Here is a 144,179-nt window from a genome sequence, read left to right as displayed (position 1 = left end):
TTCATTCTTATATGAAGTTGAAGCAACTAGCTTTTAAAATCTATAAAGCCTGGGTACCTACCAATAGAATGAAAACTTGTCCAGGTGCACCCTCTCGTCGATATGACGCTGCCGATGGGCAAATAAACAATGCCGTCTTGCAGTGTGAGGACCTCGCTGTGAGGAAACAAAGAATTAATACATTTTCAAAATCAAATACTTCATTCTTATATGAAGTTGAAGCAACTAGCTTTTAAAATCTATAAAGCCTGGGTACCTACCATTAGAATGAAAACTTGTCCAGGTGCACCCTCTCGTCGATATGACGCTGCCGATGGGCAAATAAACAATGCCGTCTTGCAGTGTGAGGACCTCGCTGTGAGGAAACAAAGAATTAATACATTTAGGAAATCAAATACTTCATTCTTATATGAAGTTGAAGCAACTAGCTTTTAAAATCTATAAAGCCTGGGTACCTACCAATAGAATGAAAACTTGTCCAGGTGCACCCTCTCGTCGATATGACGCTGCCGATGGGCAAATAAACAATGCCGTCTTGCAGTGTGAGGACCTCGCTGTGAGGAAACAAAGAATTAATACATTTTCAAAATCAAATACTTCATTCTTATATGAAGTTGAAGCAACTAGCTTTTAAAATCTATAAAGCCTGGGTACCTACCAATAGAATGAAAACTTGTCCAGGTGCACCCTCTCGTCGATATGACGCTGCCGATGGGCAAATAAACAATGCCGTCTTGCAGTGTGAGGACCTCGCTGTGAGGAAACAAAGAATTAATACATTTACCAAATCAAATACTTCATTCGTATATGAAGTTGAAGCAACTAGCTTTTAAAATCTATAAAGCCTGGGTACCTACCAATAGAATGAAAACTTGTCCAGGTGCACCCTCTCGTCGATATGACGCTGCCGATGGGCAAATAAACAATGCCGTCTTGCAGTGTGAGGACCTCGCTGTGAGGAAACAAAGAATTAATACATTTTCAAAATCAAATACTTCATTCTTATATGAAGTTGAAGCAACTAGCTTTTAAAATCTATAAAGCCTGGGTACCTACCAATAGAATGAAAACTTGTCCAGGTGCACCCTCTCGTCGATATGACGCTGCCGATGGGCAAATAAACAATGCCGTCTTGCAGTGTGAGGACCTCGCTGTGAGGAAACAAAGAATTAATACATTTTCAAAATCAAATACTTCATTCTTATATGAAGTTGAAGCAACTAGCTTTTAAAATCTATAAAGCCTGGGTACCTACCAATAGAATGAAAACTTGTCCAGGTGCACCCTCTCGTCGATATGACGCTGCCGATGGGCAAATAAACAATGCCGTCTTGCAGTGTGAGGACCTCGCTGTGAGGAAACAAAGAATTAATACATTTTCAAAATCAAATACTTCATTCTTATATGAAGTTGAAGCAACTAGCTTTTAAAATCTATAAAGCCTGGGTACCTACCAATAGAATGAAAACTTGTCCAGGTGCACCCTCTCGTCGATATGACGCTGCCGATGGGCAAATAAACAATGCCGTCTTGCAGTGTGAGGACCTCGCTGTGAGGAAACAAAGAATTAATACATTTAGGAAATCAAATACTTCATTCTTATATGAAGTTGAAGCAACTAGCTATTAAAATCTATAAAGCCTGGGTACCTACCAATAGAATGAAAACTTGTCCAGGTGCTCCCTCTCGTCGATATGACGCTGCCGATGGGCAAATAAACAATGCCGTCTTGCAGTGTGAGGACCTCGCTGTGAGGAAACAAAGAATTAATACATTTAGGAAATCAAATACTTCATTCTTATATGAAGTTGAAGCAACTAGCTTTTAAAATCTATAAAGCCTGGGTACCTACCAATAGAATGAAAACTTGTCCAGGTGCACCCTCTCGTCGATATGACGCTGCCGATGGGCAAATAAACAATGCCGTCTTGCAGTGTGAGGACCTCGCTGTGAGGAAACAAAGAATTAATACATTTAGGAAATCAAAGACTTCATTCTTATATGAAGTTGAAGCAACTAGCTTTTAAAATCTATAAAGCCTGGGTACCTACCAATAGAATGAAAACTTGTCCAGGTGCACCCTCTCGTCGATATGACGCTGCCGATGGGCAAATAAACAATGCCGTCTTGCAGTGTGAGGACCTCGCTGTGAGGAAACAAAGAATTAATACATTTAGGAAATCAAATACTTCATTCTTATATGAAGTTGAAGCAACCAGCTTTTAAAATCTATAAAGCCTGGGTACCTACCAATAGAATGAAAACTTGTCCAGGTGCACCCTCTCGTCGATATGACGCTGCCGATGGGCAAATATACAATGCTTTCTTGCAGTGTGAGGACCTCGCTGTGAGGAAACAAAGAATTAATACATTTTCAAAATCAAATACTTCATTCTTATATGAAGTTGAAGCAACTAGCTTTTAATATCTATAAAGCCTGGGTACCTACCAATAGAATGAAAACTTGTCCAGGTGCACCCTCTCGTCGATATGACGCTGCCGATGGGCAAATATACAATGCCGTCTTGCAGTGTGAGGACCTCGCTGTGAGGAAACAAAGAATTAATACATTTTCAAAATCAAATACTTCATTCTTATATGAAGTTGAAGCAACTAGCTTTTAAAATCTATAAAGCCTGGGTACCTACCAATAGAATGAAAACTTGTCCAGGTGCACCCTCTCGTCGATATGACGCTGCCGATGGGCAAATATACAATGCCGTCTTGCAGTGTGAGAACCTCGCTGTGAGGAAACAAAGAATTAATACATTTTCAAAATCAAATACTTCATTCTTATATGAAGTTGAAGCAACTAGCTTTTAAAATCTATAAAGCCTGGGTACCTACCAATAGAATGAAAACTTGTCCAGGTGCACCCTCTCGTCGATATGACGCTGCCGATGGGCAAATATACAATGCCGTCTTGCAGTGTGAGGACCTCGCTGTGAGGAAACAAAGAATTAATACATTTTCAAAATCAAATACTTCATTCTTATATGAAGTTGAAGCAACTAGCTTTTAAAATCTATAAAGCCTGGGTACCTACCATTAGAATGAAAACTTGTCCAGGTGCACCCTCTCGTCGATATGACGCTGCCGATGGGCAAATAAACAATGCCGTCTTGCAGTGTGAGGACCTCGCTGTGAGGAAACAAAGAATTAATACATTTTCAAAATCAAATACTTCATTCTTATATGAAGTTGAAGCAACTAGCTTTTAAAATCTATAAAGCCTGGGTACCTACCAATAGAATGAAAACTTGTCCAGGTGCACCCTCTCGTCGATATGACGCTGCCGATGGGCAAATAAACAATGCCGTCTTGCAGTGTGAGGACCTCGCTGTGAGGAAACAAAGAATTAATACATTTTCAAAATCAAATACTTCATTCTTATATGAAGTTGAAGCAACTAGCTTTTATAATCTATAAAGCCTGGGTACCTACCAATAGAATGAAAACTTGTCCAGGTGCACCCTCTCGTCGATATGACGCTGCCGATGGGCAAATATACAATGCCGTCTTGCAGTGTGAGGACCTCGCTGTGAGGAAACAAAGAATTAATACATTTTCAAAATCAAATACTTCATTCTTATATGAAGTTGAAGCAACTAGCTTTTAAAATCTATAAAGCCTGGGTACCTACCAATAGAATGAAAACTTGTCCAGGTGCACCCTCTCGTCGATATGACGCTGCCGATGGGCAAATAAACAATGCCGTCTTGCAGTGTGAGGACCTCGCTGTGAGGAAACAAAGAATTAATACATTTTCAAAATCAAATACTTCATTCTTATATGAAGTTGAAGCAACTAGCTTTTAAAATCTATAAAGCCTGCGTACCTACCAATAGAATGAAAACTTGTCCAGGTGCACCCTCTCGTCGATATGACGCTGCCGATGGGCAAATAAACAATGCCGTCTTGCAGTGTGAGGACCTCGCTGTGAGGAAACAAAGAATTAATACATTTTCAAAATCAAATACTTCATTCTTATATGAAGTTGAAGCAACTAGCTTTTAAAATGTATAAAGCCTGGGTACCTACCAATAGAATGAAAACTTGTCCAGGTGCACCCTCTCGTCGATATGACGCTGCCGATGGGCAAATATACAATGCCGTCTTGCAGTGTGAGGACCTCGCTGTGAGGAAAAAAAGAATTAATACATTTACCAACTCAAATACTTCATTCTTATATGAAGTTGAAGCAACTAGCTTTTAAAATCTATAAAGCCTGGGTACCTACCAATAGAATGAAAACTTGTCCAGGTGCTCCCTCTCGTCGATATGATGCTGCCGATGGGCAAATAAACAATGCTGTCTTGCAGTGTGAGGACCTCGCTGTGATAAAACATAGAATTAATACATTTTCAAAATCAAATACTTCATTCTTATATGAAGTTGAAGCAACTAGCTTTTAAAATCTATAAAGCCTGGGTACCTACCATTAGAATGAAAACTTGTCCAGGTGCACCCTCTCGTCGATATGACGCTGCCGATGGGCAAATAAACAATGCCGTCTTGCAGTGTGAGGACCTCGCTGTGAGGAAACAAAGAATTAATACATTTTCAAAATCAAATACTTCATTCTTATATGAAGTTGAAGCAACTAGCTTTTAAAATCTATAAAGCCTGGGTACCTACCATTAGAATGAAAACTTGTCCAGGTGCACCCTCTCGTCGATATGACGCTGCCGATGGGCAAATAAACAATGCCGTCTTGCAGTGTGAGGACCTCGCTGTGAGGAAACAAAGAATTAATACATTTTCAAAATCAAATACTTCATTCTTATATGAAGTTGAAGCAACTAGCTTTTATAATCTATAAAGCCTGGGTACCTACCAATAGAATGAAAACTTGTCCAGGTGCACCCTCTCGTCGATATGATGCTGCCGATGGGCAAATAAACAATGCTGTCTTGCAGTGTGAGGACCTCGCTGTGAGGAAACAAAGAATTAATACATTTTCAAAATCAAATACTTCATTCTTATATGAAGTTGAAGCAACTAGCTTTTAAAATCTATAAAGCCTGGGTACCTACCATTAGAATGAAAACTTGTCCAGGTGCACCCTCTCGTCGATATGATGCTGCCGATGGGCAAATAAACAATGCTGTCTTGCAGTGTGAGGACCTCGCTGTGAGGAAACAAAGAATTAATACATTTTCAAAATCAAATACTTCATTCTTATATGAAGTTGAAGCAACTAGCTTTTATAATCTATAAAGCCTGGGTACCTACCAATAGAATGAAAACTTGTCCAGGTGCACCCTCTCGTCGATATGATGCTGCCGATGGGCAAATAAACAATGCCGTCTTGCAGTGTGAGGACCTCGCTGTGAGGAAACAAAGAATTAATACATTTACCAAATCAAATACTTCATTCTTATATGAAGTTGAAGCAACTAGCTTTTAAAATCTATAAAGCCTGGGTACCTACCAATAGAATGAAAACTTGTCCAGGTGCTCCCTCTCGTCGATATGATGCTGCCGATGGGCAAATAAACAATGCTGTCTTGCAGTGTGAGGACCTCGCTGTGATAAAACATAGAATTAATACATTTTCAAAATCAAATACTTCATTCTTATATGAAGTTGAAGCAACTAGCTTTTAAAATCTATAAAGCCTGGGTACCTACCATTAGAATGAAAACTTGTCCAGGTGCACCCTCTCGTCGATATGACGCTGCCGATGGGCAAATAAACAATGCCGTCTTGCAGTGTGAGGACCTCGCTGTGAGGAAACAAAGAATTAATACATTTTCAAAATCAAATACTTCATTCTTATATGAAGTTGAAGCAACTAGCTTTTAAAATCTATAAAGCCTGGGTACCTACCATTAGAATGAAAACTTGTCCAGGTGCACCCTCTCGTCGATATGACGCTGCCGATGGGCAAATAAACAATGCCGTCTTGCAGTGTGAGGACCTCGCTGTGAGGAAACAAAGAATTAATACATTTTCAAAATCAAATACTTCATTCTTATATGAAGTTGAAGCAACTAGCTTTTAAAATGTATAAAGCCTGGGTACCTACCAATAGAATGAAAACTTGTCCAGGTGCACCCTCTCGTCGATATGACGCTGCCGATGGGCAAATAAACAATGCCGTCTTGCAGTGTGAGGACCTCGCTGTGAGGAAACAAAGAATTAATACATTTTCAAAATCAAATACTTCATTCTTATATGAAGTTGAAGCAACTAGCTTTTAAAATCTATAAAGCCTGGGTACCTACCATTAGAATGAAAACTTGTCCAGGTGCACCCTCTCGTCGATATGACGCTGCCGATGGGCAAATAAACAATGCCGTCTTGCAGTGTGAGGACCTCGCTGTGAGGAAACAAAGAATTAATACATTTTCAAAATCAAATACTTCATTCTTATATGAAGTTGAAGCAACTAGCTTTTAAAATCTATAAAGCCTGGGTACCTACCAATAGAATGAAAACTTGTCCAGGTGCACCCTCTCGTCGATATGACGCTGCCGATGGGCAAATAAACAATGCCGTCTTGCAGTGTGAGGACCTCGCTGTGAGGAAACAAAGAATTAATACATTTTCAAAATCAAATACTTCATTCTTATATGAAGTTGAAGCAACTAGCTTTTATAATCTATAAAGCCTGGGTACCTACCATTAGAATGAAAACTTGTCCAGGTGCACCCTCTCGTCGATATGACGCTGCCGATGGGCAAATAAACAATGCCGTCTTGCAGTGTGAGGACCTCGCTGTGAGGAAACAAAGAATTAATACATTTACCAAATCAAATACTTCATTCGTATATGAAGTTGAAGCAACTAGCTTTTATAATCTATAAAGCCTGGGTACCTACCAATAGAATGAAAACTTGTCCAGGTGCACCCTCTCGTCGATATGACGCTGCTGATGGGCAAATAAACAATGCCGTCTTGCAGTGTGAGGACCTCGCTGTGAGGAAACAAAGAATTAATACATTTACCAAATCAAATACTTCATTCGTATATGAAGTTGAAGCAACTAGCTTTTATAATCTATAAAGCCTGGGTACCTACCAATAGAATGAAAACTTGTCCAGGTGCACCCTCTCGTCGATATGACGCTGCCGATGGGCAAATAAACAATGCCGTCTTGCAGTGTGAGGACCTCGCTGTGAGGAAACAAAGAATTAATACATTTACCAAATCAAATACTTCATTCGTATATGAAGTTGAAGCAACTAGCTTTTATAATCTATAAAGCCTGGGTACCTACCAATAGAATGAAAACTTGTCCAGGTGCACCCTCTCGTCGATATGACGCTGCCGATGGGCAAATATACAATGCCGTCTTGCAGTGTGAGGACCTCGCTGTGAGGAAACAAAGAATTAATACATTTACCAAATCAAATACTTCATTCTTATATGAAGTTGAAGCAACTAGCTTTTAAAATCTATAAAGCCTGGGTACCTACCAATAGAATGAAAACTTGTCCAGGTGCTCCCTCTCGTCGATATGATGCTGCCGATGGGCAAATATACAATGCCGTCTTGCAGTGTGAGGACCTCGCTGTGAGGAAACAAAGAATTAATACATTTTCAAAATCAAATACTTCATTCTTATATGAAGTTGAAGCAACTAGCTTTTAAAATCTATAAAGCCTGGGTACCTACCAATAGAATGAAAACTTGTCCAGGTGCTCCCTCTCGTCGATATGACGCTGCCGATGGGCAAATAAACAATGCCGTCTTGCAGTGTGAGGACCTCGCTGTGAGGAAACAAAGAATTAATACATTTACCAAATCAAATACTTCATTCGTATATGAAGTTGAAGCAACTAGCTTTTATAATCTATAAAGCCTGGGTACCTACCAATAGAATGAAAACTTGTCCAGGTGCACCCTCTCGTCGATATGACGCTGCCGATGGGCAAATAAACAATGCCGTCTTGCAGTGTGAGGACCTCGCTGTGAGGAAACAAAGAATTAATACATTTACCAAATCAAATACTTCATTCGTATATGAAGTTGAAGCAACTAGCTTTTATAATCTATAAAGCCTGGGTACCTACCAATAGAATGAAAACTTGTCCAGGTGCTCCCTCTCGTCGATATGACGCTGCCGATGGGCAAATATACAATGCCGTCTTGCAGTGTGAGGACCTCGCTGTGAGGAAACAAAGAATTAATACATTTACCAAATCAAATACTTCATTCGTATATGAAGTTGAAGCAACTAGCTTTTATAATCTATAAAGCCTGGGTACCTACCAATAGAATGAAAACTTGTCCAGGTGCACCCTCTCCTCGATATGACGCTGCCGATGGGCAAATAAACAATGCCGTCTTGCAGTGTGAGGACCTCGCTGTGAGGAAACAAAGAATTAATACATTTACCAAATCAAATACTTCATTCGTATATGAAGTTGAAGCAACTAGCTTTTATAATCTATAAAGCCTGGGTACCTACCAATAGAATGAAAACTTGTCCAGGTGCACCCTCTCGTCGATATGACGCTGCCGATGGGCAAATAAACAATGCCGTCTTGCAGTGTGAGGACCTCGCTGTGAGGAAACAAAGAATTAATACATTTACCAAATCAAATACTTCATTCGTATATGAAGTTGAAGCAACTAGCTTTTATAATCTATAAAGCCTGGGTACCTACCAATAGAATGAAAACTTGTCCAGGTGCACCCTCTCGTCGATATGACGCTGCCGATGGGCAAATAAACAATGCCGTCTTGCAGTGTGAGGACCTCGCTGTGAGGAAACAAAGAATTAATACATTTTCAAAATCAAATACTTCATTCGTATATGAAGTTGAAGCAACTAGCTTTTATAATCTATAAAGCCTGGGTACCTACCAATAGAATGAAAACTTGTCCAGGTGCACCCTCTCGTCGATATGACGCTGCCGATGGGCAAATATACAATGCCGTCTTGCAGTGTGAGGACCTCGCTGTGAGGAAACAAAGAATTAATACATTTACCAAATCAAATACTTCATTCTTATATGAAGTTGAAGCAACTAGCTTTTAAAATCTATAAAGCCTGGGTACCTACCAATAGAATGAAAACTTGTCCAGGTGCTCCCTCTCGTCGATATGATGCTGCCGATGGGCAAATAAACAATGCTGTCTTGCAGTGTGAGGACCTCGCTGTGAGGAAACAAAGAATTAATACATTATCAAAATCAAATACTTCATTCTTATATGAAGTTGAAGCAACTAGCTTTTAAAATCTATAAAGCCTGGGTACCTACCAATAGAATGAAAACTTGTCCAGGTGCACCCTCTCGTCGATATGACGCTGCCGATGGGCAAATAAACAATGCCGTCTTGCAGTGTGAGGACCTCGCTGTGAGGAAACAAAGAATTAATACATTTTCAAAATCAAATACTTCATTCTTATATGAAGTTGAAGCAACTAGCTTTTAAAATCTATAAAGCCTGGGTACCTACCAATAGAATGAAAACTTGTCCAGGTGCACCCTCTCGTCGATATGACGCTGCCGATGGGCAAATAAACAATGCCGTCTTGCAGTGTGAGGACCTCGCTGTGAGGAAACAAAGAATTAATACATTTTCAAAATCAAATACTTCATTCTTATATGAAGTTGAAGCAACTAGCTTTTAAAATCTATAAAGCCTGGGTACCTACCAATAGAATGAAAACTTGTCCAGGTGCTCCCTCTCGTCGATATGACGCTGCCGATGGGCAAATAAACAATGCTGTCTTGCAGTGTGAGGACCTCGCTGTGATAAAACATAGAATTAATACATTTTCAAAATCAAATACTTCATTCTTATATGAAGTTGAAGCAACTAGCTTTTAAAATCTATAAAGCCTGGGTACCTACCAATAGAATGAAAACTTGTCCAGGTGCACCCTCTCGTCGATATGACGCTGCCGATGGGCAAATAAACAATGCCGTCTTGCAGTGTGAAGACCTCGCTGTGAGGAAACAAAGAATTAATACATTTTCAAAATCAAATACTTCATTCTTATATGAAGTTGAAGCAACTAGCTTTTAAAATCTATAAAGCCTGGGTACCTACCAATAGAATGAAAACTTGTCCAGGTGCACCCTCTCGTCGATATGACGCTGCCGATGGGCAAATAAACAATGCCGTCTTGCAGTGTGAGGACCTCGCTGTGAGGAAACAAAGAATTAATACATTTTCAAAATCAAATACTTCATTCTTATATGAAGTTGAAGCAACTAGCTTTTAAAATCTATAAAGCCTGGGTACCTGCCAATAGAATGAAAACTTGTCCAGGTGCACCCTCTCGTCGATATGACGCTGCCGATGGGCAAATAAACAATGCCGTCTTGCAGTGTGAGGACCTCGCTGTGAGGAAACAAAGAATTAATACATTTACCAAATCAAATACTTCATTCGTATATGAAGTTGAAGCAACTAGCTTTTAAAATCTATAAAGCCTGGGTACCTACCAATAGAATGAAAACTTGTCCAGGTGCACCCTCTCGTCGATATGACGCTGCCGATGGGCAAATAAACAATGCCGTCTTGCAGTGTGAGGACCTCGCTGTGAGGAAACAAAGAATTAATACATTTTCAAAATCAAATACTTCATTCTTATATGAAGTTGAAGCAACTAGCTTTTAAAATCTATAAAGCCTGGGTACCTACCAATAGAATGAAAACTTGTCCAGGTGCACCCTCTCGTCGATATGACGCTGCCGATGGGCAAATAAACAATGCCGTCTTGCAGTGTGAGGACCTCGCTGTGAGGAAACAAAGAATTAATACATTTTCAAAATCAAATACTTCATTCTTATATGAAGTTGAAGCAACTAGCTTTTAAAATCTATAAAGCCTGGGTACCTACCAATAGAATGAAAACTTGTCCAGGTGCACCCTCTCGTCGATATGACGCTGCCGATGGGCAAATAAACAATGCCGTCTTGCAGTGTGAGGACCTCGCTGTGAGGAAACAAAGAATTAATACATTTTCAAAATCAAATACTTCATTCTTATATGAAGTTGAAGCAACTAGCTTTTAAAATCTATAAAGCCTGGGTACCTACCAATAGAATGAAAACTTGTCCAGGTGCACCCTCTCGTCGATATGACGCTGCCGATGGGCAAATAAACAATGCCGTCTTGCAGTGTGAGGACCTCGCTGTGAGGAAACAAAGAATTAATACATTTACCAAATCAAATACTTCATTCGTATATGAAGTTGAAGCAACTAGCTTTTATAATCTATAAAGCCTGGGTACCTACCAATAGAATGAAAACTTGTCCAGGTGCACCCTCTCGTCGATATGACGCTGCCGATGGGCAAATAAACAATGCCGTCTTGCAGTGTGAGGACCTCGCTGTGAGGAAACAAAGAATTAATACATTTTCAAAATCAAATACTTCATTCTTATATGAAGTTGAAGCAACTAGCTTTTAAAATCTATAAAGCCTGGGTACCTACCAATAGAATGAAAACTTGTCCAGGTGCACCCTCTCGTCGATATGACGCTGCCGATGGGCAAATAAACAATGCCGTCTTGCAGTGTGAAGACCTCGCTGTGAGGAAACAAAGAATTAATACATTTTCAAAATCAAATACTTCATTCTTATATGAAGTTGAAGCAACTAGCTTTTATAATCTATAAAGCCTGGGTACCTACCAATAGAATGAAAACTTGTCCAGGTGCACCCTCTCGTCGATATGACGCTGCCGATGGGCAAATAAACAATGCCGTCTTGCAGTGTGAGGACCTCGCTGTGAGGAAACAAAGAATTAATACATTTTCAAAATCAAATACTTCATTCTTATATGAAGTTGAAGCAACTAGCTTTTAAAATCTATAAAGCCTGGGTACCTACCATTAGAATGAAAACTTGTCCAGGTGCACCCTCTCGTCGATATGACGCTGCCGATGGGCAAATAAACAATGCCGTCTTGCAGTGTGAGGACCTCGCTGTGAGGAAACAAAGAATTAATACATTTTCAAAATCAAATACTTCATTCTTATATGAAGTTGAAGCAACTAGCTTTTAAAATCTATAAAGCCTGGGTACCTGCCAATAGAATGAAAACTTGTCCAGGTGCACCCTCTCGTCGATATGACGCTGCCGATGGGCAAATAAACAATGCCGTCTTGCAGTGTGAGGACCTCGCTGTGAGGAAACAAAGAATTAATACATTTACCAAATCAAATACTTCATTCGTATATGAAGTTGAAGCAACTAGCTTTTAAAATCTATAAAGCCTGGGTACCTACCAATAGAATGAAAACTTGTCCAGGTGCACCCTCTCGTCGATATGACGCTGCCGATGGGCAAATAAACAATGCCGTCTTGCAGTGTGAGGACCTCGCTGTGAGGAAACAAAGAATTAATACATTTTCAAAATCAAATACTTCATTCTTATATGAAGTTGAAGCAACTAGCTTTTAAAATCTATAAAGCCTGGGTACCTACCATTAGAATGAAAACTTGTAAAGGTGCACCCTCTCGTCGATATGACGCTGCCGATGGGCAAATAAACAATGCCGTCTTGCAGTGTGAGGACCTCGCTGTGAGGAAACAAAGAATTAATACATTTTCAAAATCAAATACTTCATTCTTATATGAAGTTGAAGCAACTAGCTTTTAAAATCTATAAAGCCTGGGTACCTGCCAATAGAATGAAAACTTGTCCAGGTGCACCCTCTCGTCGATATGACGCTGCCGATGGGCAAATAAACAATGCCGTCTTGCAGTGTGAGGACCTCGCTGTGAGGAAACAAAGAATTAATACATTTACCAAATCAAATACTTCATTCGTATATGAAGTTGAAGCAACTAGCTTTTAAAATCTATAAAGCCTGGGTACCTACCAATAGAATGAAAACTTGTCCAGGTGCACCCTCTCGTCGATATGACGCTGCCGATGGGCAAATAAACAATGCCGTCTTGCAGTGTGAGGACCTCGCTGTGAGGAAACAAAGAATTAATACATTTACCAAATCAAATACTTCATTCGTATATGAAGTTGAAGCAACTAGCTTTTAAAATCTATAAAGCCTGGGTACCTACCAATAGAATGAAAACTTGTCCAGGTGCACCCTCTCGTCGATATGACGCTGCCGATGGGCAAATAAACAATGCCGTCTTGCAGTGTGAGGACCTCGCTGTGAGGAAACAAAGAATTAATACATTTTCAAAATCAAATACTTCATTCTTATATGAAGTTGAAGCAACTAGCTTTTAAAATCTATAAAGCCTGGGTACCTGCCAATAGAATGAAAACTTGTCCAGGTGCACCCTCTCGTCGATATGACGCTGCCGATGGGCAAATAAACAATGCCGTCTTGCAGTGTGAGGACCTCGCTGTGAGGAAACAAAGAATTAATACATTTACCAAATCAAATACTTCATTCGTATATGAAGTTGAAGCAACTAGCTTTTAAAATCTATAAAGCCTGGGTACCTACCAATAGAATGAAAACTTGTCCAGGTGCACCCTCTCGTCGATATGACGCTGCCGATGGGCAAATAAACAATGCCGTCTTGCAGTGTGAGGACCTCGCTGTGAGGAAACAAAGAATTAATACATTTACCAAATCAAATACTTCATTCGTATATGAAGTTGAAGCACCTAGCTTTTAAAATCTATAAAGCCTGGGTACCTACCAATAGAATGAAAACTTGTCCAGGTGCTCCCTCTCGTCGATATGACGCTGCCGATGGGCAAATAAACAATGCTGTCTTGCAGTGTGAGGACCTCGCTGTGAGGAAACAAAGAATTAATACATTTACCAAATCAAATACTTCATTCGTATATGAAGTTGAAGCAACTAGCTTTTAAAATCTATAAAGCCTGGGTACCTACCAATAGAATGAAAACTTGTCCAGGTGCACCCTCTCGTCGATATGACGCTGCCGATGGGCAAATAAACAATGCCGTCTTGCAGTGTGAGGACCTCGCTGTGAGGAAACAAAGAATTAATACATTTAGGAAATCAAATACTTCATCCTTATATGAAGTTGAAGCAACTAGCTTTTAAAATCTATAAAGCCTGGGTACCTACCAATAGAATGAAAACTTGTCCAGGTGCTCCCACTCGTCGATATGACGCTGCCGATGGGCAAATAAACAATGCCGTCTTGCAGTGTGAGGACCTCGCTGTGAGGAAACAAAGAATTAATACATTTAGGAAATCAAATACTTCATCCTTATATGAAGTTGAAGCAACTAGCTTTTAAAATCTATAAAGCCTGGGTACCTACCAATAGAGTGAAAACTTGTCCAGGTGCACCCTCTCGTCGATATGACGCTGCCGATGGGCAAATAAACAATGCCGTCTTGCAGTGTGAGGACCTCGCTGTGAGGAAACAAAGAATTAATACATTTAGGAAATCAAATACTTCATTCTTATATGAAGTTGAAGCAACTAGCTTTTAAAATCTATAAAGCCTGGGTACCTACCAATAGAATGGAAACTTGTCCAGGTGCACTCTCTCGTCGATATGACGCTGCCGATGGGCAAATAAACAATGCCGTCTTGCAGTGTGAGGACCTCGCTGTGAGGAAACAAAGAATTAATACATTTTCAAAATCAAATACTTCATTCTTATATGAAGTTGAAGCAACTAGCTTTTAAAATCTATAAAGCCTGGGTACCTACCAATAGAATGAAAACTTGTCCAGGTGCTCCCTCTCGTCGATATGACGCTGCCGATGGGCAAATAAACAATGCCGTCTTGCAGTGTGAGGACCTCGCTGTGAGGAAACAAAGAATTAATAAATTTAGGAAATCAAATACTTCATTCGTATATGAAGTTAAGTAACTAGCTATTAAAATCTATAAAGCCTGGGTACCTACCAATAGAATGAAAACTTGTCCAGGTGCACCCTCTCGTCGATATGACGCTGCCGATGGGCAAATAAACAATGCCGTCTTGCAGTGTGAGGACCTCGCTGTGAGGAAACAAAGAATTAATACATTTAGGAAATCAAATACTTCATTCGTATATGAAGTTAAGTAACTAGCTATTAAAATCTATAAAGCCTGGGTACCTACCAATAGAATGAAAACTTGTCCAGGTGCACCCTCTCGTCGATATGACGCTGCCGATGGGCAAATAAACAATGCCGTCTTGCAGTGTGAGGACCTCGCTGTGAGGAAACAAAGAATTAATAAATTTAGGAAATCAAATACTTCATTCTTATATGAAGTTGAAGCAACTAGCTTTTAAAATCTATAAAGCCTGGGTACCTACCAATAGAATGAAAACTTGTCCAGGTGCACCCTCTCGTCGATATGACGCTGCCGATGGGCAAATAAACAATGCCGTCTTGCAGTGTGAGGACCTCGCTGTGAGGAAACAAAGAATTAATACATTTAGGTAATCAAATACTTCATTCTTATATGAAGTTGAAGCAACTAGCTTTTAAAATCTATAAAGCCTGGGTACCTACCAATAGAATGAAAACTTGTCCAGGTGCACCCTCTCGTCGATATGACGCTGCCGATGGGCAAATAAACAATGCCGTCTTGCAGTGTGAGGACCTCGCTGTGAGGAAACAAAGAATTAATAAATTTAGGAAATCAAATACTTCATTCTTATATGAAGTTGAAGCAACTAGCTTTTAAAATCTATAAAGCCTGGGTACCTACCAATAGAATGAAAACTTGTCCAGGTGCACCCTCTCGTCGATATGACGCTGCCGATGGGCAAATAAACAATGCCGTCTTGCAGTGTGAGGACCTCGCTGTGAGGAAACAAAGAATTAATACCATTTATGAAATCAAATACTTCATTCTTATATGAAGTTGAAGCAACTAGCTTTTAAAATCTATAAAGCCTGGGTACCTACCAATAGAATGAAAACTTGTCCAAGTGCACCCTCTCGTCGATATGACGCTGCCGATGGGCAAATAAACAATGCCGTCTTGCAGTGTGAGGACCTCGCTGTGAGGAAACAAAGAATTAATAAATTTAGGAAATCAAATACTTCATTCTTATATGAAGTTGAAGCAACTAGCTTTTAAAATCTATAAAGCCTGGGTACCTACCAATAGAATGAAAACTTGTCCAGGTGCACCCTCTCGTCGACATGACGCTGCCGATGGGCAAATAAACAATGCCGTCTTGCAGTGTGAGGACCTCGCTGTGAGGAAACAAAGAATTAATACCATTTATGAAATCAAATACTTCATTCTTATATGAAGTTGAAGCAACTAGCTTTTAAAATCTATAAAGCCTGGGTACCTACCAATAGAATGAAAACTTGTCCAGGTGCACCCTCTCGTCGACATGACGCTGCCGATGGGCAAATAAACAATGCCGTCTTGCAGTGTGAGGACCTCGCTGTGAGGGAACAAAGAATTAATAAATTTAGGAAATCAAATACTTCATTCTTATATGAAGTTGAAGCAACTAGCTTTTAAAATCTATAAAGCCTGGGTACCTACCAATAGAATGAAAACTTGTCCAGGTGCACCCTCTCGTCGATATGACGCTGCCGATGGGCAAATAAACAATGCCGTCTTGCAGTGTGAGGACCTCGCTGTGAGGAAACAAAGAATTAATACCATTTATGAAATCAAATACTTCATTCTTATATGAAGTTGAAGCAACTAGCTTTTAAAATCTATAAAGCCTGGGTACCTACCAATAGAATGAAAACTTGTCCAGGTGCACCCTCTCGTCGACATGACGCTGCCGATGGGCAAATAAACAATGCCGTCTTGCAGTGTGAGGACCTCGCTGTGAGGGAACAAAGAATTAATAAATTTAGGAAATCAAATACTTCATTCTTATATGAAGTTGAAGCAACTAGCTTTTAAAATCTATAAAGCCTGGGTACCTACCAATAGAATGAAAACTTGTCCAGGTGCACCCTCTCGTCGATATGACGCTGCCGATGGGCAAATAAACAATGCCGTCTTGCAGTGTGAGGACCTCGCTGTGAGGAAACAAAGAATTAATACCATTTATGAAATCAAATACTTCATTCTTATATGAAGTTGAAGCAACTAGCTTTTAAAATCTATAAAGCCTAAGTACCTACCAATAGAATGAAAACTTGTCCAGGTGCACCCTCTCGTCGACATGACGCTGCCGATGGGCAAATAAACAATGCCGTCTTGCAGTGTGAGGACCTCGCTGTGAGGAAACAAAGAATTAATACATTTATGAAATCAAATACTTCATCCTTATATGAAGTTGAAGCAACTAGCTTTTAAAATCTATAAAGCCTGGGTACCTACCAATAGAATGAAAACTTGTCCAGGTGCACCCTCTCGTCGACATGACGCTGCCGATGGGCAAATAAACAATGCCGTCTTGCAGTGTGAGGACCTCGCTGTGAGGAAACAAAGAATTAATACATTTAGGAAATCAAATACTTCATTCTTATATGAAGTTGAAGCAACTAGCTTTTAAAATCTATAAAGCCTGGGTACCTACCAATAGAATGAAAACTTGTGCAGGTGCTCCCACTCGTCGATATGACGCTGCCGATGGGCAAATAAACAATGCCGTCTTGCAGTGTGAGGACCTCGCTGTGAGGAAACAAAGAATTAATACCATTTATGAAATCAAATACTTCATTCTTATATGAAGTTGAAGCAACTAGCTTTTAAAATCTATAAAGCCTAAGTACCTACCAATAGAATGAAAACTTGTCCAGGTGCACCCTCTCGTCGACATGACGCTGCCGATGGGCAAATAAACAATGCCGTCTTGCAGTGTGAGGACCTCGCTGTGAGGAAACAAAGAATTAATACATTTATGAAATCAAATACTTCATTCTTATATGAAGTTGAAGCAACTAGCTTTTAAAATCTATAAAGCCTGGGTACCTACCAATAGAATGAAAACTTGTCCAGGTGCACCCTCTCGTCGACATGACGCTGCCGATGGGCAAATAAACAATGCCGTCTTGCAGTGTGAGGACCTCGCTGTGAGGAAACAAAGAATTAATACCATTTATGAAATCAAATACTTCATTCTTATATGAAGTTGAAGCAACTAGCTTTTAAAATCTATAAAGCCTAAGTACCTACCAATAGAATGAAAACTTGTCCAGGTGCACCCTCTCGTCGACATGACGCTGCCGATGGGCAAATAAACAATGCCGTCTTGCAGTGTGAGGACCTCGCTGTGAGGAAACAAAGAATTAATACATTTATGAAATCAAATACTTCATTCTTATATGAAGTTGAAGCAACTAGCTTTTAAAATCTATAAAGCCTGGGTACCTACCAATAGAATGAAAACTTGTCCAGGTGCACCCTCTCGTCGATATGACGCTGCCGATGGGCAAATAAACAATGCCGTCTTGCAGTGTGAGGACCTCGCTGTGAGGAAACAAAGAATTAATACCATTTATGAAATCAAATACTTCATTCTTATATGAAGTTGAAGCAACTAGCTTTTAAAATCTATAAAGCCTGGGTACCTACCAATAGAATGAAAACTTGTCCAGGTGCACCCTCTCGTCGATATGACGCTGCCGATGGGCAAATAAACAATGCCGTCTTGCAGTGTGAGGACCTCGCTGTGAGGAAACAAAGAATTAATACATTTATGAAATCAAATACTTCATCCTTATATGAAGTTGAAGCAACTAGCTTTTAAAATCTATAAAGCCTGGGTACCTACCAATAGAATGAAAACTTGTCCAGGTGCTCCCACTCGTCGATATGACGCTGCCGATGGGCAAATAAACAATGCCGTCTTGCAGTGTGAGGACCTCGCTGTGAGGAAACAAAGAATTAATACATTTAGGAAATCAAATACTTCATTCTTATATGAAGTTGAAGCAACTAGCTTTTAAAATCTATAAAGCCTGGGTACCAACCAATAGAATGAAAACTTGTCCAGGTGCACCCTCTCGTCGATATGACGCTGCCGATGGGCAAATAAACAATGCCGTCTTGCAGTGTGAGGACCTCGCTGTGAGGAAACAAAGAATTAATACATTTAGGAAATCAAATACTTCATTCTTATATGAAGTTGAAGCAACTAGCTTTTAAAATCTATAAAGCCTGGGTACCTACCAATAGAATGAAAACTTGTCCATGTGCACCCTCTCGTCGATATGACGCTGCCGATGGGCAAATAAACAATGCCGTCTTGCAGTGTGAGGACCTCGCTGTGAGGAAACAAAGAATTAATACATTTAGGAAATCAAATACTTCATTCTTATATGAAGTTGAAGCAACTAGCTTTTAAAATCTATAAAGCCTGGGTACCTACCAATAGAATGAAAACTTGTCCAGGTGCTCCCTCTCGTCGATATGACGCTGCCGATGGGCAAATAAACAATGCTGTCTTGCAGTGTGAGGACCTCGCTGTGAGGAAACAAAGAATTAATACATTTACCAAATCAAATACTTCATTCGTATATGAAGTTGAAGCAACTAGCTTTTAAAATCTATAAAGCCTGGGTACCTACCAATAGAATGAAAACTTGTCCAGGTGCACCCTCTCGTCGATATGACGCTGCCGATGGGAAAATAAACAATGCCGTCTTGCAGTGTGAGGACCTCGCTGTGAGGAAACAAAGAATTAATACATTTAGGAAATCAAATACTTCATTCTTATATGAAGTTGAAGCAACTAGCTTTTAAAATCTATAAAGCCTGGGTACCTACCAATAGAATGAAAACTTGTCCAGGTGCACCCTCTCGTCGATATGACGCTGCCGATGGGCAAATAAATAATGCCGTCTTGCAGTGTGAGGACCTCGCTGTGAGGAAACAAAGAATTAATACATTTAGGAAATCAAATACTTCATTCGTATATGAAGTTAAGTAACTAGCTATTAAAATCTATAAAGCCTGGGTACCTACCAATAGAATGAAAACTTGTCCAGGTGCACCCTCTCGTCGATATGACGCTGCCGATGGGCAAATAAACAATGCCGTCTTGCAGTGTGAGGACCTCGCTGTGAGGAAACAAAGAATTAATACATTTAGGAAATCAAATACTTCATTCGTACATGAAGTTGAAGCAACTAGCTTTTAAAATCTATAAAGCCTGGGTACCTACCAATAGAATGAAAACTTGTCCAGGTGCACCCTCTCGTCGATATGGTGCTGCCGATGGGCAAATAAACAATGCCGTCTTGCAGTGTGAGGACCTCGCTGTGAGGAAACAAAGAATTAATACATTTTCAAAATCAAATACTTCATTCTTATATGAAGTTGAAGCAACTAGCTTTTAAAATCTATAAAGCCTGGGTACCTACCAATAGAATGAAAACTTGTCCAGGTGCACCCTCTCATCGATATGACGCTGCCGATGGGCAAATAAACAATGCCGTCTTGCAGTGTGAGGACCTCGCTGTGAGGAAACAAAGAATTAATACATTTAGGAAATCAAATACTTCATTCTTATATGAAGTTGAAGCAACTAGCTTTTAAAATCTATAAAGCCTGGGTACCTACCAATAGAATGAAAACTTGTCCAGGTGCACCCTCTCGTCGATATGACGCTGCCGATGGGAAAATAAACAATGCCGTCTTGCAGTGTGAGGACCTCGCTGTGAGGAAACAAAGAATTAATACATTTAGGAAATCAAATACTTCATTCTTATATGAAGTTGAAGCAACTAGCTTTTAAAATCTATAAAGCCTGGGTACCTACCAATAGAATGAAAACTTGTCCAGGTGCTCCCTCTCGTCGATATGACGCTGCCGATGGGCAAATAAACAATGCCGTCATGCAGTGTGAGGACCTCGCTGTGAGGAAACAAAGAATTAATACATTTTCAAAATCAAATACTTCATTCTTATATGAAGTTGAAGCAACTAGCTTTTAAAATCTATAAAGCCTGGGTACCTACCAATAGAATGAAAACTTGTCCAGGTGCACCCTCTCAACGATATGACGCTGCCGATGGGCAAATAAACAATGCCGTCTTGCAGTGTGAGGACCTCGCTGTGAGGAAACAAAGAATTAATACATTTTCAAAATCAAATACTTCATTCTTATATGAAGTTGAAGCAACTAGCTTTTAAAATCTATAAAGCCTGGGTACCTACCAATAGAATGAAAACTTGTCCAGGTGCACCCTCTCGTCGATATGACGCTGCCGATGGGCAAATAAACAATGCCGTCTTGCAGTGTGAGGACCTCGCTGTGAGGAAACAAAGAATTAATACATTTAGGAAATCAAATACTTCATTCGTACATGAAGTTGAAGCAACTAGCTTTTAAAATCTATAAAGCCTGGGTACCTACCAATAGAATGAAAACTTGTCCAGGTGCACCCTCTCATCGATATGACGCTGCCGATGGGCAAATAAACAATGCCGTCTTTCAGTGTGAGGACCTCGCTGTGAGGAAACAAAGAATTAATACATTTTCAAAATCAAATACTTCATTCTTATATGAAGTTGAAGCAACTAGCTTTTAAAATCTATAAAGCCTGGGTACCTACCAATAGAATGAAAACTTGTCCAGGTGCACCCTCTCATCGATATGACGCTGCCGATGGGCAAATAAACAATGCCGTCTTGCAGTGTGAGGACCTCGCTGTGAGGAAACAAAGAATTAATACATTTAGGAAATCAAATACTTCATTCTTATATGAAGTTGAAGCAACTAGCTTTTAAAATCTATAAAGCCTGGGTACCTACCAATAGAATGAAAACTTGTCCAGGTGCACCCTCTCGTCGACATGACGCTGCCGATGGGCAAATAAACAATGCCGTCTTGCAGTGTGAGGACCTCGCTGTGAGGAAACAAAGAATTAATACATTTAGGAAATCAAATACTTCATTCTTATATGAAGTTGAAGCAACTAGCTTTTAAAATCTATAAAGCCTGGGTACCTACCAATAGAATGAAAACTTGTCCAGGTGCTCCCTCTCGTCGATATGACGCTGCCGATGGGCAAATAAACAATGCCGTCTTGCAGTGTGAGGACCTCGCTGTGAGGAAACAAAGAATTAATACATTTAGGAAATCAAATACTTCATTCTTATATGAAGTTGAAGCAACTAGCTTTTAAAATCTATAAAGCCTGGGTACCTACCAATAGAATGAAAACTTGTCCAGGTGCACCCTCTCATCGATATGACGCTGCCGATGGGCAAATAAACAATGCCGTCTTGCAGTGTGAGGACCTCGCTGTGAGGAAACAAAGAATTAATACCATTTATGAAATCAAATACTTCATTCTTATATGAAGTTGAAGCAACTAGCTTTTAAAATCTATAAAGCCTGGGTACCTACCAATAGAATGAAAACTTGTCCAGGTGCACCCTCTCGTCGATATGACGCTGCCGATGGGCAAATAAACAATGCCGTCTTGCAGTGTGAGGACCTCGCTGTGAGGAAACAAAGAATTAATACATTTAGGAAATCAAATACTTCATTCGTACATGAAGTTGAAGCAACTGGCTTTTAAAATCTATAAAGCCTGGGTACCTACCAATAGAATGAAAACTCGTCCAGGTGCACCCTCTCATCGATATGACGCTGCCGATGGGCAAATAAACAATGCCGTCTTGCAGTGTGAGGACCTCGCTGTGAGGAAACAAAGAATTAATACATTTTCAAAATCAAATACTTCATTCTTATATGAAGTTGAAGCAACTAGCTTTTAAAATCTATAAAGCCTGGGTACCTACCAATAGAATGAAAACTTGTCCAGGTGCACCCTCTCGTCGATATGACGCTGCCGATGGGCAAATAAACAATGCCGTCTTGCAGTGTGAGGACCTCGCTGTGAGGAAACAAAGAATTAATACATTTAGGAAATCGAATACTTCATTCTTATATGAAGTTGAAGCAAGTAGCTTTTAAAATCTATAAAGACTGGGTACCTACCAATAGAATGAAAACTTATCCAGGTGCACCCTCTCGTCGATATGACGCTGCCGATGGGCAAATAAACAATGCCGTCTTGCAGTGTGAGGACCTCGCTGTGAGGAAACAAAGAATTAATACATTTAGGAAATCAAATACTTCATCCTTATATGAAGTTGAAGCAACTAGCTTTTAAAATCTATAAAGCCTGGGTACCTACCAATAGAATGAAAACTTGTCCAGGTGCTCCCACTCGTCGATATGACGCTGCCGATGGGCAAATAAACAATGCCGTCTTGCAGTGTGAGGACCTCGCTGTGAGGAAACAAAGAATTAATACATTTTCAAAATCAAATACTTCATTCTTATATGAAGTTGAAGCAACTAGCTTTTAAAATCTATAAAGCCTGGGTACCTACCAATAGAATGAAAACTTGTCCAGGTGCACCCTCTCGTCGATATGACGCTGCCGATGGGCAAATAAACAATGCCGTCTTGCAGTGTGAGGACCTCGCTGTGAGGAAACAAAGAATTAATACATTTAGGAAATCAAATACTTCATTCGTACATGAAGTTGAAGCAACTAGCTTTTAAAATCTATAAAGCCTGGGTACCTACCAATAGAATGAAAACTTGTCCAGGTGCACCCTCTCATCGATATGACGCTGCCGATGGGCAAATAAACAATGCCGTCTTGCAGTGTGAGGACCTCGCTGTGAGGAAACAAAGAATTAATACATTTTCAAAATCAAATACTTCATTCTTATATGAAGTTGAAGCAACTAGCTTTTAAAATCTATAAAGCCTGGGTACCTACCAATAGAATGAAAACTTGTCCAGGTGCACCCTCTCATCGATATGACGCTGCCGATGGGCAAATAAACAATGCCGTCTTGCAGTGTGAGGACCTCGCTGTGAGGAAACAAAGAATTAATACATTTAGGAAATCAAATACTTCATTCTTATATGAAGTTGAAGCAACTAGCTTTTAAAATCTATAAAGCCTGGGTACCTACCAATACAATGAAAACTTGTCCAGGTGCACCCTCTCGTCGATATGACGCTGCCGATGGGAAAATAAACAATGCCGTCTTGCAGTGTGAGGACCTCGCTGTGAGGAAACAAAGAATTAATACATTTAGGAAATCAAATACTTCATTCTTATATGAAGTTGAAGCAACTAGCTTTTAAAATCTATAAAGCCTGGGTACCTACCAATAGAATGAAAACTTGTCCAGGTGCTCCCTCTCGTCGATATGACGCTGCCGATGGGCAAATAAACAATGCCGTCTTGCAGTGTGAGGACCTCGCTGTGAGGAAACAAAGAATTAATACATTTAGGAAATCAAATACTTCATCCTTATATGAAGTTGAAGCAACTAGCTTTTAAAATCTATAAAGCCTGGGTACCTACCAATAGAATGAAAACTTGTCCAGGTGCTCCCACTCGTCGATATGACGCTGCCGATGGGCAAATAAACAATGCCGTCTTGCAGTGTGAGGACCTCGCTGTGAGGAAACAAAGAATTAATACATTTAGGAAATCAAATACTTCATTCTTATATGAAGTTGAAGCAACTAGCTTTTAAAATCTATAAAGCCTGGGTACCTACCAATAGAATGAAAACTTGTCCAGGTGCACCCTCTCGTCGATATGACGCTGCCGATGGGCAAATAAACAATGCCGTCTTGCAGTGTGAGGACCTCGCTGTGAGGAAACAAAGAATTAATACATTTAGGAAATCAAATACTTCATTCTTATATGAAGTTGAAGCAACTAGCTTTTAAAATCTATAAAGCCTGGGTACCTACCAATAGAATGAAAACTTATCCAGGTGCACCCTCTCGTCGATATGACGCTGCCGATGGGCAAATAAACAATGCCGTCTTGCAGTGTGAGGACCTCGCTGTGAGGAAACAAAGAATTAATACATTTAGGAAATCAAATACTTCATCCTTATATGAAGTTGAAGCAACTAGCTTTTAAAATCTATAAAGCCTGGGTACCTACCAATAGAATGAAAACTTATCCAGGTGCACCCTCTCGTCGATATGACGCTGCCGATGGGCAAATAAACAATGCCGTCTTGCAGTGTGAGGACCTCGCTGTGAGGAAACAAAGAATTAATACATTTATGAAATCAAATACTTCATCCTTATATGAAGTTGAAGCAACTAGCTTTTAAAATCTATAAAGCCTGGGTACCTACCAATAGAATGAAAACTTGTCCAGGTGCTCCCACTCGTCGATATGACGCTGCCGATGGGCAAATAAACAATGCCGTCTTGCAGTGTGAGGACCTCGCTGTGAGGAAACAAAGAATTAATACATTTAGGAAATCAAATACTTCATCCTTATATGAAGTTGAAGCAACTAGCTTTTAAAATCTATAAAGCCTGGGTACCTACCAATAGAATGAAAACTTGTCCAGGTGCACCCTCTCGTCGATATGACGCTGCCGATGGGCAAATAAACAATGCCGTCTTGCAGTGTGAGGACCTCGCTGTGAGGAAACAAAGAATTAATACATTTAGGAAATCAAATACTTCATTCTTATATGAAGTTGAAGCAACTAGCTTTTAAAATCTATAAAGCCTGGGTACCTACCAATAGAATGAAAACTTATCCAGGTGCACCCTCTCGTCGATATGACGCTGCCGATGGGCAAATAAACAATGCCGTCTTGCAGTGTGAGGACCTCGCTGTGAGGAAACAAAGAATTAATACATTTAGGAAATCAAATACTTCATCCTTATATGAAGTTGAAGCAACTAGCTTTTAAAATCTATAAAGCCTGGGTACCTACCAATAGAATGAAAACTTGTCCAGGTGCACCCTCTCGTCGATATGACGCTGCCGATGGGCAAATAAACAATGCCGTCTTGCAGTGTGAGGACCTCGCTGTGAGGAAACAAAGAATTAATACATTTAGGAAATCAAATACTTCATTCTTATATGAAGTTGAAGCAACTAGCTTTTAAAATCTATAAAGCCTGGGTACCTACCAATAGAATGAAAACTTATCCAGGTGCACCCTCTCGTCGATATGACGCTGCCGATGGGCAAATAAACAATGCCGTCTTGCAGTGTGAGGACCTCGCTGTGAGGAAACAAAGAATTAATACATTTAGGAAATCAAATACTTCATTCTTATATGAAGTTGAAGCAACTAGCTTTTAAAATCTATAAAGCCTGGGTACCTACCAATAGAATGAAAACTTATCCAGGTGCACCCTCTCGTCGATATGACGCTGCCGATGGGCAAATAAACAATGCCGTCTTGCAGTGTGAGGACCTCGCTGTGAGGAAACAAAGAATTAATACATTTAGGAAATCAAATACTTCATCCTTATATGAAGTTGAAGCAACTAGCTTTTAAAATCTATAAAGCCTGGGTACCTACCAATAGAATGAAAACGTATCCAGGTGCACCCTCTCGTCGATATGACGCTGCCGATGGGCAAATAAACAATGCCGTCTTGCAGTGTGAGGACCTCGCTGTGAGGAAACAAAGAATTAATACATTTAGGAAATCAAATACTTCATCCTTATATGAAGTTGAAGCAACTAGCTTTTAAAATCTATAAAGCCTGGGTACCTACCAATAGAATGAAAACTTGTCCAGGTGCTCCCACTCGTCGATATGACGCTGCCGATGGGCAAATAAACAATGCCGTCTTGCAGTGTGAGGACCTCGCTGTGAGGAAACAAAGAATTAATACATTTAGGAAATCAAATACTTCATCCTTATATGAAGTTGAAGCAACTAGCTTTTAAAATCTATAAAGCCTGGGTACCTACCAATAGAATGAAAACTTGTCCAGGTGCACCCTCTCGTCGATATGACGCTGCCGATGGGCAAATAAACAATGCCGTCTTGCAGTGTGAGGACCTCGCTGTGAGGAAACAAAGAATTAATACATTTAGGAAATCAAATACTTCATTCTTATATGAAGTTGAAGCAACTAGCTTTTAAAATCTATAAAGCCTGGGTACCTACCAATAGAATGAAAACTTATCCAGGTGCACCCTCTCGTCGATATGACGCTGCCGATGGGCAAATAAACAATGCCGTCTTGCAGTGTGAGGACCTCGCTGTGAGGAAACAAAGAATTAATACATTTAGGAAATCAAATACTTCATTCTTATATGAAGTTGAAGCAACTAGCTATTAAAATCTATAAAGCCTGGGTACCTACCAATAGAATGAAAACTTGTCCAGGTGCACCCTCTCGTCGATATGACGCTGCCGATGGGCAAATAAACAATGCCGTCTTGCAGTGTGAGGACCTCGCTGTGAGGAAACAAAGAATTAATACATTTAGGAAATCAAATACTTCATTCTTATATGAAGTTGAAGCAACTAGCTATTAAAATCTATAAAGCCTGGGTACCTACCAATAGAATGAAAACTTGTCCAGGTGCACCCTCTCGTCGATATGACGCTGCCGATGGGCAAATAAACAATGCCGTCTTGCAGTGTGAGGACCTCGCTGTGAGGAAACAAAGAATTAATACATTTAGGAAATCAAATACTTCATTCTTATATGAAGTTGAAGCAACTAGCTATTAAAATCTATAAAGCCTGGGTACCTACCAATAGAATGAAAACTTGTCCAGGTGCACCCTTTCGTCGATATGACGCTGCCAATGGGCAAATAAACAATGCCGTCTTGCAGTGTGAGGACCTCGCTGTGAGGAAACAAAGAATTAATACATTTAGGAAATCAAATACTTCATCCTTATATGAAGTTGAAGCAACTAGCTTTTAAAATCTATAAAGCCTGGGTACCTACCAATAGAATGAAAACTTGTCCAGGTGCACCCTCTGGTCGATATGACGCTGCCGATGGGCAAATAAACAATGCTGTCTTGCAGTGTGAGGACCTCGCTGTGAGGAAACAAAGAATTAATACATTTAGGAAATCAAATACTTCATTCTTATATGAAGTTGAAGCAACTAGCTTTTAAAATCTATAAAGCCTGGGTACCTACCAATAGAATGAAAACTTATCCAGGTGCACCCTCTCGTCAATATGACGCTGCCGATGGGCAAATAAACAATGCCGTCTTGCAGTGTGAGGACCTCGCTGTGAGGAAACAAAGAATTAATACATTTAGGAAATCAAATACTTCATTCTTATATGAAGTTGAAGCAACTAGCTTTTAAAATCTATAAAGCCTGGGTACCTACCAATAGAATGAAAACTTGTCCAGGTGCACCCTCTCGTCGATATGACGCTGCCGATGGGCAAATAAACAATGCCGTCTTGCAGTGTGAGGACCTCGCTGTGAGGAAACAAAGAATTAATACATTTAGGAAATCAAATACTTCATTCTTATATGAAGTTGAAGCAACTAGCTATTAAAATCTATAAAGCCTGGGTACCTACCAATAGAATGAAAACTTGTCCAGGTGCTCCCTCTCGTCGATATGACGCTGCCGATGGGCAAATAAACAATGCCGTCTTGCAGTGTGAGGACCTCGCTGTGAGGAAACAAAGAAGTAATACATTTAGGAAATCAAATACTTCATCCTTATATGAAGTTGAAGCAACTAGCTTTTAAAATCTATAAAGCCTGGGTACCTACCAATAGAATGAAAACTTGTCCAGGTGCACCCTCTCGTCGATATGACGCTGCCGATGGGCAAATAAACAATGCCGTCTTGCAGTGTGAGGACCTCGCTGTGAGGAAACAAAGAATTAATACATTTAGGAAAAGAAATACTTCATCCGTATATGAAGTTGAAGCAACTAGCTTTTAAAATCTATAAAGCCTGGGTACCTACCAATAGAATGAAAACTTGTCCAGGTGCACCCTCTCGTCGATATGACGCTGCCGATGGGCAAATAAACAATGCCGTCTTGCAGTGTGAGGACCTCGCTGTGAGGAAACAAAGAATTAATACATTTAGGAAATCAAATACTTCATCCTTATATGAAGTTGAAGCAACTAGCTTTTAAAATCTATAAAGCCTGGGTACCTACCAATAGAATGAAAACTTGTCCAGGTGCTCCCTCTCGTCGATATGACGCTGCCGATGGGCAAATGAACAATGCCGTCTTGCAGTGTGAGGACCTCGCTGTGAGGAAACAAAGAAGTAATACATTTAGGAAATCAAATACTTCATTCTTATATGAAGTTGAAGCAACTAGCTATTAAAATCTATAAAGCCTGGGTACCTACCAATAGAATGAAAACTTGTCCAGGTGCTCCCTCTCGTCGATATGACGCTGCCGATGGGCAAATAAACAATGCCGTCTTGCAGTGTGAGGACCTCGCTGTGAGGAAACAAAGAAGTAATACATTTAGGAAATCAAATACTTCATCCTTATATGAAGTTGAAGCAACTAGCTTTTAAAATCTATAAAGCCTGGGTACCTACCAATAGAATGAAAACTTGTCCAGGTGCACCCTCTCGTCGATATGACGCTGCCGATGGGCAAATAAACAATGCCGTCTTGCAGTGTGAGGACCTCGCTGTGAGGAAACAAAGAATTAATACATTTAGGAAAAGAAATACTTCATCCGTATATGAAGTTGAAGCAACTAGCTTTTAAAATCTATAAAGCCTGGGTACCTACCAATAGAATGAAAACTTGTCCAGGTGCACCCTCTCGTCGATATGACGCTGCCGATGGGCAAATAAACAATGCCGTCTTGCAGTGTGAGGACCTCGCTGTGAGGAAACAAAGAATTAATACATTTAGGAAATCAAATACTTCATCCTTATATGAAGTTGAAGCAACTAGCTTTTAAAATCTATAAAGCCTGGGTACCTACCAATAGAATGAAAACTTGTCCAGGTGCACCCTCTCGTCGATATGACGCTGCCGATGGGCAAATAAACAATGCCGTCTTGCAGTGTGAGGACCTCGCTGTGAGGAAACAAAGAAGTAATACATTTAGGAAATCAAATACTTCATTCTTATATGAAGTTGAAGCAACTAGCTTTTAAAATCTATAAAGCCTGGGTACCTACCAATAGAATGAAAACTTGTCCAGGTGCACCCTCTCGTCGATATGACGCTGCCGATGGGCAAATAAACAATGCCGTCTTGCAGTGTGAGGACCTCGCTGTGAGGAAACAAAGAATTAATACATTTAGGAAATCAAATACTTCATCCTTATATGAAGTTGAAGCAACTAGCTTTTAAAATCTATAAAGCCTGGGTACCTACCAATAGAATGAAAACTTGTCCAGGTGCTCCCTCTCGTCGATATGACGCTGCCGATGGGCAAATAAACAATGCCGTCTTGCAGTGTGAGGACCTCGCTGTGAGGAAACAAAGAAGTAATACATTTAGGAAATCAAATACTTCATCCTTATATGAAGTTGAAGCAACTAGCTTTTAAAATCTATAAAGCCTGGGTACCTACCAATAGAATGAAAACTTGTCCAGGTGCACCCTCTCGTCGATATGACGCTGCCGATGGGCAAATGAACAATGCCGTCTTGCAGTGTGAGGACCTCGCTGTGAGGAAACAAAGAATTAATACATTTAGGAAATCAAATACTTCATCCTTATATGAAGTTGAAGCAACTAGCTTTTAAAATCTATAAAGCCTGGGTACCTACCAATAGAATGAAAACTTGTCCAGGTGCACCCTCTCGTCAATATGACGCTGCCGATGGGCAAATAAACAATGCCGTCTTGCAGTGTGAGGACCTCGCTGTGAGGAAACAAAGAATTAATACATTTAGGAAAAGAAATACTTCATTCTTATATGAAGTTGAAGCAACTAGCTTTTAAAATCTATAAAGCCTGGGTACCTACCAATAGAATGAAAACTTGTCCAGGTGCACCCTCTCGTCGATATGACGCTGCCGATGGGCAAATAAACAATGCCGTCTTGCAGTGTGAGGACCTCGCTGTGAGGAAACAAAGAATTAATACATTTAGGAAATCAAATACTTCATTCTTATATGAAGTTGAAGCAACTAGCTATTAAAATCTATAAAGCCTGGGTACCTACCAATAGAATGAAAACTTGTCCAGGTGCTCCCTCTCGTCGATATGACGCTGCCGATGGGCAAATAAACAATGCCGTCTTGCAGTGTGAGGACCTCGCTGTGAGGAAACAAAGAAGTAATACATTTAGGAAATCAAATACTTCATCCTTATATGAAGTTGAAGCAACTAGCTTTTAAAATCTATAAAGCCTGGGTACCTACCAATAGAATGAAAACTTGTCCAGGTGCACCCTCTCGTCGATATGACGCTGCCGATGGGCAAATAAACAATGCCGTCTTGCAGTGTGAGGACCTCGCTGTGAGGAAACAAAGAATTAATACATTTAGGAAAAGAAATACTTCATCCGTATATGAAGTTGAAGCAACTAGCTTTTAAAATCTATAAAGCCTGGGTACCTACCAATAGAATGAAAACTTGTCCAGGTGCACCCTCTCGTCGATATGACGCTGCCGATGGGCAAATAAACAATGCCGTCTTGCAGTGTGAGGACCTCGCTGTGAGGAAACAAAGAATTAATACATTTAGGAAATCAAATACTTCATCCTTATATGAAGTTGAAGCAACTAGCTTTTAAAATCTATAAAGCCTGGGTACCTACCAATAGAATGAAAACTTGTCCAGGTGCACCCTCTCGTCGATATGACGCTGCCGATGGGCAAATAAACAATGCCGTCTTGCAGTGTGAGGACCTCGCTGTGAGGAAACAAAGAAGTAATACATTTAGGAAATCAAATACTTCATTCTTATATGAAGTTGAAGCAACTAGCTTTTAAAATCTATAAAGCCTGGGTACCTACCAATAGAATGAAAACTTGTCCAGGTGCACCCTCTCGTCGATATGACGCTGCCGATGGGCAAATAAACAATGCCGTCTTGCAGTGTGAGGACCTCGCTGTGAGGAAACAAAGAATTAATACATTTAGGAAATCAAATACTTCATCCTTATATGAAGTTGAAGCAACTAGCTTTTAAAATCTATAAAGCCTGGGTACCTACCAATAGAATGAAAACTTGTCCAGGTGCTCCCTCTCGTCGATATGACGCTGCCGATGGGCAAATAAACAATGCCGTCTTGCAGTGTGAGGACCTCGCTGTGAGGAAACAAAGAAGTAATACATTTAGGAAATCAAATACTTCATCCTTATATGAAGTTGAAGCAACTAGCTTTTAAAATCTATAAAGCCTGGGTACCTACCAATAGAATGAAAACTTGTCCAGGTGCACCCTCTCGTCGATATGACGCTGCCGATGGGCAAATGAACAATGCCGTCTTGCAGTGTGAGGACCTCGCTGTGAGGAAACAAAGAATTAATACATTTAGGAAACCAAATACTTCATCCTTATATGAAGTTGAAGCAACTAGCTTTTAAAATCTATAAAGCCTGGGTACCTACCAATAGAATGAAAACTTGTCCAGGTGCACCCTCTCGTCGATATGACGCTGCCGACGGGCAAATAAACAATGCCGTCTTGCAGTGTGAGGACCTCGCTGTGAGGAAACAAAGAATTAATACATTTAGGAAAAGAAATACTTCATCCGTATATGAAGTTGAAGCAACTAGCTTTTAAAATCTATAAAGCCTGGGTACCTACCAATAGAATGAAAACTTGTCCATGTGCACCCTCTCGTCGATATGACGCTGCCGATGGGCAAATAAACAATGCCGTCTTGCAGTGTGAGGACCTCGCTGTGAGGAAACAAAGAATTAATACATTTAGGAAATCAAATACTTCATCCTTATATGAAGCTGAAGCAACTAGCTTTTAAAATCTATAAAGCCTGGGCACCTACCAATAGAATGAAAACTTGTCCAGGTGCTCCCACTCGTCGATATGACGCTGCCGATGGGCAAATAAACAATGCCGTCTTGCAGTGTGAGGACCTCGCTGTGATGAAACATAGAATAAATACATTTTCAAAATCAAATACTTCATTCTTATATGAAGTTGAAGCAACTAGCATTTAAAATCTATAAAGCCTGGGTACCTACCAATAGAATGAAAACTTGTCCAGGTGCACCCTCTCGTCGATATGACGCTGCCGATGGGCAAATAAACAATGCCGTCTTGCTGTGTGAGGACCTCGCTGTGATGAAACATAGAATAAATACATTTTCAAAATCAAATACTTCATTCTTATATGAAGTTGAAGCAACTAGCATTTAAAATCTATAAAGCCTGGGTACCTACCAATAGAATGAAAACTTGTCCAGGTGTACCCTCTCGTCGATATGACGCTGCCGATGGGCAAATAAACAGTGCCGTCTTGCTGTGTGAGGACCTCGCTGGGATGAAACATAGAATTAATACATTTTCAAAATCAAATACTTCATTCTTATATGAAGTTGAAGCAACTAGCATTTAAAATCTATAAAGCCTGGGTACCTACCAATAGAATGAAAACTTTTCCAGGTGCACCCTCTCGTCGATATGACGCTGCCGATGGGCAAATAAACAATGCCGTCTTGTTGTGTGAGGACCTCGCTGTGAGGAAACAAAGAATTAATACATTTAGGAAATCAAATACTTCATTCTTATATGAAGTTGAAGCAACTAGCTTTTAAAATCTATAAAGCCTGGGTACCTACCAATAGAATGAAAACTTGTCCAGGTGCACCCTCTCGTCGATATGACGCTGCCGATGGGCAAATAAACAATGCCGTCTTGCAGTGTTAGGACCTCGCTGTGAGGAAACAAAGAATTAATACATTTAGGAAATCAAATACTTCATTCTTATATGAAGTTGAAGCAAGTAGCTTTTAAAATCTATAAAGCCTGGGTACCTACCAATAGAATGAAAACTTGTCCAGGTGCACCCTCTCGTCGATATGACGCTGCCGATGGGCAAATAAACAATGCCGTCTTGCTGTGTGAGGACCTCGCTGTGATGAAACAAAGAATTAATACATTTTCAAAATCAAATACTTCATTCTTATATGAAGTTGAAGGAAATAGCTTTTAAAATGTATAAATCCTGGGTACCTACCAATAGAATGAAAACTTGTCCAGGTGCTCCCTCTTGTCAATATGACGCTGCCGATGGGCAAATAAACAATGCCGTCTTGCAGTGTGATGACCTCGCTGTGAGGAAACAAAGAATTAATACATTTAGGAAATCAAATACTTCATTCGTATATGAAGTTAAGTAACTAGCTATTAAAATCTATAAAGCCTGGGTACCTACCAATAGAATGAAAACTTGTCCAGGTGCTCCCTCTTGTCAATATGACGCTGCCGATGGGCAAATAAACAATGCCGTCTTGCAGTGTGATGACCTCGCTGTGAGGAAACAAAGAATTAATACATTTAGGAAATCAAATACTTCATTCGTATATGAAGTTAAGTAACTAGCTTTTAAAATCTATAAAGCCTGGGTTCCTACCAATAGAATGAAAACTTGTCCAGGTGCTCCCTCTTGTCGATATGACGCTGCCGATGGGCAAATAAACAATGCCGTCTTGCAGTGTGAGGACCTCGCTGTGAGGAAACAAAGAATTAATACATTTAGGAAATCAAATACTTCATTCTTATATGAAGTTGAAGCAACTAGCTTTTAAAATCTATAAAGCCTGGGTACCTACCAATAGAATAAAAACTTGTCCAGGTGCTCCCTCTCGTCGATATGACGCTGCCAATGGGCAAATAAACAATGCCGTCTCTCAGTGTGAGGACCTCGCTGTGAGGAAACAAAGAATTAATACATTTTCAAAATCAAATACTTCATTCTTATATGAAGTTGAAGCAACTAGCTTTTAAAATCTGTAAAGCCTGGGTACCTACCAATAGAATGAAAACTTGTCCAGGTGCACCCTCTCGTCGATATGACGCTGCCGATGGGCAAATAAACAATGCCGTCTTGCAGTGTGAGGACCTCGCTGTGAGGTAACAAAGAATTAATACATTTAGGAAATCAAATACTTCATTCTTATATGAAGTTGAAGCAACTAGCTTTTAAAATCTATAAAGCCTGGGTACCTACCAATAGAATGAAAACTTGTCCAGGTGCTCCCTCTCGTCGATATGACGCTGCCGATGGGCAAATAAACAATGCCGTCTTGCAGTGTGAGGACCTCGCTGTGAGGAAACAAAGAATTAATACATTTACCAAATCAAATACTTCATTCTTATATGAAGTTGAAGCAACTAGCTTTTAAAATCTATAAAGCCTGGGTACCTACCAATAGAATGAAAACTTGTCCAGGTGCACCCTCTCGTCGATATGACGCTGCCGATGGGCAAATAAACAATGCCATCTTGCAGTGTGAGGACCTCGCTGTGAGGAAACAAAGAATTAATACATTTAGGAAATCAAATACTTCATTCTTATAAGAAGTTGAAGGAACTAGCTTTTAAAATCTATAAAGCCTGGGTACCTACCAATAGAATGAAAACTTGTCCAGGTGCACCCTCTCGTCGATATGACGCTGCCGATGGGCAAATAAACAATGCCATCTTGCAGTGTGAGGACCTCGCTGTGAGGAAACAAAGAATTAATACATTTAGGAAATCAAATACTTCATTCTTATATGAAGTTGAAGCAACTAGCTTTTAAAATCTATAAAGCCTGGGTACCTACCAATAGAATGAAAACTTGTCCAGGTGCACCCTCTCGTCGATATGATGCTGCCGATGGGCAAATAAACAATGCCGTCTTGCAGTGTGAGGACTTCGCTGTGAGGAAACAAAGAATTAATACATTTAGGAAATCAAATACTTCATTCTTATATGAAGTTGAAGCAACTAGCTTTTAAAATCTATAAAGCCTGGGTACCTACCAATAGAATGAAAACTTGTCCAGGTGCACCCTCTCGTCGATATGATGCTGCCGATGGGTAAATAAACAATGCCGTCTTGCAGTGTGAGGACCTCGCTGTGAGGAAACAAAGAATTAATACATTTAGGAAATCAAATACTTCATTCGTATATGAAGTTAAGTAACTAGCTATTAAAATCTATAAAGCCTGGGTACCTACCAATAGAATGAAAACTTGTCCAGGTGCACCGTCTCGTCGATATGACGCTGCCGATGGGCAAATAAACAATGCCGTCTTGCAGTGTGAGGACCTCGCTGTGAGGAAACAAAGAATTAATACATTTACCAAATCAAATACTTCATTCTTATATGAAGTTGAAGCAACTAGCTTTTAAAATCTATAAAGCCTGGGTACCTACCAATAGAATGAAAACTTGTCCAGGTGCACCCTCTCGTCGATATGACGCTGCCGATGGGCAAATAAACAATGCCATCTTGCAGTGTGAGGACCTCGCTGTGAGGAAACAAAGAATTAATACATTTAGGAAATCAAATACTTCATTCTTATATGAAGTTGAAGCAACTAGCTTTTAAAATCTATAAAGCCTGGGTACCTACCAATAGAATGAAAACTTGTCCAGGTGCACCCTCTCGTCGATATGACGCTGCCGATGGGCAAATAAACAATGCCGTCTTGCAGTGTGAGGACCTCGCTGTGAGGAAACAAAGAATTAATACATTTAGGAAATCAAATACTTCATTCTTATATGAAGTTGAAGCAACCAGCTTTTAAAATCTATAAAGCCTGGGTACCTACCAATAGAATGAAAACTTGTCCAGGTGCACCCTCTCGTCGATATGATGCTGCCGATGGGCAAATAAACAATGCCGTCTTGCAGTGTGAGGACCTCGCTGTGAGGAAACAAAGAATTAATACATTTAGGAAATCAAATACTTCATTCTTATATGAAGTTGAAGCAACTAGCTATTAAAATCTATAAAGCCTGGGTACCTACCAATAGAATGAAAACTTGTCCAGGTGCTCCCTCTCGTCGATATGACGCTGCCGATGGGCAAATAAACAATGCCGTCTTGCAGTGTGAGGACCTCGCTGTGAGGAAACAAAGAATTAATACATTTAGGAAATCAAATACTTCATTCTTATATGAAGTTGAAGCAACTAGCTTTTAAAATCTATAAAGCCTGGGTACCTACCAATAGAATGAAAACTTGTCCAGGTGCACCCTCTCGTCGATATGACGCTGCCGATGGGCAAATAAACAATTCCGTCTTGCAGTGTGAGGACCTCGCTGTGAGGAAACAAAGAATTAATACATTTAGGAAATCAAAGACTTCATTCTTATATGAAGTTGAAGCAACTAGCTTTTAAAATCTATAAAGCCTGGGTACCTACCAATAGAATGAAAACTTGTCCAGGTGCACCCTCTCGTCGATATGACGCTGCCGATGGGCAAATAAACAATGCCGTCTTGCAGTGTGAGGACCTCGCTGTGAGGAAACAAAGAATTAATACATTTAGGAAATCAAATACTTCATTCTTATATGAAGTTGAAGCAACCAGCTTTTAAAATCTATAAAGCCTGGGTACCTACCAATAGAATGAAAACTTGTCCAGGTGCACCCTCTCGTCGATATGATGCTGCCGATGGGCAAATAAACAATGCCGTCTTGCAGTGTGAGGACCTCGCTGTGAGGAAACAAAGAATTAATACATTTAGGAAATCAAATACTTCATTCTTATATGAAGTTGAAGCAACTAGCTATTAAAATCTATAAAGCCTGGGTACCTACCAATAGAATGAAAACTTGTCCAGGTGCTCCCTCTCGTCGATATGACGCTGCCGATGGGCAAATAAACAATGCCGTCTTGCAGTGTGAGGACCTCGCTGTGAGGAAACAAAGAATTAATACATTTAGGAAATCAAATACTTCATTCTTATATGAAGTTGAAGCAACTAGCTTTTAAAATCTATAAAGCCTGGGTACCTACCAATAGAATGAAAACTTGTCCAGGTGCACCCTCTCGTCGATATGACGCTGCCGATGGGCAAATAAACAATGCCGTCTTGCAGTGTGAGGACCTCGCTGTGAGGAAACAAAGAATTAATACATTTAGGAAATCAAATACTTCATTCTTATATGAAGTTGAAGCAACTAGCTTTTAAAATCTATAAAGCCTGGGTACCTACCAATAGAATGAAAACTTGTCCAGGTGCACCCTCTCGTCGATATGACGCTGCCGATGGGCAAATAAACAATGCCGTCTTGCAGTGTGAGGACCTCGCTGTGATGAAACATAGAATAAATACATTTTCAAAATCAAATACTTCATTCTTATATGAAGTTGAAGCAACTAGCATTTAAAATCTATAAAGCCTGGGTACCTACCAATAGAATGAAAACTTGTCCAGGTGCACCCTCTCGTCGATATGACGCTGCCGATGGGCAAATAAACAGTGCCGCCTTGCTGTGTGAGGACCTCGCTGTGATGAAACATAGAATAAATACATTTTCAAAATCAAATACTTCATTCTTATATGAAGTTGAAGCAACTAGCATTTAAAATCTATAAAGCCTGGGTACCTACCAATAGAATGAAAACTTGTCCAGGTGCACCTTCTCGTCGATATGACGCTGCCGATGGGCAAATAAACAGTGCCGTCTTGCTGTGTGAGGACCTCGCTGGGATGAAACATAGAATTAATACATTTTCAAAATCAAATACTTCATTCTTATATGAAGTTGAAGCAACTAGCATTTAAAATCTATAAAGCCTGGGTACCTACCAATAGAATGAAAACTTGTCCAGGTGCACCCTCTCGTCGATATGACGCTGCCGATGGGCAAATAAACAATGCCGTCTTGTTGTGTGAGGACCTCGCTGTGAGGAAACAAAGAATTAATACATTTAGGAAATCAAATACTTCATTCTTATATGAAGTTGAAGCAACTAGCTTTTAAAATCTATAAAGCCTGGGTACCTACCAATAGAATGAAAACTTGTCCAGGTGCACCCTCTCGTCGATATGACGCTGCCGATGGGCAAATAAACAATGCCGTCTTGCAGTGTTAGGACCTCGCTGTGAGGAAACAAAGAATTAATACATTTAGGAAATCAAATACTTCATTCTTATATGAAGTTGAAGCAAGTAGCTTTTAAAATCTATAAAGCCTGGGTACCTACCAATAGAATGAAAACTTGTCCAGGTGCACCCTCTCGTCGATATGACGCTGCCGATGGGCAAATAAACAATGCCGTCTTGCTGTGTGAGGACCTCGCTGTGATGAAACAAAGAATTAATACATTTTCAAAATCAAATACTTCATTCTTATATGAAGTTGAAGGAACTAGCTTTTAAAATGTATAAAGCCTGGGTACCTACCAATAGAATGAAAACTTGTCCAGGTGCTCCCTCTTGTCAATATGACGCTGCCGATGGGCAAATAAACAATGCCGTCTTGCAGTGTGATGACCTCGCTGTGAGGAAACAAAGAATTAATACATTTAGGAAATCAAATACTTCATTCGTATATGAAGTTAAGTAACTAGCTATTAAAATCTATAAAGCCTGGGTACCTACCAATAGAATGAAAACTTGTCCAGGTGCTCCCTCTTGTCAATATGACGCTGCCGATGGGCAAATAAACAATGCCGTCTTGCAGTGTGATGACCTCGCTGTGAGGAAACAAAGAATTAATACATTTAGGAAATCAAATACTTCATTCGTATATGAAGTTAAGTAACTAGCTTTTAAAATCTATAAAGCCTGGGTTCCTACCAATAGAATGAAAACTTGTCCAGGTGCTCCCTCTTGTCGATATGACGCTGCCGATGGGCAAATAAACAATGCCGTCTTGCAGTGTGAGGACCTCGCTGTGAGGAAACAAAGAATTAATACATTTAGGAAATCAAATACTTCATTCTTATATGAAGTTGAAGCAACTAGCTTTTAAAATCTATAAAGCCTGGGTACCTACCAATAGAATAAAAACTTGTCCAGGTGCTCCCTCTCGTCGATATGACGCTGCCAATGGGCAAATAAACAATGCCGTCTCTCAGTGTGAGGACCTCGCTGTGAGGAAACAAAGAATTAATACATTTTCAAAATCAAATACTTCATTCTTATATGAAGTTGAAGCAACTAGCTTTTAAAATCTGTAAAGCCTGGGTACCTACCAATAGAATGAAAACTTGTCCAGGTGCACCCTCTCGTCGATATGACGCTGCCGATGGGCAAATAAACAATGCCGTCTTGCAGTGTGAGGACCTCGCTGTGAGGTAACAAAGAATTAATACATTTAGGAAATCAAATACTTCATTCTTATATGAAGTTGAAGCAACTAGCTTTTAAAATCTATAAAGATTGGGTACCTACCAATAGAATGAAAACTTGTCCAGGTGCTCCCTCTCGTCGATATGACGCTGCCGATTGGCAAATAAACAATGCCGTCTTGCAGTGTGAGGACCTCGCTGTGAGGAAACAAAGAATTAATACATTTACCAAATCAAATACTTCATTCTTATATGAAGTTGAAGCAACTAGCTTTTAAAATCTATAAAGCCTGGGTACCTACCAATAGAATGAAAACTTGTCCAGGTGCACCCTCTCGTCGATATGACGCTGCCGATGGGCAAATAAACAATGCCATCTTGCAGTGTGAGGACCTCGCTGTGAGGAAACAAAGAATTAATACATTTAGGAAATCAAATACTTCATTCTTATAAGAAGTTGAAGGAACTAGCTTTTAAAATCTATAAAGCCTGGGTACCTACCAATAGAATGAAAACTTGTCCAGGTGCACCCTCTCGTCGATATGACGCTGCCGATGGGCAAATAAACAATGCCATCTTGCAGTGTGAGGACCTCGCTGTGAGGAAACAAAGAATTAATACATTTAGGAAATCAAATACTTCATTCTTATATGAAGTTGAAGCAACTAGCTTTTAAAATCTATAAAGCCTGGGTACCTACCAATAGAATGAAAACTTGTCCAGGTGCACCCTCTCGTCGATATGATGCTGCCGATGGGCAAATAAACAATGCCGTCTTGCAGTGTGAGGACTTCGCTGTGAGGAAACAAAGAATTAATACATTTAGGAAATCAAATACTTCATTCTTATATGAAGTTGAAGCAACTAGCTTTTAAAATCTATAAAGCCTGGGTACCTACCAATAGAATGAAAACTTGTCCAGGTGCACCCTCTCGTCGATATGATGCTGCCGATGGGTAAATAAACAATGCCGTCTTGCAGTGTGAGGACCTCGCTGTGAGGAAACAAAGAATTAATACATTTAGGAAATCAAATACTTCATTCGTATATGAAGTTAAGTAACTAGCTATTAAAATCTATAAAGCCTGGGTACCTACCAATAGAATGAAAACTTGTCCAGGTGCACCGTCTCGTCGATATGACGCTGCCGATGGGCAAATAAACAATGCCGTCTTGCAGTGTGAGGACCTCGCTGTGAGGAAACAAAGAATTAATACATTTACCAAATCAAATACTTCATTCTTATATGAAGTTGAAGCAACTAGCTTTTAAAATCTATAAAGCCTGGGTACCTACCAATAGAATGAAAACTTGTCCAGGTGCACCGTCTCGTCGATATGACGCTGCCGATGGGCAAATAAACAATGCCGTCTTGCAGTGTGAGGACCTCGCTGTGAGGAAACAAAGAATTAATACATTTAGGAAATCAAATACTTCATTCTTATATGAAGTTGAAGCAACTAGCTTTTAAAATCTATAAAGCCTGGGTACCTACCAATAGAATGAAAACTTGTCCAGGTGCACCCTCTCGTCGATATGACGCTGCCGATGGGCAAATAAACAATGCCGTCTTGCAGTGTGAGGACCTCGCTGTGAGGAAACAAAGAATTAATACATTTAGGAAATCAAATACTTCATTCTTATATGAAGTTGAAGCAACTAGCTTTTAAAATCTATAAAGCCTGGGTACCTACCAATAGAATGAAAACTTGTCCAGGTGCACCCTCTCGTCGATATGACGCTGCCGATGGGCAAATAAACAATGCCGTCTTGCAGTGTGAGGACCTCGCTGTGAGGAAACAAAGAATTAATACATTTAGGAAATCAAATACTTCATTCTTATATGAAGTTGAAGCAACCAGCTTTTAAAATCTATAAAGCCTGGGTACCTACCAATAGAATGAAAACTTGTCCAGGTGCACCCTCTTGTCGATATGATGCTGCCGATGGGCAAATAAACAATGCCGTCTTGCAGTGTGAGGACCTCGCTGTGAGGAAACAAAGAATTAATACATTTAGGAAATCAAATACTTCATTCTTATATGAAGTTGAAGCAACTAGCTATTAAAATCTATAAAGCCTGGGTACCTACCAATAGAATGAAAACTTGTCCAGGTGCTCCCTCTCGTCGATATGACGCTGCCGATGGGCAAATAAACAATGCCGTCTTGCAGTGTGAGGACCTCGCTGTGAGGAAACAAAGAATTAATACATTTAGGAAATCAAATACTTCATTCTTATATGAAGTTGAAGCAACTAGCTTTTAAAATCTATAAAGCCTGGGTACCTACCAATAGAATGAAAACTTGTCCAGGTGCACCCTCTCGTCGATATGACGCTGCCGATGGGCAAATAAACAATGCCGTCTTGCAGTGTGAGGACCTCGCTGTGAGGAAACAAAGAATTAATACATTTAGGAAATCAAATACTTCATTCGTATATGAAGTTAAGTAACTAGCTATTAAAATCTATAAAGCCTGGGTACCTACCAATAGAATGAAAACTTGTCCAGGTGCTCCCTCTTGTCAATATGACGCTGCCGATGGGCAAATAAACAATGCCGTCTTGCAGTGTGATGACCTCGCTGTGAGGAAACAAAGAATTAATACATTTAGGAAATCAAATACTTCATTCGTATATGAAGTTAAGTAACTAGCTTTTAAAATCTATAAAGCCTGGGTTCCTACCAATAGAATGAAAACTTGTCCAGGTGCTCCCTCTTGTCGATATGACGCTGCCGATGGGCAAATAAACAATGCCGTCTTGCAGTGTGAGGACCTCGCTGTGAGGAAACAAAGAATTAATACATTTAGGAAATCAAATACTTCATTCTTATATGAAGTTGAAGCAACTAGCTTTTAAAATCTATAAAGCCTGGGTACCTACCAATAGAATAAAAACTTGTCCAGGTGCTCCCTCTCGTCGATATGACGCTGCCAATGGGCAAATAAACAATGCCGTCTCTCAGTGTGAGGACCTCGCTGTGAGGAAACAAAGAATTAATACATTTTCAAAATCAAATACTTCATTCTTATATGAAGTTGAAGCAACTAGCTTTTAAAATCTGTAAAGCCTGGGTACCTACCAATAGAATGAAAACTTGTCCAGGTGCACCCTCTCGTCGATATGACGCTGCCGATGGGCAAATAAACAATGCCGTCTTGCAGTGTGAGGACCTCGCTGTGAGGTAACAAAGAATTAATACATTTAGGAAATCAAATACTTCATTCTTATATGAAGTTGAAGCAACTAGCTTTTAAAATCTATAAAGATTGGGTACCTACCAATAGAATGAAAACTTGTCCAGGTGCTCCCTCTCGTCGATATGACGCTGCCGATGGGCAAATAAACAATGCCGTCTTGCAGTGTGAGGACCTCGCTGTGAGGAAACAAAGAATTAATACATTTACCAAATCAAATACTTCATTCTTATATGAAGTTGAAGCAACTAGCTTTTAAAATCTATAAAGCCTGGGTACCTACCAATAGAATGAAAACTTGTCCAGGTGCACCCTCTCGTCGATATGACGCTGCCGATGGGCAAATAAACAATGCCATCTTGCAGTGTGAGGACCTCGCTGTGAGGAAACAAAGAATTAATACATTTAGGAAATCAAATACTTCATTCTTATAAGAAGTTGAAGGAACTAGCTTTTAAAATCTATAAAGCCTGGGTACCTACCAATAGAATGAAAACTTGTCCAGGTGCACCCTCTCGTCGATATGACGCTGCCGATGGGCAAATAAACAATGCCATCTTGCAGTGTGAGGACCTCGCTGTGAGGAAACAAAGAATTAATACATTTAGGAAATCAAATACTTCATTCTTATATGAAGTTGAAGCAACTAGCTTTTAAAATCTATAAAGCCTGGGTACCTACCAATAGAATGAAAACTTGTCCAGGTGCACCCTCTCGTCGATATGATGCTGCCGATGGGCAAATAAACAATGCCGTCTTGCAGTGTGAGGACTTCGCTGTGAGGAAACAAAGAATTAATACATTTAGGAAATCAAATACTTCATTCTTATATGAAGTTGAAGCAACTAGCTTTTAAAATCTATAAAGCCTGGGTACCTACCAATAGAATGAAAACTTGTCCAGGTGCACCCTCTCGTCGATATGATGCTGCCGATGGGTAAATAAACAATGCCGTCTTGCAGTGTGAGGACCTCGCTGTGAGGAAACAAAGAATTAATACATTTAGGAAATCAAATACTTCATTCGTATATGAAGTTAAGTAACTAGCTATTAAAATCTATAAAGCCTGGGTACCTACCAATAGAATGAAAACTTGTCCAGGTGCACCGTCTCGTCGATATGACGCTGCCGATGGGCAAATAAACAATGCCGTCTTGCAGTGTGAGGACCTCGCTGTGAGGAAACAAAGAATTAATACATTTACCAAATCAAATACTTCATTCTTATATGAAGTTGAAGCAACTAGCTTTTAAAATCTATAAAGCCTGGGTACCTACCAATAGAATGAAAACTTGTCCAGGTGCACCGTCTCGTCGATATGACGCTGCCGATGGGCAAATAAACAATGCCGTCTTGCAGTGTGAGGACCTCGCTGTGAGGAAACAAAGAATTAATACATTTAGGAAATCAAATACTTCATTCTTATATGAAGTTGAAGCAACTAGCTTTTAAAATCTATAAAGCCTGGGTACCTACCAATAGAATGAAAACTTGTCCAGGTGCACCCTCTCGTCGATATGACGCTGCCGATGGGCAAATAAACAATGCCGTCTTGGAGTGTGAGGACCTCGCTGTGAGGAAACAAAGAATTAATACATTTAGGAAATCAAATACTTCATTCTTATATGAAGTTGAAGCAACTAGCTTTTAAAATCTATAAAGCCTGGGTACCTACCAATAGAATGAAAACTTGTCCAGGTGCACCCTCTCGTCGATATGACGCTGCCGATGGGCAAATAAACAATGCCGTCTTGCAGTGTGAGGACCTCGCTGTGAGGAAACAAAGAATTAATACATTTAGGAAATCAAATACTTCATTCTTATATGAAGTTGAAGCAACCAGCTTTTAAAATCTATAAAGCCTGGGTACCTACCAATAGAATGAAAACTTGTCCAGGTGCACCCTCTTGTCGATATCATGCTGCCGATGGGCAAATAAACAATGCCGTCTTGCAGTGTGAGGACCTCGCTGTGAGGAAACAAAGAATTAATACATTTAGGAAATCAAATACTTCATTCTTATATGAAGTTGAAGCAACTAGCTATTAAAATCTATAAAGCCTGGGTACCTACCAATAGAATGAAAACTTGTCCAGGTGCTCCCTCTCGTCGATATGACGCTGCCGATGGGCAAATAAACAATGCCGTCTTGCAGTGTGAGGACCTCGCTGTGAGGAAACAAAGAATTAATACATTTAGGAAATCAAATACTTCATTCTTATATGAAGTTGAAGCAACTAGCTTTTAAAATCTATAAAGCCTGGGTACCTACCAATAGAATGAAAACTTGTCCAGGTGCACCCTCTCGTCGATATGACGCTGCCGATGGGCAAATAAACAATGCCGTCTTGCAGTGTGAGGACCTCGCTGTGAGGAAACAAAGAATTAATACATTTAGGAAATCAAAGACTTCATTCTTATATGAAGTTGAAGCAACTAGCTTTTAAAATCTATAAAGCCTGGGTACCTACCAATAGAATGAAAACTTGTCCAGGTGCACCCTCTCGTCGATATGACGCTGCCGATGGGCAAATAAACAATGCCGTCTTGCAGTGTGAGGACCTCGCTGTGAGGAAACAAAGAATTAATACATTTAGGAAATCAAATACTTCATTCGTATATGAAGATAAGTAACTAGCTATTAAAATCTATAAAGCCTGGGTACCTACCAATAGAATGGAAACTTGTCCAGGTGCAACCTCTCGTCGATATGACGCTGCTGATGGGCAAATAAACAATGTCGTCTTGCTGTGTGAGGACCTCGCTGTGATGAAGCAAAGAATTAATACATTTTCAAAACCAAATACTTCATTCTTATATGAAGTTGAAGCAACTAGCTTTTAAAATGTATAAAGCCTGGGTACCTACCAATAGAATGAAAACTTGTCCAGGTGTTCCCTCTCGTCGATATGACGCTGCCGATGGGCAAATAAACAATGCCGTCTTGCAGTGTGAGGATCTCGCTGTGAGGAAACAAAGAATTAACACATTTACGAAATCAAATACTTCATTCGTATATGAAGTTAAGTAACTAGCTATTAAAATCTACATTCCTGGAAATGGAAAAAAGAACACATTGACACCGGTGTGTCAGACCCACCATACTTGCTCCGCACACTGCGAGAGGGCTGTACAAGCAATGATGACACGCACGGCACAGCGGACACACCAGGAACCGCGGTGTTGGCCGTTGAATGGCGCTAGCTGCGCAGCATTTGTGCACCGCCGCCGTCAGTGTCAGCCAGTTTGCCATGGCATACGGAGCTCCATCGCAGTCTTTAACACTGGTAGCATGCCGCGACAGCGTGGACGTGAACCGTATGTGCAGTTGACGGACTTTGAGCGAGGGCGTATAGTGGGCATGCGGGAGGCCGGGTGGACGTACCGCCGAATTGCTCAACACGAGGGGCGTGAGGTCTCCACAGTACATCGATGTTGTCGCCAGTGGTCGGCGGAAGGTGCACGTGCCCGTCGACCTGGGACCGGACCGCAGCGACGCACGGATGCATGCCAAGACCTTAGGATCCTACGCAGTGCCGTAGGGGACCGCAAAGCCACTTCCCAGCAAATTAGGGACACTGTTGCTCCTGGGGTAGCGGCGAGGACCATTCGCAACCGTCTCCATGAAGCTGGGCTAAAGTCCCGCACACCGTTAGGCCGTCTTCCGCTCACGCCCCAACATCGTGCAGCCCGCCTCCAGTGGTGTCGCGCCAGGCGTGAATGGAGCGACTAATGGAGGCGTGTAGTCTTCAGCGATGAGAGTCGCTTCTGCCTTGGTGCCAATGATGGTCGTATGCGTGTTTCACGCCGTGCAGGTGAGCGCCACAATCAGGACTACATACGACCGAGGCACACAGGGCCAACTCCCGGCATCATGGTGTAGGGAGCGATCTCCTACACTGGCCGTACACCTCTGGTGATCGTCGAGAGGACACTGAATAGTGCACGATACATCCAAACCGTCATCGAACCCATCGTTTTACCATTCCTAGACCGGCAAGGGAACCTGCTGTTCCAACAGGACAATGCATGTCCGCATGTATCCCGTGCCACCCAACGTGCTCTAGAAGGTGTAAGTCAACTACCCTGGCCAGCAAGATCTCCGGATCTGTCCCCCATTGAGAATGTTTGGGACTGGATGAAGCGTCTTCTCACGCGGTCTGCACGTCCAGCACGAACGCTGGTCCAACTGAGGCGCCAGGTGGAAATGGCATGGCAAGCCGTTCCACAGGACTACATCCAACATCTCTACGATCGTCTCCATGGGAGAATAGCAGCCTGCATTGCTGCGAAAGGTGGATATACACTGTACTAGTGCCGACATTGTGCATGCTCTGTTGCCAGTGTCTATGTGCCTGTGGTTCTGTCAGTGTGATCATGTGATGTATTTGACCCCAGGAATGTGTCAATAAAGTTTCCCCTTCCTGGGACAATGAATTCACAGTGTTCTTATTTGAATTTCCAGGAGTGTATAAAGCCTGGGTACCTACCAATAGAATGAAGACTTGTCCAGGTGCACCCTCTCGTCGATATGACGCTGCCGATGGGCAAATAAACAATGCCGTCTTGCAGTGTGAGGACCTCGCTGTGAGGAAACAAAGAATTAATACATTTAGGAAATCAAATACTTCATTCTTATATGAAGTTGAAGCAACTAGCTTTTAAAATCTATAAAACCTGGGTACCTACCAATAGAATGAAAACTTGTCCAGGTGCACCCTCTCGTCGATATGACGCTGCCGATGGACAAATAAACAATGCTGTCTTGCAGTGTGAGGACCTCGCTGTGAGGAAACAAAGAATTAATACATTTAGGAAATCAAATACATCATTCGTATATGAAGTTAAGTAACTAGCTTTTAAAATCTATAAAGCCTGGGTACCTACCAATAGAATGAAAACTTGTCCAGGTGCTCCCTCTCGTCGATATGACGCTGCCGATGGGCAAATAAACAATGCCGACTTGCAGTGTGAGGACCTCGCTGTGAGGAAACAAAGAATTAATACATTTAGGAAATCAAATACTTCATTCTTATATGAAGTTGAAGCAACTAGCTTTTAAAATCTATAAAGCCTGGGTACCTACCAATAGAATGAAAACTTGTCCAGGTGCTCCCTCTCGTCGATATGACGCTGCCGATGGGCAAATAAACAATGCCGTCTTGCAGTGTGAGGACCTCGCTGTGAGGAAACAAAGAATTAATACATTTAGGAAATCAAATACTTCATTCTTATATGAAGTTGAAGCAACTAGCTTTTAAAATCTATAAAGCCTGGGTACCTACCAATAGAATGAAAACTTGTCCAGGTGCTCCCTCTCGTCGATATGACGCTGCCGATGGGCAAATAAACAATGCCGTCTTGCAGTGTGAGGACCTCGCTGTGAGGAAACAAAGAATTAATACATTTAGGAAATCAAATACTTCATTCGTATATGAAGTTAAGTAACTAGCTATTAAAATCTATAAAGCCTGGGTACCTACCATTAGAATGAAAACTTGTCCAGGTGCACCCTCTCGTCGATATGACGCTGCCGATGGGCAAATAAAGAATGCTGTCTTGCTGTGTGAGGACCTCGCTGTGAGGAAACAAAGAATTAATACATTTAGGAAATCAAATACTTCATTCGTATATGAAGTTAAGTAACTAGCTTTTAAAATCTATAAAGCCTGGGTACCTACCAATAGAATGAAAACTTGTCCAGTTGCTCCCTCTCGTCGATATGACGCTGCCGATGGGCAAATAAACAATGCCGTCTTGCAGTGTGAGGACCTCGCTGTGAGGAAACAAAGAATTAATACATTTACCAAATCAAATACTTCATTCTTATATGAAGTTGAACCAACTAGCTTTTAAAATCTATAAAGCCTGGGTACCTACCAATAGAATGAAAACTTGTCCAGGTGCTCCCTCTCGTCGATATGACGCTGCTGATGGGCAAATAAACAATGCCGTCTTGCAGTGTGAGGACCTCGCTGTGATGAAACAAAAAATTAATACATTTTCAAAACCAAATACTTCATTCGTATATGAAGTTAAGTAACTAGCTTTTAAAATCTATAAAGCCTGGGTACCTACCAATAGAATGAAAACTTGTCCAGGTGCTCCCTCTCGTCGATATGACGCTGCCGATGGGCAAATAAACAATGCCATCTTGCAGTGTGAGGACCTCGCTGTGAGGAAACAAAGAATTAATACATTTTCAAAATCAAATACTTCATTCTTATATGAAGTTGAAGCAACTAACTTTTAAAATCTATAAAGCCTGGGTACCTACCAATAGAATGAAAACTTGTCCAGGTGCTCCCTCTCGTCGATATGACGCTGCCGATGGGCAAATAAACAATGCCGTCTTGCAGTGTGAGCACCTCGCTGTGAGGAAACAAAGAATTAATACATTTAGGAAATCAAATACTTCATTCTTATATGAAGTTGAAGCAACTAGCTTTTAAAATCTATAAAGCCTGGGTACCTACCAATAGAATGAAAACTTGTCCAGGTGCTCCCTCTCGTCGATATGACGCTGCCGATGGGCAAATAAACAATGCCATCTTGCAGTGTGAGGACCTCGCTGTGAGGAAACAAAGAATTAATACATTTAGGAAATCAAATACTTGATTCTTATATGAAGTTGAAGCAACTAGTTTTTAAAATCTATAAAGCCTGGGTACCTACCAATAGAATGAAAACTTGTCCTGGTGCTCCCTCTCGTTGATATGACGCTGCCGATGGGCAAATAAACAATGCCGTCTTGCAGTGTGAGGACCTCGCTGTGAGGAAACAAAGAATTAATACATTTACCAAATCAAATACTTCATTCTTATATGAAGTTGAACCAACTAGCTTTTAAAATCTATAAAGCCTGGGTACCTACCAATAGAATGAAAACTTGTCCAGGTGCACCCTCTCGTCGATATGACGCTGCCGATGGGCAAATAAACAATGCCGTATTGCTGTGTGAGGACCTCGCTGTGATGAAACAAAGAATTAATACATTTTCAAAACCAAATACTTCATTCTTATATGAAGTTGAAGCAACTAGCTTTTAAAATCTATAAAGCCTGGGTACCTACCAATAGAATGAAAAATGGTCCAGGTGCTCCCTCTCGTCGATATGACGCTGCCGATGGGCAAATAAACAATGCCGTCTTTCAGTGTGAGGACCTCGCTGAGAGGAAACAAAGAATTAATACATTTAGGAAATCAAATACTTCATTCTTATATGAAGTTGAAGCAACTAGCTTTTAAAATCTATAAAGCCTGGGTACCTACCAATAGAATGAAAACTTGTCCAGGTGCACCCTCTCGTCGATATGACGCTGCCGATGGGCAAATAAACAATGCCGTCTTGCAGTGTGAGGACCTCGCTGTGAGGAAACAAAGAATTAATACATTTAGGAAATCAAAGACTTCATTCTTATATGAAGTTGAAGCAACTAGCTTTTAAAATCTATAAAGCCTGGGTACCTACCAATAGAATGAAAACTTGTCCAGGTGCACCCTCTCGTCGACATGACGCTGCCGATGGGCAAATAAACAATGCCGTCTTGCAGTGTGAGGACCTCGCTGTGAGGAAACAAAGAATTAATACATTTACCAAATCAAATACTTCATTCTTATATGAAGTTGAAGCAACTAGCTTTCAAAATCTATAAAGCCTGGGTACCTACCAATAGAATGAAAACTTGTCCAGGTGCTCCCTCTCGTTGATATGACGCTGCCGATGGGCAAATAAACAATGCCGTCTTGCAGTGTGAGGACCTCGCTGTGAGGAAACAAAGAATTAATACATTTACCAAATCAAATACTTCATTCTTATATGAAGTTGAACCAACTAGCTTTTAAAATCTATAAAGCCTGGGTACCTACCAATAGAACGAAAACTTGTCCAGGTGCTCCCTCTCGTCGATATGACGCTGCCGATGGGCAAATAAACAATGCCGTCTTGCAGTGTGAGGACCTCGCTGTGAGGAAACAAAGAATTAATACATTTAGGAAATCAAATACTTCATTCTTATATGAAGTTGAAGCAACTAGCTTTTAAAATGTATAAAGCCTGGGTACCTACCAATAGAATGAAAACATGTCCAGGTGCACCCTCTCGTCGATATAACGCTGCCGATGGGCAAATAAACAATGCCGTCTTGCTGTGTGAGGACCTCGCTGTGAGGAAACAAAGAATTAATACATTTAGGAAATCAAATACTTCATTCGTATATGAAGTTAAGTAACTAGCTTTTAAAATCTATAAAGCCTGGGTACCTACCAATAGAATGAAAACTTGTCCAGATGCTCCCTCTCGTCGATATGACGCTGCCGATGGGCAAATAAACAATCCCGTCTTGCTGTGTGAGGACCTCGCTGTGATGAAACAAAGAATTAATACATTTAGGAAATCAAATACTTCATTCGTATATGAAGTTGAAGCAACTAGCTTTTAAAATCTATAAATCCTGGGTACCTACCAATAGAATGAAAACTTGTCCAGATGCTCCCTCTCGTCGATATGACGCTGCCGATGGGCAAATAAACAATGCCGTCTTGCAGTGTGAGGACCTCGCTGTGAGGAAACAAAGAATTAATACATTTACCAAATCAAATACTTCATTCTTATATGAAGTTGAAGCAACTAGCTTTCAAAATCTATAAAGCCTGGGTACCTACCAATAGAATGAAAACTTGTCCAGGTGCTCCCTCTCGTTGATATGACGCTGCCGATGGGCAAATAAACAATGCCGTCTTGCAGTGTGAGGACCTCGCTGTGAGGAAACAAAGAATTAATACATTTAGGAAATCAAATACTTCATTCGTATATGAAGTTAAGTAACTAGCTTTTAAAATCTATAAAGCCTGGGTACCTACCAATAGAATGAAAACTTGTCCAGGTGCTCCCTCTCGTCGATATGACGCTGCCGATGGGCAAATAAACAATGCCGTCTTGCAGTGTGAGGACCTCGCTGTGAGGAAACAAAGAATTAATACATTTACCAAATCAAATACTTCATTCTTATATGAAGTTGAACCAACTAGCTTTTAAAATCTATAAAGCCTGGGTACCTACCAATAGAATGAAAACTTGTCCAGGTGCTCCCTCTCGTCGATATGACGCTGCTGATGGGCAAATAAACAATGCCGTCTTGCAGTGTGAGGACCTCGCTGTGATGAAACAAAAAATTAATACATTTTCAAAACCAAATACTTCATTCGTATATGAAGTTAAGTAACTAGCTTTTAAAATCTATAAAGCCTGGGTACCTACCAATAGAATGAAAACTTGTCCAGGTGCTCCCTCTCGTCGATATGACGCTGCCGATGGGCAAATAAACAATGCCATCTTGCAGTGTGAGGACCTCGCTGTGAGGAAACAAAGAATTAATACATTTTCAAAATCAAATACTTCATTCTTATATGAAGTTGAAGCAACTAACTTTTAAAATCTATAAAGCCTGGGTACCTACCAATAGAATGAAAACTTGTCCAGGTGCTCCCTCTCGTCGATATGACGCTGCCGATGGGCAAATAAACAATGCCGTCTTGCAGTGTGAGCACCTCGCTGTGAGGAAACAAAGAATTAATACATTTAGGAAATCAAATACTTCATTCTTATATGAAGTTGAAGCAACTAGCTTTTAAAATCTATAAAGCCTGGGTACCTACCAATAGAATGAAAACTTGTCCAGGTGCTCCCTCTCGTCGATATGACGCTGCCGATGGGCAAATAAACAATGCCATCTTGCAGTGTGAGGACCTCGCTGTGAGGAAACAAAGAATTAATACATTTAGGAAATCAAATACTTGATTCTTATATGAAGTTGAAGCAACTAGTTTTTAAAATCTATAAAGCCTGGGTACCTACCAATAGAATGAAAACTTGTCCTGGTGCTCCCTCTCGTTGATATGACGCTGCCGATGGGCAAATAAACAATGCCGTCTTGCAGTGTGAGGACCTCGCTGTGAGGAAACAAAGAATTAATACATTTACCAAATCAAATACTTCATTCTTATATGAAGTTGAACCAACCAGCTTTTAAAATCTATAAAGCCTGGGTACCTACCAATAGAATGAAAACTTGTCCAGGTGCACCCTCTCGTCGATATGACGCTGCCGATGGGCAAATAAACAATGCCGTATTGCTGTGTGAGGACCTCGCTGTGATGAAACAAAGAATTAATACATTTTCAAAACCAAATACTTCATTCTTATATGAAGTTGAAGCAACTAGCTTTTAAAATCTATAAAGCCTGGGTACCTACCAATAGAATGAAAAATGGTCCAGGTGCTCCCTCTCGTCGATATGACGCTGCCGATGGGCAAATAAACAATGCCGTCTTTCAGTGTGAGGACCTCGCTGAGAGGAAACAAAGAATTAATACATTTAGGAAATCAAATACTTCATTCTTATATGAAGTTGAAGCAACTAGCTTTTAAAATCTATAAAGCCTGGGTACCTACCAATAGAATGAAAACTTGTCCAGGTGCACCCTCTCGTCGATATGACGCTGCCGATGGGCAAATAAACAATGCCGTCTTGCAGTGTGAGGACCTCGCTGTGAGGAAACAAAGAATTAATACATTTAGGAAATCAAAGACTTCATTCTTATATGAAGTTGAAGCAACTAGCTTTTAAAATCTATAAAAACTGGGTACCTACCAATAGAATGAAAACTTGTCCAGATGCTCCCTCTCGTCGATATGACGCTGCCGATGGGCAAATAAACAATGCCGTCTTGCAGTGTGAGGACCTCGCTGTGAGGAAACAAAGAATTAATACATTTACCAAATCAAATACTTCATTCTTATATGAAGTTGAAGCAACTAGCTTTCAAAATCTATAAAGCCTGGGTACCTACCAATAGAATGAAAACTTGTCCAGGTGCTCCCTCTCGTTGATATGACGCTGCCGATGGGCAAATAAACAATGCCGTCTTGCAGTGTGAGGACCTCGCTGTGAGGAAACAAAGAATTAATACATTTACCAAATCAAATACTTCATTCTTATATGAAGTTGAACCAACTAGCTTTTAAAATCTATAAAGCCTGGGTACCTACCAATAGAACGAAAACTTGTCCAGGTGCTCCCTCTCGTCGATATGACGCTGCCGATGGGCAAATAAACAATGCCGTCTTGCAGTGTGAGGACCTCGCTGTGAGGAAACAAAGAATTAATACATTTAGGAAATCAAATACTTCATTCTTATATGAAGTTGAAGCAACTAGCTTTTAAAATGTATAAAGCCTGGGTACCTACCAATAGAATGAAAACATGTCCAGGTGCACCCTCTCGTCGATATAACGCTGCCGATGGGCAAATAAACAATGCCGTCTTGCTGTGTGAGGACCTCGCTGTGAGGAAACAAAGAATTAATACATTTAGGAAATCAAATACTTCATTCGTATATGAAGTTAAGTAACTAGCTTTTAAAATCTATAAAGCCTGGGTACCTACCAATAGAATGAAAACTTGTCCAGATGCTCCCTCTCGTCGATATGACGCTGCCGATGGGCAAATAAACAATCCCGTCTTGCTGTGTGAGGACCTCGCTGTGATGAAACAAAGAATTAATACATTTAGGAAATCAAATACTTCATTCGTATATGAAGTTGAAGCAACTAGCTTTTAAAATCTATAAATCCTGGGTACCTACCAACAGAATGAAAACTTGTCCAGATGCTCCCTCTCGTCGATATGACGCTGCCGATGGGCAAATAAACAATGCCGTCTTGCAGTGTGAGGACCTCGCTGTGAGGAAACAAAGAATTAATACATTTACCAAATCAAATACTTCATTCTTATATGAAGTTGAAGCAACTAGCTTTCAAAATCTATAAAGCCTGGGTACCTACCAATAGAATGAAAACTTGTCCAGGTGCTCCCTCTCGTTGATATGACGCTGCCGATGGGCAAATAAACAATGCCGTCTTGCAGTGTGAGGACCTCGCTGTGAGGAAACAAAGAATTAATACATTTACCAAATCAAATACTTCATTCTTATATGAAGTTGAACCAACTAGCTTTTAAAATCTATAAAGCCTGGGTACCTACCAATAGAACGAAAACTTGTCCAGGTGCTCCCTCTCGTCGATATGACGCTGCCGATGGGCAAATAAACAATGCCGTCTTGCAGTGTGAGGACCTCGCTGTGAGGAAACAAAGAATTAATACATTTACCAAATCAAATACTTCATTCTTATATGAAGTTGAACCAACTAGCTTTTAAAATGTATAAAGCCTGGGTACCCACCAATAGAATGAAAACATGTCCAGGTGCACCCTCTCGTCGATATAACGCTGCCGATGGGCAAATAAACAATGCCGTCTTGCTGTGTGAGGACCTCGCTGTGAGGAAACAAAGAATTAATACATTTAGGAAATCAAATACTTCATTCGTATATGAAGTTAAGTAACTAGCTATTAAAATCTATAAAGCCTGGGTACCTACCAATAGAATGAAAACTTGTCCAGGTGCTCCCTCTCGTCGATATGACGCTGCCGATGGGCAAATAAACAATGCCGTCTTGCAGTGTGTGGACCTCGCTGTGAGGAAACAAAGAATTAATACATTTTCAAAATCAAATACTTCATTCTTATATGAAGTTGAGGCGACTAGCTTTTAAAATCTATAAAGCCTGGGTACCTACCAATAGAATGAAAACTTGTCCAGGTGCTCCCTCTCGTCGATATGACGCTGCCGATGGGCAAATAAACAATGCCGTCTTGCAGTGTGAGGACCTCGCTGTGAGGAAACAAAGAATTAATACATTTAGGAAATCAAATACTTCATTCTTATATGAAGTTGAAGCAACTAGCTTTTAAAATGTATAAAGCCTGGGTACCTACCAATAGAATGAAAACATGTCCAGGTGCACCCTCTCGTCGATATGACGCTGCCGATGGGCAAATAAACAATGCCGTCTTGCAGTGTGAGGACCTCGCTGTGAGGAAACAAAGAATTAATACATTTAGGAAATCAAAGACTTCATTCTTATATGAAGTTGAAGCAACTAGCTTTTAAAATCTATAAAGCCTGGGTACCTACCAATAGAATGAAAACTTGTCCAGATGCTCCCTCTCGTCGATATGACGCTGCCGATGGGCAAATAAACAATGCCGTCTTGCAGTGTGAGGACCTCGCTGTGAGGAAACAAAGAATTAATACATTTACCAAATCAAATACTTCATTCTTATATGAAGTTGAAGCAACTAGCTTTCAAAATCTATAAAGCCTGGGTACCTACCAATAGAATGAAAACTTGTCCAGGTGCTCCCTCTCGTTGATATGACGCTGCCGATGGGCAAATAAACAATGCCGTCTTGCAGTGTGAGGACCTCGCTGTGAGGAAACAAAGAATTAATACATTTACCAAATCAAATACTTCATTCTTATATGAAGTTGAACCAACTAGCTTTTAAAATGTATAAAGCCTGGGTACCTACCAATAGAATGAAAACTTGTCCAGGTGCACCCTCTCGTCGATATAACGCTGCCGATGGGCAAATAAACAATGCCGTCTTGCTGTGTGAGGACCTCGCTGTGAGGAAACAAAGAATTAATACATTTTCAAAATCAAATACTTCATTCTTATATGAAGTTGAAGCAACTAGCTTTTAAAATGTATAAAGCCTGGGTACCTACCAATAGAATGAAAACTTGTCCAGGTGCACCCTCTCGTCGATATAACGCTGCCGATGGGCAAATAAACAATGCCGTCTTGCTGTGTGAGGACCTCGCTGTGAGGAAACAAAGAATTAATACATTTTCAAAATCAAATACTTCATTCTTATATGAAGTTGAAGCAACTAGCTTTTAAAATGTATAAAGCCTGGGTACCTACCAATAGAATGAAAACATGTCCAGGTGCACCCTCTCGTCGATATGACGCTGCCGATGGGCAAATAAACAATGCCGTCTTGCTGTGTGAGGACCTCGCTGTGAGGAAACAAAGAATTAATACATTTAGGAAATCAAATACTTCATTCGTATATGAAGTTAAGTAACTAGCTTTTAAAATCTATAAAGCCTAGGTACCTACCAATAGAATGAAAACTTGTCCAGGTGCTCCCTCTCGTCGATATGACGCTGCCGATGGGCAAATAAACAATGCCGTCTTGCAGTGTGAGGACCTCGCTGTGAGGAAACAAAGAATTAATACATTTTCAAAATCAAATACTTCATTCTTATATGAAGTTGAAGCAACTAGCTTTTAAAATCTATAAAGCCTGGGTACCTACCAATAGAATGAAAACTTGTCCAGGTGCACCCTCTCGTCGATATGACGCTGCCGATGGGCAAATAAACAATGCCGTCTTGCAGTGTGAGGACCTCGCTGTGAGGAAACAAAGAATTAATACATTTAGGAAATCAAATACTTCATTCTTATATGAAGTTGAAGCAACCAGCTTTTAAAATCTATAAAGCCTGGGTACCTACCAATAGAATGAAAACTTGTCCAGGTGCACCCTCTCGTCGATATGATGCTGCCGATGGGCAAATAAACAATGCCGTCTTGCAGTGTGAGGACCTCGCTGTGAGGAAACAAAGAATTAATACATTTACCAAATCAAATACTTCATTCTTATATGAAGTTGAAGCAACTAGCTATTAAAATCTATAAAGCCTGGGTACCTACCAATAGAATGAAAACTTGTCCAGGTGCTCCCTCTCGTCGATATGACGCTGCCGATGGGCAAATAAACAATGCCGTCTTGCAGTGTGAGGACCTCGCTGTGAGGAAACAAAGAATTAATACATTTAGGAAATCAAATACTTCATTCTTATATGAAGTTGAAGCAACTAGCTTTTAAAATCTATAAAGCCTGGGTACCTACCAATAGAATGAAAACTTGTCCAGGTGCACCCTCTCGTCGATATGACGCTGCCGATGGGCAAATAAACAATGCCGTCTTGCAGTGTGAGGACCTCGCTGTGAGGAAACAAAGAATTAATACATTTAGGAAATCAAAGACTTCATTCTTATATGAAGTTTAAGCAACTAGCTTTTAAAATCTATAAAGCCTGGGTACCTACCAATAGAATGAAAACTTGTCCAGGTGCACCCTCTCGTCGATATGACGCTGCCGATGGGCAAATAAACAATGCCGTCTTGCAGTGTGAGGACCTCGCTGTGAGGAAACAAAGAATTAATACATTTAGGAAATCAAATACTTCATTCGTATATGAAGATAAGTAACTAGCTATTAAAATCTATAAAGCCTGGGTACCTACCAATAGAATGGAAACTTGTCCAGGTGCACCCTCTCGTCGATATGACGCTGCTGATGGGCAAATAAACAATGTCGTCTTGCTGTGTGAGGACCTCGCTGTGATGAAGCAAAGAATTAATACATTTTCAAAACCAAATACTTCATTCTTATATGAAGTTGAAGCAACTAGTTTTTAAAATGTATAAAGCCTGGGTACCTACCAATAGAATGAAAACTTGTCCAGGTGTTCCCTCTCGTCGATATGACGCTGCCGATGGGCAAATAAACAATGCCGTCTTGCAGTGTGAGGATCTCGCTGTGAGGAAACAAAGAATTAACACATTTACGAAATCAAATACTTCATTCGTATAGGAAGTTAAGTAACTAGCTATTAAAATCTACATTCCTGGAAATGGAAAAAAGAACACATTGACACCGGTGTGTCAGACCCACCATACTTGCTCCGCACACTGCGAGAGGGCTGTACAAGCAATGATGACACGCACGGCACAGCGGACACACCAGGAACCGCGGTGTTGGCCGTTGAATGGCGCTAGCTGCGCAGCATTTGTGCACCGCCGCCGTCAGTGTCAGCCAGTTTGCCATGGCATACGGAGCTCCATCGCAGTCTTTAACACTGGTAGCATGCCGCGACAGCGTGGACGTGAACCGTATGTGCAGTTGACGGACTTTGAGCGAGGGCGTATAGTGGGCATGCGGGAGGCCGGGTGGACGTACCGCCGAATTGCTCAACACGAGGGGCGTGAGGTCTCCACAGTACATCGATGTTGTCGCCAGTGGTCGGCGGAAGGTGCACGTGCCCGTCGACCTGGGACCGGACCGCAGCGACGCACGGATGCATGCCAAGACCTTAGGATCCTACGCAGTGCCGTAGGGGACCGCAAAGCCACTTCCCAGCAAATTAGGGACACTGTTGCTCCTGGGGTAGCGGCGAGGACCATTCGCAACCGTCTCCATGAAGCTGGGCTAAAGTCCCGCACACCGTTAGGCCGTCTTCCGCTCACGCCCCAACATCGTGCAGCCCGCCTCCAGTGGTGTCGCGCCAGGCGTGAATGGAGCGACTAATGGAGGCGTGTAGTCTTCAGCGATGAGAGTCGCTTCTGCCTTGGTGCCAATGATGGTCGTATGCGTGTTTCACGCCGTGCAGGTGAGCGCCACAATCAGGACTACATACGACCGAGGCACACAGGGCCAACTCCCGGCATCATGGTGTAGGGAGCGATCTCCTACACTGGCCGTACACCTCTGGTGATCGTCGAGAGGACACTGAATAGTGCACGATACATCCAAACCGTCATCGAACCCATCGTTTTACCATTCCTAGACCGGCAAGGGAACTTGCTGTTCCAACAGGACAATGCATGTCCGCATGTATCCCGTGCCACCCAACATGCTCTAGAAGGTGTAAGTCAACTACCCTGGCCAGCAAGATCTCCGGATCTGTCCCCCATTGAGAATGTTTGGGACTGGATGAAGCGTCTTCTCACGCGGTCTGCACGTCCAGCACGAACGCTGGTCCAACTGAGGCGCCAGGTGGAAATGGCATGGCAAGCCGTTCCACAGGACTACATCCAACATCTCTACGATCGTCTCCATGGGAGAATAGCAGCCTGCATTGCTGCGAAAGGTGGATATACACTGTACTAGTGCCGACATTGTGCATGCTCTGTTGCCAGTGTCTATGTGCCTGTGGTTCTGTCAGTGTGATCATGTGATGTATTTGACCCCAGGAATGTGTCAATAAAGTTTCCCCTTCCTGGGACAATGAATTCACAGTGTTCTTATTTGAATTTCCAGGAGTGTATAAAGCCTGGGTACCTACCAATAGAATGAAGACTTGTCCAGGTGCACCCTCTCGTCGATATGACGCTGCCGATGGGCAAATAAACAATGCCGTCTTGCAGTGTGAGGACCTCGCTGTGAGGAAACAAAGAATTAATACATTTTCAAAATCAAATACTTCATTCTTATATGAAGTTGAAGCAACTAGCTTTTAAAATCTATAAAACCTGGGTACCTACCAATAGAATGAAAACTTGTCCAGGTGCACCCTCTCGTCGATATGACGCTGCCGATGGACAAATAAACAATGCTGTCTTGCAGTGTGAGGACCTCGCTGTGAGGAAACAAAGAATTAATACATTTAGGAAATCAAATACATCATTCGTATATGAAGTTAAGTAACTAGCTTTTAAAATCTATAAAGCCTGGGTACCTACCAATAGAATGAAAACTTGTCCAGGTGCTCCCTCTCGTCGATATGACGCTGCCGATGGGCAAATAAACAATGCCGACTTGCAGTGTGAGGACCTCGCTGTGAGGAAACAAAGAATTAATACATTTAGGAAATCAAATACTTCATTCTTATATGAAGTTGAAGCAACTAGCTTTTAAAATCTATAAAGCCTGGGTACCTACCAATAGAATGAAAACTTGTCCAGGTGCTCCCTCTCGTCGATATGACGCTGCCGATGGGCAAATAAACAATGCCGTCTTGCAGTGTGAGGACCTCGCTGTGAGGAAACAAAGAATTAATACATTTAGGAAATCAAATACTTCATTCTTATATGAAGTTGAAGCAACTAGCTTTTAAAATCTATAAAGCCTGGGTACCTACCAATAGAATGAAAACTTGTCCAGGTGCTCCCTCTCGTCGATATGACGCTGCCGATGGGCAAATAAACAATGCCGTCTTGCAGTGTGAGGACCTCGCTGTGAGGAAACAAAGAATTAATACATTTAGGAAATCAAATACTTCATTCGTATATGAAGTTAAGTAACTAGCTATTAAAATCTATAAAGCCTGGGTACCTACCATTACAATGAAAACTTGTCCAGGTGCACCCTCTCGTCGATATGACGCTGCCGATGGGCAAATAAAGAATGCTGTCTTGCTGTGTGAGGACCTCGCTGTGAGGAAACAAAGAATTAATACATTTAGGAAATCAAATACTTCATTCGTATATGAAGTTAAGTAACTAGCTTTTAAAATCTATAAAGCCTGGGTACCTACCAATAGAATGAAAACTTGTCCAGGTGCTCCCTCTCGTCGATATGACGCTGCCGATGGGCAAATAAACAATGCCATCTTGCAGTGTGAGGACCTCGCTGTGAGGAAACAAAGAATTAATACATTTTCAAAATCAAATACTTCATTCTTATATGAAGTTGAAGCAACTAACTTTTAAAATCTATAAAGCCTGGGTACCTACCAATAGAATGAAAACTTGTCCAGGTGCTCCCTCTCGTCGATATGACGCTGCCGATGGGCAAATAAACAATGCCGTCTTGCAGTGTGAGGACCTCGCTGTGAGGAAACAAAGAATTAATACATTTAGGAAATCAAATACTTCATTCTTATATGAAGTTGAAGCAACTAGCTTTTAAATTCTATAAAGCCTGGGTACCTACCAATAGAATGAAAACTTGTCCAGGTGCTCCCTCTCGTCGATATGACGCTGCCGATGGGCAAATAAACAATGCCATCTTGCAGTGTGAGGACCTCGCTGTGAGGAAACAAAGAATTAATACATTTAGGTAATCAAATACTTGATTCTTATATGAAGTTGAAGCAACTAGCTTTTAAAATCTATAAAGCCTGGGTACCTACCAATAGAATGAAAACTTGTCCTGGTGCTCCCTCTCGTTGATATGACGCTGCCGATGGGCAAATAAACAATGCCGTCTTGCAGTGTGAGGACCTCGCTGTGAGGAAACAAAGAATTAATACATTTACCAAATCAAATACTTCATTCTTATATGAAGTTGAACCAACTAGCTTTTAAAATCTATAAAGCCTGGGTACCTACCAATAGAATGAAAACTTGTCCAGGTGCACCCTCTCGTCGATATGACGCTGCCGATGGGCAAATAAACAATGCCGTATTGCTGTGTGAGGACCTCGCTGTGATGAAACAAAGAATTAATACATTTTCAAAACCAAATACTTCATTCTTATATGAAGTTGAAGCAACTAGCTTTTAAAATCTATAAAGCCTGGGTACCTACCAATAGAATGAAAAATGGTCCAGGTGCTCCCTCTCGTCGATATGACGCTGCCGATGGGCAAATAAACAATGCCGTCTTGCAGTGTGAGGACCTCGCTGAGAGGAAACAAAGAATTAATACATTTAGGAAATCAAATACTTCATTCTTATATGAAGTTGAAGCAACTAGCTTTTAAAATCTATAAAGCCTGGGTACCTACCAATAGAATGAAAACTTGTCCAGGTGCACCCTCTCGTCGATATGACGGTGCCGATGGGCAAATAAACAATGCCGTCTTGCAGTGTGAGGACCTCGCTGTGAGGAAACAAAGAATTAATACATTTAGGAAATCAAAGACTTCATTCTTATATGAAGTTGAAGCAACTAGCTTTTAAAATCTATAAAAACTGGGTACCTACCAATAGAATGAAAACTTGTCCAGATGCTCCCTCTCGTCGATATGACGCTGCCGATGGGCAAATAAACAATGCCGTCTTGCAGTGTGAGGACCTCGCTGTGAGGAAACAAAGAATTAATACATTTACCAAATCAAATACTTCATTCTTATATGAAGTTGAACCAACTAGCTTTTAAAATGTATAAAGCCTGGGTACCTACCAATAGAATGAAAACTTGTCCAGGTGCTCCCTCTCGTCGATATGACGCTGCCGATGGGCAAATAAACAATGCCGTCTTGCAGTGTGAGGACCTCGCTGAGAGGAAACAAAGAATTAATACATTTAGGAAATCAAATACTTCATTCTTATATGAAGTTGAAGCAACTAGCTTTTAAATTCTATAAAGCCTGGGTACCTACCAATAGAATGAAAACTTGTCCTGGTGCTCCCTCTCGTTGATATGACGCTGCCGATGGGCAAATAAACAATGCCGTCTTGCAGTGTGAGGACCTCGCTGTGAGGAAACAAAGAATTAATACATTTACCAAATCAAATACTTCATTCTTATATGAAGTTGAAGCAACTAGCTTTCAAAATCTATAAAGCCTTGGTACCTACCAATAGAATGAAAACTTGTCCAGGTGCTCCCTCTCTTTGATATGACGCTGCCGATGGGCAAATAAACAATGCCGTCTTGCAGTGTGAGGACCTCGCTGTGAGGAAACAAAGAATTAATACATTTACCAAATCAAATACTTCATTCTTATATGAAGTTGAACCAACTAGCTTTTAAAATCTATAAAGCCTGGGTACCTACCAATAGAACGAAAACTTGTCCAGGTGCTCCCTCTCGTCGATATGACGCTGCCGATGGGCAAATAAACAATGCCGTCTTGCAGTGTGAGGACCTCGCTGTGAGGAAACAAAGAATTAATACATTTACCAAATCAAATACTTCATTCTTATATGAAGTTGAACCAACTAGCTTTTAAAATGTATAAAGCCTGGGTACCTACCAATAGAATGAAAACATGTCCAGGTGCACCCTCTCGTCGATATAACGCTGCCGATGGGCAAATAAACAATGCCGTCTTGCTGTGTGAGGACCTCGCTGTGAGGAAACAAAGAATTAATACATTTAGGAAATCAAATACTTCATTCGTATATGAAGTTAAGTAACTAGCTTTTAAAATCTATAAAGCCTGGGTACCTACCAATAGAATGAAAACTTGTCCAGATGCTCCCTCTCGTCGATATGACGCTGCCGATGGGCAAATAAACAATCCCGTCTTGCTGTGTGAGGACCTCGCTGTGATGAAACAAAGAATTAATACATTTAGGAAATCAAATACTTCATTCGTATATGAAGTTGAAGCAACTAGCTTTTAAAATCTATAAAGCCTGGGTACCTACCAATAGAATGAAAACTTGTCCAGATGCTCCCTCTCGTCGATATGACACTGCCGATGGGCAAATAAACAATGCCGTCTTGCAGTGTGAGGACCTCGCTGTGAGGAAACAAAGAATTAATACATTTACCAAATCAAATACTTCATTCTTATATGAAGTTGAAGCAACTAGCTTTCAAAATCTATAAAGCCTGGGTACCTACCAATAGAATGAAAACTTGTCCAGGTGCTCCCTCTCGTTGATATGACGCTGCCGATGGGCAAATAAACAATGCCGTCTTGCAGTGTGAGGACCTCGCTGTGAGGAAACAAAGAATTAATACATTTACCAAATCAAATACTTCATTCTTATATGAAGTTGAACCAACTAGCTTTTAAAATCTATAAAGCCTGGGTACCTACCAATAGAACGAAAACTTGTCTAGGTGCTCCCTCTCGTCGATATGACGCTGCCGATGGGCAAATAAACAATGCCGTCTTGCAGTGTGAGGACCTCGCTGTGAGGAAACAAAGAATTAATACATTTACCAAATCAAATACTTCATTCTTATATGAAGTTGAACCAACTAGCTTTTAAAATGTATAAAGCCTGGGTACCCACCAATAGAATGAAAACATGTCCAGGTGCACCCTCTCGTTGATATGACGCTGCCGATGGGCAAATAAACAATGCCGTCTTGCAGTGTGAGGACCTCGCTGTGAGGAAACAAAGAATTAATACATTTACCAAATCAAATACTTCATTCTTATATGAAGTTGAAGCAACTAGCTTTCAAAATCTATAAAGCCTGGGTACCTACCAATAGAATGAAAACTTGTCCAGGTGCTCCCTCTCGTTGATATGACGCTGCCGATGGGCAAATAAACAATGCCGTCTTGCAGTGTGAGGACCTCGCTGTGAGGAAACAAAGAATTAATACATTTACCAAATCAAATACTTCATTCTTATATGAAGTTGAACCAACTAGCTTTTAAAATCTATAAAGCCTGGGTACCTACCAATAGAACGAAAACTTGTCCAGGTGCTCCCTCTCGTCGATATGACGCTGCCGATGGGCAAATAAACAATGCCGTCTTGCAGTGTGAGGACCTCGCTGTGAGGAAACAAAGAATTAATACATTTACCAAATCAAATACTTCATTCTTATATGAAGTTGAACCAACTAGCTTTTAAAATGTATAAAGCCTGGGTACCCACCAATAGAATGAAAACATGTCCAGGTGCACCCTCTCGTTGATATGACGCTGCCGATGGGCAAATAAACAATGCCGTCTTGCAGTGTGAGGACCTCGCTGTGAGGAAACAAAGAATTAATACATTTACCAAATCAAATACTTCATTCTTATATGAAGTTGAAGCAACTAGCTTTCAAAATCTATAAAGCCTGGGTACCTACCAATAGAATGAAAACTTGTCCAGGTGCTCCCTCTCGTTGATATGACGCTGCCGATGGGCAAATAAACAATGCCGTCTTGCAGTGTGAGGACCTCGCTGTGAGGAAACAAAGAATTAATACATTTACCAAATCAAATACCTCATTCTTATATGAAGTTGAACCAACTAGCTTTTAAAATCTATAAAGCCTGGGTACCTACCAATAGAACGAAAACTTGTCCAGGTGCTCCCTCTCGTCGATATGACGCTGCCGATGGGCAAATAAACAATGCCGTCTTGCAGTGTGAGGACCTCGCTGTGAGGAAACAAAGAATTAATACATTTACCAAATCAAATACTTCATTCTTATATGAAGTTGAACCAACTAGCTTTTAAAATGTATAAAGCCTGGGTACCTACCAATAGAATGAAAACATGTCCAGGTGCACCCTCTCGTCGATATAACGCTGCCGATGGGCAAATAAACAATGCCGTCTTGCTGTGTGAGGACCTCGCTGTGAGGAAACAAAGAATTAATACATTTAGGAAATCAAATACTTCATTCGTATATGAAGTTAAGTAACTAGCTTTTAAAATCTATAAAGCCTGGGTACCTACCAATAGAATGAAAACTTGTCCAGATGCTCCCTCTCGTCGATATGACGCTGCCGATGGGCAAATAAACAATCCCGTCTTGCTGTGTGAGGACCTCGCTGTGATGAAACAAAGAATTAATACATTTAGGAAATCAAATACTTCATTCGTATATGAAGTTGAAGCAACTAGCTTTTAAAATCTATAAAGCCTGGGTACCTACCAATAGAATGAAAACTTGTCCAGATGCTCCCTCTCGTCGATATGACACTGCCGATGGGCAAATAAACAATGCCGTCTTGCAGTGTGAGGACCTCGCTGTGAGGAAACAAAGAATTAATACATTTACCAAATCAAATACTTCATTCTTATATGAAGTTGAAGCAACTAGCTTTCAAAATCTATAAAGCCTGGGTACCTACCAATAGAATGAAAACTTGTCCAGGTGCTCCCTCTCGTTGATATGACGCTGCCGATGGGCAAATAAACAATGCCGTCTTGCAGTGTGAGGACCTCGCTGTGAGGAAACAAAGAATTAATACATTTACCAAATCAAATACTTCATTCTTATATGAAGTTGAACCAACTAGCTTTTAAAATCTATAAAGCCTGGGTACCTACCAATAGAACGAAAACTTGTCCAGGTGCTCCCTCTCGTCGATATGACGCTGCCGATGGGCAAATAAACAATGCCGTCTTGCAGTGTGAGGACCTCGCTGTGAGGAAACAAAGAATTAATACATTTACCAAATCAAATACTTCATTCTTATATGAAGTTGAACCAACTAGCTTTTAAAATGTATAAAGCCTGGGTACCCACCAATAGAATGAAAACATGTCCAGGTGCACCCTCTCGTTGATATGACGCTGCCGATGGGCAAATAAACAATGCCGTCTTGCAGTGTGAGGACCTCGCTGTGAGGAAACAAAGAATTAATACATTTACCAAATCAAATACTTCATTCTTATATGAAGTTGAAGCAACTAGCTTTCAAAATCTATAAAGCCTGGGTACCTACCAATAGAATGAAAACTTGTCCAGGTGCTCCCTCTCGTTGATATGACGCTGCCGATGGGCAAATAAACAATGCCGTCTTGCAGTGTGAGGACCTCGCTGTGAGGAAACAAAGAATTAATACATTTACCAAATCAAATACTTCATTCTTATATGAAGTTGAACCAACTAGCTTTTAAAATGTATAAAGCCTGGGTACCTACCAATAGAACGAAAACTTGTCCAGATGCTCCCTCTCGTCGATATGACGCTGCCGATGGGCAAATAAACAATGCCGTCTTGCAGTGTGAGGACCTCGCTGTGAGGAAACAAAGAATTAATACATTTACCAAATCAAATACTTCATTCTTATATGAAGTTGAAGCAACTAGCTTTCAAAATCTATAAAGCCTGGGTACCTACCAATAGAATGAAAACTTGTCCAGGTGCTCCCTCTCGTTGATATGACGCTGCCGATGGGCAAATAAACAATGCCGTCTTGCAGTGTGAGGACCTCGCTGTGAGGAAACAAAGAATTAATACATTTACCAAATCAAATACTTCATTCTTATATGAAGTTGAACCAACTAGCTTTTAAAATCTATAAAGCCTGGGTACCTACCAATAGAACGAAAACTTGTCCAGGTGCTCCCTCTCGTCGATATGACGCTGCCGATGGGCAAATAAACAATGCCGTCTTGCAGTGTGAGGACCTCGCTGTGAGGAAACAAAGAATTAATACATTTACCAAATCAAATACTTCATTCTTATATGAAGTTGAAGCAACTAGCTTTTAAAATCTATAAAGCCTGGGTACCTACCAATAGAACGAAAACTTGTCCAGGTGCACCCTCTCGTCGATATAACGCTGCCGATGGGCAAATAAACAATGCCGTCTTGCTGTGTGAGGACCTCGCTGTGAGGAAACAAAGAATTAATACATTTAGGAAATCAAATACTTCATTCGTATATGAAGTTAAGTAACTAGCTTTTAAAATCTATAAAGCCTGGGTACCTACCAATAGAATGAAAACTTGTCCAGGTGCTCCCTCTCGTCGATATGACGCTGCCGATGGGCAAATAAACAATGCCGTCTTGCAGTGTGTGGACCTCGCTGTGAGGAAACAAAGAATTAATACATTTTCAAAATCAAATACTTCATTCTTATATGAAGTTGAACCAACTAGCTTTTAAAATCTATAAAGCCTGGGTACCTACCAATAGAATGAAAACTTGTCCAGGTGCTCCCTCTCGTCGATATGACGCTGCCGATGGGCAAATAAACAATGCCGTCTTGCAGTGTGAGGACCTCGCTGTGAGGAAACAAAGAATTAATACATTTAGGAAATCAAATACTTCATTCTTATATGAAGTTGAAGCAACTAGCTTTTAAAATGTATAAAGCCTGGGTACCTACCAATAGAATGAAAACATGTCCAGGTGCACCCTCTCGTCGATATGACGCTGCCGATGGGCAAATAAACAATGCCGTCTTGCAGTGTGAGGACCTCGCTGTGAGGAAACAAAGAATTAATACATTTAGGAAATCAAAGACTTCATTCTTATATGAAGTTGAAGCAACTAGCTTTTAAAATCTATAAAGCCTGGGTACCTACCAATAGAATGAAAACTTGTCCAGATGCTCCCTCTCGTCGATATGACGCTGCCGATGGGCAAATAAACAATGCCGTCTTGCAGTGTGAGGACCTCGCTGTGAGGAAACAAAGAATTAATACATTTACCAAATCAAATACTTCATTCTTGAATGAAGTTGAAGCAACTAGCTTTCAAAATCTATAAAGCCTGGGTACCTACCAATAGAATGAAAACTTGTCCAGGTGCTCCCTCTCGTTGATATGACGCTGCCGATGGGCAAATAAACAATGCCGTCTTGCAGTGTGAGGACCTCGCTGTGATGAAACATAGAATTAATACATTTAGGAAATCAAAGACTTCATTCTTATATGAAGTTGAAGCAACTAGCTTTTAAAATCTATAAAGCCTGGGTACCTACCAATAGAATGAAAACTTGTCCAGGTGCACCCTCTCGTCGATATGACGCTGCCGATGGGCAAATAAACAATGCCGTCTTGCAGTGTGAGGACCTCGCTGTGAGGAAACAAAGAATTAATACATTTACCAAATCAAATACTTCATTCTTGAATGAAGTTGAAGCAACTAGCTTTCAAAATCTATAAAGCCTGGGTACCTACCAATAGAATGAAAACATGTCCAGGTGCACCCTCTCGTCGATATAACGCTGCCGATGGGCAAATAAACAATGCCGTCTTGCAGTGTGAGGACCTCGCTGTGAGGAAACAAAGAATTAATACATTTAGGAAATCAAATACTTCATTCTTATATGAAGTTGAAGCAACTAGCTTTTAAAATGTATAAAGCCTGGGTACCTACCAATAGAATGAAAACATGTCCAGGTGCTCCCTCTCGTTGATATGACGCTGCCGATGGGCAAATAAACAATGCCGTCTTGCAGTGTGAGGACCTCGCTGTGATGAAACATAGAATTAATACATTTAGGAAATCAAAGACTTCATTCTTATATGAAGTTGAAGCAACTAGCTTTTAAAATCTATAAAGCCTGGGTACCTACCAATAGAATGAAAACTTGTCCAGGTGCACCCTCTCGTCGATATGACGCTGCCGATGGGCAAATAAACAATGCCGTCTTGCAGTGTGAGGACCTCGCTGTGAGGAAACAAAGAATTAATACATTTACCAAATCAAATACTTCATTCTTGAATGAAGTTGAAGCAACTAGCTTTCAAAATCTATAAAGCCTGGGTACCTACCAATAGAATGAAAACATGTCCAGGTGCACCCTCTCGTCGATATAACGCTGCCGATGGGCAAATAAACAATGCCGTCTTGCAGTGTGAGGACCTCGCTGTGAGGAAACAAAGAATTAATACATTTAGGAAATCAAATACTTCATTCGTATATGAAGTTAAGTAACTAGCTTTTAAAATCTATAAAGCCTGGGTACCTACCAATAGAATGAAAACTTGTCCAGGTGCTCCCTCTCGTCGATATGACGCTGCCGATGGGCAAATAAACAATGCCGTCTTGCAGTGTGTGGACCTCGCTGTGAGGAAACAAAGAATTAATACATTTTCAAAATCAAATACTTCATTCTTATATGAAGTTGAACCAACTAGCTTTTAAAATCTATAAAGCCTGGGTACCTACCAATAGAATGAAAACTTGTCCAGATGCTCCCTCTCGTCGATATGACGCTGCCGATGGGCAAATAAACAATGCCGTCTTGCAGTGTGAGGACCTCGCTGTGAGGAAACAAAGAATTAATACATTTAGGAAATCAAATACTTCATTCTTATATGAAGTTGAAGCAACTAGCTTTTAAAATGTATAAAGCCTGGGTACCTACCAATAGAATGAAAACATGTCCAGGTGCACCCTCTCGTCGATATGACGCTGCCGATGGGCAAATAAACAATGCCGTCTTGCAGTGTGAGGACCTCGCTGTGAGGAAACAAAGAATTAATACATTTAGGAAATCAAAGACTTCATTCTTATATGAAGTTGAAGCAACTAGCTTTTAAAATCTATAAAGCCTGGGTACCTACCAATAGAATGAAAACTTGTCCAGATGCTCCCTCTCGTCGATATGACGCTGCCGATGGGCAAATAAACAATGCCGTCTTGCAGTGTGAGGACCTCGCTGTGAGGAAACAAAGAATTAATACATTTACCAAATCAAATACTTCATTCTTGAATGAAGTTGAAGCAACTAGCTTTCAAAATCTATAAAGCCTGGGTACCTACCAATAGAATGAAAACTTGTCCAGGTGCTCCCTCTCGTTGATATGACGCTGCCGATGGGCAAATAAACAATGCCGTCTTGCAGTGTGAGGACCTCGCTGTGATGAAACATAGAATTAATACATTTAGGAAATCAAAGACTTCATTCTTATATGAAGTTGAAGCAACTAGCTTTTAAAATCTATAAAGCCTGGGTACCTACCAATAGAATGAAAACTTGTCCAGGTGCACCCTCTCGTCGATATGACGCTGCCGATGGGCAAATAAACAATGCCGTCTTGCAGTGTGAGGACCTCGCTGTGAGGAAACAAAGAATTAATACATTTACCAAATCAAATACTTCATTCTTATATGAAGTTGAACCAACTAGCTTTTAAAATGTATAAAGCCTGGGTACCTACCAATAGAATGAAAACATGTCCAGGTGCACCCTCTCGTCGATATAACGCTGCCGATGGGCAAATAAACAATGCCGTCTTGCTGTGTGAGGACCTCGCTGTGAGGAAACAAAGAATTAATACATTTAGGAAATCAAATACTTCATTCGTATATGAAGTTAAGTAACTAGCTTTTAAAATCTATAAAGCCTGGGTACCTACCAATAGAATGAAAACTTGTCCAGGTGCTCCCTCTCGTCGATATGACGCTGCCGATGGGCAAATAAACAATGCCGTCTTGCAGTGTGAGGACCTCGCTGTGAGGAAACAAAGAATTAATACATTTACCAAATCAAATACTTCATTCTTATTAAGTTGAAGCAACTAGCTTTCAAAATCTATAAAGCCTGGGTACCTACCAATAGAATGAAAACCTGTCCAGGTGCTCCCTCTCGTTGATATGACGCTGCCGATGGGCAAATAAACAATGCCGTCTTGCAGTGTGAGGACCTCGCTGTGAGGAAACAAAGAATTAATACATTTACCAAACCAAATACTTCATTCTTATTAAGTTGAAGCAACTAGCTTTCAAAATCTATAAAGCCTGGGTACCTACCAATAGAATGAAAACCTGTCCAGGTGCTCCCTCTCGTTGATATGACGCTGCCGATGGGCAAATAAACAATGCCGTCTTGCAGTGTGAGGACCTCGCTGTGAGGAAACAAAGAATTAATACATTTTCAAAATCAAATACTTCATTCTTATATGAAGTTGAACCAACTAGCTTTTAAAATCTATAAAAACTGGGTACCTACCAATAGAATGAAAACTTGTCCAGATGCTCCCTCTCGTCGATATGACGCTGCCGATGGGCAAATAAACAATGCCGTCTTGCAGTGTGAGGACCTCGCTGTGAGGAAACAAAGAATTAATACATTTACCAAATCAAATACTTCATTCTTATTAAGTTGAAGCAACTAGCTTTCAAAATCTATAAAGCCTGGGTACCTACCAATAGAATGAAAACCTGTCCAGGTGCTCCCTCTCGTTGATATGACGCTGCCGATGGGCAAATAAACAATGCCGTCTTGCAGTGTGAGGACCTCGCTGTGAGGAAACAAAGAATTAATACATTTTCAAAATCAAATACTTCATTCTTATATGAAGTTGAACCAACTAGCTTTTAAAATCTATAAAAACTGGGTACCTACCAATAGAATGAAAACTTGTCCAGATGCTCCCTCTCGTCGATATGACGCTGCCGATGGGCAAATAAACAATGCCGTCTTGCAGTGTGAGGACCTCGCTGTGAGGAAACAAAGAATTAATACATTTACCAAATCAAATACTTCATTCTTATTAAGTTGAAGCAACTAGCTTTCAAAATCTATAAAGCCTGGGTACCTACCAATAGAATGAAAACCTGTCCAGGTGCTCCCTCTCGTTGATATGACGCTGCCGATGGGCAAATAAACAATGCCGTCTTGCAGTGTGAGGACCTCGCTGTGAGGAAACAAAGAATTAATACATTTACCAAATCAAATACTTCATTCTTATATGAAGTTGAACCAACTAGCTTTTAAAATCTATAAAGCCTGGGTACCTACCAATAGAACGAAAACTTGTCCAGGTGCTCCCTCTCGTCGATATGACGCTGCCGATGGGCAAATAAACAATGCCGTCTTGCAGTGTGAGGACCTCGCTGTGAGGAAACAAAGAATTAATACATTTACCAAATCAAATACTTCATTCTTATATGAAGTTGAACCAACTAGCTTTTAAAATGTATAAAGCCTGGGTACCTACAAATTGAATGAAAACTTGTCCAGGTGCACCCTCTCGTCGATATGACGCTGCCGATGGGCAAATAAACAATGCCGTCTAGCTGTGTGAGGACCTCGCTGTGATGAAACATAGAATTAATACATTTTCAAAATCAAATACTTCATTCTTATATGAAGTTGAAGCAACTAGCTTTTAAAATCTATAAAGACTGGGTACCTACCAATAGAATGAAAACTTGTCCAGGTGCACCCTCTTGTCGATATGACGCTGCCGATGGGCAAATAAACAATGCCGTCTTGCTGTGTGAGGACCTCGCTGTGATGAAACATAGAATTAATACATTTTCAAAATCAAATACTTCATTCTTATATGAAGTTGAAGCAACTAGCTTTTAAAATCTATAAAGCCTGGGTACCTACCAATAGAATGAAAACTTGTCCAGGTGCACCCTCTCGTCGATATGACGCTGCCGATGGGCAAATAAACAATGCCGTCTTGCTGTGTGAGGACCTCGCTGTGATGAAACATAGAATTAATACATTTTCAAAATCAAATACTTCATTCTTATATGAAGTTGAAGCAACTAGCTTTTAAAATCTATAAAGCCTGGGTACCTACCAATAGAATGAAAACTTGTCCAGGTGCACCCTCTCGTCGATATGACGCTGCCGATGGGCAAATAAACAATGCCGTCTTGCTGTGTGAGGACCTCGCTGTGATGAAACATAGAATTAATACATTTTCAAAATCAAATACTTCATTCTTATATGAAGTTGAAGCAACTGGCTTTTAAAATCTATAAAGCCTGTGTACCTACCAATAGAATGAAAACTTGTCCAGGTGCACCCTCTCGTCGATATGACGCTGCCGATGGGCAAATAAACAATGCCGTCTTGCTGTGTGAGGACCTCGCTGTGATGAAACATAGAATTAATACATTTTCAAAATCAAATACTTCATTCTTATATGAAGTTGAAGCAACTAGCTTTTAAAATCTATAAAGCCTGGGTACCTACCAATAGAATGAAAACTTGTCCAGGTGCACCCTCTCGTCGATATGACGCTGTCGATGGGCAAATAAACAATGCCGTCTTGCTGTGTGAGGACCTCGCTGTGATGAAACATAGAATTAATACATTTTCAAAATCAAATACTTCATTCTTATATGAAGTTGAAGCAACTAGCTTTTAAAATCTATAAAGCCTGGGTACCTACCAATAGAATGAAAACTTGTCCAGGTGCACCCTCTCGTTGATATGACGCTGCCGATGGGCAAATAAACAATGCCGTCTTGCTGTGTGAGGACCTCGCTGTGATGAAACATAGAATTAATACATTTTCAAAATCAAATACTTCATTCTTATATGAAGTTGAAGCAACTAGCTTTTAAAATCTATAAAGCCTGGGTACCTACCAATAGAATGAAAACTTGTCCAGGTGCACCCTCTCGTCGATATGACGCTGCCGATGGGCAAATAAACAATGCCGTCTTGCTGTGTGAGGACCTCGCTGTGATGAAACATAGAATTAATACATTTTCAAAATCAAATACTTCATTCTTATATGAAGTTGAAGCAACTAGCTTTTAAAATCTATAAAGCCTGGGTACCTACCAATAGAATGAAAACTTGTCCAGGTGCACCCTCTCGTCGATATGACGCTGCCGATGGGCAAATAAACAATGCCGTCTTGCTGTGTGAGGACCTCGCTGTGATGAAACATAGAATTAATACATTTTCAAAATCAAATACTTCATTCTTATATGAAGTTGAAGCAACTAGCTTTTAAAATCTATAAAGCCTGGGTACCTACCAATAGAATGAAAACTTGTCCAGGTGCACCCTCTCGTCGATATGACGCTGCCGATGGGCAAATAAACAATGCCGTCTTGCTGTGTGAGGACCTCGCTGTGATGAAACATAGAATTAATACATTTTCAAAATCAAATACTACATTCTTATATGAAGTTGAAGCAACTAGCTTTTAAAATCTATAAAGCCTGGGTACCTACCAATAGAATGAAAACTTGTCCAGGTGCACCCTCTCGTCGATATGACGCTGCCGATGGGCAAATAAACAATGCCGTCTTGCTGTGTGAGGACCTCGCTGTGATGAAACATAGAATTAATACATTTTCAAAATCAAATACTTCATTCTTATATGAAGTTGAAGCAACTAGCTTTTAAAATCTATAAAGCCTGGGTACCTACCAATAGAATGAAAACTTGTCCAGGTGCACCCTCTCGTCGATATGACGCTGCCGATGGGCAAATAAACAATGCCGTCTTGCTGTGTGAGGACCTCGCTGTGATGAAACATAGAATTAATACATTTTCAAAATCAAATACTTCATTCTTATATGAAGTTGAAGCAACTAGCTTTTAAAATCTATAAAGCCTGGGTACCTACCAATAGAATGAAAACTTGTCCAGGTGCACCCTCTCGTCGATATGACGCTGCCGATGGGCAAATAAACAATGCCGTCTTGCTGTGTGAGGACCTCGCTGTGATGAAACATAGAATTAATACATTTTCAAAATCAAATACTTTATTCTTATATGAAGTTGAAGCAACTAGCTTTTAAAATCTATAAAGCCTGGGTACCTACCAATAGAATGAAAACTTGTCCAGGTGCACCCTCTCGTCGATATGACGCTGCCGATGGGCAAATAAACAATGCCGTCTTGCTGTGTGAGGACCTCGCTGTGATGAAACATAGAATTAATACATTTTCAAAATCAAATACTTCATTCTTATATGAAGTTGAAGCAACTAGCTTTTAAAATCTATAAAGCCTGGGTACCTACCAATAGAATGAAAACTTGTCCAGGTGCACCCTCTCGTCGATATGACGCTGCCGATGGGCAAATAAACAATGCCGTCTTGCTGTGTGAGGACCTTGCTGTGATGAAACATAGAATTAATACATTTTCAAAATCAAATACTTCATTCTTATATGAAGTTGAAGCAACTAGCTTTTAAAATCTATAAAGCCTGGGTACCTACCAATAGAATGAAAACTTGTCCAGGTGCACCCTCTCGTCGATATGACGCTGCCGATGGGCAAATAAACAATGCCGTCTTGCTGTGTGAGGACCTCGCTGTGATGAAACATAGAATTAATACATTTTCAAAATCAAATACTTCATTCTTATATGAAGTTGAAGCAACTAGCTTTTAAAATCTATAAAGCCTGGGTACCTACCAATAGAATGAAAACTTGTCCAGGTGCACCCTCTCGTCGATATGACGCTGCCGATGGGCAAATAAACAATGCCGTCTTGCTGTGTGAGGACCTCGCTGTGATGAAACATAGAATTAATACATTTTCAAAATCAAATACTTCATTCTTATATGAAGTTGAAGCAACTAGCTTTTAAAATCTATAAAGCCTGGGTACCTACAAATTGAATGAAAACTTGTCCAGGTGCACCCTCTCGTCGATATGACGCTGCCGATGGGCAAATAAACAATGCCGTCTAGCTGTGTGAGGACCTCGCTGTGATGAAACATAGAATTAATACATTTTCAAAATCAAATACTTCATTCTTATATGAAGTTCAAGCAACAAGCTTTTAAAATCTATAAAGCCTGGGTACCTACCAATAGAATGAAAACTTGTCCAGGTGCACCCTCTTGTCGATATGACGCTGCCGATGGGCAAATAAACAATGCCGTCTTGCTGTGTGAGGACCTCGCTGTGATGAAACATAGAATTAATACATTTTCAAAATCAAATACTTCATTCTTATATGAAGTTGAAGCAACTAGCTTTTAAAATCTATAAAGCCTGGGTACCTACCAATAGAATGAAAACTTGTCCAGGTGCACCCTCTCGTCGATATGACGCTGCCGATGGGCAAATAAACAATGCCGTCTTGCTGTGTGAGGACCTCGCTGTGATGAAACATAGAATTAATACATTTTCAAAATCAAATACTTCATTCTTATATGAAGTTGAAGCAACTAGCTTTTAAAATCTATAAAGACTGGGTACCTACCAATAGAATGAAAACTTGTCCAGGTGCACCCTCTCGTCGATATGACGCTGCCGATGGGCAAATAAACAATGCCGTCTTGCTGTGTGAGGACCTCGCTGTGATGAAACATAGAATTAATACATTTTCAAAATCAAATACTTCATTCTTATATGAAGTTGAAGCAACTAGCTTTTAAAATCTATAAAGCCTGGGTACCTACCAATAGAATGAAAACTTGTCCAGGTGCACCCTCTCGTCGATATGACGCTGCCGATGGGCAAATAAACAATGCCGTCTTGCTGTGTGAGGACCTCGCTGTGATGAAACATAGAATTAATACATTTTCAAAATCAAATACTTCATTCTTATATGAAGTTGAAGCAACTAGCTTTTAAAATCTATAAAGCCTGGGTACCTACCAATAGAATGAAAACTTGTCCAGGTGCACCCTCTCGTCGATATGACGCTGCCGATGGGCAAATAAACAATGCAGTCTTGCTGTGTGAGGACCTCGCTGTGATGAAACATAGAATTAATACATTTTCAAAATCAAATACTTCATTCTTATATGAAGTTGAAGCAACTAGCTTTTAAAATCTATAAAGCCTGGGTACCTACCAATAGAATGAAAACTTGTCCAGGTGCACCCTCTCGTCGATATGACGCTGCCGATGGGCAAATAAACAATGCCGTCTTGCTGTGTGAGGACCTCGCTGTGATGAAACATAGAATTAATACATTTTCAAAATCAAATACTTCATTCTTATATGAAGTTGAAGCAACTAGCTTTTAAAATCTATAAAGCCTGGGTACCTACCAATAGAATGAAAACTTGTCCAGGTGCACCCTCTTGTCGATATGACGCTGCCGATGGGCAAATAAACAATGCCGTCTTGCTGTGTGAGGACCTCGCTGTGATGAAACATAGAATTAATACATTTTCAAAATCAAATACTTCATTCTTATATGAAGTTGAAGCAACTAGCTTTTAAAATCTATAAAGCCTGGGTACCTACCAATAGAATGAAAACTTGTCCAGGTGCACCCTCTCGTCGATATGACGCTGCCGATGGGCAAATAAACAATGCCGTCTTGCAGTGTGAGGACCTCGCTGTGAGGAAACAAAGAATTAATACATTTACCAAATCAAATACTTCATTCTTATTAAGTTGAAGCAACTAGCTTTCAAAATCTATAAAGCCTGGGTACCTACCAATAGAATGAAAACCTGTCCAGGTGCTCCCTCTCGTTGATATGACGCTGCCGATGGGCAAATAAACAATGCCGTCTTGCAGTGTGAGGACCTCGCTGTGAGGAAACAAAGAATTAATACATTTTCAAAATCAAATACTTCATTCTTATATGAAGTTGAACCAACTAGCTTTTAAAATCTATAAAAACTGGGTACCTACCAATGGAATGAAAACTTGTCCAGATGCTCCCTCTCGTCGATATGACGCTGCCGATGGGCAAATAAACAATGCCGTCTTGCAGTGTGAGGACCTCGCTGTGAGGAAACAAAGAATTAATACATTTACCAAATCAAATACTTCATTCTTATTAAGTTGAAGCAACTAGCTTTCAAAATCTATAAAGCCTGGGTACCTACCAATAGAATGAAAACCTGTCCAGGTGCTCCCTCTCGTTGATATGACGCTGCCGATGGGCAAATAAACAATGCCGTCTTGCAGTGTGAGGACCTCGCTGTGAGGAAACAAAGAATTAATACATTTACCAAATCAAATACTTCATTCTTATATGAAGTTGAACCAACTAGCTTTTAAAATCTATAAAGCCTGGGTACCTACCAATAGAACGAAAACTTGTCCAGGTGCTCCCTCTCGTCGATATGACGCTGCCGATGGGCAAACAAACAATGCCGTCTTGCTGTGTGAGGACCTCGCTGTGATGAAACATAGAATTAATACATTTTCAAAATCAAATACTTCATTCTTATATGAAGTTGAAGCAACTAGCTTTTAAAATCTATAAAGCCTGGGTACCTACCAATAGAATGAAAACTTGTCCAGGTGCACCCTCTCGTTGATATGACGCTGCCGATGGGCAAATAAACAATGCCGTCTTGCTGTGTGAGGACCTCGCTGTGATGAAACATAGAATTAATACATTTTCAAAATCAAATACTTCATTCTTATATGAAGTTGAAGCAACTAGCTTTTAAAATCTATAAAGCCTGGGTACCTACCAATAGAATGAAAACTTGTCCAGGTGCACCCTCTCGTCGATATGACGCTGCCGATGGGCAAATAAACAATGCCGTCTTGCTGTGTGAGGACCTCGCTGTGATGAAACATAGAATTAATACATTTTCAAAATCAAATACTTCATTCTTATATGAAGTTGAAGCAACTAGCTTTTAAAATCTATAAAGCCTGGGTACCTACCAATAGAATGAAAACTTGTCCAGGTGCACCCTCTCGTCGATATGACGCTGCCGATGGGCAAACAAACAATGCCGTCTTGCTGTGTGAGGACCTCGCTGTGATGAAACATAGAATTAATACATTTTCAAAATCAAATACTTCATTCTTATATGAAGTTGAAGCAACTAGCTTTTAAAATCTATAAAGCCTGGGTACCTACCAATAGAATGAAAACTTGTCCAGGTGCACCCTCTCGTCGATATGACGCTGCCGATGGGCAAATAAACAATGCCGTCTTGCTGTGTGAGGACCTCGCTGTGATGAAACATAGAATTAATACATTTTCAAAATCAAATACTACATTCTTATATGAAGTTGAAGCAACTAGCTTTTAAAATCTATAAAGCCTGGGTACCTACCAATAGAATGAAAACTTGTCCAGGTGCACCCTCTCGTCGATATGACGCTGCCGATGGGCAAATAAACAATGCCGTCTTGCTGTGTGAGGACCTCGCTGTGATGAAACATAGAATTAATACATTTTCAAAATCAAATACTTCATTCTTATATGAAGTTGAAGCAACTAGCTTTTAAAATCTATAAAGCCTGGGTACCTACCAATAGAATGAAAACTTGTCCAGGTGCACCCTCTCGTCGATATGACGCTGCCGATGGGCAAATAAACAATGCCGTCTTGCTGTGTGAGGACCTCGCTGTGATGAAACATAGAATTAATACATTTTCAAAATCAAATACTTCATTCTTATATGAAGTTGAAGCAACTAGCTTTTAAAATCTATAAAGCCTGGGTACCTACCAATAGAATGAAAACTTGTCCAGGTGCACCCTCTCGTCGATATGACGCTGCCGATGGGCAAATAAACAATGCCGTCTTGCTGTGTGAGGACCTCGCTGTGATGAAACATAGAATTAATACATTTTCAAAATCAAATACTTCATTCTTATATGAAGTTGAAGCAACTAGCTTTTAAAATCTATAAAGCCTGGGTACCTACCAATAGAATGAAAACTTGTCCAGGTGCACCCTCTCGTCGATATGACGCTGCCGATGGGCAAATAAACAATGCCGTCTTGCTGTGTGAGGACCTCGCTGTGATGAAACATAGAATTAATACATTTTCAAAATCAAATACTTCATTCTTATATGAAGTTGAAGCAACTAGCTTTTAAAATCTATAAAGCCTGGGTACCTACCAATAGAATGAAAACTTGTCCAGGTGCACCCTCTTGTCGATATGACGCTGCCGATGGGCAAATAAACAATGCCGTCTTGCTGTGTGATGACCTTGCTGTGATGAAACATAGAATTAATACATTTTCAAAATCAAATACTTCATTCTTATATGAAGTTGAAGCAACTAGCTTTTAAAATCTATAAAGCCTGGGTACCTACCAATAGAATGAAAACTTGTCCAGGTGCACCCTCTCGTCGATATGACGCTGCCGATGGGCAAATAAACAATGCCGTCTTGCTGTGTGAGGACCTCGCTGTGATGAAACATAGAATTAATACATTTTCCAAATCTAATACTTCATTCTTATGTGAAGTTGAAGCAACTAGCTTTTAAAATCTATAAAGCCTGGGTACCTACCAATAGAATGAAAACTTGTCCAGGTGCACCCTCTCGTCGATATGACGCTGCCGATGGGCAAATAAACAATGCCGTCTTGCTGTGTGAGGACCTCGCTGTGATGAAACATAGAATTAATACATTTTCAAAATCAAATACTTCATTCTTATATGAAGTTGAAGCAACTAGCTTTTAAAATCTATAAAGCCTGGGTACCTACAAATTGAATGAAAACTTGTCCAGGTGCACCCTCTCGTCGATATGACGCTGCCGATGGGCAAATAAACAATGCCGTCTAGCTGTGTGAGGACCTCGCTGTGATGAAACATAGAATTAATACATTTTCAAAATGAAATACTTCATTCTTATATGAAGTTGAAGCAACTAGCTTTTAAAATCTATAAAGCCTGGGTACCTACGAATAGAATGAAAACTTGTCCAGGTGCACCCTCTTGTCGATATGACGCTGCCGATGGGCAAATAAACAATGCCGTCTTGCTGTGTGAGGACCTCGCTGTGATGAAACATAGAATTAATACATTTTCAAAATCAAATACTTCATTCTTATATGAAGTTGAAGCAACTAGCTTTTAAAATCTATAAAGCCTGGGTACCTACCAATAGAATGAAAACTTGTCCAGGTGCACCCTCTCGTCGATATGACGCTGCCGATGGGCAAATAAACAATGCCGTCTTGCTGTGTGAGGACCTCGCTGTGATGAAACATAGAATTAATACATTTTCAAAATCAAATACTTCATTCTTATATGAAGTTGAAGCAACTAGCTTTTAAAATCTATAAAGCCTGGGTACCTACCAATAGAATGAAAACTTGTCCAGGTGCACCCTCTCGTCGATATGACGCTGCCGATGGGCAAATAAACAATGCCGTCTTGCTGTGTGAGGACCTCGCTGTGATGAAACATAGAATTAATACATTTTCAAAATCAAATACTTCATTCTTATATGAAGTTGAAGCAACTAGCTTTTAAAATCTATAAAGCCTGGGTACCTACCAATAGAATGAAAACTTGTCCAGGTGCACCCTCTCGTCGATATGACGCTGCCGATGGGCAAATAAACAATGCCGTCTTGCTGTGTGAGGACCTCGCTGTGATGAAACATAGAATTAATACATTTTCAAAATCAAATACTTCATTCTTATATGAAGTTGAAGCAACTAGCTTTTAAAATCTATAAAGCCTGGGTACCTACAAATTGAATGAAAACTTGTCCAGGTGCACCCTCTCGTCGATATGACGCTGCCGATGGGCAAATAAACAATGCCGTCTAGCTGTGTGAGGTCCTCGCTGTGATGAAACATAGAATTAATACATTTTCAAAATCAAATACTTCATTCTTATATGAAGTTGAAGCAACTAGCTTTTAAAATCTATAAAGCCTGGGTACCTACCAATAGAATGAAAACTTGTCCAGGTGCACCCTCTTGTCGATATGACGCTGCCGATGGGCAAATAAACAATGCCGTCTTGCTGTGTGAGGACCTCGCTGTGATGAAACATAGAATTAATACATTTTCAAAATCAAATACTTCATTCTTATATGAAGTTGAAGCAACTAGCTTTTAAAATCTATAAAGCCTGGGTACCTACCAATAGAATGAAAACTTGTCCAGGTGCACCCTCTCGTCGATATGACGCTGCCGATGGGCAAATAAACAATGCCGTCTTGCTGTGTGAGGACCTCGCTGTGATGAAACATAGAATTAATACATTTTCAAAATCAAATACTTCATTCTTATATGAAGTTGAAGCAACTAGCTTTTAAAATCTATAAAGCCTGGGTACCTACCAATAGAATGAAAACTTGTCCAGGTGCACCCTCTCGTCGATATGACGCTGCCGATGGGCAAATAAACAATGCCGTCTTGCTGTGTGAGGACCTCGCTGTGATGAAACATAGAATTAATACATTTTCAAAATCAAATACTTCATTCTTATATGAAGTTGAAGCAACTAGCTTTTAAAATCTATAAAGCCTGGGTACCTACCAATAGAATGAAAACTTGTCCAGGTGCACCCTCTCGTCGATATGACGCTGCCGATGGGCAAATAAACAATGCCGTCTTGCTGTGTGAGGACCTCGCTGTGATGAAACATAGAATTAATACATTTTCAAAATCAAATACTTCATTCTTATATGAAGTTGAAGCAACTAGCTTTTAAAATCTATAAAGCCTGGGTACCTACCAATAGAATGAAAACTTGTCCAGGTGCACCCTCTCGTCGATATGACGCTGTCGATGGGCAAATAAACAATGCCGTCTTGCTGTGTGAGGACCTCGCTGTGATGAAACATAGAATTAATACATTTTCAAAATCAAATACTTCATTCTTATATGAAGTTGAAGCAACTAGCTTTTAAAATCTATAAAGCCTGGGTACCTACCAATAGAATGAAAACTTGTCCAGGTGCACCCTCTCGTTGATATGACGCTGCCGATGGGCAAATAAACAATGCCGTCTTGCTGTGTGAGGACCTCGCTGTGATGAAACATAGAATTAATACATTTTCAAAATCAAATACTTCATTCTTATATGAAGTTGAAGCAACTAGCTTTTAAAATCTATAAAGCCTGGGTACCTACCAATAGAATGAAAACTTGTCCAGGTGCACCCTCTCGTCGATATGACGCTGCCGATGGGCAAATAAACAATGCCGTCTTGCTGTGTGAGGACCTCGCTGTGATGAAACATAGAATTAATACATTTTCAAAATCAAATACTTCATTCTTATATGAAGTTGAAGCAACTAGCTTTTAAAATCTATAAAGCCTGGGTACCTACCAATAGAATGAAAACTTGTCCAGGTGCACCCTCTCGTCGATATGACGCTGCCGATGGGCAAATAAACAATGCCGTCTTGCTGTGTGAGGACCTTGCTGTGATGAAACATAGGATTAATACATTTTCAAAATCAAATACTTCATTCTTATATGAAGTTGAAGCAACTAGCTTTTAAAATCTATAAAGCCTGGGTACCTACCAATAGAATGAAAACTTGTCCAGGTGCACCCTCTCGTCGATATGACGCTGTCGATGGGCAAATAAACAATGCCGTCTTGCTGTGTGAGGACCTCGCTGTGATGAAACATAGAATTAATACATTTTCAAAATCAAATACTTCATTCTTATATGAAGTTGAAGCAACTAGCTTTTAAAATCTATAAAGCCTGGGTACCTACCAATAGAATGAAAACTTGTCCAGGTGCACCCTCTCGTCGATATGACGCTGCCGATGGGCAAATAAACAATGCCGTCTTGCTGTGTGAGGACCTCGCTGTGATGAAACATAGAATTAATACATTTTCAAAATCAAATACTTCATTCTTATATGAAGTTGAAGCAACTAGCTTTTAAAATCTATAAAGCCTGGGTACCTACCAATAGATTGAAAACTTGTCCAGGTGCACCCTCTCGTCGATATGACGCTGCCGATGGGCAAATAAACAATGCCGTCTTGCTGTGTGAGGACCTCGCTGTGATGAAACATAGAATTAATACATTTTCAAAATCAAATACTTCATTCTTATATGAAGTTGAAGCAACTAGCTTTTAAAATCTATAAAGCCTGGGTACCTACCAATAGAATGAAAACTTGTCCAGGTGCACCCTCTCGTCGATATGACGCTGCCGATGGGCAAATAAACAATGCCGTCTTGCTGTGTGAGGACCTCGCTGTGATGAAACATAGAATTAATACATTTTCAAAATCAAATACTTCATTCTTATATGAAGTTGAAGCAACTAGCTTTTAAAATCTATAAAGCCTGGGTACCTACCAATAGAATGAAAACTTGTCCAGGTGCACCCTCTCGTCGATATGACGCTGCCGATGGGCAAATAAACAATGCCGTCTTGCTGTGTGAGGACCTCGCTGTGATGAAACATAGAATTAATACATTTTCAAAATCAAATACTTCATTCTTATATGAAGTTGAAGCAACTAGCTTTTAAAATCTATAAAGCCTGGGTACCTACCAATAGAATGAAAACTTGTCCAGGTGCACCCTCTCGTCGATATGACGCTGCCGATGGGCAAATAAACAATGCCGTCTTGCTGTGTGAGGACCTCGCTGTGATGAAACATAGAATTAATACATTTTCAAAATCAAATACTTCATTCTTATATGAAGTTGAAGCAACTAGCTTTTAAAATCTATAAAGCCTGGGTACCTACCAATAGAATGAAAACTTGTCCAGGTGCACCCTCTCGTCGATATGACGCTGCCGATGGGCAAATAAACAATGCCGTCTTGCTGTGTGAGGACCTCGCTGTGATGAAACATAGAATTAATACATTTTCAAAATCAAATACTTCATTCTTATATGAAGTTGAAGCAACTAGCTTTTAAAATCTATAAAGCTTGGGTACCTACCAATAGAATGAAAACTTGTCCAGGTGCACCCTCTCGTCGATATGACGCTGCCGATGGGCAAATAAACAATGCCGTCTTGCTGTGTGAGGACCTCGCTGTGATGAAACATAGAATTAATACATTTTCAAAATCAAATACTTCATTCTTATATGAAGTTGAAGCAACTAGCTTTTAAAATCTATAAAGCCTGGGTACCTACCAATAGAATGAAAACTTGTCCAGGTGCACCCTCTCGTCGATATGACGCTGCCGATGGGCAAATAAACAATGCCGTCTTGCTGTGTGAGGACCTCGCTGTGATGAAACATAGAATTAATACATTTTCAAAATCAAATACTTCATTCTTATATGAAGTTGAAGCAACTAGCTTTTAAAATCTATAAAGCCTGGGTACCTACCAATAGAATGAAAACTTGTCCAGGTGCACCCTCTCGTCGATATGACGCTGCCGATGGGCAAATAAACAATGCCGTCTTGCTGTGTGAGTACCTCGCTGGGATGAAACATAGAATTCATACATTTTCAAAATCAAATACTTCATTCTTATATGAAGTTGAAGCAACTAGCTTTTAAAATCTATAAAGCCTGGGTACCTACCAATAGAATGAAAACTTGTCCAGGTGCACCCTCTCGTCGATATGACGCTGCCGATGGGCAAATAAACAGTGCCGTCTTGCTGTGTGAGGACCTCGCTGGGATGAAACATAGAATTAATACATTTTCAAAATCAAATACTTCATTCTTATATGAAGTTGAAGCAACTAGCTTTTAAAACCTATAAAGCCTGGGTACCTACCAATAGAATGAAAACTTGACCTGGAGCACCCTCTCGTCGATATGACGCTGCCGATGGGCAAATAAACAATGCCGTCTTGCTGTGTGAGGACCTCGCTGGGATGAAACATAGAATTCATACATTTTCAAAATCAAATACTTCATTCTTATATGAAGTTGAAGCAACAAGCTTTTAAAATCTATAAAGCCTGGGTACCTACCAATAGAATGAAAACTTGTCCAGGTGCACCCTCTCGTCGATATGACGCTGCCGATGGGCAAATAAACAATGCCGTCTTGCTGTGTGAGGACCTCGCTGTGATGAAACATAGAATTAATACATTTTCAAAATCAAATACTTCATTCTTATATGAAGTTGAAGCAACTAGCTTTTAAAATCTATAAAGCCTGGGTACCTACCAATAGAATGAAAACTTGTCCAGGTGCACCCTCTCGTCGATATGACGCTGCCGATGGGCAAATAAACAATGCCGTCTTGCTGTGTGAGGACCTCGCTATGATGAAACATAGAATTAATACATTTTCAAAATCAAATACTTCATTCTTATATGAAGTTGAAGCAACTAGCTTTTAAAATCTATAAAGCCTGTGTACCTACCAATAGAATGAAAACTTGTCCAGGTGCACCCTCTCGTCGATATGACGCTGCCGATGGGCAAATAAACAATGCCGTCTTGCAGTGTGAGGACCTCGCTGGGATGAAACATAGAATTAATACATTTTCAAAATCAAATACTTCATTCTTATATGAAGTTGAAGCAACTAGCTTTTAAAATCTATAAAGCCTGGGTACCTACCAATAGAATGAAAACTTGTCCAGGTGCACCCTCTCGTCGATATGACGCTGCCGATGGGCAAATAAACAATGCCGTCTTGCTGTGTGAGGACCTCGCTGGGATGAAACATAGAATTAATACATTTTCAAAATCAAATACTTCATTCTTATATGAAGTTGAAGCAACTAGCTTTTAAAATCTATAAAGCCTGGGTACCTACCAATAGAATGAAAACTTGTCCAGGTGCACCCTCTCGTCGATATGACGCTGCCGATGGGCAAATAAACAGTGCCGTCTTGCTGTGTGAGGACCTCGCTGGGATGAAACATAGAATTAATACATTTTCAAAATCAAATACTTCATTCTTATATGAAGTTGAAGCAACTAGCTTTTAAAATCTATAAAGCCTGGGTACCTACCAATAGAATGAAAACTTGTCCAGGTGCACCCTCTCGTCGATATGACGCTGCCGATGGGCAAATAAACAATGCCGTCTTGCTGTGTGAGGACCTCGCTGGGATGAAGCATAGAATTCATACATTTTCAAAATCAAATACTTCATTCTTATATGAAGTTGAAGCAACTAGCTTTTAAAATCTATAAAGACTGGGTACCTACCAATAGAATGAAAACTTGTCCAGGTGCACCCTCTCGTCGATATGACGCTGCCGATGGGCAAATAAACAATGCCGTCTTGCTGTGTGAGGACCTCGCTGGGATGAAACATAGAATTAATACATTTTCAAAATCAAATACTTCATTCTTATATGAAGTTGAAGCAACTAGCTTTTAAAATCTATAAAGCCTGGGTACCTACCAATAGAATGAAAACTTGTCCAGGTGCACCCTCTCGTCGATATGACGCTGCCGATGGGCAAATAAACAATGCCGTCTTGCTGTGTGAGGACCTCGCTGTGATGAAACATAGAATTAATACATTTTCAAAATCAAATACTTCATTCTTATACGAAGTTGAAGCAACTAGCTTTTAAAATCTATAAAGCCTGGGTACCTACCAATAGAATGAAAACTTGTCCAGGTGCACCCTCTCGTCGATATGGCGCTGCCGATGGGCAAATAAACAATGCCGTCTTGCTGTGTGCTGACCTCGCTGTGATGAAACATAGAATTAATACATTTTCAAAATCAATTACTTCATTCTTATATGAAGTTGAAGCAACTAGCTTTTAAAATCTATAAAGCCTGGGTACCTACTAATAGAATGAAAACTTGTCCAGGTGCACCCTCTCGTCGATATGGCGCTGCCGATGGGCAAATAAACAATGCCGTCTTGCTGTGTGAGGACCTCGCTGGGATGAAACATAGAATTAGTACATTTTCAAAATCAAATACTTCATTCTTATATGAAGTTGAAGCAACTAGCTTTTAAAATCTATAAAGCCTGGGTACCTACCAATAGAATGAAAATTTGTCCAGGTGCACCCTCTCGTCGATATGGCGCTGCCGATGGGCAAATAAACAATGCCGTCTTGCTGTGTGAGGACCTCGCTGTGATGAAACATAGAATTAATACATTTTCAAAATCAAATACTTCATTCTTATATGAAGTTGAAGCAACTAGCTTTTAAAATCTATAAAGCCTGGGTACCTACCAATAGAATGAAAACTTGTCCAGGTGCACCCTCTCGTCGATATGACGCTGCCGATGGGCAAATAAACAATGCCGTCTTGCTGTGTGAGGACCTCGCTATGATGAAACATAGAATTAATACATTTTCAAAATCAAATACTTCATTCTTATATGAAGTTGAAGCAACTAGCTTTTAAAATCTATAAAGCCTGGGTACCTACGAATAGAATGAAAACTTGTCCAGGTGCACCCTCTCGTCGATATGGCGCTGCCGATGGGCAAATAAACAATGCCGTCTTGCTGTGTGAGGACCTCGCTGTGATGAAACATAGAATTAATACATTTTCAAAATCAAATACTTCTTTCTTATATGAAGTTGAAGCAACTAGCTTTTAAAATCTATAAAGCCTGGGTACCTACCAATAGAATGAAAACTTGTCCAGGTGCACCCTCTCGTCGATATGGCGCTGCCGATGGGCAAATAAACAGTGCCGTCTTGCTGTGTGAGGACCTCGCTGTGATGAAACATAGAATTAATACATTTTCAAAATCAAATACTTCATTCTTATATGAAGTTGAAGCAACTAGCTTTTAAAATCTATAAAGCCTGGGTACCTACCAATAGAATGAAAACTTGTCCAGGTGCACCCTCTCGTCGATATGGCGCTGCCAATGGGCAAATAAACAATGCCGTCTTGCTGTGTGAGGACCTCGCTGTGATGAAACATAGAATTAATACATTTTCAAAATCAAATACTTCATTCTTATATGAAGTTGAAGCAACTAGCTTTTAAAATCTATAAAGCCTGGGTACCTACCAATAGAATGAAAACTTGTCCAGGTGCACCCTCTCGTCGATATGGCGCTGCCAATGGGCAAATAAACAATGCCGTCTTGCTGTGTGAGGACCTCGCTGTAATGAAACATAGAATTAATCCATTTTCAAAATCAAATACTTCATTCTTATATGAAGTTGAAGCAACTAGCTTTTAAAATCTATAAAGCCTGGGTACCTACCAATAGAATGAAAACTTGTCCAGGTGCACCCTCTCGTCGATATGGCGCTGCCGATGGGCAAATAAACAGTGCCGTCTTGCTGTGTGAGGACCTCGCTGTGATGAAACATAGAATTCATACATTTTCAAAATCAAATACTTCATTCTTATATGAAGTTGAAGCAACTAGCTTTTAAAATCTATAAAGCCTGGGTACCTACCAATAGAATGAAAACTTGTCCAGGTGCACCCTCTCGTCGATATGGCGCTGCCGATGGGCAAATAAACAGTGCCGTCTTGCTGTGTGAGGACTTCGCTGGGATGAAACATAGAATTAATACATTTTCAAAATCAAATACTTCATTCTTATATGAAGTTGAAGCAACTAGCTTTTAAAATCTATAAAGCCTGGGTACCTACCAATAGAATGAAAACTTGTCCAGGTGCACCCTCTCGTCGATATGGCGCTGCCGATGGGCAAATAAACTATGCCGTCTTGCTGTGTGAGGACCTCGCTGTGATGAAGCATAGAATTAATACATTTTCAAAATCAAATACTTCATTCTTATATGAAGTTGAAGCAACTAGCTTTTAAAATCTATAAAGCCTGGGTACCTACCAATAGAATGAAAACTTGTCCAGGTGCACCCTCTCGTCGATATGGCGCTTCCGATGGGCAAATAAACAATGCCGTCTTGCTGTGTGAGGACCTCGCTGTGATGAAACATAGAATTAATACATTTTCAAAATCAAATACTTCATTCTTATATGAAGTTGAAGCAACTAGCTTTTAAAATCTATAAAGCCTGGGTACCTACCAATAGAATGAAAACTTGTCCAGGTGCACCCTCTCGTCGATATGGCGCTGCCGATGGGCAAAAAAAATATGCCGTCTTGCTGTGTGAGGACCTCGCTGTGATGAAGCATAGAATTAATACATTTTCAAAATCAAATACTTCATTCTTATATGAAGTTGAAGCTACTAGCTTTTAAAATCTATAAAGCCTGGGTACCTACCAATAGAATGAAAACTTGTCCAGGTGCACCCTCTCGTCGATATGGCGCTTCCGATGGGCAAATAAACAATGCCGTCTTGCTGTGTGAGGACCTCGCTGTGATGAAACATAGAATTAATACATTTTCAAAATCAAATACTTCATTCTTATATGAAGTTGAAGCAACTAGCTTTTAAAATCTATAAAGCCTGGGTACCTACCAATAGAATGAAAACTTGTCCAGGTGCACCCTCTCGTCGATATGGCGCTGCCGATGGGCAAATAAACTATGCCGTCTTGCTGTGTGAGGACCTCGCTGTGATGAAGCATAGAATTAACACATTTTCAAAATCAAATACTTCATTCTTATATGAAGTTGAAGCAACTAGCTTTTAAAATCTATAAAGCCTGGGTACCTACCAATAGAATGAAAACTTGTCCAGGTGCACCCTCTTGTCGATATGACGCTGCCGATGGGCAAATAAACAATGCCGTCTTGCTGTGTGAGGACCTCGCTGTGATGAAACATAGAATTAATACATTTTCAAAATCAAATACTTCATTCTTATATGAAGTTGAAGCAACTAGCATTTAAAATCTATAAAGCCTGGGTACCTACCAATAGAATGAAAACTTGTCCAGGTGCACCCTCTCGTCGATATGACGCTGCCGATGGGAAAATAAACAATGCCGTCTTGCTGTGTGAGGACCTCGCTGTGATGAAACATAGAATTAATACATTTTCAAAATCAAACACTTCATTCTTATATGAAGTTGAAGCAACTAGCATTTAAAATCTATAAAGCCTGGGTACCTACCAATAGAATGAAAACTTGTCCAGGTGCACCCTCTCGTCGATATGACGCTGCCGATGGGCAAATAAACAATGCCGTCTTGCTGTGTGAGGACCTCGCTGTGATGAAACATAGAATTAATACATTTTCAAAATCAAATACTTCATTCTTATATGAAGTTGAAGCAACTAGCATTTAAAATCTATAAAGCCTGGGTACCTACCAATAGAATGAAAACTTGTCCAGGTGCACCCTCTAGTCGATATGACGCTGCCGATGGCAAATAAACAATGCCGTCTTGCTGTGTGAGGACCTCGCTGTGATGAAACATAGAATTAATACATTTTTAAAATCAAATACTTCATTCTTATATGAAGTTGAAGCAACTAGCTTTTAAAATCTATAAAGCCTGGGTACCTACCAATAGAATGAAAACTTGTCCAGGTGCACCCTCTCGTCGATATGACGCTGCCGATGGGAAAATAAACAGTGCCGTCTTGCTGTGTGAGGACCTCGCTGGGATGAAACATAGAATTAATACATTTTCAAAATCAAATACTTCATTCTTATATGAAGTTGAAGCAACTAGCTTTTAAAATCTATAAAGCCTGGGTACCTACCAATAGAATGAAAACTTGTCCAGGTGCACCCTCTCATCGATATGACGCTGCCGATGGGCAAATAAACAATGCCGTCTTGCTGTGTGAGGACCTCGCTGGGATGAAACATAGAATTAATACATTTTCAAAATCAAATACTTCATTCTTATATGAAGTTGAAGCAACTAGCATTTAAAATCTGTAAAGCCTGGGTACCTACCAATAGAATGAAAACTTGTCCAGGTGCACCCTCTCGTCGATATGACGCTGCCGATGGGCAAATAAACAATGCCGTCTTGCTGTGTGAGGACCTCGCTGTGATGAAACATAGAATTAATACATTTTCAAAATGAAATACTTCATTCTTATATGAAGTTGAAGCAACTAGCTATTAAAATCTATAAAGCCTGGGTACCTACCAATAGAATGAAAACTTGTCCGGTGCACCCTCTCGTCGATATGACGCTGCCGATGGGCAAATAAACAGTCCCGTCTTGCTGTGTGAGGACCTCGCTGTGATGAAACATAGAATTAATACATTTTCAAAATCAAATACTTCATTCTTATATGAAGTTGAAGCAACTAGCTTTTAAAATCTATAAAGCCTGGGTACCTACCAATAGAATGAAAACTTGTCCAGGTGCACCCTCTCGTCGATATGACGCTGCCGATGGGCAAATAAACAATGCCGTCTTGCTGTGTGAGGACCTCGCTGTGATGAAACATAGAATTAATACATTTTCAAAATCAAATACTTCATTCTTATATGAAGTTGAAGCAACTAGCATTTACAATCTATAAAGCCTGGGTACCTACCAATAGAATGAAAACTTGTCCAGGTGCACCCTCTCGTCGATATGACGCTGCCGATGGGCAAATAAACAATGCCCTCTTGCTGTGTGAGGACCTCGCTGTGATGAAACATAGAATAAATACATTTTCAAAATCAAATACTTCATTCTTATATGAAGTTGAAGCAACTAGCATTTAAAATCTATAAAGCCTGGGTACCTACCAATAGAATGAAAACTTGTCCAGGTGCACCTTCTCGTCGATATGACGCTGCCGATGGGCAAATAAACAGTGCCGTCTTGCTGTGTGAGGACCTCGCTGGGATGAAACATAGAATTAATACATTTTCAAAATCAAATACTTCATTCTTATATGAAGTTGAAGCAACTAGCTTTTAAAATCTATAAAGCCTGGGTACCTACCAATAGAATGAAAACTTGTCCAGGTGCACCCTCTCGTCGATATGACGCTGCCGATGGGCAAATAAACAATGCCGTCTTGTTGTGTGAGGACGTCGCTGTGATGAAACATATAATTAATACATTTTCAAAATCAAATACTTCATTCTTATATGAAGTTGAAGCAATTAGCTTTTAAAATCTATAAAGCCTGGGTACCTACCAATAGAATGAAAACTTGTCCAGGTGCACCCTCTCGTCGATATGACGCTGATGATGGGCAAATAAACAGTGCCGTCTTGCTGTGTGAGGACCTCGCTGTGATTAAACATAGAATTAATACATTTTCAAAATCAAATACTTCATTCTTATATGAAGTTGAAGCAACTAGCATTTAAAATCTATAAAGCCTGGGTACCTACCAATAGAATGAAAACTTGTCCAGGTGCACCCTCTCGTCGATATGACGCTGCTGATGGGCAAATAAACAGTGCCGTCTTGCTGTGTGAGGACCTCGCTGTGATGAAACATAGAACTAATACATTTTCAAAATCAAATACTTCATTCTTATATGAAGTTGAAGCAACTAGCATTTAAAATCTATAAAGCCTGGGTACCTACCAATAGAATGAAAACTTGTCCAGGTGCACCCTCTCGTCGATATGACGCTGCCGATGGGCAAATAAACAGTGCCGTCTTGTTGTGTGAGGACCTCGCTGTGATGAAACATAGAATTAATACATTTTCAAAATCAAATACTTCATTCTTATATGAAGTTGAAGCAATTAGCTTTTAAAATCTATAAAGCCTGGGTACCTACCAATAGAATGAAAACTTGTCCAGGTGCACCCTCTCGTCGATATGACGCTGCCGATGGGCAAATAAACAATGCCGTCTTGCTGTGTGAGGACCTCGCTGTGATGAAACATAGAATTAATACATTTTCAAAATCAAATACTTCATTCTTATATGAAGTTGAAGCAACTAGCATTTAAAATCTATAAAGCCTGGGTACCTACCAATAGAATGTAAACTTGTCCAGGTGCACCCTCTCGTCGATATGGCGCTGCCAATGGGCAAATAAACAATGCCGTCTTGCTGTGTGAGGACCTCGCTGGGATGAAACATAGAATTAATACATTTTCAAAATCAAATACTTCATTCTTATATGAAGTTGAAGCAACTAGCTTTTAAAATCTATAAAGCCTGGGTACCTACCAATAGAATGAAAACTTGTCCAGGTGCATCCTCTCGTCGATATGACGCTGCCGATGGGCAAATAAACAGTGCCGTCTTGCTGTGTGAGGACCTCGCTGGGATGAAACATAGAATTAATACATTTTCAAAATCAAATACTTCATTCTTATATGAAGTTGAAGCAACTAGCTTTTAAAATCTATAAATCCTGGGTACCTACCAATAGAATGAAAACTTGTCCAGGTGCACCCTCTCGTCGATATGACGCTGCCGATGGGCAAATAAACAATGCCGTCTTGCTGTGTGAGGACCTCGCTGGGATGAAGCATAGAATTCATACATTTTCAAAATCAAATACTTCATTCTTATATGAAGTTGAAGCAACTAGCTTTTAAAATCTATAAAGCCTGGGTACCTACCAATAGAATGAAAACTTGTCCAGGTGCACCCTCTCGTCGATATGACGCTGCCGATGGGCAAATAAACAATGCCGTCTTGCTGTGTGAGGACCTCGCTGTGATGAAACATAGAATTAATACATTTTCAAAATCAAATACTTCATTCTTATATGAAGTTGAAGCAACTAGCTTTTAAAATCTATAAAGCCTGGGTACCTACCAATAGAATGAAAACTTGTCCAGGTGCACCCTCTCGTCGATATGACGCTGCCGATGGGCAAATAAACAATGCCGTCTTGCTGTGTGAGGACCTCGCTGTGATGAAACATAGAATTAATACATTGTCAAAATCAAATACTTCATTCTTATACGAAGTTGAAGCAACTAGCTTTTAAAATCTATAAAGCCTGGGTACCTACCAATAGAATGAAAACTTGTCCAGGTGCACCCTCTCGTCGATATGGCGCTGCCGATGGGCAAATAAACAATGCCGTCTTGCTGTGTGAGGACCTCGGTGTGATGAAACATAGAATTAATACATTTTCAAAATCAAATACTTCATTCTTATATGAAGTTGAAGCAACTAGCTTTTAAAATCTATAAAGCCTGGGTACCTACTAATAGAATGAAAACTTGTCCAGGTGCATCCTCTCGTTGATATGGCGCTGCCGATGGGCAAATAAACAATGCCGTCTTGCTGTGTGAGGACCTCGCTATGATGAAACATAGAATTAATACATTTTCAAAATCAAATACTTCATTCTTATATGAAGTTGAAGCAACTAGCTTTTAAAATCTATAAAGCCTGGGTACCTACCAATAGAATGAAAACTTGTCCAGGTGCACCCTCTCGTCGATATGGCGCTGCCGATGGGCAAATAAACAATGCCGTCTTGCTGTGTGAGGACCTCGCTGTGATGAAACATAGAATTAATACATTTTCAAAATCAAATACTTCTTTCTTATATGAAGTTGAAGCAACTAGCTTTTAAAATCTATAAAGCCTGGGTACCTACCAATAGAATGAAAACTTGTCCAGGTGCACCCTCTCGTCGATATGACGCTGCCGATGGGCAAATAAACAGTGCCGTCTTGCTGTGTGAGGACCTCGCTGTGATGAAACATAGAATTAATACATTTTCAAAATCAAATACTTCATTCTTATATGAAGTTGAAGCAACTAGCTTTTAAAATCTATAAAGCCTGGGTACCTACCAATAGAATGAAAACTTGTCCAGGTGCACCCTCTCGTCGATATGGCGCTGAAAATGGGCAAATAAACAATGCCGTCTTGCTGTGTGAGGACCTCGCTGTGATGAAACATAGAATTAATACATTTTCAAAATCAAATACTTCATTCTTATATGAAGTTGAAGCAACTAGCTTTTAAAATCTATAAAGCCTGGGTACCTACCAATAGAATGAAAACTTGTCCAGGTGCACCCTCTCGTCGATATGGCGCTGCCGATGGGCAAATAAACAGTGCCGTCTTGCTGTGTGAGGACCTCGCTGTGATGAAACATAGAATTCATACATTTTCAAAATCAAATACTTCATTCTTATATGAAGTTGAAGCAACTAGCTTTTAAAATCTATAAAGCCTGGGTACCTACCAATAGAATGAAAACTTGTCCAGGTGCACCCTCTCGTCGATATGGCGCTGCCAATGGGCAAATAAACAATGCCGTCTTGCTGTGTGAGGACCTCGCTGTGATGAAACATAGAGTTCATACATTTTCAAAATCAAATACTTCATTCTTATATGAAGTTGAAGCAACTAGCTTTTAAAATCTATAAAGCCTGGGTACCTACCAATAGAATGAAAACTTGTCCAGGTGCATCCTCTCGTCGATATGACGCTGCCGATGGGCAAATAAACAGTGCCGTCTTGCTGTGTGAGGACTTCGCTGGGATGAAACATAGAATTAATACATTTTCAAAATCAAATACTTCATTCTTATATGAAGTTGAAGCAACTAGCTTTTAAAATCTATAAAGCCTGGGTACCTACCAATAGAATGAAAACTTGTCCAGGTGCACCCTCTCGTCGATATGACGCTGCCGATGGGCAAATAAACTATGCCGTCTTGCTGTGTGAGGACCTCGCTGTGATGAAACATAGAATTAATACATTGTCAAAATCAAATACTTCATTCTTATACGAAGTTGAAGCAACTAGCTTTTAAAATCTATAAAGCCTGGGTACCTACCAATAGAATGAAAACTTGTCCAGGTGCACCCTCTCGTCGATATGGCGCTGCCGATGGGCAAATAAACAATGCCGTCTTGCTGTGTGAGGACCTCGGTGTGATGAAACATAGAATTAATACATTTTCAAAATCAAATACTTCATTCTTATATGAAGTTGAAGCAACTAGCTTTTAAAATCTATAAAGCCTGGGTACCTACTAATAGAATGAAAACTTGTCCAGGTGCATCCTCTCGTTGATATGGCGCTGCCGATGGGCAAATAAACAATGCCGTCTTGCTGTGTGAGGACCTCGCTATGATGAAACATAGAATTAATACATTTTCAAAATCAAATACTTCATTCTTATATGAAGTTGAAGCAACTAGCTTTTAAAATCTATAAAGCCTGGGTACCTACCAATAGAATGAAAACTTGTCCAGGTGCACCCTCTCGTCGATATGGCGCTGCCGATGGGCAAATAAACAATGCCGTCTTGCTGTGTGAGGACCTCGCTGTGATGAAACATAGAATTAATACATTTTCAAAATCAAATACTTCTTTCTTATATGAAGTTGAAGCAACTAGCTTTTAAAATCTATAAAGCCTGGGTACCTACCAATAGAATGAAAACTTGTCCAGGTGCACCCTCTCGTCGATATGACGCTGCCGATGGGCAAATAAACAGTGCCGTCTTGCTGTGTGAGGACCTCGCTGTGATGAAACATAGAATTAATACATTTTCAAAATCAAATACTTCATTCTTATATGAAGTTGAAGCAACTAGCTTTTAAAATCTATAAAGCCTGGGTACCTACCAATAGAATGAAAACTTGTCCAGGTGCACCCTCTCGTCGATATGGCGCTGAAAATGGGCAAATAAACAATGCCGTCTTGCTGTGTGAGGACCTCGCTGTGATGAAACATAGAATTAATACATTTTCAAAATCAAATACTTCATTCTTATATGAAGTTGAAGCAACTAGCTTTTAAAATCTATAAAGCCTGGGTACCTACCAATAGAATGAAAACTTGTCCAGGTGCATCCTCTCGTCGATATGACGCTGCCGATGGGCAAATAAACAGTGCCGTCTTGCTGTGTGAGGACTTCGCTGGGATGAAACATAGAATTAATACATTTTCAAAATCAAATACTTCATTCTTATATGAAGTTGAAGCAACTAGCTTTTAAAATCTATAAAGCCTGGGTACCTACCAATAGAATGAAAACTTGTCCAGGTGCACCCTCTCGTCGATATGACGCTGCCGATGGGCAAATAAACTATGCCGTCTTGCTGTGTGAGGACCTCGCTGTGATGAAACATAGAGTTAATACATTTTCAAAATCAAATACTTCATTCTTATATGAAGTTGAAGCAACTAGCTTTTAAAATCTATAAAGCCTGGGTACCTACCAATAGAATGAAAACTTGTCCAGGTGCATCCTCTCATCGATATGACGCTGCCGATGGGCAAATAAACAGTGCCGTCTTGCTGTGTGAGGACCTCGCTGGGATGAAACATAGAATTAATACATTTTCAAAATCAAATACTTCATTCTTATACGAAGTTGAAGCAACTAGCTTTTAAAATCTATAAAGCCTGGGTACCTACCAATAGAATGAAAACTTGTCCAGGTGCACCCTCTCGTCGATATGGCGCTGCCGATGGGCAAATAAACAATGCCGTCTTGCTGTGTGAGGACCTCGCTGTGATGAAACATAGAATTAATACATTTTCAAAATCAAATACTTCATTCTTATATGAAGTTGAAGCAACTAGCTTTTAAAATCTATAAAGCCTGGGTACCTACTAATAGAATGAAAACTTGTCCAGGTGCATCCTCTCGTTGATATGGCGCTGCCGATGGGCAAATAAACAATGCCGTCTTGCTGTGTGAGGACCTCGCTGGGATGAAACATAGAATTAATACATTTTCAAAATCAAATACTTCATTCTTATATGAAGTTGAAGCAACTAGCTTTTAAAATCTATAAAGCCTGGGTACCTACCAATAGAATGAAAACTTGTCCAGGTGCACCCTCTCGTCGATATGGCGCTGCCGATGGGCAAATAAACAATGCCGTCTTGCTGTGTGAGGACCTCGCTGTGATGAAACATAGAATTAATACATTTTCAAAATCAAATACTTCTTTCTTATATGAAGTTGAAGCAACTAGCTTTTAAAATCTATAAAGCCTGGGTACCTACCAATAGAATGAAAACTTGTCCAGGTGCACCCTCTCGTCGATATGGCGCTGCCGATGGGCAAATAAACAATGCCGTCTTGTTGTGTGAGGACCTCGCTGTGATGAAACATAGAATTAATACATTTTCAAAATCAAATACTTCATTCTTATATGAAGTTGAAGCAACTAGCTTTTAAAATCTATAAAGCCTGGGTACCTACCAATAGAATGAAAACTTGTCCAGGTGCACCCTCTCGTCGATATGGCGCTGCCAATGGGCAAATAAACAATGCCGTCTTGCTGTGTGAGGACCTCGCTGTGATGAAACATAGAGTTAATACATTTTCAAAATCAAATACTTCATTCTTATATGAAGTTGAAGCAACTAGCTTTTAAAATCTATAAAGCCTGGGTACCTACCAATAGAATGAAAACTTGTCCAGGTGCATCCTCTCGTCGATATGACGCTGCCGATGGGCAAATAAACAGTGCCGTCTTGCTGTGTGAGGACTTCGCTGGGATGAAACATAGAATTAATACATTTTCAAAATCAAATACTTCATTCTTATATGAAGTTGAAGCAACTAGCTTTTAAAATCTATAAAGCCTGGGTACCTACCAATAGAATGAAAACTTGTCCAGGTGCACCCTCTCGTCGATATGACGCTGCCGATGGGCAAATAAACTATGCCGTCTTGCTGTGTGAGGACCTCGCTGTGATGAAACATAGAGTTAATACATTTTCAAAATCAAATACTTCATTCTTATATGAAGTTGAAGCAACTAGCTTTTAAAATCTATAAAGCCTGGGTACCTACCAATAGAATGAAAACTTGTCCAGGTGCATCCTCTCGTCGATATGACGCTGCCGATGGGCAAATAAACAGTGCCGTCTTGCTGTGTGAGGACCTCGCTGGGATGAAACATAGAATTAATACATTTTCAAAATCAAATACTTCATTCTTATATGAAGTTGAAGCAACTAGCTTTTAAAATCTATAAAGCCTGGGTACCTACCAATAGAATGAAAACTTGTCCAGGTGCACCCTCTCGTCGATATGGCGCTGCCAATGGGCAAATAAACAATGCCGTCTTGCTGTGTGAGGACCTCGCTGTGATGAAACATAGAGTTAATACATTTTCAAAATCAAATACTTCATTCTTATATGAAGTTGAAGCAACTAGCTTTTAAAATCTATAAAGCCTGGGTACCTACCAATAGAATGAAAACTTGTCCAGGTGCATCCTCTCGTCGATATGACGCTGCCGATGGGCAAATAAACAATGCCGTCTTGCTGTGTGAGGACCTCGCTGGGATGAAACATAGAATTAATACATTTTCAAAATCAAATACTTCATTCTTATATGAAGTTGAAGCAACTAGCTTTTAAAATCTATAAAGCCTGGGTACCTACCAATAGAATGAAAACTTGTCCAGGTGCACCCTCTCGTCGATATGACGCTGCCGATGGGCAAATAAACAGTGCCGTCTTGCTGTGTGAGGACCTCGCTGGGATGAAACATAGAATTAATACATTTTCAAAATCAAATACTTCATTCTTATATGAAGTTGAAGCAACTAGCTTTTAAAATCTATAAAGCCTGGGTACCTACCAATAGAATGAAAACTTGTCCAGGTGCACCCTCTCGTCGATATGGCGCTGCCGATGGGCAAATAAACAATGCCGTCTTGTTGTGTGAGGACCTCGCTGTGATGAAACATAGAATTAATACATTTTCAAAATCAAATACTTCATTCTTATATGAAGTTGAAGCAACTAGCTTTTAAAATCTATAAAGCCTGGGTACCTACCAATAGAATGAAAACTTGTCCAGGTGCACCCTCTCGTCGATATGACGCTGCCGATGGGCAAATAAACAATGCCGTCTTGCTGTGTGAGGACCTCGCTGTGATGAAACATAGAATTAATACATTTTCAAAATCAAATACTTCATTCTTATATGAAGTTGAAGCAACTAGCTTTTAAAATCTATAAAGCCTGGGTACCTACCAATAGAATGAAAACTTGTCCAGGTGCACCCTCTCGTCGATATGGCGCTGCCGATGGGCAAAAAAAATATGCCGTCTTGCTGTGTGAGGACCTCGCTGTGATGAAGCATAGAATTAATACATTTTCAAAATCAAATACTTCATTCTTATATGAAGTTGAAGCAACTAGCTTTTAAAATCTATAAAGCCTGGGTACCTACCAATAGAATGAAAACTTGTCCAGGTCACCCTCTCGTCGATATGGCGCTTCCGATGGGCAAATAAACAATGCCGTCTTGCTGTGTGAGGACCTCGCTGTGATGAAACATAGAATTAATACATTTTCAAAATCAAATACTTCATTCTTATATGAAGTTGAAGCAACTAGCTTTTAAAATCTATAAAGCCTGGGTACCTACCAATAGAATGAAAACTTGTCCAGGTGCACCCTCTCGTCGATATGGCGCTGCCGATGGGCAAATAAACTATGCCGTCTTGCTGTGTGAGGACCTCGCTGTGATGAAGCATAGAATTAACACATTTTCAAAATCAAATACTTCATTCTTATATGAAGTTGAAGCAACTAGCATTTAAAATCTATAAAGCCTGGGTACCTACCAATAGAATGAAAACTTGTCCAGGTGCACCCTCTAGTCGATATGACGCTGCCGATGGCAAATAAACAATGCCGTCTTGCTGTGTGAGGACCTCGCTGTGATGAAACATAGAATTAATACATTTTCAAAATCAAATACTTCATTCTTATATGAAGTTGAAGCAACTAGCTTTTAAAATCTATAAAGCCTGGGTACCTACCAATAGAATGAAAACTTGTCCAGGTGCACCCTCTCGTCGATATGACGCTGCCGATGGGAAAATAAACAGTGCCGTCTTGCTGTGTGAGGACCTCGCTGTGATGAAACATAGAATTAATACATTTTCAAAATCAAATACTTCATTCTTATATGAAGTTGAAGCAACTAGCTTTTAAAATCTATAAAGCCTGGGTACCTACCAATAGAATGAAAACTTGTCCAGGTGCACCCTCTCGTCGATATGACGCTGCCGATGGGCAAATAAACAATGCCGTCTTGCTGTGTGAGGACCTCGCTGGGATGAAACATAGAATTAATACATTTTCAAAATCAAATACTTCATTCTTATATGAAGTTGAAGCAACTAGCTATTAAAATCTATAAAGCCTGGGTACCTACCAATAGAATGAAAACTTGTCCAGGTGCACCCTCTCGTCGATATGACGCTGCCGATGGGCAAATAAACAGTCCCGTCTTGCTGTGTGAGGACCTCGCTGTGATGAAACATAGAATTAATACATTTTCAAAATCAAATACTTCATTCTTATATGAAGTTGAAGCAACTAGCTTTTAAAATCTATAAAGCCTGGGTACCTACCAATAGAATGAAAACTTGTCCAGGTGCACCCTCTCGTCGATATGACGCTGCCGATGGGCAAATAAACAATGCCGTCTTGCTGTGTGAGGACCTCGCTGTGATGAAACATAGAATTAATACATTTTCAAAATCAAATACTTCATTCTTATATGAAGTTGAAGCAACTAGCATTTACAATCTATAAAGCCAGGGTACCTACCAATAGAATGAAAACTTGTCCAGGTGCACCTTCTCGTCGATATGACGCTGCCGATGGGCAAATAAACAGTGCCGTCTTGCTGTGTGAGGACCTCGCTGGGATGAAACATAGAATTAATACATTTTCAAAATCAAATACTTCATTCTTATATGAAGTTGAAGCAACTAGCATTTAAAATCTATAAAGCCTGGGTACCTACCAATAGAATGAAAACTTGTCCAGGTGCACCCTCTCGTCGATATGACGCTGCCGATGGGCAAATAAACAATGCCGTCTTGTTGTGTGAGGACCTCGCTGTGATGAAACATAGAATTAATACATTTTCAAAATCAAATACTTCATTCTTATATGAAGTTGAAGCAATTAGCTTTTAAAATCTATAAAGCCTGGGTACCTACCAATAGAATCAAAACTTGTCCAGGTGCACCCTCTCGTCGATATGACGCTGCTGATGGGCAAATAAACAGTGCCGTCTTGCTGTGTGAGGACCTCGCTGTGATGAAACATAGAATTAATACATTTTCAAAATCAAATACTTCATTCTTATATGAAGTTGAAGCAACTAGCATTTAAAATCTATAAAGCCTGGGAACCTACCAATAGAATGAAAACTTGTCCAGGTGCACCCTCTCGTCGATATGACGCTGCTGATGGGCAAATAAACAGTGCCGTCTTGCTGTGTGAGGACCTCGCTGTGATGAAACATAGAACTAATACATTTTCAAAATCAAATACTTCATTCTTATATGAAGTTGAAGCAACTAGCATTTAAAATCTATAAAGCCTGGGTACCTACCAATAGAATCAAAACTTGTCCAGGTGCATCCTCTCGTCGATATGACGCTGCCGATGGGCAAATAAACAGTGCCGCCTTGTTGTGTGAGGACCTCGCTGTGATGAAACATAGAATTAATACATTTTCAAAATCAAATACTTCATTCTTATATGAAGTTGAAGCAATTAGCTTTTAAAATCTATAAAGCCTGGGTACCTACCAATAGAATGAAAACTTGTCCAGGTGCACCCTCTCGTCGATATGACACTGCCGATGGGCAAATAAACAATGCCGTCTTGCTGTGTGAGGACCTCGCTGTGATGAAACATAGAATTAATACATTTTCAAAATCAAATACTTCATTCTTATATGAAGTTGAAGCAACTAGCATTTAAAATCTATAAAGCCTGGGTACCTACCAATAGAATGAAAACTTGTCCAGGTGCACCCTCTCGTCGATATGACGCTGCCGATGGGAAAATAAACAATGCCGTCTTGCTGTGTGAGGACCTCGCTGTGATGAAACATAGAATTAATACATTTTCAAAATCAAATACTTCATTCTTATATGAAGTTGAAGCAACTAGCATTTAAAATCTATAAAGCCTGGGTACCTACCAATAGAATGAAAACTTGTCCAGGTGCACCCTCTCGTCGATATGGCGCTGCCGATGGGCAAATAAACAATGCCGTCTTGCTGTGTGAGGACCTCGCTGTGATGAAACATAGAATTAATACATTTTCAAAGTCAAATACTTCATTCTTATATGAAGTTGAAGCAACTAGTTTTTAAAATCTATAAAGCCTGGGTACCTACCAATAGAATGAAAACTTGTCCAGGTGCACCCTCTCGTCGATATGACGCTGCCGATGGGCAAATAAACAGTGCCGTCTTGCTGTGTGAGGACCTCGCTGTGATGAAACATAGAATTAATACATTTTCAAAATCAAATACTTCATTCTTATATGAAGTTGAAGCAACTAGCTTTTAAAATCTATAAATCCTGGGTACCTACCAATAGAATGAAAACTTGCAGGTGCACCCTCTCGTCGATATGACGCTGCCGATGGGCAAATAAACAATGCCGTCTTGCTGTGTGAGGACCTCGCTGTGATGAAACATAGAATTAATACATTTTCAAAATCAAATACTTCATTCTTATATGAAGTTGAAGCAACTAGCTTTTAAAATCTATAAAGCCTGGGTACCTACCAATAGAATGAAAACTTGTCCAGGTGCACCCTCTCGTCGATATGACGCTGCCGATGGGCAAATAAACAGTGCCGTCTTGCTATGTGAGGACCTCGCTGTGATGAAACATAGAATTAATACATTTTCAAAATCAAATACTTCATTCTTATATGAAGTTGAAGCAACTAGCTTTTAAAATCTATAAATCCTGGGTACCTACCAATAGAATGAAAACTTGTCCAGGTGCACCCTCTCGTCGATATGACGCTGCCGATGGGCATATAAACAATGCCGTCTTGCTGTGTGAGGACCTCGCTGTGATGAAACATAGAATTAATACATTTTCAAAATCAAATACTTCATTCTTATATGAAGTTGAAGCAACTAGCTTTTAAAATCTATAAAGCCTGGGTACCTACCAATAGAATGAAAACTTGTCCAGGTGCACCCTCTCGTCGATATGACGCTGCCGATGGGCATATAAACAATGCCGTCTTGCTGTGTGAGGACCTCGCTGTGATGAAACATAGAATTAATACATTTTCAAAATCAAATACTTCATTCTTATATGAAGTTCAAGCAACTAGCTTTTAAAATCTATAAAGCCTGGGTACCTACCAATAGAATGAAAACTTGTCCAGGTGTACCCTCTCGTCGATATGACGCTTCCGATGGGCAAATAAACAATGCCGTCTTGCTGTGTGAGGACCTCGCTGTGATGAAACATAGAATTAATACATTTTCAAAATCAAATACTTCATTCTTATATGAAGTTGAAGCAACTAGCTTTTAAAATCTATAAATCCTGGGTACCTACCAATAGAATGAAAACTTGTCCAGGTGCACCCTCTCGTCGATATGACGCTGCCGATGGGCAAATAAACAGTGCCGTCTTGCTGTGTGAGGACCTCGCTGTGATGAAACATAGAATTAATACATTTTCAAAATCAAATACTTCATTCTTATATGAAGTTGAAGCAACTAGCTTTTAAAATCTATAAATCCTGGGTACCTACCAATAGAATGAAAACTTGTCCAGGTGCACCCTCTCGTCGATATGACGCTGCCGATGGGCATATAAACAATGCCGTCTTGCTGTGTGAGGACCTCGCTGTGATGAAACATAGAATTAATACATTTTCAAAATCAAATACTTCATTCTTATATGAAGTTGAAGCAACTAGCTTTTAAAATCTATAAAGACTGGGTACCTACCAATAGAATGAAAACTTGTCCAGGTGCACCCTCTCGTCGATATGACGCTTCCGATGGGCAAATAAACAATGCCGTCTTGCTGTGTGAGGACCTCGCTGTGATGAAACATAGAATTAATACATTTTCAAAATCAAATACTTCATTCTTATATGAAGTTGAAGCAACTAGCATTTAAAATCTATAAAGCCTGGGTACCTACCAATAGAATGAAAACTTGTCCAGGTGCACCCTCTCGTCGATATGACGCTGCCGATGGGCATATAAACAATGCCGTCTTGCTGTGTGAGGACCTCGCTGTGATGAAACATAGAATTAATACATTTTCAAAATCAAATACTTCATTCTTATATGAAGTTGAAGCAACTAGCTTTTAAAATCTATAAAGCCTGGGTGCCTACCAATAGAATGAAAACTTGTCCAGGTGCACCCTCTCGTCGATATGACGCTTCCGATGGGCAAATAAACAATGCCGTCTTGCTGTGTGAGGACCTCGCTGTGATGAAACATAGAATTAATACATTTTCAAAATCAAATACTTCATTCTTATATGAAGTTAAAGCAACTAGCTTTTAAAATCTATAAAGCCTGGGTACCTACCAATAGAATGAAAACTTGTCCAGGTGCACCCTCTCGTCGATATGACGCTGCCGATGGGCAAATAAACAATGCCGTCTTGCTGTGTGAGGACCTCGCTGTGATGAAACATAGAATTAATACATTTTCAAAATCAAATACTTCATTCTTATATGAAGTTGAAGCAACTAGCATTTAAAATCTATAAAGCCTGGGTACCTACCAATAGAATGAAAACTTGTCCAGGTGCACCCTCTCGTCGATATGACGCTGCCGATGGGCATATAAACAATGCCGTCTTGCTGTGTGAGGACCTCGCTGTGATGAAACATAGAATTAATACATTTTCAAAATCAAATACTTCATTCTTATATGAAGTTGAAGCAACTAGCTTTTAAAATCTATAAAGCCTGGGTACCTACCAATAGAATGAAAACTTGTCCAGGTGCACCCTCTCGTCAATATGACGCTGCCGATGGGCAAATAAACAGTGCCGTCTTGCTGTGTGAGGACCTCGCTGTGATGAAACATAGAATTAATACATTTTCAAAATCAAATACTTCATTCTTATATGAAGTTGAAGCAACTAGCTTTTAAAATCTATAAATCCTGGGTACCTACCAATAGAATGAAAACTTGCAGGTGCACCCTCTCGTCGATATGACGCTGCCGATGGGCAAATAAACAATGCCGTCTTGCTGTGTGAGGACCTCGCTGTGATGAAACATAGAATTAATACATTTTCAAAATCAAATACTTCATTCTTATATGAAGTTGAAGCAACTAGCTTTTAAAATCTATAAAGCCTGGGTACCTACCAATAGAATGAAAACTTGTCCAGGTGCACCCTCTCGTCGATATGACGCTGCCGATGGGCAAATAAACAGTGCCGTCTTGCTGTGTGAGGACCTCGCTGTGATGAAACATAGAATTAATACATTTTCAAAATCAAATACTTCATTCTTATATGAAGTTGAAGCAACTAGCTTTTAAAATCTATAAATCCTGGGTACCTACCAATAGAATGAAAACTTGTCCAGGTGCACCCTCTCGTCGATATGACGCTGCCGATGGGCATATAAACAATGCCGTCTTGCTGTGTGAGGACCTCGCTGTGATGAAACATAGAATTAATACATTTTCAAAATCAAATACTTCATTCTTATATGAAGTTGAAGCAACTAGCTTTTAAAATCTATAAAGCCTGGGTACCTACCAATAGAATGAAAACTTGTCCAGGTGCACCCTCTCGTCGATATGACGCTTCCGATGGGCAAATAAACAATGCCGTCTTGCTGTGTGAGGACCTCGCTGTGATGAAACATAGAATTAATACATTTTCAAAATCAAATACTTCATTCTTATATGAAGTTGAAGCAACTAGCATTTAAAATCTATAAAGCCTGGGTACCTACCAATAGAATGAAAACTTGTCCAGGTGCACCCTCTCGTCGATATGACGCTGCCGATGGGCATATAAACAATGCCGTCTTGCTGTGTGAGGACCTCGCTGTGATGAAACATAGAATTAATACATTTTCAAAATCAAATACTTCATTCTTATATGAAGTTGAAGCAACTAGCTTTTAAAATCTATAAAGCCTGGGTACCTACCAATAGAATGAAAACTTGTCCAGGTGCACCCTCTCGTCGCTATGACGCTTCCGATGGGCAAATAAACAATGCCGTCTTGCTGTGTGAGGACCTCGCTGTGATGAAACATAGAATTAATACATTTTCAAAATCAAATACTTCATTCTTATATGAAGTTGAAGCAACTAGCTTTTAAAATCTATAAATCCTGGGTACCTACCAATAGAATGAAAACTTGTCCAGGTGCACCCTCTCGTCGATATAACGCTGCCGATGGGCAAATAAACAATGCCGTCTTGCTGTGTGAGGACCTCGCTGTGATGAAACATAGAATTAATACATTTTCAAAATCAAATACTTCATTCTTATATGAAGTTGAAGCAACTAGCTTTTAAAATCTATAAAGCCTGGGTACCTACCAATAGAATGAAAACTTGTCCAGGTGCACCCTCTCGTCGATATGACGCTGCCGATGGGCAAATAAACAGTGCCGTCTTGCTGTGTGAGGACCTCGCTGTGATGAAACATAGAATTAATACATTTTCAAAATCAAATACTTCATTCTTATATGAAGTTGAAGCAACTAGCTTTTAAAATCTATAAATCCTGGGTACCTACCAATAGAATGAAAACTTGCAGGTGCACCCTCTCGTCGATATGACGCTGCCGATGGGCAAATAAACAATGCCGTCTTGCTGTGTGAGGACCTCGCTGTGATGAAACATAGAATTAATACATTTTCAAAATCAAATACTTCGTTCTTATATGAAGTTGAAGCAACTAGCTTTTAAAATCTATAAAGCCTGGGTACCTACCAATAGAATGAAAACTTGTCCAGGTGCACCCTCTCGTCGATATGACGCTGCCGATGGGCAAATAAACAGTGCCGTCTTGCTGTGTGAGGACCTCGCTGTGATGAAACATAGAATTAATACATTTTCAAAATCAAATACTTCATTCTTATATGAAGTTGAAGCAACTAGCTTTTAAAATCTATAAAGCCTGGGTACCTACCAATAGAATGAAAACTTGTCCAGGTGCACCCTCTCGTCGATATGACGCTGCCGATGGGCATATAAACAATGCCGTCTTGCTGTGTGAGGACCTCGCTGTGATGAAACATAGAATTAATACATTTTCAAAATCAAATACTTCATTCTTATATGAAGTTGAAGCAACTAGCTTTTAAAATCTATAAAGCCTGGGTACCTACCAATAGAATGAAAACTTGTCCAGGTGCACCCTCTCGTCGATATGACGCTTCCGATGGGCAAATAAACAATGCCGTCTTGCTGTGTGAGGACCTCGCTGTGATGAAACATAGAATTAATACATTTTCAAAATCAAATACTTCATTCTTATATGAAGTTGAAGCAACTAGCTTTTAAAATCTATAAAGCCTGGGTACCTACCAATAGAATGAAAACTTGTCCAGGTGCACCCTCTCGTCGATATGACGCTGCCGATGGGCATATAAACAATGCCGTCTTGCTGTGTGAGGACCTCGCTGTGATGAAACATAGAATTAATACATTTTCAAAATCAAATACTTCATTCTTATATGAAGTTGAAGCAACTAGCTTTTAAAATCTATAAAGCCTGGGTACCTACCAATAGAATGAAAACTTGTCCAGGTGCACCCTCTCGTCGCTATGACGCTTCCGATGGGCAAATAAACAATGCCGTCTTGCTGTGTGAGGACCTCGCTGTGATGAAACATAGAATTAATACATTTTCAAAATCAAATACTTCATTCTTATATGAAGTTGAAGCAACTAGCTTTTAAAATCTATAAATCCTGGGTACCTACCAATAGAATGAAAACTTGTCCAGGTGCACCCTCTCGTCGATATAACGCTGCCGATGGGCAAATAAACAATGCCGTCTTGCTGTGTGAGGACCTCGCTGTGATGAAACATAGAATTAATACATTTTCAAAATCAAATACTTCATTCTTATATGAAGTTGAAGCAACTAGCTTTTAAAATCTATAAAGCCTGGGTACCTACCAATAGAATGAAAACTTGTCCAGGTGCACCCTCTCGTCGATATGACGCTGCCGATGGGCAAATAAACAGTGCCGTCTTGCTGTGTGAGGACCTCGCTGTGATGAAACATAGAATTAATACATTTTCAAAATCAAATACTTCATTCTTATATGAAGTTGAAGCAACTAGCTTTTAAAATCTATAAATCCTGGGTACCTACCAATAGAATGAAAACTTGCAGGTGCACCCTCTCGTCGATATGACGCTGCCGATGGGCAAATAAACAATGCCGTCTTGCTGTGTGAGGACCTCGCTGTGATGAAACATAGAATTAATACATTTTCAAAATCAAATACTTCGTTCTTATATGAAGTTGAAGCAACTAGCTTTTAAAATCTATAAAGCCTGGGTACCTACCAATAGAATGAAAACTTGTCCAGGTGCACCCTCTCGTCGATATGACGCTGCCGATGGGCAAATAAACAGTGCCGTCTTGCTGTGTGAGGACCTCGCTGTGATGAAACATAGAATTAATACATTTTCAAAATCAAATACTTCATTCTTATATGAAGTTGAAGCAACTAGCTTTTAAAATCTATAAAGCCTGGGTACCTACCAATAGAATGAAAACTTGTCCAGGTGCACCCTCTCGTCGATATGACGCTGCCGATGGGCAAATAAACAGTGCCGTCTTGCTGTGTGAGGACCTCGCTGTGATGAAACATAGAATTAATACATTTTCAAAATCAAATACTTCATTCTTATATGAAGTTGAAGCAACTAGCTTTTAAAATCTATAAAGCCTGGGTACCTACCAATAGAATGAAAACTTGCAGGTGCACCCTCTCGTCGATATGACGCTGCCGATGGGCAAATAAACAATGCCGTCTTGCTGTGTGAGGACCTCGCTGTGATGAAACATAGAATTAATACATTTTCAAAATCAAATACTTCATTCTTATATGAAGTTGAAGCAACTAGCTTTTAAAATCTATAAAGCCTGGGTACCTACCAATAGAATGAAAACTTGTCCAGGTGCACCCTCTCGTCGATATGACGCTGCCTATGGGCAAATAAACAGTGCCGTCTTGCTGTGTGAGGACCTCGCTGTGATGAAACATAGAAATAAATCATTTTCAAAATCAAATACTTCATTCTTATATGAAGTTGAAGCAACTAGCATTTAAAATCTATAAAGCCTGGGTACCTACCAATAGAATGAAAACTTGCAGGTGCACCCTCTCGTCGATATGACGCTGCCGATGGGCAAATAAACAATGCCGTCTTGCTGTGTGAGGACCTCGCTGGGATGAAACATAGAATTAATACATTTTCAAAATCAAATACTTCATTCTTATATGAAGTTGAAGCAACTAGCTTTTAAAATCTATAAAGCCTGGGTACCTACCAATAGAATGAAAACTTGCAGGTGCACCCTCTCGTCGATATGACGCTGTCGATGGGCAAATAAACAATGCCGTCTTGCTGTGTGAGGACCTCGCTGTGATGAAACATAGAATTAATACATTTTCAAAATCAAATACTTCATTCTTATATGAAGTTGAAGCAACTAGCTTTTAAAATCTATAAAGCCTATGTACCTACCAATAGAATGAAAACTTGTCCAGGTGCACCCTCTCGTCAATATGACGCTGCCGATGGGCAAATAAACAATGCCGTCTTGCTGTGTGAGGACCTCGCTGTGATGAAACATAGAATTAATACATTTTCAAAATCAAATACTTCATTCTTATATGAAGTTGAAGCAACTAGCTATTAAAATCTATAAAGCCTGGGTACCTACCAATAGAATGAAAACTTGTCCAGGTGCACCCTCTCGTCGATATGACGCTGCCGATGGGCAAATAAACAGTGCCGTCTTGCTGTGTGAGGACCTCGCTGCGATGAAACATAGAATTAATACATTTTCAAAATCAAATACTTCATTCTCATATTAAGTTGAAGCAACTAGCTTTTAAAATCTATAAAGCCTGGGTACCTACCAATAGAATGAAAACTTGTCCAGGTGCACCCTCTCGTCGATATGGCGCAACCGATGGGCAAATAAACAATGCCGTCTTGCTGTGTGAGGACCTCGGTGTGATGAAACATAGAATTAATACATTTTCAAAATCAAATACTTCATTCTTATATGAAGTTGAAGCAACTAGCTATTAAAATCTATAAAGCCTGGGTACCTACCAATAGAATGTAAACTTGTCCAGGTGCACCGTCTCGTCGATATGACGCTTCCGATGGGCAAATAAACAATGCCGTCTTGCTGTGTGAGGACCTCGCTGTGATGAAACATAGAATTAATACATTTTCAAAATCAAATACTTCATTCTTATATGAAGTTGAAGCAACTAGCTTTTAAAATCTATAAAGCCTGGGTACCTACCAATAGAATGAAAACTTGTCCAGGTGCATCCTCTCGTTGATATGGCGCTGCCGATGGGCAAATACACAGTGCCGTCTTGCTGTGTGAGGACCTCGCTGTGATGAAACATAGAATTAATACATTTTCAAAATCAAATACTTCATTCTTATATGAAGTTGAAGCAACTAGCTTTTAAAATCTATAAAGCCTGGGTACCTACCAATAGAATGAAAACTTGTCCAGGTGCACCCTCTCGTCGATATGGCGCTGCCGATGGGCAAATGAACAATGCCGTCTTGCTGTGTGAGGACCTCGCTGTGATGAAGCATAGAATTAATACATTTTCAAAATCAAATACTTCATTCTTATATGAAGTTGAAGCAACTAGCTTTTAAAATCTATAAAGCCTGGGTACCTACCAATAGAATGAAAACTTGTCCAGGTGCACCCTCTCGTCGATATGACGCTGCCGATGGGAAAATAAACAGTGCCGTCTTGCTGTGTGAGGACCTCGCTGTGATGAAACATAGAATTAATACATTTTCAAAATCAAATACTACGTTCTTATATGAAGTTGAAGCAACTAGCTTTTAAAATCTATAAAGCCTGGGTACCTACCAATAGAATGAAAACTTGTCCAGGTGCACCCTCTCGTCGATATGACACTGCCGATGGGCAAATTAACAATGCCGTCTTGCTGTGTGAGAGCCTCGCTGTGATGAAACATAGAATTAATACATTTTCAAAATCAAATACTTCATTCTTATATGAAGTTGAAGCAACTAGCTTTTAAAATCTATAAAGCCTGGGTACCTACCAATAGAATGAAAACTTGTCCAGGTGCACCCTCTCGTCGATATGACGCTGCCGATGGGCAAATAAACAGTGCCGTCTTGCTGTGTGAGGACCTCGCTGTGATGAAACATAGAATTAATACATTTTCAAAATCAAATACTTCATTCTTATATGAAGTTGAAGCAACTAGCTTTTAAAATCTATAAAGCCTGGGTACCTACCAATAGAATGAAAACTTGCAGGTGCACCCTCTCGTCGATATGACGCTGCCGATGGGCAAATAAACAGTGCCGTCTTGCTGTGTGAGGACCTCGCTGTGATGAAACATAGAATTAATACATTTTCAAAATCAAATACTTCATTCTTATATGAAGTTGAAGCAACTAGCTTTTAAAATCTATAAAGCCTGGGTACCTACCAATAGAATGAAAACTTGTCCAGGTGCACCCTCTCGTCGATATGACACTGCCGATGGGCAAATAAACAATGCCGTCTTGCTGTGTGAGGACCTCGCTGTGATGAAACATAGAATTAATACATTTTCAAAATCAAATACTTCATTCTTATATGAAGTTGAAGCAACTAGCTTTTAAAATCTATAAAGCCTGGGTACCTACCAATAGAATGAAAACTTGCAGGTGCACCCTCTCGTCGATATGACGCTGCCGATGGGCAAATAAACAGTGCCGTCTTGCTGTGTGAGGACCTCGCTGTGATGAAACATAGAATTAATACATTTTCAAAATCAAATACTTCATTCTTATATGAAGTTGAAGCAACTAGCTTTTAAAATCTATAAAGCCTGGGTACCTACCAATAGAATGAAAACTTGCAGGTGCACCCTCTCGTCGATATGACGCTGCCGATGGGCAAATAAACAGTGCCGTCTTGCTGTGTGAGGACCTCGCTGTGATGAAACATAGAATTAATACATTTTCAAAATCAAATACTTCATTCTTATATGAAGTTGAAGCAACTAGCTTTTAAAATCTATAAAGCCTGGGTACCTACCAATAGAATGAAAACTTGTCCAGGTGCACCCTCTCGTCAATATGACGCTGCCGATGGGCAAATAAACAATGCCGTCTTGCTGTGTGAGGACCTCGCTGTGATGAAACATAGAATTAATACATTTTCAAAATCAAATACTTCATTCTTATATGAAGTTGAAGCAACTAGCTTTTAAAATCTATAAAGCCTGGGTACCTACCAATAGAATGAAAACTTGTCCAGGTGCACCCTCTCGTCGATATGACGCTGCCGATGGGCAAATAAAAAATGCCGTCTTGCTGTGTGAGGACCTCGCTGTGATGAAACATAGAATTAATACATTTTCAAAATCAAATACTTCATTCTTATATGAGGTTGGAGCAACTAGCTTTTAAAATCTATAAAGCCTGGGTACCTACCAATAGAATGAAAACTTGTAGGTGCACCCTCTCGTCGATATGACGCTGCCGATGGGCAAATAAACAGTGCCGTCTTGCTGTGTGAGGACCTCGCTGTGATGAAACATAGAATTAATACATTTTCAAAATCAAATACTTCATTCTTATATGAAGTTGAAGCAACTAGCTTTTAAAATCTATAAAGCCTGGGTACCTACCAATAGAATGAAAACTTGCAGGTGCACCCTCTCGTCGATATGACGCTGCCGATGGGCAAATAAACAATGCCGTCTTGCTGTGTGAGGACCTCGCTGTGATGAAACATAGAATTAATACATTTTCAAAATCAAATACTTCATTCTTATATGAAGTTGGAGCAACTAGCTTTTAAAATCTATAAAGCCTGGGTACCTACCAATAGAATGAAAACTTGCAGGTGCACCCTCTCGTCGATATGACGCTGCCGATGGGCAAATAAACAATGCCGTCTTGCTGTGTGAGGACCTCGCTGTGATGAAACATAGAATTAATACATTTTCAAAATCAAATACTTCATTCTTATATGAAGTTGAAGCAACTAGCTTTTAAAATCTATAAAGCCTGGGTACCTACCAATAGAATGAAAACTTGTCCAGGTGCACCCTCTCGTCGATATGACGCTGCCGATGGGCAAATAAAAAATGCCGTCTTGCTGTGTGAGGACCTCGCTGTGATGAAACATAGAATTAATACATTTTCAAAATCAAATACTTCATTCTTATATGAAGTTGGAGCAACTAGCTTTTAAAATCTATAAAGCCTGGGTACCTACCAATAGAATGAAAACTTGCAGGTGCACCCTCTCGTCGATATGACGCTGCCGATGGGCAAATAAACAGTGCCGTCTTGCTGTGTGAGGACCTCGCTGTGATGAAACATAGAATTAATACATTTTCAAAATCAAATACTTCATTCTTATATGAAGTTGAAGCAACTAGCTTTTAAAATCTATAAAGCCTGGGTACCTACCAATAGAATGAAAACTTGCAGGTGCACCCTCTCGTCGATATGACGCTGCCGATGGGCAAATAAACAATGCCGTCTTGCTGTGTGAGGACCTCGCTGTGATGAAACATAGAATTAATACATTTTCAAAATCAAATACTTCATTCTTATATGAAGTTGGAGCAACTAGCTTTTAAAATCTATAAAGCCTGGGTACCTACCAATAGAATGAAAACTTGCAGGTGCACCCTCTCGTCGATATGACGCTGCCGATGGGCAAATAAACAGTGCCGTCTTGCTGTGTGAGGACCTCGCTGTGATGAAACATAGAATTAATACATTTTCAAAATCAAATACTTCATTCTTATATGAAGTTGAAGCAACTAGCTTTTAAAATCTATAAAGCCTGGGTACCTACCAATAGAATGAAAACTTGCAGGTGCACCCTCTCGTCGATATGACGCTGCCGATGGGCAAATAAACAATGCCGTCTTGCTGTGTGAGGACCTCGCTGTGATGAAACATAGAATTAATACATTTTCAAAATCAAATACTTCATTCTTATATGAAGTTGGAGCAACTAGCTTTTAAAATCTATAAAGCCTGGGTACCTACCAATAGAATGAAAACTTACAGGTGCACCCTCTCGTCGATATGACGCTGCCGATGGGCAAATAAACAATGCCGTCTTGCTGTGTGAGGACCTCGCTGTGATGAAACATAGAATTAATACATTTTCAAAATCAAATACTTCATTCTTATATGAAGTTGAAGCAACTAGCTTTTAAAATCTATAAAGCCTGGGTACCTACCAATAGAATGAAAACTTGCAGGTGCACCCTCTCGTCGATATGACGCTGCCGATGGGCAAATAAACAATGCCGTCTTGCTGTGTGAGAGCCTCGCTGTGATGAAACATAGAATTAATACATTTTCAAAATCAAATACTTCATTCTTATATGAAGTTGGAGCAACTAGCTTTTAAAATCTATAAAGCCTGGGTACCTACCAATAGAATGAAAACTTGCAGGTGCACCCTCTCGTCGATATGACGCTGCCGATGGGCAAATAAACAATGCCGTCTTGCTGTGTGAGGACCTCGCTGTGATGAAACATAGAATTAATACATTTTCAAAATCAAATACTTCATTCTTATATGAAGTTGGAGCAACTAGCTTTTAAAATCTATAAAGCCTGGGTACCTACCAATAGAATGAAAACTTGCAGGTGCACCCTCTCGTCGATATGACGCTGCCGATGGGCAAATAAACAATGCCGTCTTGCTGTGTGAGGACCTCGCTGTGATGAAACATAGAATTAATACATTTTCAAAATCAAATACTTCATTCTTATATGAAGTTGAAGCAACTAGCTTTTAAAATCTATAAAGCCTGGGTACCTACCAATAGAATGAAAACTTGTCTAGGTGCACCCTCTCGTCAATATGACGCTGCCGATGGGCAAATAAACAATGCCGTCTTGCTGTGTGAGGACCTCGCTGTGATGAAACATAGAATTAATACATTTTCAAAATCAAATACTTCATTCTTATATGAAGTTGAAGCAACTAGCTATTAAAATCTATAAAGCCTGGGTACCTACCAATAGAATGAAAACTTGTCCAGGTGCACCCTCTCGTCGATATGACGCTGCCGATGGGCAAATAAACAGTGCCGTCTTGCTGTGTGAGGACCTCGCTGTGATGAAACATAGAATTAATACATTTTCAAAATCAAATACTTCATTCTCATATTAAGTTGAAGCAACTAGCTTTTAAAATCTATAAAGCCTGGGTACCTACCAATAGAATGAAAACTTGTCCAGGTGCACCCTCTCGTCGATATGACGCTGCCGATGGGAAAATAAACAGTGCCGTCTTGCTGTGTGAGGACCTCGCTGTGATGAAACATAGAATTAATACATTTTCAAAATCAAATACTTCATTCTTATATGAAGTTGAAGCAACTAGCTTTTAAAATCTATAAAGCCTGGGTACCTACCAATAGAATGAAAACTTGTCCAGGTGCACCCTCTCGTCGATATGACGCTGCCGATGGGCAAATAAAAAATGCCGTCTTGCTGTGTGAGGACCTCGCTGTGATGAAACATAGAATTAATACATTTTCAAAATCAAATACTTCATTCTCATATTAAGTTGAAGCAACTAGCTTTTAAAATCTATAAAGCCTGGGTACCTACCAATAGAATGAAAACTTGTCCAGGTGCACCCTCTCGTCGATATGACGCTGCCGATGGGCAAATAAACAGTGCCGACTTGCTGTGTGAGGACCTCGCTGTGATGAAACATAGAATTAATACATTTTCAAAATCAAATACTTCATTCTTATATGAAGTTGAAGCAACTAGCTTTTAAAATCTATAAAGCCTGGGTACCTACCAATAGAATGAAAACTTGTCCAGGTGCACCCTCTCGTCGATATGACGCTGCCGATGGGCAAATAAACAATGTCGTCTTGCTGTGTGAGGACCTCGCTGGGATGAAACATAGAATTAATACATTTTCAAAATCAAATACTTCATTCTTATATGAAGTTGAAGCAACTAGCTTTTAAAATCTATAAAGCCTGGGTACCTACCAATAGAATGAAAACTTGTCCAGGTGCACCCTCTCGTCGATATGACGCTGCCGATGGGCAAATAAACAATGCCGTCTTGCAGTGTGAGGACCTCGCTGTGATGAAACATAGAATTAATACATTTTCAAAATCAAATACTTCATTCTTATATGAAGTTGAAGCAACTAGCTTTTAAAATCTATAAAGCCTGGGTACCTACCAATAGAATGAAAACTTGCAGGTGCACCCTCTCGTCGATATGACGCTGCCGATGGGCAAATAAACAATGCCGTCTTGCTGTGTGAGGACCTCGCTGTGATGAAACATAGAATTAATACATTTTCAAAATCAAATACTTCATTCTTATATGAAGTTGAAGCAACTAGCTTTTAAAATCTATAAAGCCTGGGTACCTACCAATAGAATGAAAACTTGCAGGTGCACCCTCTCGTCGATATGACGCTGCCGATGGGCAAATAAACAATGCCGTCTTGCTGTGTGAGGACCTCGCTGTGATGAAACATAGAATTAATACATTTTCAAAATCAAATACTTCATTCTTATATGAAGTTGAAGCAACTAGCTTTTAAAATCTATAAAGCCTGGGTACCTACCAATAGAATGAAAACTTGCAGGTGCACCCTCTCGTCGATATGACGCTGCCGATGGGCAAATAAACAATGCCGTCTTGCTGTGTGAGGACCTCGCTGTGATGAAACATAGAATTAATACATTTTCAAAATCAAATACTTCATTCTTATATGAAGTTGAAGCAACTAGTTTTTAAAATCTATAAAGCCTGGGTACCTACCAATAGAATGAAAACTTGTCCAGGTGCACCCTCTCGTCAATATGACGCTGCCGATGGGCAAATAAACAATGCCGTCTTGCTGTGTGAGGACCTCGCTGTGATGAAACATAGAATTAATACATTTTCAAAATCAAATACTTCATTCTTATATGAAGTTGAAGCAACTAGCTTTTAAAATCTATAAAGCCTGGGTACCTACCAATAGAATGAAAACTTGTCCAGGTGCACCCTCTCGTCGATATGACGCTGCCGATGGGCAAATAAACAGTGCCGTCTTGCTGTGTGAGGACCTCGCTGTGATGAAACATAAAATTAATACATTTTCAAAATCAAATACTTCATTCTCATATTAAGTTGAAGCAACTAGCTTTTAAAATCTATAAAGCCTGGGTACCTACCAATAGAATGAAAACTTGTCCAGGTGCACCCTCTCGTCGATATGGCGCTGCCGATGGGAAAATAAACAGTGCCGTCTTGCTGTGTGAGGACCTCGCTTTGATGAAACATAGAATTAATACATTTTCAAAATCAAATACTTCATTCTTATATGAAGTTGAAGCAACTAGCTTTTAAAATCTATAAAGCCTGGGTACCTACCAATAAAGTGAAAACTTGTCCAGGTGCACCCTCTCGTCGATATGACGCTGCCGATGGGCAAATAAACAGTGCCGTCTTGCTGTGTGAGGACCTCGCTGTAATGAAACATAGAATTAATACATTTTCAAAATCAAATACTTCATTCTTATCTGAAGATGATGCAACTAGCTATTAAAATCTATAAAGCCTGGGTACCTACAATTAGAATGAAAACTTGTCCAGATGCACCCTCTCGTCGATATGACGCTGCCGATGGGCAAATAAACAGTGCCGTCTTGCTGTGTGAGGAACTCGCTGTGATGAAACATAGAATTAATACATTTTCAAAATCAAATACTTCATTCTTATATGAAGTTGATGCAACTAGCTTTTAAAATCTATAAAGCCTGGGTACCTACCAATAGAATGAAAACTTGTCCAGGTGCACCCTCTCGTCGATATGACGCTGCCGATGGGCAAATAAACAGTGCCGTCTTGCTGTGTGAGGACCTCGCTGTGATGAAACATAGAATTAATACATTTTCAAAATCAAATACTTCATTCTTATATGAAGTTGAAGTAACTAGCTTTTAATATCTATAAAGCCTGGGTACCTACCAATAGAATGAAAACTTGTCCAGGTGCACCCTCTCATCGATATGACGCTGCCAATAGGCAAATAAACAATGCCGTCTTGCTGTGTGAGGACCTCGCTGTGATGAGACATAGAATTAATTCATTTTCAAAATCAAATACTTCATTCTTATATGAAGTTGAAGCAACTAGCTTTTAAAATCTATAAAGCCTGGGTACCTACCAATAGAATGAAAACTTGTCCAGGTGCACCCTCTCGTCGATATGACGCTGCCGATGGGCAAATAAACAATGCCGTCTTGCTGTGTGAGGACCTCGCTGTGATGAGACATAGAATTAATTCATTTTCAAAATCAAATACTTCATTCTTATATGAAGTTGAAGCAACTAGCTTTTAAAATCTATAAAGCCTGGGTACCTACCAATAGAATGAAAACTTGTCCAGGTGCACCCTCTCGTCGATATGGCGCTGCCGATGGGCAAATAAACAGTGCCGTCTTGCTGTGTGAGGACCTCGCTGTGATGAAGCATAGAATTAATACATTTTCAAAATCAAATACTTCATTCTCATATTAAGTTGAAGCAACTAGCTTTTAAAATCTATAAAGCCTGGGTACCTACCAATAGAATGAAAACTTGTCCAGGTGCACCCTCTCGTCGATATGGCGCTGCCGATGGGCAAATAAACAGTGCCGTCTTGCTGTGTGAGGACCTCGCTGTGATGAAGCATAGAATTAATACATTTTCAAAATCAAATACTTCATTCTCATATTAAGTTGAAGCAACTAGCTTTTAAAATCTATAAAGCCTGGGTACCTACCAATAGAATGAAAACTTGTCCAGGTGCACCCTCTCGTCGATATGGCGCTGCCGATGGGCAAATAAACAGTGCCGTCTTGCTGTGTGAGGACCTCGCTGTGATGAAGCATAGAATTAATACATTTTCAAAATCAAATACTTCATTCTCATATTAAGTTGAAGCAACTAGCTTTTAAAATCTATAAAGCCTGGGTACCTACCAATAGAATGAAAACTTGTCCAGGTGCACCCTCTCGTCGATATGGCGCTGCCGATGGGCAAATAAACAGTGCCGTCTTGCTGTGTGAGGACCTCGCTGTGATGAAGCATAGAATTAATACATTTTCAAAATCAAATACTTCATTCTCATATTAAGTTGAAGCAACTAGCTTTTAAAATCTATAAAGCCTGGGTACCTACCAATAGAATGAAAACTTGTCCAGGTGCACCCTCTCGTCGATATGGCGCTGCCGATGGGCAAATAAACAGTGCCGTCTTGCTGTGTGAGGACCTCGCTGTGATGAAGCATAGAATTAATACATTTTCAAAATCAAATACTTCATTCTCATATTAAGTTGAAGCAACTAGCTTTTAAAATCTATAAAGCCTGGGTACCTACCAATAGAATGAAAACTTGTCCAGGTGCACCCTCTCGTCGATATGGCGCTGCCGATGGGCAAATAAACAGTGCCGTCTTGCTGTGTGAGGACCTCGCTGTGATGAAGCATAGAATTAATACATTTTCAAAATCAAATACTTCATTCTCATATTAAGTTGAAGCAACTAGCTTTTAAAATCTATAAAGCCTGGGTACCTACCAATAGAATGAAAACTTGTCCAGGTGCACCCTCTCGTCGATATGGCGCTGCCGATGGGCAAATAAACAATGCCGTCTTGCTGTGTGAGGACCTCGCTGTGATGAAACATAGAATTAATACATTTTCAAAATCAAATACTTCATTCTCATATTAAGTTGAAGCAACTAGCTTTTAAAATCTATAAAGCCTGGGTACCTACCAATAGAATGAAAACTTGTCCAGGTGCACCCTCTCGTCGATATGACGCTGCCGATGGGCAAATAAACAGTGCCGTCTTGCTGTGTGAGGACCTCGCTGTGATGAAACATAGAATTAATACATTTTCAAAATCAAATACTTCATTCTTATATGAAGTTGAAGCAACTAGCTTTTAAAATCTATAAAGCCTGGGTACCTACCAATAGAATGAAAACTTGCAGGTGCACCCTCTCGTCGATATGGCGCTGCCGATGGGCAAATAAACAGTGCCGTCTTGCTGTGTGAGGACCTCGCTGTGATGAAACATAGAATTAATACATTTTCAAAATCAAATACTTCATTCTTATATGAAGTTGAAGCAACTAGCTTTTAAAATCTATAAAGCCTGGGTACCTACCAATAGAATGAAAACTTGTCCAGGTGCACCCTCTCGTCGATATGACGCTGCCGATGGGCAAATAAACAGTGCCGTCTTGCTGTGTGAGGACCTCGCTGTGATGAAGCATAGAATTAATACATTTTCAAAATCAAATACTTCATTCTCATATTAAGTTGAAGCAACTAGCTTTTAAAATCTATAAAGCCTGGGTACCTACCAATAGAATGAAAACTTGTCCAGGTGCACCCTCTCGTCGATATGGCGCTGCCGATGGGCAAATAAACAGTGCCGTCTTGCTGTGTGAGGACCTCGCTGTGATGAAGCATAGAATTAATACATTTTCAAAATCAAATACTTCATTCTCATATTAAGTTGAAGCAACTAGCTTTTAAAATCTATAAAGCCTGGGTACCTACCAATAGAATGAAAACTTGTCCAGGTGCACCCTCTCGTCGATATGGCGCTGCCGAAGGGCAAATAAACAGTGCCGTCTTGCTGTGTGAGGACCTCGCTGTGATGAAACATAGAATTAATACATTTTCAAAATCAAATACTTCATTCTTATATGAAGTTGAAGCAACTAGCTATTAAAATCTATAAAGCCTGGGTACCTACCAATAGAATGAAAACTTGTCCAGGTGCACCCTCTCGTCGATATGACGCTGCCGATGGGCAAATAAACAGTGCCGTCTTGCTGTGTGAGGACCTCGCTGTGATGAAACATAGAATTAATACATTTTCAAAATCAAATACTTCATTCTCATATTAAGTTGAAGCAACTAGCTTTTAAAATCTATAAAGCCTGGGTACCTACCAATAGAATGAAAACTTGTCCAGGTGCACCCTCTCGTCGATATGACGCTGCCGATGGGAAAATAAACAGTGCCGTCTTGCTGTGTGAGGACCTCGCTGTGATGAAACATAGAATTAATACATTTTCAAAATCAAATACTTCATTCTTATATGAAGTTGAAGCAACTAGCTTTTAAAATCTATAAAGCCTGGGTACCTACCAATAGAATGAAAACTTGTCCAGGTGCACCCTCTCGTCGATATGACGCTGCCGATGGGCAAATAAAAAATGCCGTCTTGCTGTGTGAGGACCTCGCTGTGATGAAACATAGAATTAATACATTTTCAAAATCAAATACTTCATTCTCATATTAAGTTGAAGCAACTAGCTTTTAAAATCTATAAAGCCTGGGTACCTACCAATAGAATGAAAACTTGTCCAGGTGCACCCTCTCGTCGATATGACGCTGCCGATGGGCAAATAAACAGTGCCGACTTGCTGTGTGAGGACCTCGCTGTGATGAAACATAGAATTAATACATTTTCAAAATCAAATACTTCATTCTTATATGAAGTTGAAGCAACTAGCTTTTAAAATCTATAAAGCCTGGGTACCTACCAATAGAATGAAAACTTGTCCAGGTGCACCCTCTCGTCGATATGACGCTGCCGATGGGCAAATAAACAATGTCGTCTTGCTGTGTGAGGACCTCGCTGGGATGAAACATAGAATTAATACATTTTCAAAATCAAATACTTCATTCTTATATGAAGTTGAAGCAACTAGCTTTTAAAATCTATAAAGCCTGGGTACCTACCAATAGAATGAAAACTTGTCCAGGTGCACCCTCTCGTCGATATGACGCTGCCGATGGGCAAATAAACAATGCCGTCTTGCAGTGTGAGGACCTCGCTGTGATGAAACATAGAATTAATACATTTTCAAAATCAAATACTTCATTCTTATATGAAGTTGAAGCAACTAGCTTTTAAAATCTATAAAGCCTGGGTACCTACCAATAGAATGAAAACTTGCAGGTGCACCCTCTCGTCGATATGACGCTGCCGATGGGCAAATAAACAATGCCGTCTTGCTGTGTGAGGACCTCGCTGTGATGAAACATAGAATTAATACATTTTCAAAATCAAATACTTCATTCTTATATGAAGTTGAAGCAACTAGCTTTTAAAATCTATAAAGCCTGGGTACCTACCAATAGAATGAAAACTTGCAGGTGCACCCTCTCGTCGATATGACGCTGCCGATGGGCAAATAAACAATGCCGTCTTGCTGTGTGAGGACCTCGCTGTGATGAAACATAGAATTAATACATTTTCAAAATCAAATACTTCATTCTTATATGAAGTTGAAGCAACTAGCTTTTAAAATGTATAAAGCCTGGGTACCTACCAATAGAATGAAAACTTGCAGGTGCACCCTCTCGTCGATATGACGCTGCCGATGGGCAAATAAACAATGCCGTCTTGCTGTGTGAGGACCTCGCTGTGATGAAACATAGAATTAATACATTTTCAAAATCAAATACTTCATTCTTATATGAAGTTGAAGCAACTAGTTTTTAAAATCTATAAAGCCTGGGTACCTACCAATAGAATGAAAACTTGTCCAGGTGCACCCTCTCGTCAATATGACGCTGCCGATGGGCAAATAAACAATGCCGTCTTGCTGTGTGAGGACCTCGCTGTGATGAAACATAGAATTAATACATTTTCAAAATCAAATACTTCATTCTTATATGAAGTTGAAGCAACTAGCTTTTAAAATCTATAAAGCCTGGGTACCTACCAATAGAATGAAAACTTGTCCAGGTGCACCCTCTCGTCGATATGACGCTGCCGATGGGCAAATAAACAGTGCCGTCTTGCTGTGTGAGGACCTCGCTGTGATGAAACATAAAATTAATACATTTTCAAAATCAAATACTTCATTCTCATATTAAGTTGAAGCAACTAGCTTTTAAAATCTATAAAGCCTGGGTACCTACCAATAGAATGAAAACTTGTCCAGGTGCACCCTCTCGTCGATATGGCGCTGCCGATGGGAAAATAAACAGTGCCGTCTTGCTGTGTGAGGACCTCGCTTTGATGAAACATAGAATTAATACATTTTCAAAATCAAATACTTCATTCTTATATGAAGTTGAAGCAACTAGCTTTTAAAATCTATAAAGCCTGGCTACCTACCAATAGAGTGAAAACTTGTCCAGGTGCACCCTCTCGTCGATATGACGCTGCCGATGGGCAAATAAACAGTGCCGTCTTGCTGTGTGAGGACCTCGCTGTGATGAAACATAGAATTAATACATTTTCAAAATCAAATACTTCATTCTTATCTGAAGATGATGCAACTAGCTATTAAAATCTATAAAGCCTGGGTACCTACAATTAGAATGAAAACTTGTCCAGATGCACCCTCTCGTCGATATGACGCTGCCGATGGGCAAATAAACAGTGCCGTCTTGCTGTGTGAGGACCTCGCTGTGATGAAACATAGAATTAATACATTTTCAAAATCAAATACTTCATTCTTATATGAAGTTGATGCAACTAGCTTTTAAAATCTATAAAGCCTGGGTACCTACCAATAGAATGAAAACTTGTCCAGGTGCACCCTCTCGTCGATATGACGCTGCCGATGGGCAAATAAACAGTGCCGTCTTGCTGTGTGAGGACCTCGCTGTGATGAAACATAGAATTAATACATTTTCAAAATCAAATACTTCATTCTTATATGAAGTTGAAGTAACTAGCTTTTAATATCTATAAAGCCTGGGTACCTACCAATAGAATGAAAACTTGTCCAGGTGCACCCTCTCATCGATATGACGCTGCCAATAGGCAAATAAACAATGCCGTCTTGCTGTGTGAGGACCTCGCTGTGATGAGACATAGAATTAATTCATTTTCAAAATCAAATACTTCATTCTTATATGAAGTTGAAGCAACTAGCTTTTAAAATCTATAAAGCCTGGGTACCTACCAATAGAATGAAAACTTGTCCAGGTGCACCCTCTCGTCGATATGACGCTGCCGATGGGCAAATAAACAATGCCGTCTTGCTGTGTGAGGACCTCGCTGTGATGAGACATAGAATTAATTCATTTTCAAAATCAAATACTTCATTCTTATATGAAGTTGAAGCAACTAGCTTTTAAAATCTATAAAGCCTGGGTACCTACCAATAGAATGAAAACTTGTCCAGGTGCACCCTCTCGTCGATATGGCGCTGCCGATGGGCAAATAAACAGTGCCGTCTTGCTGTGTGAGGACCTCGCTGTGATGAAGCATAGAATTAATACATTTTCAAAATCAAATACTTCATTCTCATATTAAGTTGAAGCAACTAGCTTTTAAAATCTATAAAGCCTGGGTACCTACCAATAGAATGAAAACTTGTCCAGGTGCACCCTCTCGTCGATATGGCGCTGCCGATGGGCAAATAAACAGTGCCGTCTTGCTGTGTGAGGACCTCGCTGTGATGAAGCATAGAATTAATACATTTTCAAAATCAAATACTTCATTCTCATATTAAGTTGAAGCAACTAGCTTTTAAAATCTATAAAGCCTGGGTACCTACCAATAGAATGAAAACTTGTCCAGGTGCACCCTCTCGTCGATATGGCGCTGCCGATGGGCAAATAAACAGTGCCGTCTTGCTGTGTGAGGACCTCGCTGTGATGAAGCATAGAATTAATACATTTTCAAAATCAAATACTTCATTCTCATATTAAGTTGAAGCAACTAGCTTTTAAAATCTATAAAGCCTGGGTACCTACCAATAGAATGAAAACTTGTCCAGGTGCACCCTCTCGTCGATATGGCGCTGCCGATGGGCAAATAAACAGTGCCGTCTTGCTGTGTGAGGACCTCGCTGTGATGAAACATAGAATTAATACATTTTCAAAATCAAATACTTCATTCTCATATTAAGTTGAAGCAACTAGCTTTTAAAATCTATAAAGCCTGGGTACCTACCAATAGAATGAAAACTTGTCCAGGTGCACCCTCTCGTCGATATGGCGCTGCCGATGGGCAAATAAACAGTGCCGTCTTGCTGTGTGAGGACCTCGCTGTGATGAAGCATAGAATTAATACATTTTCAAAATCAAATACTTCATTCTCATATTAAGTTGAAGCAACTAGCTTTTAAAATCTATAAAGCCTGGGTACCTACCAATAGAATGAAAACTTGTCCAGGTGCACCCTCTCGTCGATATGGCGCTGCCGATGGGCAAATAAACAGTGCCGTCTTGCTGTGTGAGGACCTCGCTGTGATGAAGCATAGAATTAATACATTTTCAAAATCAAATACTTCATTCTCATATTAAGTTGAAGCAACTAGCTTTTAAAATCTATAAAGCCTGGGTACCTACCAATAGAATGAAAACTTGTCCAGGTGCACCCTCTCGTCGATATGGCGCTGCCGATGGGCAAATAAACAATGCCGTCTTGCTGTGTGAGGACCTCGCTGTGATGAAACATAGAATTAATACATTTTCAAAATCAAATACTTCATTCTCATATTAAGTTGAAGCAACTAGCTTTTAAAATCTATAAAGCCTGGGTACCTACCAATAGAATGAAAACTTGTCCAGGTGCACCCTCTCGTCGATATGACGCTGCCGATGGGCAAATAAACAGTGCCGTCTTGCTGTGTGAGGACCTCGCTGTGATGAAACATAGAATTAATACATTTTCAAAATCAAATACTTCATTCTTATATGAAGTTGAAGCAACTAGCTTTTAAAATCTATAAAGCCTGGGTACCTACCAATAGAATGAAAACTTGCAGGTGCACCCTCTCGTCGATATGGCGCTGCCGATGGGCAAATAAACAGTGCCGTCTTGCTGTGTGAGGACCTCGCTGTGATGAAACATAGAATTAATACATTTTCAAAATCAAATACTTCATTCTTATATGAAGTTGAAGCAACTAGCTTTTAAAATCTATAAAGCCTGGGTACCTACCAATAGAATGAAAACTTGTCCAGGTGCACCCTCTCATCGATATGACGCTGCCGATGGGCAAATAAACAGTGCCGTCTTGCTGTGTGAGGACCTCGCTGTGATGAAGCATAGAATTAATACATTTTCAAAATCAAATACTTCATTCTCATATTAAGTTGAAGCAACTAGCTTTTAAAATCTATAAAGCCTGGGTACCTACCAATAGAATGAAAACTTGTCCAGGTGCACCCTCTCGTCGATATGGCGCTGCCGATGGGCAAATAAACAGTGCCGTCTTGCTGTGTGAGGACCTCGCTGTGATGAAGCATAGAATTAATACATTTTCAAAATCAAATACTTCATTCTCATATTAAGTTGAAGCAACTAGCTTTTAAAATCTATAAAGCCTGGGTACCTACCAATAGAATGAAAACTTGTCCAGGTGCACCCTCTCGTCGATATGGCGCTGCCGAAGGGCAAATAAACAGTGCCGTCTTGCTGTGTGAGGACCTCGCTGTGATGAAGCATAGAATTAATACATTTTCAAAATCAAATACTTCATTCTCATATTAAGTTGAAGCAACTAGCTTTTAAAATCTATAAAGCCTGGGTACCTACCAATAGAATGAAAACTTGTCCAGGTGCACCCTCTCGTCGATATGACGCTGCCGATGGGCAAATAAACAGTGCCGTCTTGCTGTGTGAGGACCTCGCTGTGATGAAGCATAGAATTAATACATTTTCAAAATCAAATACTTCATTCTCATATTAAGTTGAAGCAACTAGCTTTTAAAATCTATAAAGCCTGGGTACCTACCAATAGAATGAAAACTTGTCCAGGTGCACCCTCTCGTCGAATGGCGCTGCCGAAGGGCAAATAAACAGTGCCGTCTTGCTGTGTGAGGACCTCGCTGTGATGAAGCATAGAATTAATACATTTTCAAAATCAAATACTTCATTCTCATATTAAGTTGAAGCAACTAGCTTTTAAAATCTATAAAGCCTGGGTACCTACCAATAGAATGAAAACTTGTCCAGGTGCACCCTCTCGTCGATATGGCGCTGCCGATGGGCAAATAAACAGTGCCGTCTTGCTGTGTGAGGACCTCGCTGTGATGAAGCATAGAATTAATACATTTTCAAAATCAAATACTTCATTCTCATATTAAGTTGAAGCAACTAGCTTTTAAAATCTATAAAGCCTGGGTACCTACCAATAGAATGAAAACTTGTCCAGGTGCACCCTCTCGTCGATATGGCGCTGCCGAAGGGCAAATAAACAGTGCCGTCTTGCTGTGTGAGGACCTCGCTGTGATGAAGCATAGAATTAATACATTTTCAAAATCAAATACTTCATTCTCATATTAAGTTGAAGCAACTAGCTTTTAAAATCTATAAAGCCTGGGTACCTACCAATAGAATGAAAACTTGTCCAGGTGCACCCTCTCGTCGATATGACGCTGCCGATGGGCAAATAAACAGTGCCGTCTTGCTGTGTGAGGACCTCGCTGTGATGAAGCATAGAATTAATACATTTTCAAAATCAAATACTTCATTCTCATATTAAGTTGAAGCAACTAGCTTTTAAAATCTATAAAGCCTGGGTACCTACCAATAGAATGCAAACTTGTCCAGGTGCACCCTCTCGTCGATATGGCGCTGCCGATGGGCAAATAAACAGTGCCGTCATGCTGTGTGAGGACCTCGCTGTGATGAAGCATAGAATTAATACATTTTCAAAATCAAATACTTCATTCTCATATTAAGTTGAAGCAACTAGCTTTTAAAATCTATAAAGCCTGGGTACCTACCAATAGAATGAAAACTTGTCCAGGTGCACCCTCTCGTCGATATGGCGCTGCCGATGGGCAAATAAACAGTGCCGTCATGCTGTGTGAGGACCTCGCTGTGATGAAGCATAGAATTAATACATTTTCAAAATCAAATACTTCATTCTCATATTAAGTTGAAGCAACTAGCTTTTAAAATCTATAAAGCCTGGGTACCTACCAATAGAATGCAAACTTGTCCAGGTGCACCCTCTCGTCGATATGGAGCTGCCGATGGGCAAATAAACAGTGCCGTCATGCTGTGTGAGGACCTCGCTGTGATGAAGCATAGAATTAATACATTTTCAAAATCAAATACTTCATTCTCATATTAAGTTGAAGCAACTAGCTTTTAAAATCTATAAAGCCTGGGTACCTACCAATAGAATGAAAACTTGTCCAGGTGCACCCTCTCGTCGATATGGCGCTGCCGATGGGCAAATAAACAGTGCCGTCATGCTGTGTGAGGACCTCGCTGTGATGAAGCATAGAATTAATACATTTTCAAAATCAAATACTTCATTCTCATATTAAGTTGAAGCAACTAGCTTTTAAAATCTATAAAGCCTGGGTACCTACCAATAGAATGCAAACTTGTCCAGGTGCACCCTCTCGTCGATATGGCGCTGCCGATGGGCAAATAAACAGTGCCGTCATGCTGTGTGAGGACCTCGCTGTGATGAAGCATAGAATTAATACATTTTCAAAATCAAATACTTCATTCTCATATTAAGTTGAAGCAACTAGCTTTTAAAATCTATAAAGCCTGGGTACCTACCAATAGAATGCAAACTTGTCCAGGTGCACCCTCTCGTCGATATGACGCTGCCGATGGGCAAATAAACAGTGCCGTCATGCTGTGTGAGGACCTCGCTGTGATGAAGCATAGAATTAATACATTTTCAAAATCAAATACTTCATTCTCATATTAAGTTGAAGCAACTAGCTTTTAAAATCTATAAAGCCTGGGTACCTACCAATAGAATGAAAACTTGTCCAGGTGCACCCTCTCGTCGATATGGCGCTGCCGATGGGCAAATAAACAGTGCCGTCATGCTGTGTGAGGACCTCGCTGTGATGAAGCATAGAATTAATACATTTTCAAAATCAAATACTTCATTCTCATATTAAGTTGAAGCAACTAGCTTTTAAAATCTATAAAGCCTGGGTACCTACCAATAGAATGAAAACTTGTCCAGGTGCACCCTCTCGTCGATATGACGCTGCCGATGGGCAAATAAACAGTGCCGTCATGCTGTGTGAGGACCTCGCTGTGATGAAGCATAGAATTAATACATTTTCAAAATCAAATACTTCATTCTCATATTAAGTTGAAGCAACTAGCTTTTAAAATCTATAAAGCCTGGGTACCTACCAATAGAATGAAAACTTGTCCAGGTGCACCCTCTCGTCGATATGGCGCTGCCGATGGGCAAATAAACAGTGCCGTCATGCTGTGTGAGGACCTCGCTGTGATGAAGCATAGAATTAATACATTTTCAAAATAAATACTTCATTCTCATATTAAGTTGAAGCAACTAGCTTTTAAAATCTATAAAGCCTGGGTACCTACCAATAGAATGAAAACTTGTCCAGGTGCACCCTCTCGTCGATATGGCGCTGCCGATGGGCAAATAAACAGTGCCGTCATGCTGTGTGAGGACCTCGCTGTGATGAAGCATAGAATTAATACATTTTCAAAATCAAATACTTCATTCTCATATTAAGTTGAAGCAACTAGCTTTTAAAATCTATAAAGCCTGGGTACCTACCAATAGAATGAAAACTTGTCCAGGTGCACCCTCTCGTCGATATGGCGCTGCCGATGGGCAAATAAACAGTGCCGTCATGCTGTGTGAGGACCTCGCTGTGATGAAGCATAGAATTAATACATTTTCAAAATCAAATACTTCATTCTCATATTAAGTTGAAGCAACTAGCTTTTAAAATCTATAAAGCCTGGGTACCTACCAATAGAATGAAAACTTGTCCAGGTGCACCCTCTCGTCGATATGACGCTGCCGATGGGCAAATAAACAGTGCCGTCATGCTGTGTGAGGACCTCGCTGTGATGAAGCATAGAATTAATACATTTTCAAAATCAAATACTTCATTCTCATATTAAGTTGAAGCAACTAGCTTTTAAAATCTATAAAGCCTGGGTACCTACCAATAGAATGAAAACTTGTCCAGGTGCACCCTCTCGTCGATATGGCGCTGCCGATGGGCAAATAAACAGTGCCGTCATGCTGTGTGAGGACCTCGCTGTGATGAAGCATAGAATTAATACATTTTCAAAATCAAATACTTCATTCTCATATTAAGTTGAAGCAACTAGCTTTTAAAATCTATAAAGCCTGGGTACCTACCAATAGAATGCAAACTTGTCCAGGTGCACCCTCTCGTCGATATGACGCTGCCGATGGGCAAATAAACAGTGCCGTCATGCTGTGTGAGGACCTCGCTGTGATGAAGCATAGAATTAATACATTTTCAAAATCAAATACTTCATTCTCATATTAAGTTGAAGCAACTAGCTTTTAAAATCTATAAAGCCTGGGTACCTACCAATAGAATGAAAACTTGTCCAGGTGCACCCTCTCGTCGATATGGCGCTGCCGATGGGCAAATAAACAGTGCCGTCATGCTGTGTGAGGACCTCGCTGTGATGAAGCATAGAATTAATACATTTTCAAAATCAAATACTTCATTCTCATATTAAGTTGAAGCAACTAGCTTTTAAAATCTATAAAGCCTGGGTACCTACCAATAGAATGCAAACTTGTCCAGGTGCACCCTCTCGTCGATATGGCGCTGCCGATGGGCAAATAAACAGTGCCGTCATGCTGTGTGAGGACCTCGCTGTGATGAAGCATAGAATTAATACATTTTCAAAATCAAATACTTCATTCTCATATTAAGTTGAAGCAACTAGCTTTTAAAATCTATAAAGCCTGGGTACCTACCAATAGAATGCAAACTTGTCCAGGTGCACCCTCTCGTCGATATGACGCTGCCGATGGGCAAATAAACAGTGCCGTCTTGCTGTGTGAGGACCTCGCTGTGATGAAGCATAGAATTAATACATTTTCAAAATCAAATACTTCATTCTCATATTAAGTTGAAGCAACTAGCTTTTAAAATCTATAAAGCCTGGGTACCTACCAATAGAATGCAAACTTGTCCAGGTGCACCCTCTCGTCGATATGGCGCTGCCGATGGGCAAATAAACAGTGCCGTCATGCTGTGTGAGGACCTCGCTGTGATGAAGCATAGAATTAATACATTTTCAAAATCAAATACTTCATTCTTATATGAAGTTGAAGCAACTAGCTTTTAAAATCTATAAAGCCTGGGTACCTACCAATAGAATGAAAACTTGTCCAGGTGCACCCTCTCGTCGATATGGCGCTGCCGATGGGCAAATAAACAGTGCCGTCTTGCTGTGTGAGGACCTCGCTGTGATGAAGCATAGAATTAATACATTTTCAAAATCAAATACTTCATTCTCATATTAAGTTGAAGCAACTAGCTTTTAAAATCTATAAAGCCTGGGTACCTACCAATAGAATGCAAACTTGTCCAGGTGCACCCTCTCGTCGATATGGCGCTGCCGATGGGCAAATAAACAGTGCCGTCATGCTGTGTGAGGACCTCGCTGTGATGAAGCATAGAATTAATACATTTTCAAAATCAAATACTTCATTCTCATATTAAGTTGAAGCAACTAGCTTTTAAAATCTATAAAGCCTGGGTACCTACCAATAGAATGAAAACTTGTCCAGGTGCACCCTCTCGTCGATATGGCGCTGCCGATGGGCAAATAGACAGTGCCGTCTTGCTGTGTGAGGACCTCGCTGTGATGAAGCATAGAATTAATACATTTTCAAAATCAAATACTTCATTCTCATATTAAGTTGAAGCAACTAGCTTTTAAAATCTATAAAGCCTGGGTACCTACCAATAGAATGCAAACTTGTCCAGGTGCACCCTCTCGTCGATATGGCGCTGCCGATGGGCAAATAAACAATGCCGTCTTGCTGTGTGAGGACCTCGCTGTGATGAAACATAGAATTAATACATTTTCAAAATCAAATACTTCATTCTTATATGAAGTTGAAGCAACTAGCTTTTAAAATCTATAATGCCTGGGTACCTACCAATAGAATGAAAACTTGCAGGTGCACCCTCTCGTCGATATGGCGCTGCCGATGGGCAAATAAACAGTGCCGTCTTGCTGTGTGAGGACCTCGCTGTGATGAAACATAGAATTAATACATTTTCAAAATCAAATACTTCATTCTTATATGACGTTGAAGCAACTAGCTTTTAAAATCTATAAAGCCTGGGTACCTACCAATAGAATGAAAACTTGTCCAGGTGCACCCTCTCGTCGATATGGCGCTGCCGATGGGCAAATAAACAGTGCCGTCTTGCTGTGTGAGGAACTCGCTGTGATGAAGCATAGAATTAATACATTTTCAAAATCAAATACTTCATTCTCATATTAAGTTGAAGCAACTAGCTTTTAAAATCTATAAAGCCTGGGTACCTACCAATAGAATGAAAACTTGTCCAGGTGCACCCTCTCGTCGATATGGCGCTGCCGATGGGCAAATAAACAGTGCCATCTTGCTGTGTGAGGACCTCGCTGTGATGAAACATAGAATTAATACATTTTCAAAATCAAATACTTCATTCTTATATGATGTTGAAGCAACTAGCTTTTAAAATCTATAAAGACTGGGTACCTACCAATAGAATGAAAACTTGTCCAGGTGCACCCTCTCGTCGATATGGCGCTGCCGATGGGCAAATAAACAGTGCCATCTTGCTGTGTGAGGACCTCGCTGTGATGAAACATAGAATTAATACATTTTCAAAATCAAATACTTCATTCTTATATGAAGTTGAAGCAACTAGCTTTTAAAATCTATAAAGCCTGGGTACCTACCAATAGAATGAAAACTTGTCCAGGTGCACCCTCTCGTCGATATGACGCTGCCGATGGGCAAATAAACAGTGCCGTCTTGCTGTGTGAGGACCTCGCTGTGATGAAACATAGAATTAATACATTTTCAAAATCAAATACTTCATTCTTATATGAAGTTGAAGCAACTAGCTTTTAAAATCTATAAAGCCTGGGTACCTACCAATAGAATGAAAACTTGTCCAGGTGCACCCTCTCGTCGATATGACGCTGCCGATGGGCAAATAAACAGTGCCGTCTTGCTGTGTGAGGACCTCGCTGTGATGAAGCATAGAATTAATACATTTTCAAAATCAAATACTTCATTGTTATATGAAGTTGAAGCAACTAGCTTTTAAAATCTATAAAGCCTGGTTACCTACCAATAGAATGAAAACTTGTCCAGGTGCACCCTCTCGTCGATATGACGCTGCCGATGGGCAAATAAACAGTGCCGTCTTGCTGTGTGAGGACCTCGCTGTGATGAAACATAGAATTAATACATTTTCAAAATCAAATACTTCATTCTTATATGAAGTTGAAGCAACTAGCTTTTAAAATCTATAAAGCCTGGGTACCTACCAATAGAGTGAAAACTTGTCCAGGTGCACCCTCTCGTCGATATGACGCTGCCGATGGGCAAATAAACAGTGCCGTCTTGCTGTGTGAGGACCTCGCTGTGATGAAACATAGAATTAATACATTTTCAAAATCAAATACTTCATTCTTATCTGAAGTTGATGCAACTAGCTATTAAAATCTATAAAGCCTGGGTACCTACAAATAGAATGAAAACTTGTCCAGGTGCACCCTCTCGTCGATATGACGCTGCCGATGGGCAAATAAACAGTGCCGTCTTGCTGTGTGAGGAACTCGCTGTGATGAAACATAGAATTAATACATTTTCAAAATCAAATACTTCATTCTTATATGAAGTTGATGCAACTAGCTTTTAAAATCTATAAAGCCTGGGTACCTACCAATAGAATGAAAACTTGTCAAGGTGCACCCTCTCGTCGATATGACGCTGCCGATGGGCAAATAAACAGAGCCGTGTTGCTGTGTGAGGACCTCGCTGTGATGAAACATAGAATTAATACATTTTCAAAATCAAATACTTCATTCTTATATGAAGTTGAAGCAACTAGCTTTTAATATCTATAAAGCCTGGGTACCTACCAATAGAATGAAAACTTGTCCAGGTGCACCCTCTCATCGATATGACGCTGCCGATAGGCAAATAAACAATGCCGTCTTGCTGTGTGAGGACCTCGCTGTGATGAGACATAGAATTAATTCATTTTCAAAATCAAATACTTCATTCTTATATGAAGTTGAAGCAACTAGCTTTTAAAATCTATAAAGCCTGGGTACCTACCAATAGAATGAAAACTTGTCCAGGTGCACCCTCTCGTCGATATGACGCTGCCGATGGGCAAATAAACAATGCCGTCTTGCTGTGTGAGGACCTCACTGTGATGAAACATAGAATTAATACATTTTCAAAATCAAATACTTCATTCTCATATTAAGTTGAAGCAACTAGCTTTTAAAATCTATAAAGCCTGGGTACCTACCAATAGAATGAAAACTTGTCCAGGTGCACCCTCTCGTCGATATGACGCTGCCGATGGGCAAATAAACAATGCCGTCTTGCTGTGTCAGGACCTCGCTGTGATGAAACATAGAATTAATACATTTTCAAAATCAAATACTTCATTCTTATATGAAGTTGAAGCAACTAGCTTTTAAAATCTATAAAGCCTGGGTACCTACCAATAGAATGAAAACTTGTCCAGGTGCACCCTCTCGTCGATATGACGCTGCCGATGGGCAAATAAACAATGCCGTCTTGCTGTGTGAGGACCTCGCTGTGATGAAACATAGAATTAATACATTTTCAAAATCAAATACTTCATTCTCATATTAAGTTGAAGCAACTAGCTTTTAAAATCTATAAAGCCTGGGTACCTACCAATAGAATGAAAACTTGTCCAGGTGCACCCTGTCGTTGATATGACGCTGCCGATGGGCAAATAAACAATGCCGTCTTGCTGTGTGAGGACCTCGCTGTGATGAAACATAGAATTAATACATTTTCAAAATCAAATACTTCATTCTCATATTAAGTTGAAGCAACTAGCTTTTAAAATCTATAAAGCCTGGGTACCTACCAATAGAATGAAAACTTGTCCAGGTGCACCCTCTCGTCGATATGACGCTGCCGATGGGCAAATAAACAGTGCCGTCTTGCTGTGTGAGGACCTCGCTGTGATGAAACATAGAATTAATACATTTTCAAAATCAAATACTTCATTCTTATATGAAGTTGAAGCAACTAGCTTTTAAAATCTATAAAGCCTGGGTACCTACCAATAGAATGAAAACTTGTCCAGGTGCACCCTCTCGTCGATATGACGCTGCCGATGGGCAAATAAACAATGCCGTCTTGCTGTGTGAGGACCTCGCTGTGATGAAACATAGAATTAATACATTTTCAAAATCAAATACTTCATTCTCATATTAAGTTGAAGCAACTAGCTTTTAAAATCTATAAAGCCTGGGTACCTACCAATAGAATGAAAACTTGTCCAGGTGCACCCTGTCGTTGATATGACGCTGCCGATGGGCAAATAAACAATGCCGTCTTGCTGTGTGAGGACCTCGCTGTGATGAAACATAGAATTAATACATTTTCAAAATCAAATACTTCATTCTCATATTAAGTTGAAGCAACTAGCTTTTAAAATCTATAAAGCCTGGGTACCTACCAATAGAATGAAAACTTGTCCAGGTGCACCCTCTCGTCGATATGACGCTGCCGATGGGCAAATAAACAGTGCCGTCTTGCTGTGTGAGGACCTCGCTGTGATGAAACATAGAATTAATACATTTTCAAAATCAAATACTTCATTCTTATATGAAGTTGAAGCAACTAGCTTTTAAAATCTATAAAGCCTGGGTACCTACCAATACAATGAAAACTTGTCCAGGTGCACCCTGTCGTTGATATGACGCTGCCGATGGGCAAATAAACAATGCCGTCTTGCTGTGTGAGGACCTCGCTGTGATGAAACATAGAATTAATACATTTTCAAAATCAAATACTTCATTCTCATATTAAGTTGAAGCAACTAGCTTTTAAAATCTATAAAGCCTGGGTACCTACCAATAGAATGAAAACTTGCAGGAGCACCCTCTCGTCGATATGACGCTGCCGATGGGCAAATAAACAATGCCGTCTTGCTGTGTGAGGACCTCGCTGTGATGAAACATAGAATTAATACATTTTCAAAATCAAATATTTCATTCTTATCTGAAGTTGATGCAACTAGCTATTAAAATCTATAAAGCCTGGGTACCTACAAATAGAATGAAAACTTGTCCAGGTGCACCCTCTCGTCGATATGACGCTGCCGATGGGCAAATAAACAGTGCCGTCTTGCTGTGTGAGGACCTCGCTGTGATGAAACATAGAATTAATACATTTTCAAAATCAAATACTTCATTCTTATATGAAGTTGAAGCAACTAGCTTTTAAAATCTATAAAGCCTGGGTACCTACCAATAGAGTGAAAACTTGTCCAGGTGCACCCTCTCGTCGATATGACGCTGCCGATGGGCAAATAAACAGTGCCGTCTTGCTGTGTGAGGACCTCGCTGTGATGAAACATAGAATTAATACATTTTCAAAATCAAATACTTCATTCTTATCTGAAGTTGATGCAACTAGCTATTAAAATCTATAAAGCCTGGGTACCTACAAATAGAATGAAAACTTGTCCAGGTGCACCCTCTCGTCGATATGACGCTGCCGATGGGCAAATAAACAGTGCCGTCTTGCTGTGTGAGGAACTCGCTGTGATGAAACATAGAATTAATACATTTTCAAAATCAAATACTTCATTCTTATATGAAGTTGATGCAACTAGCTTTTAAAATCTATAAAGCCTGGGTACCTACCAATAGAATGAAAACTTGTCAAGGTGCACCCTCTCGTCGATATGACGCTGCCGATGGGCAAGTAAACAGAGCCGTCTTGCTGTGTGAGGACCTCGCTGTGATGAAACATAGAATTAATACATTTTCAAAATCAAATACTTCATTCTTATATGAAGTTGAAGCAACTAGCTTTTAATATCTATAAAGCCTGGGTACCTACCAATAGAATGAAAACTTGTCCAGGTGCACCCTCTCATCGATATGACGCTGCCGATAGGCAAATAAACAATGCCGTCTTGCTGTGTGAGGACCTCGCTGTGATGAGACATAGAATTAATTCATTTTCAAAATCAAATACTTCATTCTTATATGAAGTTGAAGCAACTAGCTTTTAAAATCTATAAAGCCTGGGTACCCACCAATAGAATGAAAACTTGTCCAGGTGCACCCTCTCGTCGATATGACGCTGCCGATGGGCAAATAAACAATGCCGTCTTGCTGTGTGAGGACCTCACTGTGATGAAACATAGAATTAATACATTTTCAAAATCAAATACTTCATTCTCATATTAAGTTGAAGCAACTAGCTTTTAAAATCTATAAAGCCTGGGTACCTACCAATAGAATGAAAACTTGTCCAGGTGCACCCTCTCGTCGATATGACGCTGCCGATGGGCAAATAAACAATGCCGTCTTGCTGTGTCAGGACCTCGCTGTGATGAAACATAGAATTAATACATTTTCAAAATCAAATACTTCATTCTTATATGAAGTTGAAGCAACTAGCTTTTAAAATCTATAAAGCCTGGGTACCTACCAATAGAATGAAAACTTGTCCAGGTGCACCCTCTCGTCGATATGACGCTGCCGATGGGCAAATAAACAATGCCGTCTTGCTGTGTGAGGACCTCGCCTTGATGAAACATAGAATTAATACATTTTCAAAATCAAATACTTCATTCTCATATTAAGTTGAAGCAACTAGCTTTTAAAATCTATAAAGCCTGGGTACCTACCAATAGAATGAAAACTTGTCCAGGTGCACCCTGTCGTTGATATGACGCTGCCGATGGGCAAATAAACAATGCCGTCTTGCTGTGTGAGGACCTCGCTGTGATGAAACATAGAATTAATACATTTTCAAAATCAAATACTTCATTCTCATATTAAGTTGAAGCAACTAGCTTTTAAAATCTATAAAGCCTGGGTACCTACCAATAGAATGAAAACTTGTCCAGGTGCACCCTCTCGTCGATATGACGCTGCCGATGGGCAAATAAACAGTGCCGTCTTGCTGTGTGAGGACCTCGCTGTGATGAAACATAGAATTAATACATTTTCAAAATCAAATACTTCATTCTTATATGAAGTTGAAGCAACTAGCTTTTAAAATCTATAAAGCCTGGGTACCTACCAATAGAATGAAAACTTGTCCAGGTGCACCCTCTCGTCGATATGACGCTGCCGATGGGCAAATAAACAATGCCGTCTTGCTGTGTGAGGACCTCGCTGTGATGAAACATAGAATTAATACATTTTCATAATCAAATACTTCATTCTCATATTAAGTTGAAGCAACTAGCTTTTAAAATCTATAAAGCCTGGGTACCTACCAATAGAATGAAAACTTGTCCAGGTGCACCCTGTCGTTGATATGACGCTGCCGATGGGCAAATAAACAATGCCGTCTTGCTGTGTGAGGACCTCGCTGTGATGAAACATAGAATTAATACATTTTCAAAATCAAATACTTCATTCTCATATTAAGTTGAAGCAACTAGCTTTTAAAATCTATAAAGCCTGGGTACCTACCTATAGAATGAAAACTTGTCCAGGTGCACCCTCTCGTCGATATGACGCTGCCGATGGGCAAATAAACAGTGCCGTCTTGCTGTGTGAGGACCTCGCTGTGATGAAACATAGAATTAATACATTTTCAAAATCAAATACTTCATTCTTATATGAAGTTGAAGCAACTAGCTTTTAAAATCTATAAAGCCTGGGTACCTACCAATAGAATGAAAACTTGTCCAGGTGCACCCTGTCGTTGATATGACGCTGCCGATGGGCAAATAAACAATGCCGTCTTGCTGTGTGAGGACCTCGCTGTGATGAAACATAGAATTAATACATTTTCAAAATCAAATACTTCATTCTCATATTAAGTTGAAGCAACTAGCTTTTAAAATCTATAAAGCCTGGGTACCTACCAATAGAATGAAAACTTGTCCAGGTGCACCCTGTCGTTGATATGACGCTGCCGATGGGCAAATAAACAATGCCGTCTTGCTGTGTGAGGACCTCGCTGTGATGAAACATAGAATTAATACATTTTCAAAATCAAATACTTCATTCTCATATTAAGTTGAAGCAACTAGCTTTTAAAATCTATAAAGCCTGGTTACCTACCAATAGAATGAAAACTTGTCCAGGTGCACCCTGTCGTTGATATGACGCTGCCGAGGGGCAAATAAACAATGCCGTCTTGCTGTGTGAGGACCTCGCTGTGATGAAACATAGAATTAATACATTTTCAAAATCAAATACTTCATTCTCATATTAAGTTGAAGCAACTAGCTTTTAAAATCTATAAAGCCTGGGTACCTACCAATAGAATGAAAACTTGTCCAGGTGCACCCTGTCGTTGATATGACGCTGCCGATGGGCAAATAAACAATGCCGTCTTGCTGTGTGAGGACCTCGCTGTGATGAAACATAGAATTAATACATTTTCAAAATCAAATACTTCATTCTCATATTAAGTTGAAGCAACTAGCTTTTAAAATCTATAAAGCCTGGGTACCTACCAATAGAATGAAAACTTGTCCAGGTGCACCCTCTCGTCGATATGACGCTGCCGATGGGCAAATAAACAGTGCCGTCTTGCTGTGTGAGGACCTCGCTGTGATGAAACATAGAATTAATACATTTTCAAAATCAAATACTTCATTCTTATATGAAGTTGAAGCAACTAGCTTTTAAAATCTATAAAGCCTGGGTACCTACCAATAGAGTGAAAACTTGTCCAGGTGCACCCTCTCGTCGATATGACGCTGCCGATGGGCAAATAAACAGTGCCGTCTTGCTGTGTGAGGACCTCGCTGTGATGAAACATAGAATTAATACATTTTCAAAATCAAATACTTTATTCTTATATGAAGTTGATGCAACTAGCTTTTAAAATCTATAAAGCCTGGGTACCTACCAATAGAATGAAAACTTGTCCAGGTGCACCCTCTCGTCGATATGACGCTGCCGATGGGCAAATAAACAGTGCCGTCTTGCTGTGTGAGGAACTCGCTGTGATGAAACATAGAATTAATACATTTTCAAAATCAAATACTTCATTCTTATATGAAGTTGAAGCAACTAGCTTTTAAAATCTATAAAGCCTGGGTACCTACCAATAGAATGAAAACTTGTCCAGGTGCACCCTCTCGTCGATATGACGCTGCCGATGGGCAAATAAACAATGCCGTCTTGCTGTGTGAGGACCTCGCTGTGATGAGACATAGAATTAATTCATTTTCAAAATCAAATACTTCATTCTTATATGAAGTTGAAGCAACTAGCTTTTAAAATCTATAAAGCCTGGGTACCTACCAATAGAATGAAAACTTGTCCAGGTGCACCCTCTCGTCGATATGGCGCTGCCGATGGGCAAATAAACAATGCCGTCTTGCTGTGTGAGGACCTCGCTGTGATGAAACATAGAATTAATACATTTTCAAAATCAAATACTTCATTCTCATATTAAGTTGAAGCAACTAGCTTTTAAAATCTATAAAGCCTGGGTACCTACCAATAGAATGAAAACTTGTCCAGGTGCACCCTCTCGTCGATATGGCGCTGCCGATGGGCAAATAAACAATGCCGTCTTGCTGTGTGAGGACCTCGCTGTGATGAAACATAGAATTAATACATTTTCAAAATCAAATACTTCATTCTCATATTAAGTTGAAGCAACTAGCTTTTAAAATCTATAAAGCCTGGGTACCTACCAATAGAATGAAAACTTGTCCAGGTGCACCCTCTCGTCGATATGGCGCTGCCGATGGGCAAATAAACAATGCCGTCTTGCTGTGTGAGGACCTCGCTGTGATGAAACATAGAATTAATACATTTTCAAAATCAAATACTTGATTCTCATATTAAGTTGAAGCAACTAGCTTTCAAAATCTATAAAGCCTGGGTACCTACCAATAGAATGAAAACTTGTCCAGGTGAACCCTCTCGTCGATATGACGCTGCCGATGGGCAAATATACAATGCCGTCTTGCTGTGTGAGGACCTCGCTGTGATGAAACATAGAATTAATACATTTTCAAAATCAAATACTTCATTCTTATATGAAGTTGAAGCAACTAGCTTTTAAAATCTATAAAGCCTGGGTACCTACCAATAGAATGAAAACTTGTCCAGGTGCACCCTCTCGTCGATATGGCGCTGCCGATGGGCAAATAAACAATGCCGTCTTGCTGTGTGAGGACCTCGCTGTGATGAAACATAGAATTAATACATATTCAAAATCAAATACTTCATTCTCATATTAAGTTGAAGCAACTAGCTTTTAAAATCTATAAAGCCTGGGTACCTACCAATAGAATGAAAACTTGTCCAGGTGAACCCTCTCGTCGATATGGCGCTGCCGATGGGCAAATAAACAATGCCGTCTTGCTGTGTGAGGACCTCGCTGTGATGAAACATAGAATTAATACATTTTCAAAATCAAATACTTCATTCTCATATTAAGTTGAAGCAACTAGCTTTTAAAATCTATAAAGCCTGGTACCTACCAATAGAATGAAAACTTGTCCAGGTGCACCCTCTCGTCGATATGACGCTGCCGATGGGCAAATAAACAATGCCGTCTTGCTGTGTGAGGACCTCGCTGTGATGAAACATAGAATTAATACATTTTCAAAATCAAATACTTCATTCTCATATTAAGATGAAGCAACTATTTTTTAAAATCTATAAAGCCTGGGTACCTACCAATAGAATGAAAACTTGTCCAGGTGAACCCTCTCGTCGATATGGCGCTGCCGATGGACAAATAAACAGTGCCGTCTTGCTGTGTGAGGACCTCGCTGGGATGAAACATAGAATTAATACATTTTCAAAATCAAATACTTCATTCTCATATTAAGTTGAAGCAACTAGCTTTTAAAATCTATAAAGCCTGGGTACCTACCAATAGAATGAAAACTTGTCCAGGTGAACCCTCTCGTCGATATGGCGCTGCCGATGGGCAAATAAACAATGCCGTCTTGCTGTGTGAGGACCTCGCTGTGATGAAACATAGAATTAATACATTTTCAAAATCAAATACTTCATTCTCATATTAAGTTGAAGCAACTAGCTTTTAAAATCTATAAAGCCTGGGTACCTACCAATAGAATGCAAACTTGTCCAGGTGCACCCTCTCGTCGATATGACGCTGCCGATGGGCAAATAAACAATGCCGTCTTGCTGTGTGA

The 144,179-nt window shown here is 40.0% G+C and overlaps 1 protein-coding gene across 1 annotated transcript; it reads right to left on the bottom strand.

The window, feature by feature from the left end:
* Positions 1-58,559: 58,559 nt before the first annotated feature.
* LOC126293245 (uncharacterized) lies at positions 58,560-111,373 on the bottom strand. The gene is made up of 29 exons (XM_049986363.1): positions 111,311-111,373; positions 103,363-103,457; positions 102,368-102,462; positions 101,970-102,064; positions 101,374-101,468; positions 100,778-100,872; positions 100,380-100,474; positions 100,181-100,275; positions 99,982-100,076; positions 99,783-99,877; positions 99,584-99,678; positions 98,788-98,882; positions 98,589-98,683; positions 97,395-97,489; positions 97,196-97,290; positions 96,599-96,693; positions 96,400-96,494; positions 96,002-96,096; positions 95,604-95,698; positions 95,405-95,499; positions 95,206-95,300; positions 94,808-94,902; positions 94,609-94,703; positions 94,410-94,504; positions 94,211-94,305; positions 94,012-94,106; positions 93,813-93,907; positions 93,461-93,509; positions 58,560-58,567 (listed from the first exon to the last, which is right to left on the bottom strand). The coding sequence occupies exons 10-29, from the start codon at positions 99,809-99,811 to the stop codon at positions 58,560-58,562; spliced, it is 1,701 nt and encodes a 566-aa protein (XP_049842320.1). The 5' UTR covers positions 99,812-99,877; positions 99,982-100,076; positions 100,181-100,275; positions 100,380-100,474; positions 100,778-100,872; positions 101,374-101,468; positions 101,970-102,064; positions 102,368-102,462; positions 103,363-103,457; positions 111,311-111,373.
* Positions 111,374-144,179: the final 32,806 nt, after the last annotated feature.

This window comes from Schistocerca gregaria, chromosome 10, assembly GCF_023897955.1.
Source record: "Schistocerca gregaria isolate iqSchGreg1 chromosome 10, iqSchGreg1.2, whole genome shotgun sequence".
Taxonomy (NCBI): domain Eukaryota; kingdom Metazoa; phylum Arthropoda; class Insecta; order Orthoptera; family Acrididae; genus Schistocerca; species Schistocerca gregaria.
Note: the sequence above shows the minus strand (reverse complement) of the source record. Positions and strands in the feature narration are given on the sequence as shown.

Bases quoted from the DNA above. Each gene is read 5' to 3' on its own strand.
- LOC126293245 (XM_049986363.1), bottom strand. From the start codon at position 99,811: ATGCACCTGGACAAGTTTTCATTCTATTG. The intron at 99,679-99,782 runs GTAGGTACCCAG...GTTTCATCACAG, and splicing joins GACAAGTTTTCATTCTATTG to CGAGGTCCTCACACAGCAAG. The intron at 93,908-94,011 runs GTAGGTACCCAG...GTTTCATCACAG, and splicing joins GACAAGTTTACATTCTATTG to CGAGGTCCTCACACAGCAAG.